This window comes from Leucoraja erinacea, chromosome 10 (assembly GCF_028641065.1).
Source record: "Leucoraja erinacea ecotype New England chromosome 10, Leri_hhj_1, whole genome shotgun sequence".
Classification (NCBI taxonomy): domain Eukaryota; kingdom Metazoa; phylum Chordata; class Chondrichthyes; order Rajiformes; family Rajidae; genus Leucoraja; species Leucoraja erinaceus.
This window is the reverse complement of record NC_073386.1, coordinates 55,263,503-55,397,790: the sequence shown is the minus strand read 5'-3', so window position 1 is coordinate 55,397,790 and position 134,288 is coordinate 55,263,503. Positions and strand designations below refer to the sequence as shown.

Here is a 134,288-nt window from a genome sequence, read left to right as displayed (position 1 = left end):
TTCGTCCTCTCTGTGCGGCCTACGAACGAACTGGAGCAGCGCTGGAGCGGCGTTTCCTGCGGGGACTGCAGCTTCGACGGCGGTTGTAGATGCTGGGACACCTACAAGGAGCGGGCGATGCCTTGCCGGGTCGCCTTGCGGTAATCTCCGGGGCACTGTGACCGTTGACGGCACCGCAGAGCCTGGGATCCGAGATCGCCAGAGTCGGGGGTTCGGCCGGCGCGGCCTGTGAACTTTGGTCGTTGCAGTCTTCGCGTCGGGAAGCGGCCGCTTCAGTCCAGGCCGCTGATGGATGTTCACCGACGCCGATGGTCCAGCTTCACGGCAAGAGGGCCTGAAAACACCGGGCTGGCTGAGGAGGCCAGATATAGGCCCCGACCTCGGGTGGACTATGAGGGGGAGAACTGGTTATTTTTGGTGCCTTCCCTCACAGTGAATTCTGCTGTGGGGGGACGTTTCATGTTGATTTCTATAGTGTACTGTTTCTGTGTCTTTTTTCTTATTCTCTTTTTTTCTCTTTTTTTGATTTGTATGAATTTATTGCATTGATCTGTTCAATTAATTTAATCATTCTTTGTAAAGCACTTTGGTTCAAATACTGGTTTTGTTGAAAAGTGCTATATAAATAAATATTATTATTATTATTATTATTATTATTATTATTATCTTGCAAGTGGGTTTTTCTGGAACGCGATCGACTGGAACGTTGCATTTGTGGTGAATTTGAACCCAATATCGGCAGGAAAAACACTGCCGGTTCGTATGGGGCCCAAATCACATTTTCGCATCGTAAAATTTGATTAAAGCTATCCCAAGAAACAAGATTACATGTAAAATATATGACTTGCATCTTGTTTTGTTCCATTCGTGCGATCCGTCACGTTGAGGGCGTTAGAAGTCGCTTGTAATTTTAATGTAATCATTAAATTGTCTCGCGATTTTAAAAAATGAATAAATAAATAAATAAAAATCGGGAACGGAAGTCGGATCGATTTTTCTTCAGCAGTTGGCAGCCCAAGGAAGTCCGCCTCCAATAAGCAATAGAAAACGGCATTTTAATCCCGCCACCCCCCGCCCTCAAAGGCACCAAATTTGCGCACACGGCCAGTGGCAAAACTGCAGCGCTGCTGAAGATAAGTTTTGTAACATCGCTAATTACTGTAATACGGCAAATGCACCATAATAAAAGACGGCTACTTTTGAATATTAAGTGTACAATTTCATTTAGATTGAATGGTAACATCAAATTTGCTTTGGAACAAAAATGAGCAGTCATTATTCGGTTAGATCAATTGATATGTAATTTGACTCCACATTTCTACTTCCAATTATTGATCTTTAATTTGCTATTCCTGTGGTCTTTTGGATTTCTGTATGTGAAAGTGAGAAGAAGAGGAATGCAGTGGGGAAAAAAGCATATTGGGCTGGATCACAGAATACAAAAAAATAGACATTTGAACAAAGCTGAAAACAGTGAGGCAAAAAACTCGGGATGTGCAAGAGGCCAAAAGAATGCAAAGTCCTGGGACGGATTGTACAATTGAAATACCTTAGAAGATGATGCGATTTGTGTGTGAGGGCGGATGTTATAAAATTAAAACATTGGGGGATATTTGCTGAATACAACTGTTAGACTTGAAACTAGAAGTGTAGTTTGGATGAACAGAAATTCACAAACCTGTTGGGTATTTGGAGGTGGGTGAAGAGGCAGGAAGTCATCTGGGAAATCACTGCAGTAAATGGGGCTGAAGTTGGCAAAATGAGTATAAGATGACTATAAGCAGGTAATGTAACAGTAGAGAAAGCTACTGCCTTTGTGCATGATAGAATACAAGATCAGAAGTTCAGCTTTGAATTGTACGTTCAGTTTTAGTTTATTTAGTCATGTGTACTGAGGTACAGTGAAAAACTGAACTTGTACAATTCCAAGCAAAACATATAAGGTGACAAGGTTGCTAACCATTTTCCTCAACATGAAATAAGGGTATGAGATTGGAGGCAATGGTATAATCTGTTACTTGGAAGAAAGAGAGCAAGGTGTAGTTTCTGTACAGAGTTTCAGCCAGAGTCTTGGACAAAAAGTGCCAGGGTATCTCAGCAGGTCAGGCGGCATCTCTGGAGAATATGGATAGGTGACGTTTCGGGTCGGGACCCATCTTCAGTCTCTGTATGGAACTTGGCCTGGAATCCAGGTGAGTTGACTGCCTGGGGCTTGTTAGCGGCCGGGGGAGAGGCGAAGATCAGTGAAGTCATTGGTCGTGGCCTGTGGGTGGCCGGAGTGCAGGTAAGAGTTGGTGGCAGTAGGATTTACCAGGGTGATGGTGGCGACAGTCGTGGCCTGGGGGAGCTGGGGGGCAGTATCAGCGGTGTTGCGACCAGCGGGACAGCTGCCATGCTGGTCGTAGCCATGGCGGCAAGACTGCCGGAGCTGCGAACAGCAGGAGAGGCAGTGCGACACCCGTTGCTGCCAAAGGCAGGCACTTAAACAGCAGGGGAAACACCGGCAGCCGCCGCTGCGAGCCGTCTTGTAGATTCATAAAGTCATACAGCGTGGAAACAGGCCCTTCGGCCCAACTTGCTTATACTGGCCAACATGTCCCAGCTACACTAGTCCCACCTGCCTACCTTTGGCCCATATCCCACCAAACCTGTCCTATCCATGTACCTGTCTAAATGTTTCCTAAACACTGCGATAGTCCCAGTCTCAACTACCTCCTCTGCCAGTTCGTTCCATACAGCCACCAGTCTTTGTGTGGAAAAAGGAACCGCTCGGGTTCCTATTAAATCTTCCCCCCCCTCCCCCCCCCACCCTCTCCTGAAACCTATGTCCTTGTCTGTCGACGGTGCAGTTGGGGGCAGCCGGCACAGAGTGTCCTGGGTGACAGGAGTAGCCGGCACTGCGAGTGGCAGTGCAGGCAGCCATTGGTAGGTCAGTGCAGTATAAATGGGAGAAATTGGGAGAAGTTTCGTAAGGCCTATACTGGACTCGCTGAATGTCCCTATCCAGCTATCTAGCAAGTTAAACAATTAATCCAATAAAGAACCGTAGACACGTGATGTCGTTGATTCTTTACTGTGTTCAACTGTGAAACTAACATACAAGCAGAAAAGGAAACAGCATATTTAGTTACGTTATACACTTGGTATAGGCACATAAACTATGATGCCACCACTAAATACAACGCTGTTATGTGAGAAACCAACCAGGGTACATGAAACATTCTTAACTGTTAATAATAGCAATCCTGCTCAATAATGTTTATAACATACAAAGATGCTGTTAACAAACATGATTACTCACAGACATTGCGTCTAACAAATTCGGTGGGGTAGGATGGCGATAGATTACACACTGGAATTACACTGTCTACACCATGCGGTACTCTCTCTGAGCTGGACCAAAGATCTTATAGCGGAGCAAGATAGGCTACTCCTGCTAAATGCAATGGGCTGACGTGCAGTACGCTATGGAGGGGATCCTGGGCATTTTCCCCCGCCCATTTTAGTAACCTGAGCCTACCCGACCCGACTCGCAGTGTAATCAATGTTGCGGGGCAACAGTTTGTGTGGGTTAGATTCATAAATCTGTCAGTTCATACTTCTTGTCAAGAATAAAATTTGACTGGTAATTGTCTTTTTTTAATGTTTTTTAAATCATTTCTTTTTAAATGGTTCACAAGCAGTGTTTGGGTTGATTTTGTAGTAACTGGAACCGACCCGACTCGCAGGGTATTGACATTGCGGGGGAACTTTTTGTGCGTGATATAGGGTTAGATTCATAATTCTGTTAGTTCATAATTCTGTTAATTCTTGTTAAAGAATAAAATGTTTATAAACACACATACATGAAAATTATATAAATGTATATAATCATATAACACACACAATTATATTTCTTCTGATCCAATAATGAACTTTATTTCAGACTAGTCAAGGGACATTAAATAAGAAACATTGTAAATAAGAAACATTGTAAACCTCCCCGCAACTTCACACACACTAGGCCTTATCTCTCCTCGCGGCATTCTCTCGCCTGCCCCCTCACTACAATGTCTTCCCCCCCCCCCCCCCCCATGCTCCTCTCCCCGCTGCCCCGCACTCCCTCTCCCGCTGCCCCAGGCCCACACTCCCTCTCCTGCTGCGGATCCAATCTTTGGCCGGAAGCAAGATGGTGGAACAAGATGGCAGAGGCTGGTTGCTAAAATGAGTCCTATAATCACCCATGAATCCGCCCATGAGCGTACTACACGTTTGCGTGAGAGTAACCCATCTTGCTTTGCTATAAGATCTTTGAGCTGGACTTCCTAGTTTATGATAACTTCCTGTATAACAGGGAAGGTAACTCAAAGCTGTAGGAACCGGAATATCCAGCAGGTGGCATTAATACATGTAAACAGAATGTGGTCCAGCACAAGGCCTTTCATAAGATTCCTTGAGGGTTAGATTGAAAGGAATCCAGGGAGAGCTGTGTGCCACTGCTGTCCCAGATTGCATCAGTGAGTGTGTGGTTCATCTTCGTGTTCCCCCAAATGCAACATCCACTCCCGTATTAAGTCAAAGTCTGCAGAGTTCTGGTCAAACTACAAGAAAACTATCTACAGCCTTTGTAGATCCAGTATGGATGCAAAAAGGAAATTCCAGACCAAGCTGGAGTCACGAGGCAATGGCACGGACATCTGTAGATTATGGCAAGCCTTGCATGCTATAATGGGTATTGGATGCCCGCTTTGAACAGAAGGCTGTGGAGCAATGTCACCTGCCCCACCAGTCTTGGGTGCGCCAACAACAATGATTAGTGTGACAGACATAAGATCAGCTTTTCTGAGAGTGAATCCTGGAAAATAACTGGCCCGGCTGGAAGCCCTTCAGCCAACCAAGTTCATGCAGTCCAGCGATTACCCCATACCCAATCCTACACACAAGAGACAATTTAGTCTTTACTGAAGCCAATTAACCTGCAAACCCGTACTTCTTTGGAATGTGGGAGGAAACCATTCGGCAAAAACCCACGCTTTCTTGAGGAGAATGTATAAACACTGGACAGACAGCACCTGTAGTCAGGTTTGAACACCAGGCTCTGGCATGATGTTTGTCTATCTCTTTGCTCAGTCTTGGATTTTTCACAGGCTCAGCCTTGTGCTCTACTTTATCAGGATTCCAGTAACTGCCTTTTTGAGCTTTAACTTTCTCCTGACACCTGTGTCTTCTCTGTGCTTAGGTCTACTCCTCGCTCAACATTGACTGAAGAAGGGTCTTGACCCAAAACGTCACCCATCCATTTTCTCCAGAGATGCTGCCTGACCCATTGAGTTACCAGCAATTTGTGTCTATCTTTAGCATTTTATAGCATTTGCTTTACAATGGTTACATGCAGATTAAATAATTTCACAACAATTCACTAATAACCCACTTTGTTACCTTTGGCAGCCTTCTCATTTGTCCGGTAGCTGAGATTTTTTCTTCGTTGAAAGCCTTTTCCTCATTTTCACTGTTAATGGGTGTCATAAAGTAACGTAAGATAAATGATGAACTTTATTGCACACAGCCTGGTGTTCCTCTGGCTATTTGGGCCATTTTTTTCCCCATCATTCTGTAAGGCTCTTGAGTAAAAAGCACAACAGCTGCGTTCGCTGGACTAGAGGGCGGTGGCTTCGACCACCCCGGGCCGCGGAGTTTGAACCGGCCCGTTCGCGGAGCACGGTTGAGCCGCAAGACTTACTTACCATCACCTGGTGGGGTCACAACATCGGAGGCCTAGATCGCCTCAGCGCAGAGGGAGAACAAGGAGGGAAGAGACAAGGACATTAAGACTATTGCCTTCCATCACAGTGAGGAGGTGCCTGGTGAACTCACTGTGGTGGATGTTAAATTTGTGTTTATTGTGTGTTTTTGTTATTTTTATTACATGTATGACTGCAAGGCAATGAAATTTCGTTCAGACCGAAAGGTCTGAATGACAATAAAGGATACTTTGACTTTGACTTTTTGATAATACAAACTCTCCCAATTTTCTTATAATTACCGGAAATTCTTACATGAATCTCCAACATTGTAAGTTTTTTTAAGGCAAATGCCAATAAACATAAAGACTGGTTTAGTAGATCTGATGCAAGCCTAAGCTCTTGAAATGGCAATGGAAAGCATACCTCATAATGCTATGAAATACATCTTACCGTATGTGCAATGAACCTGAATTATAGTTTATTCTACACCTACACTCACTTGGATCTGGCTAGGAAGACTATTATTTATAACAAAGTTCCCGGTCTTGGAGTGTGTTTGGAATTGCTACTAGCTTGAATAACACAAACACTAATTGTATTAGATTAAACACTGCAACGTCTCTACAGTTATAATTTGCACTATACCACAGTTGTTACAAAATACTGGTAATATTTTGATATTCCCCTAGGTTCATTGAAGCATCTTTTCAAGCATTACATTTGAACAACTTCATTAGTACTACATCATGGCCTGATTCGGCGACTTGAATGCCAAGGAGTAAAGAAGATTGCAAAAAGTGGTGAACGCTGCCCAGCCCATCACAGGTACTGACCTCCCCACCATTGTAGTGATGTATAGGAGTTGCTGTGCTCACAAAGGCAGCCAGCATCATCAGAGACCCTCACAACGATGGCCATGCTCTCATTTCACTCCTGCCATCGGGAAGAAGATATAGAAGCCTGAAAACTGTAACCTGCAGGTTCAGGAATAGCTACTTCCCCACAGTCATCAAGCTATGAAACACTACAACCTCCAAATAAACTCTGAACTACATTGAATTGGGGGCATTTGTTTTTACTTTTTTGCACTATTACTGTTTGTTTTTATGTATGTGTGTATGTATGCATATCTGATTGATTTAGAAAAAACGCTGCCACTTACGGCTGTGATTTTTGGCCATCTTACTCAGAGTCCCCCTCCACTGCGCAGGACAAGAGGAATTTTCACAAAGATGAAAAATAAGAGTTATTAGTGTTTAAAAAATGTTGAGATTCTCTCTCCTGAAGGCCACGCCCCTTCCGGAGGGACTATAAAACCCGGAAGTGTTGAGTACCTCAGTCAGTCTCTGCAAGATGGGGGAGCGAGAGGGTCATGTCTTTCAATCTGAGCTGTGAATAACATTGAACACTTGTCTACTAAACTGTGAGTGTAGTTTTACTGACCTTGAGTGCCCTTAATGTGGTTTGAAAATGAAAATGTAGTTGGTTTGAAAAAGCACAGCAAATGGTTGGTGGTGGTTGGTTGGAAATAAAGCACAGCAAATGGTAGTGGTGGTTGGTTTGAAATGGCAAATGATTAAAAGTCTAAATTTCACAACTTCCTGTTTGCACTGTATATTGATTTTAGATAAAGCGCTATCACTTACGGCCGTGATTTTTGGCCATCTTACTCACTCCCCCTCCGCTCATCAGGTGCAGAGGATTCTTCCCATCAATGAAGAATAAAAGTGTTATTAGGGTTTAAAAAATGTAGAGAATCGCTCTCCTGTCAATCACGCCAAGAAGGCCACACCCCTTCTGGTGGTAGGGGGAAGGATTATAAAACCCGGAAGTGTGGGTGTGGCTCAGTCTCAGCAAGATGGGGGAGGGAGAGGTCACGACTCTGTCTGAGCTGTGCATCAACTGAACACACTGAATGTCTACTGAACTGTGAGTGTGGTGTTTATGTGGTGTTTTGTGTGGTTTTATGGTGGTTTCACCCTGTTTGAAATTGTATGAAACTGCGTTTGAATAAGGTGGCCTTGCACCCTGCATTAAATGGTATGAAACTGCACTTTAATTTGTTGGCCTTGCACCCTGCATGAAATGGTATAAAACTGCATTTGAATTTGGTTGGCTTGCACCTTGCTTGTAGTGGTATGAAACTGCGCTTGAATTTGGTGGCCTTGTGCCCTGCTTGAGATGGCATGACACTGCACTTGAATTTGGTGGCCTTGCGCCCTGCTTGAAATGGCTGAAATTGAAATCGACGAACTACGGCTGCGGATCACCACACACAGACAGATCGCCGACTGCAATGCTATGGTCTTCACCAAAACATGGCTCAATGACAACATCCCGGACAACGCCATCGAGCTGGAGGGGCGCACTGTCTTCAGAGCCGACAGAACAGCGGAGGACTCCGGTAAGACCAAGGGCGGCGGACTGTGCATTTATGTGAACAACTCATGGTGTACGGACGTTGTTAGGACTGGTAGTCACTGCTCTGCTGACCTGGAATACCTGATAAAGTGCAGGCCCCTCTATCTGCCCAGGAAATATACATAGATAGTTATCACTGCAGTCTATGTACCCCCGGACGCTAATGCCAGGCTTGCAATGGAAGAGCTGCAAGCTGCTATCAGCAAACAACTAACTGCACACCCAGACGGGGCATTTATTGTTGCGGGTGATTTTAACCACTCCAACCTTAAAACTGTACTCCCCAGGTTCCATCAGCATGTCTCCTGCCCAACCAGAGGAAACAATATCCTGGACTTAGTATATATTAATATTACTGAAGCCTACAAAGCCCTCCCCCTCCCCCACCTTGGACAGTCTGACCACCTCTCTCTGTTCCTGCTCCCCAAATACACACCTCTGATCAGTGTAACCTACCGTGAGGACAGTGAAGGTTTGGCCTGAGGGGGCTGTCTCTGTTTTACAGGAACAGTTTCAGCAAACAGACTGGAGTCTGTTTGCCACCCAGGCCACCTTTAACTCACAAGTGGACATCAACTCATACACCTCAACCGTTCTGGACAATATAAAATTCTGCACTGACAACGTCACTACCCACAAAGAGATAAAGACCTCCCCTAACCAGAAGCCTTGGATGAGCAGGGAGGTCAGACTCCTGCTGAAGGCCCGCGATGCCGCTTTCAGATCTGGCAACGCTGAGGGATACAGCTCATCCAGGGCCAATCCAAAAAAGGGTATTAGGAATGCTAAACTCAATCACAAACGGCGGATCGAGGAGCATTTCCAAAACAACTCCGACCCCAGGCGCATGTGGCAAGGAATCAAATCCATTGCCGATTACCATAAAGTTGACAACGCCTCCCTTCCTGACGAGCTAAACCAGTTCTATGCTCGCTTTGACCGGGACAACAAAACTCCAGCCATCAAAGTTGCTCCACCCCCGATGAACAACCCCTCAGTCTCTCCACCTCTGCTGTACAAGATGCACTGAGCAAGGTGAATGAGCACAAACCTGCCGGCCCCGATGGCATCCCCGGGCAGGTGCTCAGGGCATGTGCTGGACAACTATCCCTGGTCTTCACTAACATTTTCAATCTGTCACTGGCCCAGGATGTCGTCCCCACTTGCCTCAAGACATCAACCATCGTGCCAGTGCCCAAACAATCAGCTACAGGGAGTCTCAACGACTTCCGCCCAGTGTCACTCACCCCTGTCATTGCAAAGTGCTTTGAGCGGCTGATCTTGTCTCACCTCAAAGCCTGCCTCCCTCCCACACTGGACCCCCATCAGTTTGCCTACCGGACCAACAGGTCTACAGAGGACGCCATATCGGCGGCCTTACACTCTGCCCTGACCCACCTGGACAGCATTAACACCTACATCAGGTTGCTGTTCATTGATTTCAGCTCTGCCTTTAACACTGTCATCCCTGCTAGCTTGATCACCAAACTCAGCGGACTTGGCATCTCCACCTCCCTCTGCAATTGGACACTGGATTTCCTCACCAACAGACCACAGTCTGTTAGGGTCAACAACCTCACCACCTCCACTATAACACTGAACACCGGCATGCCTCAGGGCTGTGTGCTCAGCACTCTCCTCTATTCCCTCTTCACCCATGACTGCATCCCTAAGAATGGCTCCAACGCCATCACTAAATTTGCCGACGACACCACAGTGGTAGGACTGATCAGTGACAACGATGAGTCAGCCTACAGGGAGGAGGTCCAGCACCTGGCAGCCTGGTGTGCCAACAATAACCTCGTCCTCAACTCCAAGAAGACGAAGGAAATTATTGTTGACTTCAGGAAGATCAGAGGGGGCAGACATACCCCCATCCATATAAACGGGACAGAGGTGGAGCGCGTCTCCAACTACAAATTCCTCGGGGTACACATCTCGAAGGATCTGTCCTGGTCCCTCAACACCTCCAAGCTGATCAAAAAGGCGCAGCAGCGCCTTTACTTCCTGAGGAGGCTCAAGAAAGCTCACCTGTCCCCCCAGAACCTGACCAACTTTTACCGCTGTACCATCAAAAGCATCCTGACCACCTGCTTCACGGTATGGTACAGCAGTTGCACCGTAGCGGACAGGAAGGCACTACAACGGGTGGTGAAAACCGCTCAGTACATCATCGGTGCACCGCTCCCTGCCATGGATGCCCTCCACTGAAAACGGTGTCTGAGACGGGCCGGGAAGATCATCAAAGACCCCTCCCACCCTAACCATGGACTGTTTGTCCTCCTCCCATCAGGGAGGCGGTACAGGAGCCTCAGGTCTCGTACTAGTAGGATGAGGAACAGCTTCTACAACAACACCATCACATTGCTGAACTCGGAGTCCCGCCGATAGATTTCTCCAGTCTCTCGGTCCACATTGTTTGCTTATTCTGTATTTTTTATTTCTACATTGCACTAGTACAACGGACTGACGCTAAACTGCATTTCGTTGTACCCATACTTGTATCTGGGCAATGACAATAAAGTTGAATTGAATTGAAATGGCATGAAACTGCACTTGAATTTGGTGGCCTTGCACCCTGCTTGAAGTGGCAGGAAACTGCACTTGAATTTGGTGGCTTTGCACCCTGCTTGAAGTGGTAAGAAACTGCATTTGAATTTGGTGGCCTTGCAGGCTTGAAATGGAATTTCAAGGAATAGCAGTGAGTCAACTGCCAGCCCACCAGCCGTGAGTGAGCTGCCAGCACATCAGGCTTGAATGTCCACACTAGCCCTCTGGAAACCAGTCCCTTCAGCCCACAACACACATACTAGCGCTCCAGAACTCCCCCCCCCCCCCCCCCCCCCCCCCCCCAGCCACCAATATTGTAATTGGTGGAGAAGTGGAATATGGCATTGGGGGACCAGCCCTCCCGTGTACACACACACACACACACACACACACACACACACACACACACACACACACACACACACACACACACACACACACACACACACACACTTAAGAGGCCTTTAGACAGGCACATGGATATGCAGGGAATGGAGGGATATGCTTCACCTGCAAGGCAGAGGAGATGAGTTGAACTTCACACACACACACACACACACACTCTGAACGTTTTTCTCATTTATTATGTTGTTTGCAGTGTACATCCACTGGGTGGCACCAGCAATGGCTGCCTTGCCAACAGTCTGTCTGTCCTTTCCATCTTTGTTCTTTAATTGTATGTGTTAAATGTGTGATTTTAATACGGGAACTCCAAGCCGGGGGAATTTAGTTCGCCCCGAAGGGGGAGTTTCGATCATCCCGATGCAGAAGTTTTGATCGCCCCGATGCCTGGGCTTTGACCGCCTGATGCGGAAGTTTCAATCGCCCCAACGGATGGTTGGACTGCCCCAACCGCGAGAGAATAAAGAGGAAGAAGTTTGGATTTTTGTGCCTTCCATCACCGTGAGGAATGTGGGGAATCCGCTGTGGTGGAAGTTTGTTAACTTTTATGTAGTTGTGTGTCTTGTTTTTTTTTGTGTATGGCTGTAATGGTAATTTGCATTGTGCTTTAATTGGTACATGTGACAATAAAAGACATTTGAAACCTTTGAAACTCTGTTTACATAATTGGTTGTGCTGCTGCAAATAAGAATTTCATTGTTCTCTCTGGGACATATGATAATTAAACACTCTTGACTCTTCACAACATTTTAACCTGTGGCGGCGTAGCCAACTTTGTACACATATACAAATTGTCTACGCTATTTTTGTATCTCTTGCATTTAGGCTGTGGGCCAAGGAGCTTTATTCCAATTTTTCGTGACCCAAGTCACAGAACTACATGAAAGTTTCACATATTGTGTAAAAATATTATATAAATCACCCCTGAAACTCGTCATGAACAAGACTTGCACATTTATATTAAATTAGAGAAAAACCGGAAAAATGTTGGCTACTTTTCGTCCAATCAAAGCACGTTTAACATTGAGTTGTATGCAAGTTGGCCAATCACGCGCTTTGTTTCAGACTAGCACACAACATGGCTGAGAAGACTTCACTGATGCCTGTTTTACTGGAGATTCCGATGAAGGTTCTTTCTAGTTCTGTGGAATACATGTCGTGGAAACTTGCAGCAGGGTAATTGAATTTAGTGAGAAAAGCATTAAGAAGTCTGAAGAATGTGCAGCTAAATGGATAGAAGTTGAAGAAAGTCTTGAAAGCAAAGTCCCTGCTGAGATGCTGCAACACAAAGTTGTGCAACCAGTGAAACTTTGTGAATCAACTCAAACTGAAAGGTAAGATCTAAAGTCTGAATTTATGAAAATTAATCTGTATGGACTTTAATTAATTTAATTGCACCCTTTTATAATGTGAAAAAATGAGATTTGGAGGCTGTACATTCACCCATTTATTCACTCACTCACTCACTCACTCACTCACTCACTCACTCACTCACTCACTCACTCACTCACTTCACTTCACTCATTCATTCATTCATTCATTCATTCGCTCACTCAAACATTCACTCATTCACTCACTCATTCATGAAGTTGAGGGCCTAAACTATGTGTATCCATAACACAAGGTAAATTAAACATTTTCACTAATGCCAGCTTGTTGTAGTCTAATGAGTCTTTAACATCTAATCTCGGAGCTGCCTGCAATAACTTACCGGCAAAAGTCCTCCGATCGCGGGGCCTATGTACTTAACATAATGAAGCCACGGTCTCAATTAAGAAGCGGCCGATTCGCGAACGCGGAGCCGTGGATCATCTCCGCGGGGGGGGGGGAGGCTGTACATAGTGCCGTCCGTAGCGGCCGTTTCCAGGCCCCGACCACGGGAGAAAAACGGAGGAATATTCATTGCACTTTATAGGCTGCCATTGGAGTGAGAAATGGTCAGAAATGGCTGATGTTTATGTAGAAATTAATTGGTGTATGTGAACTTGAACTTGAACTAATTTATCTATGGTGGTAACAGTGTTATTCTCATTAACATTAAGAAGAGGTTGAAATGTTATGAATTGAAGTCCATGCAGACTTAATAACTATGAGATGTTTGTTTTTGTAGCCACTGCCTGTCCCTCCACGTGAACTTGAACTAACTTATCAAAACTTATCAAAAGACTTGGAATCTGATGAAGAATATTCAGATGACAATCAGATGTAATGTAAACAAATAAATTGGGGAAATAAATGATTATATAAAGTTTTATTTTAGTGTCGATCGTTTCACTGTTTATTTGGTCAAATTATTTAAACAATGAGTGAATTACTTATGATAATGGCGTGCTGGTGAATGACAGTGCAACAGCCCACCCATCCACACATACATACACACATCCACACACCCATCCATCCGTACACACACTTCCATGCATGCACACACACACACACACACACATACATCTGCGCACACACACACACATCCATCTGCACGCAGACAAACATGTACACTTCCATGCACACACATACATCCACACACATATCCACACATACATTGACACATCCATCCATCCACACATACATACACACTTACATCCACAGATACACGTTTGACAGGTATACACAGACACACACACACAAACTACAGATACTCAAACAATACAACACTTTTAGGGTTACTTTAGGTTAAAGGTAATAGCCCTCATTTGCAAAGGCACCATCGGGGGGTCTCTATCATATATATAGGCTCATTGTAGCTTAAAATGAACACTCATCGAGTAAACATCAGTGCATTCGATTCTTGGTCAGGATGTGACATTTATATCAGAAATAAGACAGGTCTGCCACCCAGCCTGGCACTGCCCCAGTCCCACTCTCCCCACTATGGCAGTCAGTGGGGTTCAGTAAAAGGGGGAACCCAGAGGATCTGTCCTGACCCTTTAATTAGGCAGGTTCATGAGCCCTTAAAACCTGGGACCTCTGCTGCAGTCTCATTACATTTCCTATTAAAGCGACTGGAAGATGCCTTGCAGGACTGTCCCCCAGCCCGGAACTGCCCAGTCCCACTATGGCCGTGACCCCCACTCTGCACACTGGCAGTAAGTGGGGTTCAGTAAAGGGAGGAACCCACAAGAATGGCCCTCACCCATTAATTAGGCTGGTTCAGGAGCAGGACCTCTGCGACAGTGTCATTAAAAAGACACTCACAATTATATACATCATATTATTTTTATATAATATAATTATACTTAATTATATATGATTACAGTCATATTTACGTCATATATATATATATAGGTATAATAATATAGTTTAAATGGACTGCAACACGGAAATAGGCTGCCCATGGTGTAATACGGGCATTTGCCACTAGATGGCGCTTACTTTCCCGATTTCATTTTCTAATTAGTTTAATTAATTAATGTGCAACTTTTGGCAATGACGAGTTATCACATCCTTCTCAATTATATTTCATCTAAATCTGTGGAAATTTCATGTAGTTCGGTGACTTGGGTCACAAAACAATTTTGATGCTCGGCCCACAGCCTAATGAATGTAGGATAAATTATTGATGATATTAGTCTGTTTATAAACAAGGGGTCGGACTTTGCGCTATGGATCAGTTAGATGGAACACGAGATGAGGCTGATGTTCAAACATTTACAATTTGCAGTGACTTAGATCTCAGTGTATGTGTTCCTGCAGTTCCTTTTTATTAAAAAATGATAGACACAAAATGCTGGAATAACTCAGCCAGGCAGCATCGCTGGAACGAAGGAATGGTGGCGTTTGGTGTCGAGACCCTTCTTCAGACTGAGAGTCAGGGGAAAGGGAAACGAGAGGTATAGATGGTGATGCAGAGAGATATAGAACAAATGAATGAACCATATGCAAAAAAAGTAATGATAATAAAGGAGACATGCCATTGTTAGCTGTTTGAGCGAGAAACTGGTGCAACTTGGGTGGGGGAGGGATGGAGAGAGAAAGGGAATGCAGGGGTCACTTGAAGTTAGAGAACCCGTAGTTTTCATATGGGCTCTGTTTTTCTACCTGTCTCTTCTAATGGCTTTCTGTGCATTGATATAACTGGGCCGCACCGTCCGATTTAGGAACATGATTGGTGATCGATTAGCCACAGCAATGCTGTGGAATGCTGTGCTACGTGGAGGTCAGTGGCTCCGCTGTGCCAGATTCAGCAGTCCCCGGGTGCGGGGTCAGCGACTATTTATTTGTTAGTTTCAAGGTACGTGGTTATAGGCTAGAGGACGTCACAAAGCCTCAGCTGGTGCTGAAACTCATCCCTACTGCAAGCTGCCAGGAACCCAAACCTGTACCCTCACCTACCGAAATCCAATGCAGCATGTTCACTTGATTTCATCCATACCAAAGTCCTGAAGCCTGCGAAGGGATGTCAAACCCTTCTAATTGGAATCATCGTCCAGACATGTGGAGCCCCGAACATTGCATTCGATCCGCCACAGACCGTGTTTGGTTTGTTGATATTGGGGGTAGGTTATTTAGCTGAGTGCCGAACTGCCCGCGGATCAATAGTGAAATGTTGAAATACGTGTATTGCAGCCATGCACATACGTGCAAGCGATCTTTTATGGTCAGGATATGCTTACCGGCGGGTTGAGTTAAAATCAACGATGCCAATGCTTAGATTGTGAACTCAGACTATGCAATGAAGTGTTTAATAAATGTACAAATCCAAATGACGGATAGATAAAATATTACAGGAAAATTACAATAAACGAAGGTTGGTCGGTGGAAAGTTTGGAGTTGTCACAGCAGGCAACCAATATTTCTCCCTGTATCTAACACGTGTGACTGGTCCCGCGCAGTATCTCGATGTCAACACTCCTTGTAATGAAATGGGGTTTATTAACCTTTCTCTCCTTCGAAAAAAAAGATGAGTATGCTTTGGGAATTATGTGGAATGACTAACTGAAGGACTGAAGTCTGAAGAAGGGTCTCGACCTGAAACGTCGCCTATTCCTTCTCTCCGTAGACGCTGCCTCACCCGCTGAGTTTCTCCAGCAATTTTGTCTACCAACTGAAGGGCGTCGGTAACTTGCTGCTGAAGGCACTAATCCTGTTTCTATATTTGAACAATTGTCATAGCAGCTTACAGAGAAGTTTCCTGTGACAAGCTGTGGTCACTTTAGTTTGTGAATGAGGTCATTCAAATATTGGTGCTCCACTGTGCTGATAAGTTAACTCCAGGCTGGATCATATGTATACTGTTTCTTTTCAATTGTAATTATAATTTAGCGACCATTGTTAAAATCAACTGTTTCAAACAACCATGGGTATGTCATTAAATGGGCTTGAGGATGACAATGTTTTTTATAAGCAGGGTTGACACCTCCATCAAAATTGTAGTCACTTGTGTGAAAAGAGGAGAATGGGGTTAGGAGGGAGAGACAGATCAGCTATGATTGAATGGAGGAGTACACTTGATAGGCCGAATGGCCTGATTCTGCTCTTATCACTTGTGACCTAAAAGTAGCATGAGAAACGATTTCTCAAGCCAAATCTTCCTGTACTTTCAATTTGAACCAATCTGCCCTTAATGCAACATTTTTATTGTTGTGAAATGGGCCTTGAGATTTCACTAAAAATGTACCTTTTTCCTTTTAGTCAACAGTTTCACAATTGAGAAGTATGTCCATTGTTAATAACCAGGTATACTGTGGCTTAGTTGGTAGCATCCACAACTCTCGATTCTCAGAGACTGTGTCTTCAAATACCACTCCAGATTTGAACCCGAAGAGAGCTTATTTGAAATTCTAGTGTAGTGTACTACTGTTAGAAATTGTGCTTCAGATCCCAGACTCCCCTTTAACGCTGAAGTTGATGTAGAGGATCCAAGATACAATTTCAGGAATGTCCTGAGTGTACAATAACATCTCTTAGCTAACATCACTAAAATAGATTCTCTGGTCAAGAACACGTGTGGGAGATTGCGGTTGTATTTCCCATCTTGAAAAGAAAGTGCCTTGGAACATAATGAGGTTGTGTGCAAATGTAAATCCTTCTAACAGGAATAGAGACTCTGTGATTATATACATCTAGTAATGACATCCAAACAAATATGAATCAGATAACGGGCATCTGTTAGTGAACTCCATTATCAATACTTACCCAAACAAATACTGTATGATCACCATAATACAGGCAAGTGTGCAATATTGAAACACCATCTGATATTAATCTGCATTATGATTCATGAATGTTGGCCATCTATAAAATGTGAAACGTAGTCACTTCTGGTCAGTTTAAGTCACTGTTAAATCAGGTTTCTTTGATAGGATCAATATGACAGACAGAGTTTAGTTTAAAGACACAGCATGGAAGCAGGCGGCCCTTCGGCTCACCAGGCCCACACTGACCATTAATCTCCCGCTTATACCAGTTCTATTTAATCCCACTTTCTCAACCACTCCCTACACATTAGAGGCAATTTTCAGAGACCAATTAACCTACAAACACGCATGTTTTGGGATGTGGGAGGAAACCGGAGCACCCGAAGGGAACTAACGCGATCATAGAGAGAACGTGTAAACTCTATACAGACAGTGCCTAAGGTCAAGATCTAACCGGGGTCTCTGGCGCTCTGAGACAGCAACTCTATGAGCTGTAGCATCGTGCAATCCTTTCTAACTTTCTTAATGTATACTGTAACCTTTCAAAATAATATCGCTGCTGCATATATCTGCTAAATAGATGTTTTCTGGTTTTCTTTCTAATGAATTCTAGATTAAATCTGATGCGGGGGGGGGGGGGGGGGGGGGGGAGACTAGGTTGTGATTAGCATAGCTAAATCTAATGGGCAATCGTAAAATGGGAACCTCATTTTTACTCCAGCAATATTATTTTTATTAAAATCGATAGAAGTAATATTTTTTTATTTGATGTATTGCCAATCTGTTCAGAGTAATTTCTTATGGGAGGTATTCAATTTTTATTTTCCACTCCAACTATTTCTATTCATGTTCCAAATTTGCATTGACTGGTATAACAATTTTTGACAACTCCAAAGCTTTTGGTTGCATTTACCATCATAAATGGACGTGAATATGAATCTCCTTGCACTAATTTCACAATCCAATTGGAAGTGATATTCTGGACAATTTTCCTTTTCATGCCTTATTTCTATCTTTAGATCTCCACTCTTTCCTGATAACTTAGATCTCTTTTGCAAACAAGAGGAAAATGGCCCTTTGATGCATTGCTTTGAATGCCTTATATATTGGTCACTGGAAATAAACACAGCATTTAAGATGCTCATGATCAAGGGAAATAAATTTCAAAACATATCCTTGATCTCTATCCCATCCTGGAGAGAGAACTTACGTCCCAGTCATTAAACTTGTATCCGATAAAGTCAACTAATTTTACATTCAATCTTTTATTTTTCTTCCACTTCTCCCGACAGCTACATGCCTACAATTTATTTTCTGAGAAGTCTTTTTTGTATTCTGAGTAGGGCAATCTAATCTCACCCCTCTTTCTGGCTTCCTCTTTGATCTTTGCCATAGGTATGGTGAATTGCAGGTTTTATTATTTTATATGGTGTCACACATAGAATTGACTATTTGCTACCTCCTGCAAATATCAATGAAGTATTTTTAACCTCCGAGTCTTTTTTCATATTCATGGTGAATGACATTAATTTCAGTACATATTCCTTGAGGGTAGGATTTTCACAGTAAATGGTAAAGACCTCAGAAGTGTTGTAGATCAGAGGGATCTAGGAGTACATGTACACGGTTCGCTGTAAATGGCATCACAAGCAGTCAGGGAGGGTAAAGGCTTTTGGCAGATTGACCTTCATGTGTAAATGCATTGCATATCCAATAAAGTCAACTGATTTTACATGCTAGACTGGGATGCTATATTGCAGTTGTACAGACCTCAGTGAGTCTGCAATTGGAGTATTATGCTCAGTTTTAGTCACCCTCCTATAGAAAATATGTCATTAAGCTGGAAAGAGTTCAGAAAAGATTTACAAGGATGTTGCTCAGACTTGAGGGACTGAGTTATAGGGAGAAGTTGGGCAGGCAAGGACTATATTTCTTGCAACGTAGGAGACTAGCGGATGATCTTACAGTGGGGTATAAAATCACGAGGGGGGAATAGATAGGGTGAATGCACACTTATTCTCAGGAATGAGGAATCAAGAACGCAAAGATGAGGGAAGGATTTAACAGAAACCTGAGGGGAAAGGTTATCCACACAGAGGGTGCTATGGATATGGAACAAGCTGCCAGAGGAGGTTGCTTGAGGCAGATTCAACAACAACATTTCAAAATCCATTGGGACAGATACATGGATGGGACATATGTGGAGAAAGATGGGTAGACATTTGGATTGTAATCTCTGTTGTGGCAGAGGCTGAGGGGAGAGCTGAAATAATTTGACAAAAATGATGAGGCATAGGTAGAGAGTAGACAATCAGAATCTTTTTCCCTAAGGTGGAATTGTCAGATACTAGGTTTGAGTTGAGAGGGAGGAAGTTGAAAGGAGATGTGCATGGCAAGTTTTTATTCATCACAGAGTGATGGGTGAGAGCTTGTAACACGCTGTTTTGGGTGGTGGCATAAGCACATACAATAGTGGCATTTAAAATGCTTTTAGACAGGCACATGAAAGGAATGAGGGGATAGTTGGTACTAGGCAGAAAGAATCAGTTTAATTTGGAATTATAATGTTTGATACAGATATTGTGGGCCAAATTGCCTGCTCTAATGCAATATTGTTTTGTGTTCTTGTTTTACGTTCAAGTGGGATTAGTTTAGATGGGCATATTGTTCGGCAGAGATACGAGTTGGGCCAAAGCGACTGTTTCCATACTGTCCGACTGAATTAGGACATTTCTTCTCACTTTCTGCTAGTCAGTGAGATTGTCCCTAATTCCTATCCTTAGTCTTCCATCTCTCTTTTCTGTTGTCATCTATTCTTTAACTGGCCATGTACCCTTGGTATGCGCCTTTTATCTTTTATACCATATCCATTAACCGACCGTTGTCAGTTCTTTCACTTATTTATTGCAAGTATTTAACACAATTACTTAAAGGCAAATACAAAAGCACAACACGGCAAATGCTGGAAATTTGAAATAGAAAATGTTACATATACACAGAAGGTCAAGAATCATTTATGCAAAGAGAAAAAAAGAAAACACATATTGACTTTAATCTCAACTGAAATCCCGATATACAAAATGTAACCTGATTTATTTAAGAAAGGAGGGAAAAATCTAGGAAGTTACAGACTTGTTAGCCTTATAGAAAGGAAAATGCTTCAGGTTGATGGACGTGGACCTGGTAGATATAGATTTCAGCAAGGCATATTCAACATTGTAGGCTGGTCTGGAGAGATAGCTGATTGGAATGAAAACTGGCTTCATGGAAGGAAGCAGACAGGGCGCACGACATGATGAGACACCCAAATGTCGCCCCTGGATTTTGAACATTCCAAAATCCTGGGGCGACAGGGAGACACCTCGCGTCACCCGTGCGTCACGACCCAACCACGACGCGACAACCTCTTTTCAGGCTGTCGCCAAAAATGTCGCTCAAGTGAGATGCCCTTAAATCCCTCACCCCATGGGAGGGGGAGAGAAACTGCAAAGCCACCTGCCCGCATTTGGTCCACATCCCTCCAAACCCGTCCTATCCATGTACTGTCTCTGTCCCTGTCTTTCTATCTGTCTCTGTCTCTCTTCTTTCTATCTCTCTGTCTCTCGCTTACTAATCCTCATCAGTAGAGCCATCCCCATCATCAAGGACCCCTACCACCCATCACACCACATCTTCTCCATTCTGCCATCTGGGAAGTGGTACAGGAGCATCAGCTGCAAAACCAGCAGGATGCTCCACAGCTTCTTCCCACATGCAATAAGACTGATTAACGGACTGTGTCCCCGCCCCAAATATCGTTCACCAACACATTCAACCTCGTCCATACTTTGACAGTTAGGCACCTGTCAAAGTAAAGCCACTGTCGGTCAGAATGTCTGTTTGTATTCTATTGTAAATTTTAGGCCTACTTTCTGTTTTTAGACATGGTAATCTTAATTTGCTTTTAAAGCTCTATGTATTTATCCTTTTTTACTAACTACACTGAATGGAAACTGATCGAGCAACGTTTTTTCGTTTCCTCTTTGTATGCGAGTACTCAGTGAAAATGATATTAAAGAAATACTTTAGTATACTCCCCAAATTTGTCATCAGAGACTCACCCTGAAATTTGGGCATTGAAGCTCCCCCAATGCTCCAGTGTAGTGCCAAGTAACAGCCATGTTGCTGAAAGGGTTGTTGTGATACAGCATGGTGTTCCTGAAGTCTCACACCAGAAGAGCTACCCAACATCTGCACTCTCCTTGACCTCGTCCTTACCATACCGGCAAGTTCAGCTGAGGCTGAGCGAGGCTTCAGCCGGCTGAAGCCCACCGTCAGATGTTCCCTACAGGACGACCAGGTGACGGACCAGTTACTGATCGTACTGACCCAGCTGCAGCATCTGCCTCGGGACCTCACCCTGACAGTGGCAAGTCTGATGAGAAGGAGCGACTCAGATGACAATTACTTTTAGATGTATTTGAACAGCTCTGTCTTTACTTTGCTTTTCTGTAGTGTGCATGGTTAAGCATATATGTTACCATGGTCCAGGATTTATTGAAGCAGGTTGATCGTACACTGAATAATCCAACCACATTTTTGTTTGGAAGTGGGAAGAAATAATAGAATTGCATTAATTGCAACGTGAAAAAGATCCTCCCATCTCCACCCCTTTCTGCTTTCCACAGAGACCGTTCTCTCCGCAACTCCTTGGTTCACTCATCCCATCTCACGCAAACAACCCTCTCCCCAGAACTTTCCTCAGCAAACGCAAGAGATACAACACCTGTCCTTATACCTCCTCCCTCGACTCATAGAGTCATAGAGTGATACAGTGTGGAAACAGGACTTTCGACCCAACTCACCCACACCGGCCAACAAGTCCAACTCCGAGGGTCCTTTCAGGTTAGGCAGAGGTTTCCTGACTCTCACACCAGAAGAGCTACCAACATCTGCACTCTCCTTGACTCGTCCTTATACCGGCAAGTTGTGAGGCTGAGCGAGGCTTCAGCCGGCTGAAGCCCACCATCAATGTTCCCTACAGGACGACCAGGTGTGACGGACCAGTTACTGATCTCCCAGCTGCAATCTGCCTCGGGACCTCACATTCAAGTCTGATGAGGAGGATGCCTGCTGGCCTACGACTCAGATGACAATTACTTTTAGATGTATTTGAACAGCTCTGTCTTTACTTTGCTTTTCTGTTCCTCGGTGGGAAGAAATAAAGCTTTCCACAGAGACCGTTCTCTCCGCAACTCCTTGGTTCACTCATCCCATCTCACGCAAACAACCCTCTCCCCAGAACTTTCCTCAGCAAACGCAAGAGATACAACACCTGTCCTTATACCTCCTCCCTCGACTCATAGAGTCATAGAGTGATACAGTGTGGAAACAGGACTTTCGACCCAACTCACCCACACCGGCCAACAAGTCCAACTCCGAGGGTCCTTTCAGGTTAGGCAGAGGTTCACTTGCACCTCCTCCAACCTCATTCACTGTATCCGTTGTTCTCGGTGAGACAAAGGGCAGACTGACCCATCGTTCCACTGAACAATTACATTCAGTTCGCCTTGGCCTACACGATCTCCTGGTTGCCAAACATTTTAACTCCTCTTCCCATTCCCATACTAACCTTTCTGTCTTGGGCCTCCTCCACTGTCAGAGTGAAGTTACACGCAAATTGGAGGAACAGCACCTCATATTTCACTTAAGCAGCTTACGACCCAGTGGCATAAACATTGATTTATCCATTTTCAAGTAACCCTGCATTCCATTGTTCAACCCCTCCCCCCTCCCGCCCTTCCTTGATTTGCTACTTGATTTAAATTTGTTCCATCACTATTTTTTCCAGTTCTGTTGGAAGGTCAACTACTTAAAAGGCTAGCAATAAAAAAAGTGCTGGAGGAACTCAGCAGGTCAGACAGCATATGTCGAGGGAAATGGACAGGCATTTTGGGTCGGGACCTTTCTTCAGACTGAAGCAGTTTGTCTTTCGTCCAGCAGTTTGCCTTTTGCTTATGATTCCAGCGTCCGCAGTCTCTTGTGTACCTGAAACATTACCCTTGCTTTTGACTGCACTGCTGTTACCCAATTTGACTATTTCCTGTAATTTATTTTTATATAAAATAATTCTTAATTCCTTTGAAATTGTCCCTGACCTTTAATAATTGTCCCAATCATTAGATGTTTTACTTGTGTAATCTTTCGCTGACTGGTCCCAGATAGTCACTGACATTTGGAGGCACTATGTAAGTAATGAATGATTTAGAAGCTAGTTGAATCTGGGACATTATCCCTCTCGATCTTAGTCCCCGCAGCGGCTGGGCCACTTGGTTCCAGATAACCGAGCCAAGCCGAAATATGTAAGAAGGAACTGCAGACATTGGTTATACACCGAAGATAGACACAAAATGCTGGAGTAACTCAGCGGGATAGGCAGCATCTCTGGGGAGAAGGAATGGGTGACGTTTTGGGTCTAGACTCTTCTTCAAACTGAGTCAGGCAAGTTGGGAGTCCAGAGATATGGAAAGGCAAGCGGTGAAAACCACAGATAAAAGCAGACGTTGATCATCAGGGAAAATGGAGAATGGTACTATGATGGTTATGGGGAAGGTGACAACAGACATACAATCAGTACAATTAATCAGGAGGACAGTGAAACTAGTTGTGGAACGAGGCTGGGGAAGGGACGGAGAGAGAGGGAAAGCGAGAGTTACTTGAAGTTAGAGAAATCAATATTCTTACGGCTTGGTTGTAAGCTGTCCAAGCGAGATATGAGGTGCAGTTCCTCCAATTTGCATTGGGCCCAGGGCCGGATTTACGTATAGGCTTCATAGGCTTAAGCCTAGGGCCTCGAGATCTAGGGGGCCTCCGGCCAAGGCAGGACCTACAGCTGTTCAACTCTGAGCGGGATCCCCTCTCTCTCTCTCTCTCTTATTGTCACTCTCCACCTCCGCCCGCCATCCGTATCCGTATCCGGGCCGCAGGGCTCTGCACTCCGCCCGCTCCTCATCCGCCGGCACGGCAGCCCGCCTTGCACATGCGCACTGCTACGCCCAACACATTCTCCCCCTGTACATGCGCACAACCACGGCCAACTATGGTCTATGGTATATAAACACACTGAACTTTCATCTCCTGTTCTGTATTTTGTTTACATATTCTGTTGTGCTGCAGGAAGCAAGAATTTAATTGTCCTATCTGGAACACACGACAATAAAAATCTCTTGACTCTTGACTTGGACTTAAGCAAAAAAGGGTTCTTGGGGAAAAAAGAGCTACCTTAAATTTAGTTGCATCTGGTTGGGTAACTATGGTAGGGTGAAGACTATTCCATCCTTTAATTGTGCGGGGGAACTCCATGGAGCAGGCAGCATCTCTGGATAGAAGAAATTGGGTGACGTTTCGGGTAGAGACCCTTCTTTAGACTCCCTTTGGTTTTAGTGCTTTTAGTTTAATTTAAAGATACAGCGTGGAAACAGGCACTTCGGCCCACCGAGTTCACGCCGACCATCGATCACCCATACACTAGTTCTATCCCACGCATTAGAGGAGTTAGTCAAGAGTCAAGAGTGTTCTATTCTCTCACGTCCCAGTTAGAACAATGAAATCCTTACTTGCAGCAGCACAATAGAATATGTAAACATGGTACTCTGTAAACAATGTTATAAAGGAGAAAACAAAACGGTGTATATTTATATATGAATATATAACTATATATATATATATGTGTGTATGTGTGTGTATATAATATATATACCACACACACACACAAAAACAATTTCCCTCCTGGGATTAATAAAGTTCTATCGTATAGTATTGTGTGTGTAGGAAGGAACTGCAGATGTTGGTTTAAACTGAAGATAGACACAAAAAGCTGGAGTAACTCAACAAGTCAGACAGAATCTCTGATTTACAAAAGGAAAATATTACATTTTAGGTTGGGTCTGAAATGAACCTTTGGAATGTGGAAGGAATCAAGAGCACCCGGAGAAAACTCATGCGATCAAAGGGAAAAGGAGCAAACTCCATGCAGACAGCACCCATATTCAGGATCAATTCCGGGTCTCTGGCATTTTTGGGCAGCAACTTTATGGCCAATATACTGCCCCAAAGTCTTCAACTGAATTAATACATACAGTAGCTGTAAAGGGGGACATAGCGTCACTTGGAGATTTCAGAGTGAAAATGGATATTTTCTTTTTTTTAGTAACCAAAGTTATCAACGTATAATTTTTTGTGTGTTGGAAAACAAAATATAGTGGCACAGCTGGTAGACTTGCTGCCTCACACGCCAGACACCTGTGTTCGATCCTCGGGCACTGTCTGTGTTGAATTTGCACATTCTCCCTGCAAGCGCGTGGGTTTCCTCCCACATCCCAAAGATGCATTGGCTTTGTAGGTTAACTTGTCTGTAAAATTGCCCCTAATGTGTAGGGAGTGGGTGAGGAAAGTGGGATAACAGAACTTGTGTGAATGGGTAGACAAAAATGCTGGAGAAACTCAGCGGGTGAGGCAGCATCTATGAAACGAAGGAAATAGGCGACGTTTCGGGTCGAGACCCTTCTTCAAACTGGGGGGAACGGGATGAAGAAAGGAAGAGGCGGAGAAAGTGGGCTGCGGGAGAGCTGGGATGGGGAGGAGAAAGCAGGGACTACCTGAAATTGAAGAAGTCAATGTTCATACTGCTGGGGTGTAAACTGCCCAAGCGAAATATGAGGTGCTGCTCCTCCAATTTACGGTGGGCCTCACTCTGGCCATGGAAGAGGCCCAGGACAGAAAGGTCGGATTCGGAATGGGATGGGGAGTAGAAGTGCTGAGCCACCGGGAGATCAGGTTGGTTATTGCGAACCGAGTGGAGGTGTCGCCAAGCCTACGCTTGGTCTCAACAATGTAGAGCAGCTAACACCTAGAGCAGCGGATGCAATAGATGAGGTTGGAAGAGGTGCAGGTGAACCTCTGCCGCACCTGGAAAGGCTGCTTGGGTCCTTGAATGGAGTCAAGGGGGGAGGTAAAACGACAAGTGTAGCATTTCCTGTGGTTGCAAGGGAAAGTGCCAGGAGAGGGGGTGGTTTGGATGGGATGGGACAAATTGACCAGGGAGTTACGCAGGGAGCAGTCTCTGCGGAAAGCCAACAGGGGAGGAGATGGGAAGATGTGGCCAGTGGTGGGATCCCATTGGTAGACAAAAAAGCTGGGGAAAATCAGCGGGTGAGGCAGCATCTATGGAGCAAAGGAATAGGCGACGTTTCGGGTCGAGACCCTTCTTCAGATTGATGTCGGGGGGGGGGGGGGTGACAAACAAAAAAGAACGGAAGAGGCGGAAGACAGTAGGCTGTGGGAGAGCTGGGAATGGGAGGGGCAGGAGGGAGAAAGCAAGGACTACCTGAAATTAGAGAGGCCAATGTTCATACCGCTGGGGTGTAAACTGCCCAAGCGAAATATGAGGTGCTGCTCCTCCAATTTACGGTGGGCTTCACTCTGGCCATGGAGGAGGCCCAGGACAGAAAGGTCGGATTCGGAATGGGAGGGGGAGTTGAACTGCCGAGCCACCGGGAGATCAGGTTGGTTATTGGTAACCGAGCGGAGATGTTGGGCGAAGCGATCACCAAGCCTGCGCTTGTTCTCACCGAGGTTGATCATATGCTGAATAATCCAACCACATTTTTGTTTGGAAGTGGAAAGAAATAATAGAAATTGCATTCATTGCAACGTGTAAAAAGAGTTGAGATACTGTATTATAATTTTGCTGCATGTCATTGTTATATATCATGCCTTGATTGGTGAATATGTTTAGTTTGTGACTTTATTTGAAGCAGAAATAATATGCGAATACTTAATTGAGCATAATTCCGACTGGTAACTACGCACTTGGTCCGAGCACATTATCGCACTCGTCATGCAAGCCATCTTAAATGACCACCTAAACTGTCATTTGGCAACTTAAAAAGCTGCCTAGGTTGCCCGGCTGACAACAGAGAAAAAAAATTAAGTGAGAACCCTGTAAGGTGTATAATATTTTTGACATTGTCATAGGCCTTTCTTACATATCGTAGCAATGTTACAACATTTTGAGATTAAAAAAATCAAGTCTGCAATTTATCCCATCAGATTAAGCATAAAAATAAGTTAAATTTGACACCTAATTCACTTTCATATCTTCAGTATTAAAATATTTATGGTCATTTTCATACTTGGAAATTAGCATCTTGTTCCCTATTGCTTTTCCATTGACTTAACACAAAAGCTGTGATTGAGGACAGCCAAAAGCCCATAACTTTCCTAAAAATTAAGAGAACTGAAGAATTTTTCAGTCATTGTAGATTGAATAATTCTGAAACAAATATGAAACAATCTTACTTGGATGACCTGACAATTAAAGCATATAATTAGTTAGTTACCTAATTGTAGCTAATTACAAAATTCAATTACTAGATCTAAACATAGGTGCAGGGAGGTTCTACTGCTGTTGTACAGGGTATTGGTGAGACCACACCTGGAGTATTGTGTACAGTTTTGGTCTCCAAATCTGAGGGAAGACATTCTTGCCTTAAAGCGAGTACAGAGAAGGTTCACCAGATTCCTGGGATGTCAGAACTTTCATATGAAGAAAGACTGGATAGACTCAGCTTGTACTCGCTAGAATTTAGAAGATTGAGGGGGGATCTTATAGAAACTTACAAAATTCTTAGGGGGTTGGGCAGACTAGATGCAGGAAGATTGTTCCCTATGTTGGGGAAGTCCAGGACAAGGGGTCACAGTTTAAGGATAAAGGGGAAATCCTTTAGGACCCAGATGAGAAAAACATTTTTCACACAAAGTGGTTAGTCTCTGGAACTCTCTGCCACAGAAGGTAGTTGAGGCCAGTTCATTGGCTATATTTACGAGGGAGTAAGATGTGGCCCTTGTGGCTAAAGGGATCAGGGGTTATGGAGAGAAGGCTGGTACAGGATACTGAGTTGGATGATCAGCCATGATCATATTGAATGGCGGTGTAGGCTCGAAGGGCCGAATGGCCTACTCCTGCACCTATTTTCTATGTTTCTATTCATTTCTTAAGAAAAAGTTAACATTTTTAAATAGCCTAAGTGTCCAAATAACATTCACACAAACATTCACAAAAATATAACATGATTTTTAAATCTCATTGTCATGAATTTATAGGCCAAATGGAAGAAATTTAATGTTTAATTCCTGTAAATTAATGGCCATTTAAATCATCTTGCGAGTGGGTTTTTGTGGAATGCGATCGATTGGAACGTTGCGGTTGCAGTGAATTTAAACCCCATATCGGCAGGAAAAACATTGCCGGTTCGTATGGGGCCAAAATCACATTTTCGCCAAGGAAATGTTGATTAAAGTCATGCTAAGAAGCAAGTTTATATGTAAAATACACGACTTACATTATGTTTTGTCCCCTACGTGAGATCCGTTCCGTTGTTGGTGTTGACAGCGTTAGAAGTCGCATTTTTATTTTACACCAGCGATTAAATTGTCCAGCGATTTACTTCCGAGAACAAAAGTCGGAACGATTTTTCTGCAGCAGCTGGCAGGCCGAGAAAATATATCTCGGACAGGCAGGAGAAAACAGCATTTTAATCCCGCCCCCCCCCCCAAAGGCGCCAAAGTCGCGCACACGGCCAGTGGCAGAACTGCAACGCCGCTGAAGGTAAGTATTGTAACATACCTAATGTGACATATACTGTCACAAAGCACTGTAGTCTCTAAACAACCCTTCAGTAATTTTCCTAGCCCTCCATTTCAGAATAATAGTGTTTAAGCCGATAACTCGACACCAGCACTGGCAATAAATAAATAAGCGCAGATTTCTAGCTCCTTATCTCATTGGCCAAGCTCGACTGCAAATCGGTGTAAATCTGGTGGACCATCCTTCCTCTAGTCGTGGGGGTGGGGGATGGGGAGAGGCCTCACAAGTGGAACAACTAGGGCCTCTCTAAATCTGGCCCTGGTTGGGCCTCACTCTGACAGCGGGCCGAGCCGAGCCGAGCATAGCGAGCCGAGCATAGCGAGCCGAGCCGAGCCGAGCCGAGCCGAGCCCAGCCCAGCCCAGCCCAGCCCAGCCCAGCCCAGCCGAGCCCAGCCGAGCCCAGCCGAGCCCAGCCGAGCCCAGCCGAGCCCAGCCGAGCCCAGCCGAGCCCAGCCGAGCCCAGCCGAGCCGACGCCGCCTACAGGCGGACCAACTTCCCCGCTTCTGAGTTTTTGAACGTTCTCGGGCGGTTGATAGGCCAACGGTTGCTACGGCAACGATGGTTAGCGGACACGTGACCCGCTGTTGACTGTGGCCGGGCCGAGGCGGCGGCGGCGGGCGGGCAGGCGGAGCTGCTGGCCGGAGGGAGCGGAGACTACACCGACTACTCTCTTTAAGTTTGGAAGAAATGGCGGCTCCGTACCTTGAGTGCCGCTGTTTGTGGATCCTGCTGAATAACATGTGAAATTGGGACAGTCCCAGGCACACACTGGTCTCGTCCCGGGACGCGCACTTACTTTTCTAGTTGACCCCCCCCCCCCCCCCCGCCCCAGTTTACCGAGCTGTGATCTCTTTAAAATGGCCGAGGAACATGAGCTGATCAGCGCGTCCGAGTTCACCAAAGGTGAGATCGTAGGCTGGAGTAAATGTTGCGGGGCCGGCTACTAATTCCCCAGCGTCGCAGCGTTGGGTATAGTGGCGGGAGGTGGAGGGCGCGGGTGTATGTAATGTATGGATGGATGTGCGGAATGTGCTCACTGCTGATGCTCTCTCCCCACACCCCCAACCCTGTCTTTTTAAACGAATTTAGATCGTTTGTATTTTGCAACTCTGAGGAACAAGCCCAAAAGCACCGTCAATACTCATTACTTCTGCACGGACGAAGAACTCATTTATGAAAAGTAAGTCTGCCGACACGAACTTGAGTTCAGTTTTTAAAGTTTACAGGGTGAAGCCTTAATGGCTGAGTGACGCGATCTCGAGTGAAATCGGGGTCAGAGATTTTCATTATGCGTCTTTATTAACCTGATATGTTATATTTTAATTATTCAAGAACGGCTGTGTGCCTGTTTATTTATATCGCCGGAGAATTGTGGCAGATGGTAATCTTTTCCAATCGTAACACTTGTTTCTCGATAAATTGACTCTCTCCATCACGTACTCGCGTTAGTGAATTATCTTGTCAGTTTTTATGCAGATTTTGGACCACTCAACTTGGCCCAACTGTATCGATATTGCTGCAAGCTTAACAAGAAATTGAAAGTAAGTAATTATGATAAGTCAATAATTGTGTAGAGTTAACGTGAAATTCGTTTTAATATTTACACTCAAGGGAGTGAAATATGATTGAAATGTATTTCAAATTCTGCAGTGGTCAGAACTAACTGAATTTGAAGTGTCTGACTGAACTTCGGGTGGTGGTTAAAGAAAATTGTGAGTTAGTAGTATGTGAATTAGTGATTCTTTTTTTTGGAGGGGGATTGAGGGGCATAATAATATAGACCTTGTGAACTGGATTTGCATTACCTACAGTTATGTGAATAGTGTTGTGCCTGACTATAATCACTTTCAAAAGACTAGGCCAAGATGAGATTTTGACAATTAGGTAAATCTGACAGGATCCAGTAAGGATACAAAACGGAGTTTGGTTAGAGGATTGAAGCAATAGGTTCAAGAATAGCTTCTTCCCAGTGACCATTAGTCTCTTGAACACTCAACTATGGACTCTCTTTGATGGCACTCGGGACTTTTGGAGGGGGGTGGCGGGTTGAGCTAGTATTGTGTATTAATTTATTGATTTTTTGTTTTTATATATTATCTTTGTATTACGTTTACAGGCCTTGTTAAGCTGCTTGCAAGTAAGAATTTAATTGTTCTGTTGTCAGTACAAAAAAACTATTAAACACTTTTGACTTGTAATTAGCTGAATATTGTGGCAGTGGCAGTTATAGGTGCCAAGTGTGTAAAAGTACATTGGTTAAGTTAATGTACCCAGCCAGAGACGTGATTTGAAATTGCATTATCGAAGCTGGAGAATTTAAATCGCAATAATTAAAAAAAGCAATGTTGACTGTGAGAAACTGAACTGCTGTTTAGAAACCTACTGATGTGCTGTGGGGAAAGAAAACTGCCATCCTTGCCCAACCTGGTCAAGATGACCAACCCTAACCATAACAATATGGTAGACACAAAAAGCTGGAGTAACTCAGCAGGATTGGCAGCATCTCTGGAGGGAAGGAATGGGTGACGTTTCGGGTCGAGACTCCAGTCTGAAGATGGGTGTCGACCTGAAATGTCACCCATTCCTTCCCTTCAGAGATGCTGCCTGTCCCGCTGAGTTACTCCAGCTTTTTGCGTCGTATCTTTGGTTCTCTCTTGCTTCTGAAATAATGTCCCGTTTGGGGATAAATGAGCTTGGGCAGTAAATGCCAATGGCCAATATGTCCCATATCCACAATTCCTACATTTAACCTTACAAGAAGAAGTCCTAATTTCAGTAAGTGTATGTTATCAGTGTTCTATCTAGAGGATTGGCTGTCAGTGCATGAGGTGGTAGTTGCTGATCAACTGGCTTCCTAAACCAAGCAATTATCTTTTTTTTTTATCAGTTGCAATGCGAGGCAGATTTTTTTCCCCATAAAGAGTTTGTGACTTCACTTCTTAAAATGTTCCCAAGCCAACCTAATTCATCTGGCTAATAAGCCTGTCAGAAAATTTTGAATACCTTCCCTGCTGCAACAGGCTACTTTTTTATTTTATTTTTTAGAATTTTCCAATCTAACCCAAAGACCCCTGGGTTCCACATTGATGAAAAATACTGTTAGAGATCATGGAATTTCCAGGATTGTATTTCAAGTGCGTATTTTTCAATAATATTATGGACCCGAAATGTCAAAAGACACCACCCATGAAATTGAATTAATGGCTGATATAAGACACACTACTTTGTGTGCTATTCTTTAAATGAATACACGTGTTATCCTTTGTCTGACCCAGATCTGAATATTTGTTTACTACATATTTAATTATCTAGGTTACCCAATGAATTTGAACAATGCTGGCATAGAATTAGACTTGTAAGAGCACTGTATTTACAAATACTTTTAAATTTCCTTGAGCAAAGGCCAGTTCTATTAATCGCATCTTATAGCAGCAAATAGTCAGTAACTCATGTGAAAGCCTACAAAATAAAAATCAGTATTTGTTGGCTAATTTTACGTATGTAGTTTTGTTTGCTAGTTATTGCTATCTTGGTTTATCATGATTTGTCTTTTTAACATTAGTTGTGAAGTGCCAAGGCTCTTTTGATTTGATTGGATTATGAAATCTATTCGGCTGTTTGGACAAAGAATCAGAATTTGTTGTGTGTAGTGTAACGATATTCTGGTTGGTTCCGATTCTGTGCATGTACTGTTTTGGGCCAGGTATTGAATGCACAGTGTTAGGGTAAAGAGTAAACTGGATGCCAGTATTTAAACTGGAAAAATTGGAATTGCTTAAATCTAAAGAGTAGCTTTGATGCAAAAGAATGTTAATTGTTTTTTGAGTGAAGGTTTGGTGATTTATTCATAATGGAGTTAATGTTTAACCATTTCAAATAAAATGTTTTCCACTGCTCTTAAAATTTTGTTCCTGACAGAAGAGAAATATGATCTCGATGGGGGAAGGGGGTTGTCCTTGTCTTTTACTTGGATGTTTCTATGGTAGTGTGTCCATAGTAGAATTTTGTTTATCTTCCTTTGGTCAGCATGCCAAACTGTCAGAAGGTCTAGTTTAAATAAATGTTGTTCCCATGTATTTTGGCCATCCTTGCTAACAAAGTAGAGGTGAATGCTAAATCCTCCAAAAGAAGACATCAAGCATAGAGTTGATTTTCTTATGAGACGTGTTGCTTCACTTCAAACACTCCAGAGGCATTTTTAATTTGTTTTTGTTCCTGTGTTCTCTATGAGAACTGTGACATTTCAAGTAAATGAATAAAGGGAGATTAGTGTTAATCATTAAATAACTTGTGAATAATTGCCAAGATAAGCTGAATTACAATCTCTGTGTATGAATAATCACCTCTTAAACCAGTGCCCTCCATAATGTTTGGGACGAAGACCCGTCATTTATTGATTTGCCTCTGGTACTCCACAATTTGAGATTTGTAATAAAATCATGCGGTTAAAGTGCATATTGTCAGATTTTATTAAAGGATATTTTTATACATTTTGGTTTCACCATTTAGAAATAACACAGTTGTGTTTATATGTAGTCTGTTGTTCAAGAAGGAACTGCAGATGCAGTTCCTTTTGAAGAAGGATTTCGGCCCGAAACATCACCTATTTCCTTCGCTCCATAGATGCTGCTGCACCCGCTGAGTTTCTCCAGCAATTTTGTGTACCTTTGTGTTTATATGTAGTCTGTCCCCCCCCCCCCATACATTTCAGGGAACCAAAATGTTTGGGACACATGACTTTACAAGTGTTTGTAATTGCTCAGGTGTGAATAATTGCCTCCTTAATACAGTTATAAGAGACAGCGCCTAGTCTTTCCTCCAGTCTTTCCATCACCGTTGGAAACTTTTATTGCTGTTTATCAACATGAGGACCGACGTTTTGCCAATGAAAGTCAAAGACGCCATTATGAGAATGGGAAACAAGAATAAAACTTATAGAGCCAAACCTTAGGATTACCAAAATCAACTGTTTGGGACATAATTAAGAAGAAAGAGAGCACTGGTGAACTTACTAATTGCAAAGGGACTGGCAGGCCAAGGAGGACCTCCACAGCTGATGACAGAAGAATTCTCTCTATAATAAAGGAAAATCCCCAAACACCTGTCCGACAGATCAGAAACACTCTTCAGGAGTCAGGTGTCAATTTGTCAATGAGCACTGTCCGCAGAAGACTTCATGAACAGAAATACAGAGGCTACACTGCAAGATGCAAACCACTGGTTAGCCGCAAAAATGGATGGCCAGGTTACAGTTTGCCAAGAAGCAACCACAGTTTTGGAAAAAGGTCTTGTGGACAGATGAGACGAAGATTAACATATCAGAGTGATGGCAAGAGCAAAGTATGGAGGAGAGAAGGAACTGCCCAAGATCCAAAGCATACCACCTCATCTGTGAAATGGTGGTGGGGGTGTTATGGCCTGGGCATGTATGGCTGCTGAAGGTACTGGCTCACTTATCTTCATTGATGAAACAACTGCTGATGGTAGTAGCATTATGAATTCTGAAGACACATCCTATTTGCTCAAGTTCAAACAAATGTCTCAAAATTCTTGGACGGCGGTTCATTCTACAGCAAGACAATGAACCCAAACATACTGCTAAAGCAACAAACAGTTTTTCAAAGCTAAAAAAAAGGTCAATTCTTGGAGTGGCCAAGTTAATCACCCGATCTGAACCCAATTGAGCATGCCTGTTATATGCTGAAGAGAAAACTGAAGGGGACTAGCCCCCAAAACAAGCATAAGCTAAAGATGTCTGCAATACAGGCCTGGCAGAGCTTCACCAGAGAAGACACCCAGCAACTGGTGATGTCCATGAATTGCAGACTTCAAGCAGTCTTAACCCCCTTTCCATCAGGAAAGTGATTACCAAATTGGCTTCAATGATGTAAGTAGTTACAAAATTGTTTTCTCAAACTTGCATCATTGAAGCCAATTTGGTAATCACGTTAATGCTGAATAGCAGTTATTGCCATGAGGTCCTTAGCACAAATGAGAAACAAAGAAAGGAATCTTTTATTTGTTTTGTCAGTTTCATCAAATTTGTGGTATGTTGAAGTGTTCAGTTAAAGTGTCCTGAGGTAAGGTAATATATGAAGTGAAAATAAAATAACTTGTTCTGTATGGAACCTTTAAGAAGCTCAGTTGAACAGAAAGCAGGTTTTCTTTTGTACATAACCAAAGAAGCACATGCATTCTCTGCTGTAAAGTAGGAAATATATCCAACTTGAGAATGTAAGTTTGGCTTGTGGTATGTTTAATTTCAAACTCATTTCATTAATTCTTAAGAATCGTATCACAAACTGTACTCTTATCTGCTCCTAAATCCTTCTAAACTGTTTCTATACCCTGAATCAGAGGCTTCGCAGCCATGCATTGTGGTCACTAAAGGAATCCATTCTGAACATTAAGTCTTTGTACCTGGTTTACAATAAAACAATCCCACTCCTTTTCTCATAATCCTGTAATTTATTTTCTCTCGTGTGGTAATACAGTTTTTTTTAATTGATTAACTTTCCCACGCTTCCAGATCATAACCGTAACCACCACTCTACAACGGCCACTCTCACTGCCTTTTCAAATTTTTAAAAAACGTATTACTTGAAATCTGTGTAGCCTGGTCATTTTTATCATCTACTAATACGGAGTATTTTTCTCTATTAACCTCATGAAAGCCGTTCCAATCTTGTACATATCTATTGGTACTAATCTTGAGATTATTTCTAAAATGTGATAACCAGAATTCGATGCAAACTCAATTAAGTCTAACTATTGCTTTATAGAAGTTCAACCTAAAACATTGGTTAGGCTGCAGCCTACTTAATTTCAATGCCCAACCAACCCATAACCTTCTGGAGGCTCGCCTTCTATCCATGATTCTCCCTAAATTTCAGCTTGCCCTATTCTACATGCATGCACAAATCAACCGTTATTCCTCTCCTCACTTATTTGATGACCTTTGATCTAAAATATTATGTTTTTCACTTTCATATGTTTTGCCTGACCTCCAGAGTATTTGTACTATCTTCTGTTTTTTGTTTTTAGATTTTGAGCAACAGTAGTTTTATTTTCATTGTTGATTCCTGTCTTCCTGAACTTGCTTCTTTCCGTCTCTAGAATATGCACCAGCTTTACAATCGCAAGCTTTTTTGGCTGCAACCTCTTAAAATAGTGCAGTGTTGTGTCATAGCTGCATTTTGAATTATTTCCATTTAAACTGTTGTTACTCCCCATTTTACTTCTGTTTTTAAAACTCTGTGTAACCTACCTCCTAATTTTACTTCGGAGTCACGTGAGTGACTACGTGAAGAACCCACCCAGCGCGCAGGCGCGGCATTACGTCAGCAGTGCAACAGCGGCAGCAGCTGGAGCCAGGCTCTCTAGCTGCAGCATAAAGACAAGACCTCAGGTAAGTGCCTTTTTTGTGTTACAGAGTCGCTCAAGGGAGAATTATGGCCTCTCGAAAGCGACCAGCCAGAAGGACTGCCTGCCCAACTCCACCCGAGGAGGGGTCCATAGCTGGGCGGCAGCCACTCGTAGCGGAGGAGCCGTTCCAACGCTCCCGCTCACCCGACACCGAGCCGCCCCCTGTGCTGCAGATATCGACGCCCCGCACAGGGAGGAAGGCTACTCACAAAACCGACCAGCCGGTGTCCTCCGATTCGTCGGAGGAACGGGAACGCTCTCCACCACCGAAACGGGGAGACGCTCGCATCAGCTGCATGAGGCAGCTCCTATAGCAAATGATCGATGAGGAGATGCAGGCTAGGCATCTCCCAGGAGGACGGGCTTTGGCCTCCTCCTCACCACACCCTTCTGTACCCTCTATGTTCGAGGGCAGTAAGGGAGGCCAGGACTGGGCTGGCCTATCCCAAGGGCAGGCGGAGGATAACATCAGTATGCCGGGCGTGCTAGAAGAAGAGCTACTGGGTGTAGTGGGCCGGTACGCAGCGCCCCCAACGACTGGGATGGTATTACCACCCAGAATGGCGGCCAGCATTAACAGGCTGTCCAACAAGCCGCTGCAGGACAAGGTCGTCCAGCAGGCCCTTTATACGTACACAGCGCCAGAGAATTGCGAGGCACTGCGGGTCAAAACGGTCAACGGGCAGATATGGAACCAGCTGGGGCAGCAGATCAGGGCTCAGGAAGTCAAGATGCAGCGGGTCCTGAAACTCCACTCAGCAGCCATCACCGCCTTTGCTCGGTCCGTCGGGAACGAAGATCTAACCATACCCCAGCAGGATGCACTCGCATTGATGTGCAGCACCACTTATGAGCTCAATAGCCTACGGCGGGACAACATTAGGCCTGCCCTCAATCCGAAATATGCAGGCCTCTGCAAAGCTCCAGCGCCCGAACGAGAGGCGCTGCTATTTGGTGCAGATTTGGCCAAAAAACTGAAGGAGTTGGAAGAGGCGGCCAAACCAGTAGGCCTCATGAGGGCAGGGCTAGGACCGAGCAGGGTGAAGACACCCAGTTGGCAGCACGCCTCGGCATCCACCAGCAGGTACCGAGCTGGTGAAAGCCTGGTGACCGCCTCCCACTACCCCCAGAGCTCTTTTTTAGAGCGGGGCCCAGGGCGGAGCCGTGGGAAGATGCGCCGCCCCACCGCAGCACCAACACGGACAACCTTGGGCCAAACCTACCGAAAACGGCCCCACAAATAAACATGGAGGTAGGTGGGTCTGGTTCCTGCCAACATACACAGACAACGGGTGCTGTATTAACAGGAGGACGTTTGAGGTTCTTCAAGCATGTTTGGTGCTCCTTAACTAACAATAAGTTTATACTCAACAGTATCAGTGGATACAAAATTGAATTCAAACCAGGCTTAGAACCTCCAGTTCAGCACATGCCCCAAAGGGTATTCCTTCCCTCAGCATTTGAGAAGGTAGAAGGACAAGCTGAACTAGATAGGCTCGTGGCTAAAGGCATCATAGAAATGACCACACACGAGCCGCACGAATTTGTATCAAATATTTTTCTTAAATCCAAGAAAGATGGTGGGTGTCGCATTATTATTGATTTGACGTCACTTAATCAGTCTGTTGAGTATCAACATTTCAAAATGGAGACATTTGTCACTGCCAGACAACTGATCTCCAAGGGATACTACATGGCAAGCATAGATATCAAGGATGCTTACTATTTAGTACCCATTCATAAGGATTATTACAAATATCTGAAATTTATCTGGATGGGCCAGCTGTGGCAGTACAGAGCCTTGCCCAATGGTTTAACGACAGCTCCCAGATTATTTACAAAAATTCTCAAAGTGGCCATGAAAAAATTGAGAGAACAAAAACATTTAGTCGTGGCCTATCTGGATGATGTTCTCATATTAGGGAGAACAAGGGAACTAGCTGTCGCAGGAGTTTTAGCCACTAAACAACTCCTTGAAACTTTGGGATTCATCCTACACCCAGATAAATCAATATTGGAGCCTACTACTAACATGGATTACCTAGGCTTCACTATTGACACTATCCATATGACTGTCACTCTGCCCAGAGACAAAGTTTCACTCATCGAAGCTTGTAACAATTTAATTGCTACACCGCAACCAAGGATACGGCACGTAGCCAGAGTTATTGGCTCTATAGTAGCAGCATTCCCGGCTGCCCAACATGGGCCCTTGCATTATCAAAATTTGCAAAGGGCAAGGACTCATGCACTACGTCTTAATAGAGGGCATTATGACCGCAAAATGGAGTTACCCACTGAAGCCAAATCAGAACTTCAGTGGTGGGTCGAAAATATTTTGCACAGTCACAGTCCTATCGCCGTCACCAATCCTAACATAACCATTACAACGGATGCCAGTGCTTTAGGCTGGGGAGCTACTAACTCCATAGACAGCACAGGTGGCAGATGGACTAACTCAGAGGCATCGCTACTACAATCACTGGGCATTAACTTCTTGGAAATGCTCGCCGCCTTTTATGGGCTAAAAGCATATACATCTGATATGCGGCATGTGCATGTTAGGATTATGATTGACAACACTACGGCGGTATCTTATATCCAGCACATGGGTGGCATAAAATCAGTATCATGCGACAAATTAACTACTATAATCTGGCAATGGTGTGTCGAGAGACATATTTGGCTATCAGCTGCCTATTTACCAGGCAAGCTAAATTTAGTGGCGGACACCAGGTCACGAAAATTCAATGACAACATCGAATGGATGTTGGACCCAAAACTATTTGCTAGAATTGTCAAGCAATATGGTACGCCAGATATAGATTTGTTTGCGTCTAGACTAAATCACCAACTACCCATGTATGTGGCTTGGGAACCAGACCCAGAGGCAGCAGCGGTAGATGCCTTCACGCTGGATTGGGGAAATTTCTTTTTCTATGCTTTCCCTCCCTTCTGCCTCATCAGTCGGGTACTCCAGAAAATTCAGGCAGACTCAGCCTCCGGCATTCTGGTCGTGCCCGACTGGCCTACCCAACCATGGTTCCCAATGTTCCACGACATGGTGGTAGAGACACCTATGGTCCTTCATAACCACCCCCAATTATTGATTCACCCGGTAACTGGCATTAGTCATCCATGCCACCAAAAATTGAACCTCCTGGTTTCCAGATTCTGAACAGACCTTACCGGGGATTGGGGTTATCAGAGAGAACAATCACCACCATGTCGGCATCCCTGCGAGTTTCCACCAAAAAACAGTACCTGACCTACATCAGGAAATGGGAACAGTACTGTCTGGAAGCAGGGACATCCTACAAGACGGCTTCAATCTCGGATGTGCTGGAGTTCCTGGCCCACCTGCACCATGACCTACAGATGAGCTACAGTGCCATCAATACAGCTCGGAGCGCCCTGTCCGCATACCTTATGCCCATAGGACAGCATAGTGTGGGATCCCACCCTCTGGTTATCAAACTCCTTAAAGGGATCTTTAACACCAAACCCCCTACACCTAGATACACCCATATGTGGGATGTGAGTGTAGTATTGACACACCTTCGAGGTTGGCCTCCGGTGGGATCCCTGAGCCTGGAACAGTCCACTTATAAGACCCTCATGCTCATGGCGCTTGTCTCAGCTCAGAGGGTTCAGTCACTGCATCAGTTAAATCTGAACCACATGGTGACCACCCCAGATACCATTACTTTCACCATGCCGGGGTTGGTAAAGCAAAGCAGACCAGGTACATCCAACTCCCCGTTGATCTTCCGGGCATACCCTCCAGATCCTAGGCTGTGTGTGGTGACCCACCTTCATCATTATTTAGACACTACCCAAACTCTTAGAGGGAGAGAAAAAGCCTTATGGGTCAGCCATAAAAAGCCTTTTGGACGGGTTACCAGCCAGACGATATCCAGATGGCTGAAACGGGTCCTTAACATGGCAGGGATTAACACAGATGTTTTTAAATCCCATTCAACCAGGGCAGCGTCCACCTCAGCGGCGGATAGGATGCAGGTTCCCCTAGACCACATCCTCAGAGCAGCGGGATGGTCAAGGGAATCGACATTCCAAAAATTCTACAGGAAACCGCTGATGGAAAAGGACGTCTTTGCGGAAAGAATTTTAGAAACCGCAAATTTATAATTTAAAAGCCCAGGGGAGCTATTTTTTGTTGTAGTTAATAAACATTTGTTTTTTAAAACTAAACAAACTTGTTGGTCTTTAGATACCACTTCCTCCCTCGATGATCTTTCGGCAGTGAGTGATATAACTGTTACACGGTTTGAAATCACAGACCTTTGAAGTCTTCACGTAGTCACTCACGTGACTCCGAAGTAAAATAGTAAGATTAAACGAGTACTTACCAGTGCGAAGTTTGATCTGTATTTTATGAGGAGTTACGATGAGGGATTACGTGCCCTCCGCTCCCACCCTCATTGTATAGATCAAACTCGGACTGATGTCTCATTGGTCTTTACTATCTTTACTTCAATTTGTGTCTATCTGTGATTCCACACCGCTGCTTGGAAGTATGCCGCGCCTGCGCGCTGGGTGGGTTCTTCACGTAATCCCTCATCGTAACTCCTCATAAAATACAGATCAAACTTCGCACTGGTAAGTACTCGTTTAATCTTACTATTTTGTTATGTTTCTGTATCAATATTTTTGTATTAGAGGTGCTTGTAATTTATGTATGATACATTTATTGGCGACAATGTTAGAAAGTGTCATAGTATTACAAGTTGATTCGTGTAGAATAAAATGTGAATTTTTGATTTTTATCAGATCGTAAAAGAATCTCAAAACTATAATTATTCAAGAATAAATATTTTTGTGGTCATTTTGTTGTCTGATATGATGCAAGCTTTGTCAGGAAATGGAAGTTGTAAAATGGTTAGATGCAGATGTCTTCCTGCTTTTTTTCCGGACAAGAGTTGATATTGTTTAAAGAATGCATTTCATTCTTTGTTGCCATTTAAATCCCTGAATACGAGCGAGTATAATACCAAGTTTTAAACTATGAAGGCTAAATTTATACCATGGTGATTTGAATGTAGACATTGCTGCTAATTGATTCCATAACAATGAGAGGTCTCAAATTGTATTAGTGGAAGTTGTTTTCGTATGCATTTGTCAATAATATGGTAGTCTTGATTATTCAGGTCTGAATGAGAAAGTAATTTTATGTTGACGTCATGCATATTACCTAATAGCAGTCAAACCTTTGTATTGCATGTGTTCCAGTTTGAAGGAGTTGCTTAACTTTGTTTGGGTATTTAGTATAGTTTAAAACAATTATGTCCTACCCATAGCTTTTATTGCTGTTTCCATCAGGATAGTTTTTAGCTTGCTGTATGGATGGATTAAAATATCTGTAATCATCTTCTGAATTGAACGTTTTATTTTCTCTTTAGTCATTTACTTTGTCAAGAAAGAAGATTGTCCACTATACCAGCTTTGATCAACGAAAACGAGCTAATGCGGCATACCTAATTGGTGCTTATTCAGTGAGTACGATTTTTTTTTTTGTCATATTTTTAAATGGGTATCTTTCAACACAGGATTGATATCCTGTCTAAAAATATATCCAGAAGATATTCGAAGATCCTATAGTCTTACATGGTTTAGAAATAGCAGGTGCAGTATGGCATATATCCTCTCAAGCCTGACCTGTAATTAAATAAGATTGTGCCTGATCATTGTGATTTTTAATTTTCTTTCCAGTGTCAAAAATGTTCATCTTGGCTCCCAATTATTCTGTATTTGTAGTTCCTTTTGGGTAGCGAATTTCAAAAATATTAACACCTCCTGAGAAGAAATTCTTTCTCTTCTCAGATTTAAACACATATCCATTATCATGAGACAATGCCTCCACAAATTTGTCCCTTTTCAATCCCTTCGTCTTTTTTTTATTTTTCGAATTCTCCTAAACTACAGAGAGTATGAGTCCAGTCTATTTAGTCTTGATTAATAAAACAATCACTTTATTCCAGGAATTGATCTGTTGAACCATTTTCTGCATTTGGTCCAAAGCAAGTCTATCTTTCCTTATGGGACCAAAATACATGGACTTTATGTGAACAGATTTTAAGTCTTTCAGGTCTGGACTTAAAGTTGTATCATGTTTTCCCTATTTTGTTTTTGTACTCCATTCTTGTACCAACATTTCATTCCATTTGTCCCTTTTTCCTTAGCAACAATGCTAGGTCATTGATTTTTCCAAATGAGGCAACTACAATTCATTTGTCTCATACTATTTAAAAATAAATCTTTTTTTTTCTCTTTTCTTTTTTCCTAAGTGCATAATCTCGCATTTGCTCTCTGTATACTCTGACATCTTATTGTCAGTTCACTTAAAGTCCTCGCATTGGATAGAGTTGTCTCCTCTCAGCTTACTCGTATCTTTTTTGTATTATCGATAAACTGGGATTCAATATACTTATCCCATCATCTATTTCATTAATGCACATTGTAAATAGCATCTGGGCCCATTACTGACTCCTGTGACATCCCATGAGTTACAGGATGCTAACCTGAAAATTACACATTTTATCTCTATCTTGTTCCTTGTTAATGACCAATCCTCTGTACTGCCTAATGCATTATTCCAATGCCAAGAACTCTTGAGGTGTCCCCTTTTTATGTAGCACATTTGTGTTTTGTATTTCTTTTTGTTGGAAGTTCCAAAATTCACCTGGTTCCCCTTTATCTACCCTGCTAGTGTTATGCTTAAAAAAAACTCAACTTTGTGTCCATTCAACTGTGAGCCAAATAGCACTTGGCTGCAGTTTTTAGTTCTGGAAGGAGTTGATGACGGCCATCCATGCAATGTCTAGGAAGCCTCAGGCTTGTGGATGTCGCAACTTGGAAGTCCAAAATGTCTTGTAGGACAGAGTATGAAACATCTGATCTCCTGCTTCATCATCTGAACTTGTTATTGAATCCAACAACAGAGGGCTGGTTTGCTGAAGAGAAGATCAGATATACAGGCCTTCAAATGATGATTCCCTATTTAATATGTTAGTTGACTTTGCAGAGAAAGGTAATTGCTTGAGATATTTTAAGTTATTCATTTTGTTTTTTTGTTTGTAAATAGCTTTTTAAATGTCAAAGTGCCAGCTAATTGGGAAATATAGTCAGGGCTGAGCTTCTGCAGGGTGTTCTGCATAGGGATTGTTTGCCACTAGGGAGACCATTTTGTTTCTAAGGATGCCCCTTGGGAGTGGCAGGTCATCTGATGTAGCTCTCTGTTATCAGAAAATCACTGAATGACCAGCTACTTTCAGGACCAATCTTGCCCATAGTTCTTTCTGCTGAATTATATTATGATTTTCTAACTAGCCTATTACAGCTTTAATAATGGACCTCTGGCACTTCCCCAGCAGCAGATTTTGGCCGAACTGCCTACAGCGTCCATTTTTGTGTCTCTCCTGTTGTGGATAGCACAATTACACGCAGCTGTTCATACCACTGGGATTACTCTGGAATCTGGGGAATTTGGGAAGATAACAATGTATTTATTATCACTGCAGCCAGTTTTAGAACTCTCATGGTTGAAGGTCATCTGCTAACCTTTCTGTTGATCAAATTATCACTTTTTTCCCCCTCTGGTGATACATTAAGTTCCTCCTTCCCATCCCCCTCTTTTTTTTAAATAAAACTACTTTTGGTAGGCATTGTCACTTGTACTGTAAAGGCATGCTAAATGTTTGAAGTTTGTCTTTGTATATTTCTTTAATTTGAGTTTTATTTATATGTTTTTTTTTAAACCCCAACTATTAAAAGTAAATGTTCTTAATAAAATGTTAAATAAAGCCTTGCAGCTTGCACTGACTGGCAGACAAAGTTTGAATGTTCCACACCATAAGCCAGCATGGGCTACCACATAATAAAGATTAAAGAATTTCTATTTCCTGTTCTGGCACATAAATGCATTGTTTGAAGCTATATTCTGTTTAGACATCATTTTAGATATAATTTATTGCCACACAACCAGGGTCGGTGGAAATTTGGGTTGTCAGCAGCAGTACAATAATAAAGAACACATAACCACAATAAAACTGTAACACAAACATCCACCACAGCATTCATCACTGTGGTGGAAGGCACAAAATTTGGCCAGTCCTCCTCCATTTACCCCCCCCCCCCCCCCCCCCCCCCCCCCCCCCCGTGGACAGGACCAGAGTCAGTCCAGGATCGGCTCTTCCTCACCGGAGACCGCGCCTTTAAGATGGTGTAGGCCGCAGGCCGGCGGTTGAGATTTAAAGTCCCTGCCGCAGCCAGAAGCACCGTAGACCGCAGGGCAGGCGGTCGAAGCTCCCCTCCAGGGTTGTTGGTAAGTCCATGCCGGCCAACACCCCTGGCAGTGATGGCTTCTTCTTCCCCCGGGTCCCACACGAGGGATCCCGGGCTGTAGACGCTGCGCCAGCTGGAGCTCTGCAGACTGCGACTTCAGGCTGCCGGCAGCCCCGGGCCAGCGAAACGGAGCGCTCCCCTCCAGCAAGCCCCAGCGAGGGCTCACCCGCTCCACAACGAGAGTCCACGCTGCGCCCGCCGCTGAAGCCCCGGGCGTGTCTCCGGGAAAGGCCGTGCCGATCCTTGATGTTAGGCCACGGGGGAGGCGACCTGGAAAAACTCGCCTCTCCATGGAGGAGGCGACCAAAGTGGTTTCCCCCTTACCCCCCCACACCACCCCCCACACAAAACACACGAAGGAACATTAAATACATACTTTAAAACATACTAAAAAATAAAAAAAGTTGAAAAAACTGACGCGCTGCTGACATGGCTGCTGCCAGAGCAGCGCCCCCTACGTTATACGCAAATGCAGTTTGTTACTTTTAAACACTAGTTTCTTGTTATTTTGACTCTTATTCTGATTTTTCGTAAGCTTTGTTCTTGTAAATTGTAACTCCTTTTCAAGCCCTCTCCAATGGCAATTCATAGTCATCATACCCCCAAATCTTTTCTTTTGTTCTCGCCTTTGCACTTCCATCTACTGCCATATAGCGTTTATTTCCATATAGTTATATTCACATTCCCTAACTTCTGGTTAGGGAATCTGGTAATTCCCATCTGGTAATTTCTTGGGCTTAACTCCTTTTGGAAATGCATACTGTTTAAGGTTTGTTTGTTACTTTTTGAAAGGTGTGGGTCATTCTGACTGATAGCTCCAGGAATCATACTCCATCACAGAAAGTGAGACACAAGGAACAATAGATGCTGGTTTACAAAATAAACACACAACATGCTGGAGCAACTCAGTGAGTCAGGCAGCATCTCTGGGTAACATGGAAAGGCGACGTTTTCCGGTTGGGATCTTTTTTCAGATTGTAGTAATGGGACAGAAATAACTTGGTACATTTTGACAGAGGCATGCCAAGGCATCACGAACATGTCAAACAAAGTTTGCTACTGAGCCAAAGATTGTTTGAGCACTAGCTTGGTCAGAGGTATATTTTAATTTATGTATACCAAATAGGTTTGCAGACGGCATTTAGAAGTTCGAAGGCAAAACATTATTGGTGTCCTCCTGCATGTGGTGGCCTTTGAGTTAACCCATTTATTTCACTGTTATTTGTCCAAAACAAGATATCTGACTGTCTAAATGCAATCAGAGCCCTTATTCGTAGCACGGTTGATCTAAGTGCCTTGCACACAATGCTTCTTTCATTCGTTCCCTCTCTTTCTTACAGAAGTGCTATTCAGTATTGCACAGTGAGGCTTTAGTATTTTCTGGAATCATTTGAGATTATTAGTAGAATGAGCATTATTAGAACATTTTGAAGATGACATTGCATTAGACTTTAGTTACACTTTTTTCACTAGGTTACCTTTTTACAGTAGCTTTCATTTTAAATAGTTTTGCGACCAATAGTTTAGTCACAGTCATACAACATGGAAACGGGCCCTTTGGTCCAACACATCCATGCCAACCGAGATTGAAAGGCTAATGTCAATTTTTTGATGTTAATATGTGTTAGAATATTTACCTTTTAATTTCATGGTTTATTTGCTTTGTGCAATCAACTCTTATAAAATGTAGCAGGATCAAAACCTGTTGTGTTGACTTCCCATTCTTTCCACAATGCAATGCATACTTTGGCTTTTGTTAATAGTAAACATGTATTTTAACAAAAATGTTCAAATTCTTTGAGCAGTAACACATCTACTGAATTCATTTTTGCTCAATTCATCATTTTACAGAGGTGAAAGCTATTTTGAATTAAATTAAATTAAATTGTTCAGTTAAGAAAATTGAGTATAATGTTGCTATTGATCTATTGATTAGGTTGTAGTGTTTGGTTATAAAATAATTTGCCCTATATAATTTATATTGTGTAGCACTTAGTTTCAGCAGAAATATGGAGGAGTGTGATATGCCATACATCTCCTCCCCTCCCCCCGTTCCCTGTTCTCAAGTCTCCTGGCTACCTATTTATAGAAAACAAAACTAGGTTCTTCGTACCTGTTACTGATAGAAGCATAATCTAATTATCTCAATTGTAAATCTGATGCATGTGGTATCAAATCTAAGTGCGCATGTCTGTACTTGTGGTTTTTACTTGGTACCTGTCTGAGATTTTCTTGTATTTGAAATTGGAAATAACTGAGTAGTGCTTGGGTTGATTGCCAGAAATAGCAATAACCTGACCTTGTTGGGCACTTTGAATGTTTTGCTCTCCAATTCTACATAGTGTGGACAATTCTCTTGTTGCAGCTGTTTGGGTTATGGAAATTTGCACTTACACAATTCACAAGATTACTACCCAAAAGTTGAGCTACAGAATTTATGTGGGAGAGCAAAATAAGCACAAAACGCAGAAGAAATGGAAAACGTTAAATTTGTAATCCTTATCACTCAGAACTGTGGGCAATAGGGTGTGGATATAATGCCATTGCATCGATTGGGTTGGTAGTCACAGTTGAGTATCTCCGTTACTTTGGCCTCTCCTCTCAGGAGATGTGAGCATGTGTTGGAGTTCAACTCTGCCATTTTCTCTGCTATGTTGCATTTCAGTAACCTTGTCATCTGTTACACCAGCTCCTTAAAGTATTTGCTCAGTCTTCCATAAGTCACCACGCTTTAACCCACTACGCCCTCATCCCAGTTCCTTCTATTCCTTTCTCCCATGAATGCTGATCCCCAAATTTCATCCTTTTCCCCAATATTCCCTCCTTCCTTTAAACCTCGGCCTGTTCCACGCGTTTTACAAATTTGCCTTTTAACTGTCCCCACCTCCAAACCTTGCAAATGTTCATTTTTCCCAGTATCAACATAATCCCCCTCTCTTCACACTTTAGCATTAATGATTTGCTCAACGCCTCAATGGGTGGATGTGCTGATATTTTTAGTGAATGGTAACCATATTGCAAAAGGAGGGTACAATCAAGAATTACCAATAAATACCCATCTGCAGCATCTGAAACTACATTTGATAACTTGCCATGGGAAGATGCTCATGATGTGTAACCCAGCTTTGATGTGTAACCCGGTTACTGGTGAATAGTGAGCTCTACTGAGAAACTTTAAGATGCTTGTTACGAGAGAGTGCTGCATGACAAGACGTTTGCTGACTGGGTTCTGCAAACTAGTTAAGAGTTGATATCTTCTTTGATATCTAAGTATTGACAAACGGACATGTGCTATCTATGTGAAGTTTGCACATTCTTCCTGTGACCGTATGGATTTCTCCCCAAATTTGCAGGTTAATTAACCTCTGTAAATTGCTCCTAGTGTGTAAGGATACGAATGGGATTACATCTTGCGTATGCCGTGCACAGCCTAAAGTTGTAAGACAACTTGTCCTGTTTGATCTTCTGTTTGTGCACACCAGGTTGATTGCATTTGTTGTAACAGGGTGTACCACGTGAAGGTTGCAATCTCCCACCCCGAATGGGATTACAACTGGAACCGCGCACTTTTGACGCCGCGGCCGGGTCATATCTGGGCGTGCCCTATGACGCTGTGGGCGTGTCCTATGACACGGGGGGCGTGTCCTATCACACTGGGGGCGTGTCCTACTGCCTACTACTGCCTACCCAGTGTCCTACTACTCTTGGTGAGACCACACCTGGAGTATTGCGTACAGTTTTGGTCTCCAAATCTGAGGAAGGACATTATTGCCATAGAGGGAGTGCAGAGACGGTTCACCAGACTGATTCCTGGGATGTCAGGACTGTCTTATGAAGAAAGACTGGATAGACTTGGTTTATACTCTCTAGAATTTAGAAGATTGAGAGGGGATCTTATAGAAACTTACAAAATTCTTAAGGGGTTGGACAGGCTAGATGCAGGAAGATTGTTCCCGATGTTGGGGAAGTCCAGGACAAGGGGTCACAGCTTAAGGATAAGGGGGAAATCCTTTAAAACCGAGATGAGAAGAACTTTTTTCACACAGAGAGTGGTGAATCTCTGGAACTCTCTGCCACAGAGGGTAGTTGAGGCCAGTTCATTGGCTATATTTAAGAGGGAGCTAGATGTGCCCCTTGTGGCTAAGGGGATCAGGGGGTATGGAGAGAAGGCAGGTACGGGATACTGAGTTGGATGATCAGCCATGATCATATTGAATGGCGGTGCAGGCTCGAAGGGCCGAATGGCCTACTCCTGCACCTAATTTCTATGTTTCTATGTTTACATCGAATAAATCCAATAAATGAGCACAATTTGACTATAAACTGGGACTATGACAGAATTAAAAGACTGAGCCTGAAAATAACATTTTGTTTTCTATTAGCGTTGAATATATGCTGTAGAATAGTGAAGGTAATTTCCACTTGTTAAAATGGTCAAAAAAGACAGCGTTGGAGTTGATCAGTAGGTCAGACAGAATCCGGAAATGGCGGCGCTGCCTTGCAGCTACGGCTTGCCTGCAGTCCGTTTGTCTTTTCTGGTTTTTGTTTTTTTTTGTTCCGTTGTTGCAGTTTATATCGGTTTATTTAGTTGTGTATGTGTGGGGGGTGGGTGTGGTATGTTTTTTGAATCTTCCTTCGGGGGGGGGGAGCACCCTTTCCTGCCGTATCCCCACTCTCCGTGTCCATCTGCGCTATCGTGGAACTGGCGGCCTCCAACTGCGACCGACCTCGAGGCTGCGGAGGCAGAGCCAGGACTTACCAACGTGAGGCTGGCCGACTTCGGGGCTGTGGTTGCGGTGCGACCCAACTTCCAACCTGACTTTGGAGGCTCGGCCGCGGGCCAGTGGACGACATCATCGGGAGCTCGCAGGTCACAGGTGGTGACCTGTTTTTCCGGAGCTCCCGCAACTACAGCTGCGTCCGCTGGACTGGAGGGCGGCAGCTTCGACCGCCCCGGGCCGCGGTGTTTGAACCGGCCCGTTTGCGGAGCTCGGATTCAGCCGCGGGACTTACCATCACCCGGCGGGGTCACAACATCGGAGGCTTGGATTACCTCAGCGCAGAGAGAGCAAGGAGGGAAGAGGGGAATGACTTTGGGACTTTAAACTGTGTTGAGTTTTTGTTATTTATTCTATGTTATGACTGCAGGCTAAACCATTTTGTTGCACTGAAAAGTGCAATGACAATAAATTGAATCCGATCCAATCCAATCCAATCTCTGGGGAACATGAAAAGGCGATGTTTCAGATCACGACCCTTCTTCAGACTGATTGTAGTAGAGGGTAGAAAGTTAGAAGAGAGATGGAGGTGGGAGAAAGGCTGGCAAGTGATAGCTGATACTGGTGGTTCTCAATTGGTCAAAGGCTAGAGATGGAAAGAAGACAAAAGACTGTGAGATACGGAAAAAAGTGACGTGAATTATGAAGCCAGAGAAAGTGGATGGTGAAGATGAAAGGATTATTGTTAGTTACTTAAATTTGGAGAATTCAACGTTCATATCGTAGAATATGAGGTGCAATTCCTCCAGTTTGCATGTGGCCTCACTCTAGCAGTGGAGGAGGCCCAGGACAGAAAGGTCAGTATGGGAAGGGGAGTTAAAATGGTTAGCAAACAGGAGATCCAGAAGGCCTTGGCATACCGAGTGCAAGTGTCTGGCAAAGCAGTCATCTGGTCTATGCCTGGTCTCGCTGATGTAAAGGTGTCCACATCAGGAGCAATGATTTCTGCAGATGTGGTTAGAGGAAGTGCATTGAAGGAGTGCTGGGGATGGATGTGAGGGAGGCGTATAGGGACACGGGTTACATCTCCAGTGATTGCAGTGGAAACTACCTGGGGTATTTGAAATGGAAACTGGATTATTTGTGTCGCATCAACCTGTAGTTGAAAGCAGTATGGCCACTAAATGAGAATTAATTTGATCATATGCTTGACAGTAGAATTGCCATATACATAGCCTAAATCTGGCCATGAAAATGTACAACAGAAGCACATTGCTGAATGCCATTTATATTTCAAATCTGAAAAAGATATGGCATAGTAAAAAATATATATAAATTAAGAGGCTTTATAAATGCAGATGATGTCAGTGATTTTTAACATAATCTAGATGCACGCCTAAATTAGAGTGTTATGCTAATTGACTTCTAAACATAAAAAACAATCAGAAAAAATTGCTGAACACTGAACAGTTTACCTAAAAATCAAAGCTTAAATATCTTTGAACTGACCAATTTATCTAAGGGGAAAATGAGAACATTATACAAGGGGTCATGAACACAAATGTGAATTGCAATGTTGCTTTATAATTGTTTAATTTATAAAGCATTAAATATGCTAGTTAGATCAAAAAACATTTTACATATTGAATTGGCAGAAATAACGGGGCTGTAAAATGTTTCAAGCAAATTTGTGTTGTCAATGCAGAAACACCAATCATGATTACCTGAAATTTTAATCAGATGTTAATTCTGCTCCCTACTCAATGATTCCTACTGCTGTGTCTACCTATCACTTGCCAGCTCTTCCCTTTGCCTCTTTCCACCAACCATCATGTCCCAGCTACACTCGTCCCACCTGCCTGCGTTTGTTCCATATCCCTCCAAACCTGTCCTATCCATGTACCTGTCTAACTGTTTCTTAAATATTGGGATAGTCCCAGCCTCAACTTCTTCCTCTGGCAGCTTGTTGCATACACCCACCACCTTTTGTGTGAAAAAGGTACCCCTCAGGTTCCTATTAAATGTTTTCCCCTTCATTTTAAACCTATGTCCTCAGGTCCTCGATTCACCTACTCTGAGCAAGAGACTCTGCAGCTACCCGATCTATTCCTCTCATTTGTATACACTTTTAAGCTTTGCTGGTGATTTTGTGTTTGCATAGATGTCAAATTGAGATCTATTCCAGAGTACCATCTCCAATCTCCACATTCATGGTTTCACATGGAAATATAAAAGGATTTAAAAAGAAACGATTACTGACAAATTGAAAATCTTGTGTGCAAAATAATAAAATATGATAGATATTAGATGCTATTCATGTACAAAATAACGTCATTCATATGGTGGACTTGTGCTGCAGCCAGCATTAGCAACGGAATTATATGGCTTGGACTCCAGCTGTTTTACTTTGATATCCTACACCATTTTTATTTATTTAGTTCCTGACAAGGTCATACTAGCGAGAGATTTGAATTAATTATTTATGCTGTCAAATTTGTGCTGCAGATGGGAGTCCCAAGATCTCACCAGACTATCAAAGGGAGATTTTGTATGGATTAGATTGACATTTGGATATTTAAGAGATCAAGTGGTATGGAGAAAGGGCAGAACAATGGTATTGAGGTAGAAGAACCATGATCTTGATGAATAGCAGTGTAAGCATTCTTTTTAAAAGGAATGTTTTGTGAAATCATACAACCCCCCACCGCCCTCCCCCTATGAGATACCAAAGGACCATGTGGGCCCCTGTTACATCTTCGGTGTTCATGTATAAATCCAGGTTTATGTTCACTTTAGGCCTTCATGTACAAGTTTGTACCAACTGCAATTTTGAAGAGCTATTTTAAAGAGCTTGTAGTAGGCATGGTAGCATGTGGGATTTTATTTTTTTGAGTTTATTCATGTTGCAGCCTCAAAGTCCATTTAAATTGTGAATGAGCATTGAAACTTGCATAATAAAATGTGTTTGTAGCTTGAAGGTGATAGCCTTAATCTAAGCTTGATAGAATGTCAAAATTGGGTACCAGTCCACGGTCAGATACCAAGGGAAAGTTTTGCAGTATCCCCTCACCTCCTTCCCCCCCCCCCCCCCCCCCCCCCCCCCCCCAAAAAAAAATGTTGGTTTAAGAAATATAATAGTTGATCTGATTTAAAGAGCATGTAGTGTGTTTGTCTTAACAATACCTGCTTAAAAATAGTATATATTTCTACAAACAAAAATCGTAAAATGTCTGTCGTTTGACTTGTAAATGAACCGCTGCAGCAGATCTTGCTCTGAAGCAAACTTGTTTATTTAGTGACGTATTACTTTTGCTTTTACTGAATATCAAACAAATAATGCACGATTAAGGTAGAATATTCATTCCTTACCAAAATATGTTTTCATTCTGTTACAGAATTAACCGAATGAAAACATGTGCAAATTGTATTCCAAGCTTTCATCTAGTGGCCACTGTTGCCATAGATTCTTGGTTACTAGGGATTGGTAACTGAATGCTCCTGTTCCTTTGCCTTCTGTACATTCTCTTGGTATTGTGCTGTTTGTTTCTCACTTTAGTTGAGGACACTATTGTTTGAAACATAGTGATGTTGGGAGTGGCATAATTCCATACACCTGAACTTTCAACTAGTGCCTGGTAACCTGACATTGTTTTGTGACTTTGAATATATTCATGAATGCATAGTTCTGCCATTTCATTGGCATGGGGTATTATCCCCAGCTGAGAATTAACAAATTCCTTTTAAGAGTACTGGTCCTGAGTCATATTACACATAAGCATGATCCAATAGTCTCTTCAAATGTAGTATTACTTTGTTACATATACGGGTTCTCTGTGACAGATAACATTGTGCTCGTATTGGCAAACATCCATATACTTATTGTGTGCTGTTCGAACCTTCATACTATAGTAGTTTTGTTCTTGTGAAGAATATTTTTGTAATCCTTTGTATATCAATATATCTCTCCAAATAATGTATTTGTTTTATCAAGCCTATACAGGGTGATATGTTTTTGTGAACAGCCTGTAAACAATTTCACCCAAAATCATAATGTGAAAATGTTAGCCTCAACAACAAGAAATGGAGGAGGACGGCCAAAATTTTTTGTGCCTTCCACCACAGTGATGAATGCTGTGGTGGATGTTTATGTTACATGTTGTGTCCTGTTTATGCATTTTATTATTTTGTTAACCCATCTTTATGCTTTGTATGGAACTGATTTTTAAATTTTGTAAAGCACTTTGGGGTCAATGAAAATTGACTATAAATGTGCTATATAAATAAATTTATTATTATTATTATTATAACCCTTAGGACTGATTTGCAAAGAGTATACCAGGAAAGACCTGCATTGGTGGTAGGGATTGTTAACAACAAGTGAACAGTTATAAATCACTCTGGATGGGGTTATTGTCATAGGGGGGTTGCACATAAGGTAATCGGGTCAAAGGGCATGATGCACGGAGCAGCTCAATCCATGTGGAGTACATGGCAGCTTCTGGCATACACTGTTAATACACGAAATGCCTAAATGGTCATTGTGGAAATCAGGGTAAGCGTGAGAGACATTTATCCTACTTCAGGATTCCAAAAGTGAGGAGAAATTATGGCAGAGATAAACAACAGCTAAAGTGATTGGCGAACATTGGCCGTGCAGATATTAAGATTGAAAATATTGGCAATTATCGCATTTGCTCACTGCATTTCATCAACAATAAGGCATTTGTTTTTTCTTGATTCCTTTGGTATCTAAAAAGTTTCAGAAGTGATAAATCTGGTAAAATTTTAAAATCACCCAGGTTCTGAAGTGAAAAAGAAACCGCTTCTGAAGCTAAATCTATCATTAAAAAAATCTCCAGACTTACGAGTGGCGTGTGGAAAAGTACGTTTTCTATCATTATGCTATTGAGATGTATATTTTGGCAAATAATAAAATGTCCTGACAGCTTAAACACCCATTCCCTTTCAAAGATATTGTCAATTTGCTGAGGTTGATTATGTGCAATTAACGGCTAACAATTATGCCATTCCTTGGCTTACATCTGAGTGAAATGTAATTCAAAACCCACACATGGTTTGCGATTTATTTATTTATTTATTTTTTTATTTTTAAATGATAAATTTTGCTTCAGAACCGTTTTCTTTTTGCATGTAAAAACCCACTTGAGAACCATGGGTGTTTAAAAAAAAAAATTTAAGTCCAGATTTATCACTTCTGAAACTTTTTGGATACCAAAGGAATCAAGAAAAAACACAAATAATGCCTTACTGTTGATGAAATGCAGTGAGCAAACGCGATAATTCCCGTTATTTTCAATCTTGATATCTGCAATGTTCGCCAACCACTTTAGCTGTTGTTGTCCCTTCAGCTGCCACTTCTCTCTACCATAATTTCTCTTCATTTTTGGAATTGTGAAGTAGGATAAATGTCTCTCACGCTTACCCCGATTTCCATAATTATTTACAGCGCAAATATTTACCATTTCGACGGTTTTTAACAGGTCCGTGATGCTGGAAACAATGTTAAGTGCTTACCTGCAGTTCATCGCTTATACTCCAGTTGGCGAACACCAAAGATGGCAACAGTACCGGTCACGGGTCGTGACCTCGACTGCTGTGCAACCTCCCTATTGTCAGAGTGAGGCAACTTGGTAGAACAGCACCTCTTATTTTGCTTGGGCAGCTTACAACCCAGCAGCATGAACATTGTTTTCTCTAACATCGAGTAACCCTTGCATCCCTCTCTCCGTCCATCCTCCACCCTAGTTTCACCGTTGTCCTGATGAGTTTCATTTCTGTATAACTCAATAACTCCTAGCCTGCAGCCACCAATGGACTGTTTCCTTGATCATCATTTTTTGCATTTCTTTCATTTATTCTATATCCCTCTATATCAGTCTGACAAAGGGTCTCGACCCAAAATGTCACCTATTCCTTTTCTCCAGAGGTGCTGTCTGAGTACTGCATTACTTCCTGCACTGAGACCACTTGCATACATGTATGTATTTGCACTTATTAAACTAGTAGACTTTAAGCTTTATAGGCCAAGAGAGGAATGCAATTTTTGAATGTAGAATCTCATCATACCTCAAGGGAAAGCAAAATAGGGGGTAGTTTAAGTTGCAGATTCCCTGCAACCAATATATTGTATTTAAATGCAATTTTGTATGTGTGCTCTGGCGGCATATCTGTAAGATGAATATGGCTCTGTCTTGAAATTTTTGAAAATGCTTCTGAAGTGGCTTGAGTTTGTCATGCTGCCTGAACAGAGGAGTAAGGTTGCCAGATTTGTCCTGGACGCATGAAGAGGAAGAATCAAGTCCTATGACACTCTTCTTACTTGCTGCAGCTTTACAGGCACATTAAATGCAACAATACAATTTTAAAAAATGTATCAGCTATAAACCAGACATGGGGAGGTTTACCTTGAGCACTGATTATGGGGGCACATGCTCCAGTTTTTTTCACTACCTACTGTAATGCACTTCCTCTACTTCTGCAGCACATCTCCTTTCCCAATATTTTTCTACTCTTAGCTTACTGTGGTTTCAGCATTCAACCCCTTTCCAGAAATGGATTTTGAATGTATTTCTTTCCTATTAATTTACTTATCTTGGAACAAGTGTCCTCATAGGCAATGGCATTTACCAGATATTTGGTCTACCTTGTATCTTGTTGTACTTTACTTTTGATGTGTTTGCTGCCTAGGTAAGTTTTTTGAAAGAGTGCAAGAAACAAGAAAATATCTGTTGCTGTTGCATTGATCATGTAATAGAAATTCTGCAATAATTTCTATGAATCCCCAAACATTTGCCGTTTTTTGTTTCATTTAGACTCAACCATTTCAGATCAATTATGTTAGTTGCATTGATTAAATAGGTACGACATATTTATACTTCCTAAGGAGGAGTAAAATACTCACAAAACTCCATGAATGAAATAATGTTTTGGTAGCAACTTACACGTGTTGTGTCTCAAGGATATAATCTCAATGTTTTATTATCGTCATCAATTTCATTTCAAATGGATTAATATAAACATGAAACTATTGCAACAATTACAACTCCTAGTAAATACTTGTAAATTCTTGCTTTTCTTTGTCAAGGTCATTTTCCTTCAAAAAACACCAGAAGAGGCCTACAGATCTCTTGTAGCAGGAAAGAATCCTCCTTATGTGCCATTCAGGTATGGTTGCCACATTGTATAATATGTTTTGTTTTGTCTTTTATTTTTCTGATTACAGTTCTCAGATGTTTTTTCTTGTTTATTGCACTCCTTCAGAAAATTTATCTAAAATGGCTGAGATTAGGAATTGAAACAGTGAATCCTTTAGGAGTGTCACGGACTAATCTCTATCCTCTCATGCTCTGTCCTGTACTTTCTGATCATGGGATTTGTACTTCTGGGATTAGTTAATCATATTTATCCACATCACATGTTACTTTTTTCAGAAAACACCAATAGGATTTTAACAGAACTTGAAGGAAAAATGTTATTGTAAGTGGGCCCTTTTTCTGATAGGCAAGATGTAAAGAGCAGTGTGCCAGAGAAGTGTAATATTGTTGTCTCAACATCTTAGAATTTTCTTATGAGCTGATTTGGATGTACTGAAGGTATGGTTGCTAAATGTGCTTTTGGGCTTAACATTAGATAGCAAAATAAGTTGTGAAGAAGACGTGGACAATAAAGGGACACAGATGGTTTAATTGAGTGAAATTGATTTACATTTCCGAATTGTAAAGTTCTGAGATGCAGAAGGATTTGTATCCTACTGCATGATTTGTGAAAGACAAGAATGCAGCTTAGAGCCCCCGGCTTCCGACTCACAAGGTGCACCAGCGTATTCTCTTTCAACCACCACACGATTTGTTGTTGTGGCTTATGTTGTAGATCCTGGGGACAGTGGTTTCTTTGGGCCACGGACAGGATGAGCACAGTCATCGTGTGGCTCCCTCCCCTCCCACCAGCAGTTGCTTACTGTCGGCCATTGCTTTATCTGCTCCCTGCTCGACTGTCGCTGCCGCCTCCATCTCCCGTCGTTCTGTTCACTCTGCCTCTTCTTCCTCCACTGCCGCCGCCACCTCCCCCCCTGGAGTTGCCGGCATACTCCACCTTGGAAGCAGTAGCAGGTGAGTGAGAGGGGCGGGGGTGAGGGAAAGCCTCATGGTGACCATGTACGTTCAGTTGGTGGCATCAGCCTGAAGAGTGCACATGGCAATGTGGTTGCAAAAAAGATTAGCTGTAATCTTGAATAACAGCAGCCAAGGCTCGAGAGATGTGCTGTTTCTGAGCTGTAAGTGTATATAGGCATTAAATGAAATGACATTCATCCAAATGTTTAACTATTCATATTAATCTGGACAAAATTTAATACAATATTCATTTTAATCTGGACAAAATTTAATACAATGTAGGATTAAAAGCAAAAGCTGGTTGTCTGCATGATTGGTGTTCACTTTTTAGTTGGGTAAATGTTTTAATTTTATGGTTGGTCATAATGACTTTATTTTAATGCTCTCAGGTTTTTGTGAAAAACCAATATATTGTGAAAATGCTTACCATCTATTCAGTCAATTCAAACTAGGCAATGAAGACGCCTACATTGTGAAAAAAGGATGGAGGGACAGGATCAAGGGTTTGGTTTAGTCCAGGGGTCAGTAACATTGCCTGCATGCCCCGGGACTGGCTGTAGTTCCAGTTTGCCGGGAGGGAGGGAGAGAGAGTGAGAGCTCTGAAAGGAACTCTTCCAACAACACTTTCCCCTCCCCCCAGTGGCACTGTCCTTTTACAGCCGTTTCCCACTTTACAGCCACTTCCCATCAGCTGCCAGCAATAAGGGATAGACTTGGCTATCCCTCAGTACAGCAACATCGTTCTTGATGTTGCTGTACTGAGGGATAGTGAAGCCTATCTTTCTTGGCTAACAACCTAACCTTCGGCCTCCAAGACGCAGGTACATTTTTGTGCCTTATTTTTGGGTAAAAAATAGCATTTCATTGCTGGGAAATACAGTATATAGAACATTTCATGGACAAATTGCAAATGTGCATGTTGTAATGATGGGAATCTATATTGATTTATTTCAATGGATGGTTGCAATATTAATTGATGCATATGGTGATTTTGTTTCCTCTGTGCCTTAATTTCCATGTAAATGAATACTTGTCTGAAGTAGAAGCAAGCACTTTTTCATCATGTAGTTTAATGTAGAAATGAGGATGTTTCACTTGAAGATAGGCACAAAATGCTGGAGTAACTCACAGGCAGCATCTCTGGAGAGAAGGAATGGGTGATGTTTTGGGTCAAGACTTTTCTTCAGACAGTCAAGGGAGAGGGAAACAAGACATGGAAAGGTTTCAAAGTGAGAATGTAAGGTGTGAAAACGGCAGATCAAAGCAGACAATCAAGGTAATATAGATTAGTTCAAGGGTTTTGGCCCGAAACGTTGCCTATTTCCTTCGCTCCATAGATGCTGCTGCACCTGCTGAGTTTCTCCAGCTTTTTTGTGTAACCATAGATTAGTTCATTGTTGGCTGAGGGGAAGGTGACAATGAGGCATACAGTAAAATTAATCAGGAGGACAGTGAAACTAGTCAGAAAACTAGAGTAGGGGAGGGACAAAGAGAGGAAAAGCAAGGGCTACTTGAAGTTGGATATATCAATATTCATACTGCTGGGTTGTGAGCTACCGTGTATATACCGTTATATTCCGTTTATTTGCCACGCATATACCGTTCCTTCCTTTTCATGTTTCACTTGAATTCTTGTCTACAACTAAAGGTGTGTTTTTGGCTTTCTTTCTGCCCACACTGAGGGATGCCAAAGAGTGATTTTAAGTTAGTCATGATCTACTGATTGTGAATTTTTTTTTTTCAATTTAAGTTAACAAAGACACAAAATGCTGGAGTAACTTAGTGGGTCAGGCAGAACATGGATAGGTGATGTTTTGGGTTGAGACCCTTCTTCAGACTGATTGCATGGGGACAGGAAGGAATGCTGGAAGGGAGGAGGGGCAGGATGGAGCGTGGCCTGTAATAGGTGAACGGGGGGGGGGGGGGAAGGCAGATTATTGGACAAAGACCAAGGATGAAAAGATAGATGTAAGCCCAAAAATTATAAAGTTGCAAATTGTGAAAGACAGAAAGGGTAGAAAAGTTGTGAATTGTGTGACTAGTGGAAGGGATGCATGGGGAGTGAGGAAAAAGGAGAGGTGGAAGGGGGCTATTTGTGCATTAGTTACCTAAAATTGGAGAATTCAATATTAGCTACTAGCTACCTTAGCAGAATATGAGGTGCTGTTCCTCCAGTGTGCCAGTGGCCTCATTCTGGCAATGCCTCGTCCATTGTCTGAATGAGGCCACAGGCAAACTGGAAGAATAACAGCTCACGTTCTGCTTGGGCGGCTTGCAAGATTGATTAAAGATTAAATTCTCCATGTTTTTGTAACTAACCCACAAAAAGCCCCCTTCCCTTTCTCCCATCTCCCTTGAGACCCCCTTCACCCCCATTTCCTTCCACTGAACCCTGGCTGACCAGGCACTGGTTTCTCCACTCCCCTTCCACCGGTTACACAATTTGCAACTTTTCTACCCTTTCTGCCTTTCACAATTTGCAGCTGTTTATCCTTATTGAGCTCACACCTGTCTTCCTTTCCTTTGCCCAAAGATCTGCTTATCATCAACACCCTCACCTTTGTTCTATTACCAGCCATGCTCTGTTCTGCCCTTCCTCTCTTCCAGCTTTCTTTCCAGCCCTCCCACCCCCTCCCTTCAATCAGTCTGAAGATGGGTCCTGACCCAAAACATCACCTATCCATGTTCTCCAGAGATGCTGCCAGACCCATTGGGTTATTCCAGCATTTTGTCTTTTTTTGGTAATCTTTGCATCTGCAGTTCCGTGTTATTGTTAAAACTGTTTGTTGGTAAAGGGGAGGGAGTAGTGTGGTTGCTATATTTGAGGCTGTTCAGAGGAGTTACGGTGGAAATAAAGGCTTTGGCTTTTAAGAAGCCTTATTTCCACAGGAGGTAGGTGTGTCAGTGCTCACTAGTTGAAAGATTGAAGCATCACCTCAGGATACAGGGATCACCCTTCGGGGCAGAAATGAGGCAAATCGTTGGAGTTCAACACAGTGATCTGTGGAAGTTGAATCATTAATGTACTCAAGAGTGTACAGAAGCATCCAGCGTTTTGTTGATGGAGGCAGGTGGTGCTGACACCATGATCAGAGTTGCTGTAATATTGGAGGCTGGAATAGGTTCATTTTTTCTGATCACAATAGTGTGCGTGAATGGATGTCTACTCAGTCTGCATTAGCTCTGTGCAATCCAAAGTGTTTCACTCATGTACTCTCTACATGTAGCCCTGCAGATTTTTTCCTTTCAGGTACTATCCACTTGAAGATGTTCGTTAAGACCTGCGGGAGCTTCAGATTTGCCATTTTCATTCCTATTCCCATGCTGACCTCTCTGCCCTGAGCTGCCTCTATTGCCAGAGTGAGGCCACATGTAAGCTGCGAAGAACTGCGCCTCGCGTTCTTCTTGGGGAGACTAAATAGCTTTAACTAAATTTTAATTGAACCTGCTTCTTATTCTCTTCCACCCCTCCCCAATCCCCCAATGTGCAGACCTTTCTCCCACCACCCATTGTGACCTTTTTCAATAAATTTTTTGCTGGGCACTTGACCAGTGGTTACTTGGTAAATTGTTGATATACTTTTAAAATAATTTCATTCTGTTTTTTTGTTTTTGTTTTGTAGAGATGCTTCCTTTGGAAATTCCACCTACCATCTAACCATTCTAGATTGCTTACATGCAATCAATCAGGTAAGTGACCCATTTAAGGTACACAAAATTGCTGGAGAAACTCAGCGGGTGCAGCAGCATCTATGGAGCGAAGAAAATAGGCGACGTTTCGGGCCGAAACCCTTCTTCAGACAGTGACCCATTTACATTGATTTACATTTTTAATTTTAATTTTCTTGTGATATTTAAAGGAAAATATTTGCTCATATGTAACTTCAGAGATATACAGCATGGCAACAGGCCCTTCGGCTCACCGAGCTGCGCCGACTAGCGATTACCCCATACCCTAACACTATGAGTTCTTTCAGCACTTTGTGTTTTACTCAGGATTCTAGCATATGCAGTTTCTTGGGACTTCATTTTAATAATCAATGGGTTTGATAAAAACCAGTCTGAGTGAAAAATTGGTCTTGATAAAAGTTGAATGGTGGTTCCAATTAATTTATTTTTCCTTGCCACAATTGTGTGCCTCACCTACTACTGAGTTCCCATGGAAGTGAAGCTAATCTTCAGAATATGAAGCATATATATGACTATTGTCTATACTCCAGACCCAAAGTCATTCAAATCTCAGTGGTCAAATTGCAATGTGCAGACAATGCCTACTCTTGTCTCTTTTCAGAAGGGATTAAAATATTTCCAACTGATATTGTATTGTGGCTGGAAATACTTCTAAAGTCCAAGCACAAATAGCAATGAAATAAATTAAATGTTTTTTGAAAAGTATTGCATTGAAATGTCAATCTAAATTATAAACATTGGTCACAGATAGAATAAACAGTCCAATGCAAGAAACAAATAATCCACCTTTTGGTGAAATTTGCTTTTTAAAATAGTTATGGATAAAAACAGGGAGTTAATTTTGAATTGGGGCAATTTTGAGGTGGCGCAACGGTATAGTTGCTGCCTTACAGCGCTTGAAGCACCAGGGACACGGGTTCGATCCCGACTATGGGTACTATCTGTACGGCATTTGTACGTTCTCCCAGTGGCCGTGTGGGTTTTCTCCAAGATCTTTGGTTTCCTCCCACATTCCAAAGACATACAGGATTGTAGATTAATTGGCCTAGTATAAGTGTAAATTGTCCCTAGTGTGTGTAGGATAGTGTTAATGTGCGGGGATCGCTGGTCGGTGCGGACTTGGTGGGCCATAGGACCTGTTTCCACGCTGTATCTCTAAATTAAACTAAACTTTGATGGTGTTTGATAGGAATTTGCTAAAGTTGATTGGGAGTACGTTGTTTGTGGGCAAAGGAACATCCCGAAAGTGGAACAATTTTATAAGTATGATGGCAGGTGTTCCCTTTAGGCAAGGCAGGTGGGAGGGAATAAGGAAGCTTGGATGACGAGAAAAATTTAGGCTCTGGTCAGAAAAATGAGGGATAGGACACGTAGAGGCAGATTGGGATCAAGTGTATCCCTGGAGGAGATTCAGGGAAATGAGGGGCATGATTAACAAGGAAATCAGGAAGGCAAAAAGGGGGTAGATGATAGCTCTGGCATATAATATTGAGGAAAAACCTGAAGGGCAACTTTTTCCATACAGAGGGCAGTAGGTATATGGAACGAGTTGCCAGAGGAGTTTGCTGAGGCAAGTACTATAACAACACTTAAAAGATATTTGGGCAAGGACATGGATGGGAAAGGTTTAGAGGGGCACGGGCCAAACTCAGGCAGGTAGGTCTAGGGAAGATGGGACTTCTTGGTCAGCATGGGTAAGTTGAGTGGAAGGGCCTGTTTCCCTCTGTATGACTCTGACTATGTAATTGCTGCAAGGGAACAAATTCACAGCATGTTTAAAATTTCATGTTCAAAATTTTATGCTGCACTTGCATATTTTTTCTGGATGATGGATGCATATTAAAAGCTCAAATAATTGTCAGGCTGGTTATAATTCTTTCACACTTTGTGTCTGATTGAGAACTTTGCTTGTTACACTTTTAAATTGTGTGTTTATGTTAATTATTTTTGAACAAGTGCTCAGAATACGTTTGATTCCTGTTTTTTCAGGCCTTGCATCATGGCTTTCTTAATTTTGAAAAATTTGATGTGGATGAATATGAGCACTATGAGGTAAGTTGTGCCCCTTTCCTATTCTGTAGAACATTCATGTTATATGAGATTAATATGAAGTAAATTAGAGAATTAATCGTGGGTGTAATTTATGAAAGGATAAATTACTGCTGAGGTCTGGCAGTCTATTCTGATCCTACAGACAGATGAATTATTGGATAATAACCTGTTTTAATTTTGCTGTTACCCACTAAGTGTGCCTCTTCACTCATAAACATTGGAACATGGCTCTGAAATCTCAATTGCTTGCGTATCTCATCACACTGGCTGCAGAATAAATGGAAGCCAGTGATCATATAAAAAGGACATACAATTATAGATCTTTCACAACCCCATTATATCCAAATCATTTTGCAGCTAATTAATAAGTACATATGGAACGTGGCTTCTTATTATCATATAACCTATGTATATGACGGTCAATTTTTAAAATCTGTACATTCCTTCTACTGGTTATGTGGTTCTCGTATGACATTTGGAAAGATATTGCCTTAGTCTTGTTCTTGACGAGCATTTCTTCTCTGCAGCGTGTTGAAAACGGTGATATTAACTGGATTATCAGTGGCAAATTCTTGGCCTTCAGTGGACCGCATCCAAAAAGCAAAGTTGAAAATGGTGAGGCAAATAATTTAAAGGGGATTTTAAGATTTTATATTGATTTACTCAGGAATGCAGTATTCCAGGTTCAAATTGTAAATATTGTTTTGCAAATTACTGTATATTGCTCAAGCTGGACTTCATTTTTTTTATTGTTACAGTGCTCTATGGTTTTTTTAAAGGACTACTGTTTGCAGGTTGAGTATGTAATGAGGGGCTGGCTAGAATTAATGTTGATTACATAGAACAGTACAGCATGGGAGCAGGTATTCTCTCCATAATGTCTGTGTTGAAAATGATGCCAAGACAAATACTTAATTGCCTACACATAAACCACATTCCCCCATTCCCTGCCTATCCAAAGGTCTTGTAAATGCCACTAACGATTCTGCCTCCATGACCACCCCTAGTAGTGCAATCTAGGCACGCACTGCCCTCTGTGAAAAGTAAACATGCTCCGCACACATTTTGAACTTTGCCCCACTCGCGTTAAAGCAATGTCTTCTGGTATTTGATATTTCCATTCTGGGAAAAAGATTCTGACTACCCTATGTATGCCTCTTATAATTTTATCTTATCGGGTCTCCCTCAACTCCAGCGTTACAGAGAAAATAATCTACATCTGTCCAACCTCTCCCTGTATCTAATACCCCTAGTCCAGGCATCATTATGGTATGCCTTCTCTGCACCCTTTCCAAAGCATCCACATCCTTGCAATATAGATGCAACCGGAACTACACACAATACTTCAAAAATGGCCGACCCAAAGTCCTATAAATCTGCTTCCTGACTCTTGTATTCAATGTCCTGATCAATGGAGACAATCATACTAAATGCCATCTTTGTTGCCACTTTTGCTTCTTTGTTGCCACTTTTGAGGGAGTTGTGGACTTGAACCCCAAATTCCCTCGGACCAGTGGAGTTCTGCAGTGATCTGTGCTAGCAGCTCTGCTGTTTGTGATATATATAGATGACTTGGACGTAAACTTAGACATTTTGGTGTGAGTTTGCAAATGACACCAAAGTTGGCGGGGATGTGGATTGTGAGGGAGGTTGTCAATTTTCCTTGGTACATCAATGCTCTGAATTATCACGCTATTAATTGAACGTTTCCCCTTGCATATGACCTTCCAAAGTCCATCTGCCATTCTCTTCTCATATCTGTAGCTGATCTATGTCCGTCTGTAACTTTGATTTTAATTTTCTGGATCAGCCTACTATGGGAGACTTTCTCAAATACCTTACTAAAATCCACACAAACAACATCCACCATTCTACCCTTAATTGATTCTGATTTTTAATTCAAGCCGGATAAACTGATATCCCAAAGAGAGATGCAAAGAACAGCAGATGCCGCATTCCTGAGCAAAACACAGTGCTGCAGTAACTCAGCGATCAGGCAGCAGCAGTGGAGGGAATGGAGGAGTGATGTTTCGGGTGTGGACACTTCAATCTGAATTCGGTTTAATGTAAACTGAAGTTGGGCTGCGTTCACCCGCACTCTCAGAATCTGGGTGCTGCCCATGGCTTCTACAATGTTGAATTTATTTATCGGTTGCTACTCAAATTGGATATACATTTTAAATCAAGACTAGATAGTAGCTATAACTTGTAGTAAAAACAACTGCAAAATTCTTTCTCTTGTTATTTTGTCATATTGTTAATTAAACATTAATACACATGCAACTTCCAGTAAAATAATGTTTCATTTATGATTGACTTACGATTTAATTTTTGGGCAATAGGTGGCACTGCTGCATAAATAACTGTATTCATTATTACCAATGATGAGTTACTAATGTAGATAACCATTGTTATAAAGGACTATGATGGGAGGGTGGGGAATGGTGTCCTTTATTGGCAATTGTACTCTGTACCCGAGTAAGGTTACGCTGCAATCACTTAGCGGTGAAAAGTTGTTTTCAGATACAAAATGCTTTTTAACAACTAAAATTGGATTTTTGTCACTGCAAACTAACAATACCTTGCAGACACAACATGCTAAAGTAAGTCAGCAGGATAGGTAGCATCTCTGGAGAAAATTGATAGGTGACTTTTTGGGTTGGTAACCTGCTTCAGATTTTATTACAGTACAAAAGGCTCTTTGTTACATTGTTTAATAATCATTGCACAAGTGTTGGTTGAAGCAATTGCTTTGTCCATTTCAATGACCTTCTGCAGTGTAACTTGCAGCCTGTGTTCTTAAAGAGACAGTGGTGTGTGATTACTGTGGGACGCTCTGTCTCCTACCGAAATCCCTTAATAAAGAGGTCTGCAATAACGAGGGTAGACGGTAATATCTTGGTAAAAGTTCATTTTTGTTCCATTTGTCTTAAGAATCTGCATAATAGTAAAATGTGCACGGATAACTTCAAGGAAAATTGTACTCATGTTTTTGTATAATTGGTGCCAAGACCACAACTTTTAATTTGAAATTATTTAATTTTTGCTTCTGTGAAGTAAAATTGCATCAGAATATACTTGAGGGATTTTGGGTGAGATAAAAGCCATTCCAGGTCTATTTTCAATAGCTTCAATAGCATGAATGTTTTCAATAGCTTCAATAGTTGTTTCCCTTAAATACCATGATGGACAAAGTGGTTGGATATTTTGTGTTTGCTGTGAGTGGCTTGAGTGAAATGCACAGTATGACGTATCTTGTTGATCAGTTCAGTTGGACAATTCTTTTTCATGAATGGCATTTGGGAAAATTGATATTTTAAAAATATTTTCTAGTAAATTAGTGTTTAATCCAATCCACTATTTTGAAGAAGCCTTGATCTCTTAATATCAGATGCCTTTATAGGAAATTAGGGGGAAATGGTTTCAATCAAATTTTTAAATACTGTAAACCCTAGTTCATACAGACCTCTTTATAACAAATGTTGGTTATACAGGACTGGCCTTCACTGCCAGACCGGGTTACCAACGCCACCCAGGCCTGCGCCACCTCCCTGGGACCTTCCGCCACTGTCCTGGCTGCTCCTACCGCCAATCGCACCCAGGTTGCTCCAGACAGCATCCACCACCACCCTGGCCATTACAAGACCACTCTAGTCGCTGCCACAAAGCTCACTGCTCCCAGGCCGTCCCTACCACCATCATGATCCCAGCCACACCTGCCACCACCTCCCAACCCATGCCTATGGCTGCCAATGCTGCCTGGCCTGCTGTGTTACTCCAGTACTTTCTGCCCTTTTGTGTATTAACCAGCAACTGCAGTTGTTTTTTTTACTACTTATAACATGATAAACCCTTGGTACACAAAAAAGCTGGAGAAACTCAGCGGGTGCAGCAGCATCTATGGAGCAAAGGAAATAGGCAATGTTTCGGGACAAAAGCCTTCTTCAGACTGCTGTGAAATTGTCTCCGGAGGGAGGAGGAGAACTTCTTCAAAGTAGGCATACCTTGAGGAGATTTCGCAGTGGGGCAGTTCCTTCTTAAACACTTTGTCACAGTCTAAAGAAGGGTTTTGGCCCAAAACGTTGCCTATTTCCTTCTCTCCATAGATGCTGCTGCACCCGCTGAGTTTCTCCAGCTTTTTTGTGTACCTTCGATTTTCCAACATCTGCAGTTCCTTCTTAAACACAATGATAAACCCTTGATGAGATAAGCGAACAATCGACAATAACGGACATCAGTGCCCCCCATGGCCCGTTATACTGGGAGTTTACTGTATTAACAGAATTGTGGGGGTTGTGGATCGTGCTGGAATTTGTTGTCACGGTAAAGGATGAATCATTCATCTTCTTGAATGGCCGATCGGACTGAATGGCCTACTGCTTTGTTCCTTATGTTGTGTTCTTCATTAAAATTAACTTGTGTTTTTGTTAACAATTCGTAGGTTATCCTCTCCATGCACCAGAAGCATACTTTCCATACTTCAGGAAACATGGTGTTACCACAATCATAAGGCTTAACAAGAAAATCTATGACGCTAAACGCTTTACAGACGCTGGGTTTGAACACTATGACCTCTTCTTTGTCGATGGCAGTACACCAAGTGATTCCATTGTGAAAAGGTTTTTAACAATATGCGAGAATGAGGAAGGTGCTATTGCTGTACATTGCAAAGGTATAGACTATGAAGTGATAATTCCATTACGTTTGTAACAGCTATTATGATTATTTCCTCTATACTTGTCTTCATTTTTGAAAGCAGACTGGATCTGCGTTCTCCAAAATGTTTATGTTATTCTTCCAGTTAACCCTGTGTTCTATACTATGTGGAAAGCACTGAGCTGTGTGTATTAATTGTTGGTTACTCATTCACACCCTCAACTAGTAACCAGTGATTTGAGTTTGGTGTGTTCTTAGCATTTGTATGTTGACCATTTTATAACAGGTCAAACCTGACACCTGAAATATTGTGTGCAGTTGATCTGACATTCGACGTATTGAGTGCAGTTCTGATCACTACATTGCAGGAAGGATATGTTTGCCGTGGGTGATGATTCATCAGGATGTCGTCAAGACTAGAGTAGTTGTGGGCAAAAATCAGATAGGCTGGGTTTGATTTCTCTGGAGCGAAGGAGACTGAGGGCTGATCTGTTTATAGGTATATAACATTTATAAAAGTCATGCATAGGATAGATGATCAGAATCCTTTTCTCAGTAGGGATATCAAAAACAAGAGGGCATAGTTTAGTGAGAGGATCTCCCTCCATTTTAAAGGGGACTTGAAGGGAATTCTTTCAGAAATCGAGCGTAGTTGATATCTGGAACTTGTTGCCAGAGTAGGTGATGGAATAGGATACAATTACTATGACCAGGGCCTACAACATGAGCCATAACAACAGCCACTTGACATTTAGATGGGCATTTAAATAGGTAGTGCATGGAATGATATGGACCTAATGTGGGCAAATGGGATGAGTGTATTGGGCAAACGGTGACATGGACATGGTGGATCATGGGCCTGTTTCTGTGATTCTTTGCATTACGGACATGTCGTCACTCAATTTGGCCTTAAAAACCTTAGCAGAAGTATACATTGTTTTATGTCGGTGATTAAATTTGCCTTTTACTGGCTTGAAATGTATTGTACCTACTCAAATTAATCACATGTAAAATAAGAGAAAACGAGGTAGAATTACAAATGATCAGTTTAAAAGTTCTAGATTTCCTTTTTTTTTGTGATACTTTGATAACAAACTCTCATTGTTTGATAATAGAAATTTTTAAAAGAAACATTTGATGCTAATTTATCTGTATTTACTAGTCTCAACAAATTACAGAATTAGATAGGCATCTTAAGAATTCAAAACAAGCATGGGCTTACTTGAATTAGTTTGTTGCTCTCTCTCCCCCTCTACCCTGAATGTATCATATCGATTTGGGAATGGTTCAAGCACTAAAGAGGCACTGTCATAGTTGTTGATGTATTATGTGGCCATTTGTGTTAGTTCATAAGGTAAATATTCCACAGAAAGGCAAAAGTTAAATCATCAAATTTAACAAAAATTGATCAAAATTGAACATTAGTTTTTTTTAATTGATTTGTATGAAATGAAAAGCTGATGTAATTAAGTACACACATAACAAATGTTACTTTATTTCAGCTGGTTTAGGAAGAACAGGCACGTTAATAGCCTGTTACATAATGAAACACTACAGATTCACTGCAGCAGAAGCCATAGGATGGATCAGAATATGCCGACCAGGTTCCATAATTGGTCCACAGCAGCACTTCTTGGAGGAGTAAGTAACAAGTTTATCTTGTACTATAAAATATTTTACATAGCACAGGAGAAAGCATTGTTGTACATCATGAGAGAGCAAATAGTCTTGTACCCTGTGGAGCCAAAGAAAAGTGTTGAAATTTGCTATAAGTCTGCTAAGAATTTGATCTATTTTCAACAGTTGTTGCAATGTAAGACATAAATATAATTACTGCCTTCATGCTGAATCATTTAATGTTTTTTTTCTTAAATTCACTTGGTTTATTTGGAGTTTGATGTTTCATGCCATTCTTGTGCAGATAAGAACTAACTTTTAAAACCTGCTTTGTATGATATTGAAATTGGTGGTTTCAAAGCAGGAATGTTTTGATTCATCCTGTGCAATCATTACAGTAATTCAAGATTGCTAATCACCAGCTTCAGATTTTTTGATGCATCTGGCTGGAAATTTCCCTCTTTAAACGTTCAAGAATTAAAATTTGGTGCCACCCAAGTGCAAACAGATGAATGCATCAGATACATTTCATTGGCTATATTTCAGAGGGAGTTCATTGGCTATATTTAAGAGGGAGTTAGATGTGGCCCTTGTGGCTAAGGGGATCAGAGGGTATGGAGAGAAGGCAGGTACGGGATACTGAGTTGGATGATCAGCCATGATCATATTGAATGGCGGTGCAGGCTCGAAGGGCTGAATGGCTTACTCCTGCACCTAATTTCTATGTTTCTATGATACATTTTGAATTGGGGAAAGTGAATCCTAATTATTATGGACTAGCCTTGGATAGGTAGGAACTGATTTGGGTTACACAGAAAAGCTGGAGAAACTCAGCGGGTGCAGCAGCATCTATGGAGCGAAGGAAATAGGCAACGTTTCGGGCCGAAACCCTTCTTCAGGTTTGGGTTAGTCAGCATGGCTTTGTGCAAGGGAAACTCTGAAATCTCTGGGGTTTATGTTAAGAGGTTACCAAGAGGATTGAGGGCAGCACAGTAGACATTGCCTATATGGAGTTTGGCAAGGCCTTTGACACGTGGAGGGACAAACATCAGATGCTGGAATCTTGAGCAAAATACACAAAGTGTTGGAGGAACTCAGCAGGTCATGCAATATTTGTTGAAAGAGTGGGCAGGTGATGAAAGTTTATGGGGTTTGCTTGGCAGATCGGTGAAGTGAGTGACAAAGGTTAAAGGTGAAAAGGAGACAAAAGGATGTCATAAAGAGGACAGGAGGCACAGTGGTAGAGTTGCATTGGCAGACCCGTCCTCTGTAACCAATATCTGTTATGAAGGGGTCCGTTAAGACGAGGGTTTACTATACTTTGACCGCCTTTCTCAAAGTCTGAGATCCCAGCAAGCTTGGTAATGGGAAAGTGAAAGCGGCCTGTCAGTTGAGAAATTGTTGTAATCATTATTTTATGCAATGGCTAGAATTGATCATTATTTGCATATATTTCTTTGGTTGAGATAATGGAGCTTTAAATATTTATATACTTTCATACAATCAATATTCTTTTAGCTTAAAAATACTTTAAAGCACTTTCTGGTTTACGAGTGTCAGTGCTAGATCAAGCAAGGGAATTAAGTTTTTTTTTGATAGCTGAAAATCTACTCCTTACCTTTTCCTCGTTTCTTCTGCCTGTCATCCTTTATCTAAAAAAATGTATGGATGTTCAGATCAATAAAAGAAGCGCGGATGGGGGAAAGAAGTAGCAACTAGAGGACAAGGTGATATCGAAGTCTTCTTATCGAGTCCACATCACAAGATTAAATATTGTTCAGCCAGAGCTGAACATACTTCTCGGCATCTTCATTGCAGGCAGTGAGATCGGCAGCTGTGCATCGGTTTTCCGGTTGAGGGCAATTCAGCAGGTGTTCCATTGTTTGTGGTTCAATACCACATTTGCAGGTGACATTGTTGGAGTTATATACCCACTTATGATATCAAAGTGAACTGCAAAGTTGTACAGGGTCTTGGTGAGACCACACCTGGAGTATTGCGTACAGTTTTGGTCTCCAACTCTGAGGAAGGACATTATTGCCATAGAGGGAGTGCAGAGATGGTTCACCAGACTGATTCCTGGGATGTCGGGACTGTCTTATGAAGAAAGACTGGATAGACTTGGTTTATACTCTCTAGAATTTAGGAAATTGAGAGGGGATCTTATAGAAACTTACAAAATTCTTAAGGGGTTGGACAGGCTAGATGCAGGAAGATTGTTCCCGATGTTAGGGAAGTCCAGGACAAGGGGTCACAGCTTAAGGATAAGGGGGAAATCCTTTAAAACCGAGATGAGAAGAACTTTTCTCACACAGAGAGTGGTGAATCTCTGGAACTCTCTGCCACAGAGGGTAGTTGAGGCCAGTTCATTGGCTATATTTAAGAGGGAGTTAGATGTGGCCCTTGTGGCTAAGGGGATCAGAGGGTATGGATAGAAGGCAGGTACGGGATACTGAGTTGGATGATCAGCCATGATCATATTGAATGGCGGTGCAGGCTCGAAGGGCCGAATGGCCTACTCCTGCACCTAATTTCTATGTTTCTATGCACATTTGTAAGGTTTGTGAAGTAGTGAAAGAATGGGCTGTTCAGTGAAGACCATAATGTTTGGGTCAAAGATCCATCATTTCTTTATTTGCCTTTGCACTCCTTAATTTGAGATTTGTAATAGAAAAAAAATCACATGTGGTTAAAATGCACATTGTCAGATTTTAATAAAGGACATTTTTATACATTTTGGTTGCACCATGTAGAAATTACAGCAGTGTTTGGGACTTAGCAATGTTGTGTAAATTGGTAAATTTTAAACTCTTAAAATTTTACCAACCACAGAAGTTAGATTAACTGGCTTATAATTTTCTTTCTTTTTGCCCAAATCCCTCTTAACAGTTGAGTCACATTTGTAATTTCCACTCCTTTGAAACTGTTCCTGACTGGTGATTCATGATAGATCACTGCTAATGGCTCCACAATATCAACAGCTACCTCTTTCAGACCCCTGGGGTGCAGTCCAGATGGTCCAGGTGACATCCACTTTCAAACCTTTCAGTTTCGTAAGCATCGTCTCAGTAATAGCCACAATTAACTCACTTCTTCCCCCTGACTCTCTTGAATTTCTGGCACATTGCTGATGTCTTCCACCGTGCAGACTGATAAAAAAAATCTTGTTCAGTTTCCATCATTTTCCAGCGGTTCGCTGTCCACTTGCCTCTTTTACTCTTTATATAGCTGAAAAAAAAATGTTTGATATCCTCCTTTTATATTATTGGCTAGCTTATCTTCTTATTTCCTCTTTTTCTCCACATTGCTTTTTTAATTGCCTTCTATCAGTTTTTTAAAACTTTCCAATTCTTTACCTTTCCATTAATCCTTGCTATGTTATGCCTTCTATTTTCCTTTGACGCTATATTTGACTTCCTTGTCAGCCATGGTGGTCTCAGTCTCCCCCTAGTTTGTTCTAATTTGGGATGATAACAACCTGCATCTTCCAAATTGTTCCTGGAAACTCCTGCCTTTACTGCTCCACCATCATTCCTGCTAGGGTTCCCTTCCAATCTTCTTTAGCAAGTTACTCCCTCATGCTTCTATACTTATCTTTACTCAATATTAGTAACAGCTAACAATGGCCTGGTTCTTTATCATCGTTACTTTTTTGCATATCTTTCATTTGTTCAAAATCCCTCTACATCAGCGTCTACAATTGAAAAAAGTGCACTCCAGAATTTTACCAATCCATGGTATTTCACTCCCAAACGGCTAGATTCTACTTTTTAAGACCAGTCCTCAATTATCCAGCTAATAAAAAATAATGTTTCATTTCATCATCTATACCACCAGATTAGTTTGGAGATACAGCGTGGAAACAGGCCCTTCGGCCCACTGAGACCACATTGTCCATGAGTTCTATGTTAGAACACTTTCTCATCCACTCCTTACATATTAGGGGGAAATTTTACAGAGGCCAATTAACCTGCACACCTGCATGACTTCGGGATGTGGGAGGAAACCTGAGCACCCAAAGGGTTCTCATGCTGTTTCAGGGTGAACGTGCAAACTCTGCACAGACAGCACCCAGGGTCAGTATCAAACCCATTTTTTGTCAGGTACCTTGGATTCAGTAATTATTTGTCTGGTACCTTGGATTCAGCAATTTACCCAAACTGAAGACATATATATTGCCAAACTCAAGGTTACTGTATCAAAATTTCAATAAAATATTCTCTTCGACATTGTAATATCCGGTGATTGCAACCCTATCTTTTTGCCATCGCTCCTAGTTATTTAACTCTTGAAGTACAGGTATTATTCTGTTAAATCAGTTCTGATTTTCACATAGTATCCAGAATAACATACGGTTGTCTCAAATGTGGTCTTAACTAGAGTTTTGTGTAAGATTGATGTAACATCTATCTGCTCTTACTCCAGTTCTATGAAGGTGCTGTTCCGTTGGTCTCTGATTATTTTCTGTATTTATTCATGACATGTCACCATCTTTATATTTTCAACCAAATCCAAGAGATTGAGTCTCCATTGCTGGTAGCTTTCATAATTCGTGTCAAAGATTTTTTTTTTTAAAAAGCACCATGGCAATATCAATAGGCAATTAATACATGCCAATCTTTCCAAATTAGCAGAACATTGCAGGATCATCTTATTAGAAAGATCATCGATTGCTTACAAGCTCTGAAGATTAGATATTCCTGACGTAAGATTCCGAGAATACCAAGTTCAAGTTCGTTACATTTATTACCACCAATTTTGGTACAATGAGATATAAGTCACCATAGAGCCATACAAATAAAAGAGCACAATACACAATAGGATTTAACATAAACATCCCCCACAGTGGAATCAACGTTTCCCACTGTGAGGGAAGGCAATAAAGTTCAATCATCTTCTTTGTTCACCCGTGGTCGGGGCCTTTGAGTCCTCCGCAGTCACCACTACGGGTGACCCGATGTTTCAGGCCCTCTCGCCGGGATGATGAAACTCCGACATCGGAACGGAAGACCACTCAGCGGCTTGGAGTTTCCGAATCGGCCACTTCTTGCCAGAGACCCCGGCTCCCAAAATCCACAGGCCGAGCTGGACGGAGCTTGAACACTGGCGACCCTCAGCAAAGGATCCCAGGACTCCGCGATGTTAAAGTCAGTGCCGCCCGTGGCTAGAAGCTCCGCAAACTACAGCTCCACGATGTTAAAGCAGCTGGCCCAACACTCCGGAGCTCCATACTGCGATCCCTGGTAAGGCATCGCCCACTCCGCGATGGAATTCAGTGCTGCGCTGCTGTGAAGCTCTGGTCGGTCTCCGGTAGGAAAGACCAATTCAGATTGGGGGGGGGGCGCGAAGATGCGACTCGGAGAAAAGACACATCTCCGACAAGGAAGCGACTGAGAAAACTGTTTCTCCTCTTCTCCCCCCCACCATCCCCCACATAGAAAAGACTAAGAAACCTTATAAAACATAGTTTTAACACACTAAAAAATAACAAAAGGGTTAAATGACGGACAGACTGCTGGTGAGGCTGCTGCGTGATGACGTAAAGGCATCATGTAAAATGAAACGAGAAAATGTTGTAAATGCTCAGCATAATCAGGCTGCGCACATAGGGACAGAAACTGAGTTAACGTTTCAGATTAAAGGCCATTTGTCAAAACACCAATGAAGGGCCTTCGACGAAATATTAACTCTGCTTCTCTTCCCAGACTCGACCCGAGTCTGCAGAACAGCTCTGATCCAAAATATCATCTGACCATTACCTCCACAGAGCGCTGCCTGACTCGGTTATTCCAGTACTTTTTTTTTTTTGCTTCTTTCCTGCATTTCCTGTATTTAGGTTAGATTTCCAGCATGTGCAGGTTTTTTTTTTGATTTTCACAAAGATACTATCTATTTGCATAGTAGTTTGGTTTTAGTTTAATTTACAGATGCAGTGCGGAAACAGGTATTTTGGCCTACAGAGTCTGGGCCGACCAGCGATCGCCGCATACAAACAATATCCTTCAAAACACGAGAAACATTTTACATTTTACATTTTACATTTATACCAAGCCAATTAGCCTACAAACCTGTATGCCTTTGGAGCGTGGGAGGAAACCTGAGCTTCCTGGAGAAGGTCACGGGGAGAATGTACAGACAGCACCCCCTAGTTAGCAATGAACCCGGGTCTCTTACGCTGTAAGGCAGCGACTCTACTGCTGCGCCTCCATGCCATCGACAGTAGTAATTATATTGCCGCCCATAGTCATTATATTTCTCATATGATATACGCTATTGTTATATGGTACTCCTTGGACTGAAAATGTATCTATTGGTGAGGAAACTGAATTGTTTCCAGAAAAAAAGGTAATTGATCCTCCTAACCTTACGGAAGTCATGGTGGTAGAATGGAAATAAAATAGCCATGTAAAACCTCTTTTTGTCCTTTTAGTCTTTGACAAGGAATTCAGAAAATTCTAGATAGTGTAACTAAATGGTTTAAAGAGTTAACTTACCACCATGCCGTGAGTTACCAGAAGCCATTTTGCATATAAAACATCGTGACTGATTATAAAATGTTCTATGCGGATGCAATAAAAGAGTAAGATTGAAACAATGTTATCCTGTCTATAAAGACTACCTAATTCACCATCTTTTGGGATGCTGAATTGCACAAAATTTGAAGTTAAATGCAAAATCAACATCCTATGAGCTAGTAGACAAAAAATGCTGGAGAAACTCAGCGGGTGAGGCAGCATCTGAGGAGAAAAGGAGTAGGCGACGTTTCGGCTTGAGACCCTTCTTCAGACTGATGTCGGGGGGAGCTGCTAAAAAGAAAGAAAGAGGTGGAGACTGTAGGCTATGTGGGAAGGGGGAGGAAAGGAGGGAGAAATCAAGGACTACCTGAAAAGTCGATGTTCACACCGCTGGGGTGTAAACTATACAAGTGAAATATGAGGTGTTGTTCCTCCATTTTACTCTGGGCCTCACTCTGGCCATGGAGGAGGCTCGGGGCAGAAAGGTCTGATTCAGAATGGGAGGGGGAGTTGAAGTGCTGGGCAACCGGGAGATCAGGTTGGTTAGTATAGACTGCGTGGATGTGTTCGCTTGGTCTCGCCGATGTAGAGAAGGTGACACGTACGACAGCGGATGCAGTAGATGAGGTCCTATGAGCCAACTATTTTCTCCTAATTAAAGCAGGAATTAGAGGCAAAAAAAAGTATATTCGTACAGATAAAAATTATCCATTGAAGTCAGACGTTAGAGCAGAGAATTAAACAGAAAAAGCCTCAAAGTATTCACCTAGACCATTTAAAAAGAGCAATATTACAAAGGTTATCCGTTCAACACATATAAAAGGTCCAAGGGTAACTTATTTCCAAGTTCTCTTCCAACAGACTCTACCAGTTTGGCAAATTATCACCATTATGGAAGAATGTTCCAGGGATCTGAGAAATGGCAGTTCCAGCTTATGAAGAGCACAGCTTTATGAAGTTTGAGGCTTGCTGCGAGCCTGCTGACTGCAGTTTCAACGGGCAAATGATGTAATAATCCAAGTTACCTAAATTCTGCAAAGAATTTAATGAAAGCATTAAAAATAAAGATTGCATAGTAAATCAAGTTTAAAATTGTAATTGTGCTGTAAGACTGTGGATGTCCTGAATTCATATCTGTCTGTGCTAAAATGGCATATGAAGGTCCATTTCATATTTTATGTGTTAGTTGGTATTTCACATGATTTACAAAAGATGATGGTAGAAGGGTGCCAGACTGCATTCACATTGCACGTTTCAGTTAGCAGAGTCTGTTCTATCCAGCTTCTCTGGCATAAACATATGGAATGTGGGTATTCCTTCTTATATTTCCGTGTTAATCGTTATTATTTTGACTTGACTAATCCGAGCATAAAAGAAGTTGAAAGCTGTGGAAACGAACATGATGTTGCATGCAGCTACATTAATTGTATTTCGATCTTCAATTTCTTATTCCAGCAAAATATGGTTGAACCTCCAATGTCGTCTTGGGCAATGTTATTCACGTTACTGATGTGTTGCAACATTTAATTCCTAACTCTCAAGCATTATTAGTCATTACAGCACAGGAGTATTTACAAGCCATATGCCCATGCCCGTTCCAAGTATTTCAACCTTTTTTTTGTAGCCTTGCACATTAACATTCGTTAATAATCAATGTGTCACAACATAAACTATTCACCATAATAAATAATTTGATTGCAGGCTATGTATGGTTTTTAAGGATTGCATTTGAAAGAAAATTATTTGTGAAAAGGTTGGTATTCAGTGTGAAGCTTGATAACTACACTGTTTAAAGTAATGTTTGGCTTATCATGTACTCTCTTCCCAAGGGAGCTAAAGAAGAGTTTACTTTTTCATGAACTTGTGATGCCGGTTCCATGTACTTCACAGTCCCTATCCATTGCATGAAAATTGATTCCTGGGATGTCAGGACTGTCTTATGAAGAAAGACTGGATAGACTTGGTTTATACTCTCTAGAATTTAGGAGATTGAGAGGGGATCTTATAGAAACTTACAAAATTCTTAAGAGGTTGGACAGGCTAGATGCAGGAAGATTGTTCCCGATGTTAGGGAAGTCCAGGACAAGGGGTCACAGCTTAAGGATAAGGGGGAAATCCTTTAAAACCGAGATGAGAAGAACTTTTTTCACACAGAGAGTGGTGAATCTCTGGAACTCTCTGCCACAGAGGGTAGTTGAGGCCAATTCATTGGCTATATTTAAGAGGGAGTTAGATGTGGCCCTTGTGGCTAAGGGGATCAGGGGGTATGGAGAGAAGGCGGGTACGGGATACTGAGTTGGATGATCAGCCATGATCATATTGAATGGCGGTGCAGGCTCGAAGGGCCGAATGGCCTACTCCTGCACCTAATTTCTATGTTTCTATTATTAATTGTGCATTCAGAAATTAATCACAGTCTAAATCTGGTTTAGGAGCTTATCACATAATGTTTTGTGAAATGTTTTTTAAGCAGGAAAGTATCTGAGAGATTTTAGTGAACACTATAATTATGTCATTATATTTGAGTGAAGAATGAGGATAGTTTGTGGCAATGGTAAATTTTTACTGTTCGGCCTTTTGCTAATTCAAAATAAGTATAAATTTTCTGGAGTGTTGTCGATGGTCATTTTTAATTTCCAGAATGCTGATTATGTTCCTGCTTGTCATACTAAAGCTGGTGGCATGAAGTATATAGAAACCATATTGAACAAGTAGGATTTTTGGACAATATGGCTGCACTTATACTGAAACTTTGAACTACTAATTATCACCGTTCCACAATGCATGCATATACCTCTCCTATGTTTTCTCCCATGTTCCATCATGAAAACTATAATTTCAAAATTATTTGGAGCATTTATTTAGGAAATAATGATTAATCCTTGTTTGAATTCCACCCCAATTCTTCTGATCAATGAACAAGCAAGTTGTAGAAAGCTGGAAAAGTTACCTTTGGGAATGCCTAATTTTACTGGGAATTACCGTTAACACAAAGCACCAAACTGTAGACCATTGAATGGCATTGGCATTGAAGCACTATTTCTTAAAGGCTGACTACTGATCCATTGAAAGGAACTAAATGAAAACGCTTCAGGATATATCCAATTGTTCAAATATACTAAACTTAGAGCTGAGTTCTTTTAGCTCAAACTCTTAATTTTAATATTAATTTTGCTGTCAGCTACTGATACTCCCTAGTGATACGTTCACAAATTTCTACCAATTTTTTAATTTTTTTTTTTTATAGTCTTAATTTTCATTTATCTCATTGCCTTTGTTTTATTTTTATATTTCTGAACCTATTTGACTTGTGAATGGAGGCCACAATGTAGTTGAACCAGGTTGCCATTTTAACTTCCAGCAACAGTTAATACCTTTATCTTTGGGCATAGATTCATAAGATGCAGGTTATTAGCAACGTGCATGTGATTCAGGTAGCTACAACATTTTAGTCAAGTTTATTCAAAAGTCTTCTAACATCTATTCTGCTTGCACAAAAAGGAAGGTACATTTCAAAAATATTATACTTTTTGGAAGGTGAATTTAAAAAATATTGTAGGGAAACATTTTAAATATATTAGAAATAATGTGAAGGTCAGGAGAAAATAAAACAAGGTAAAATTCCTATCAATGGTGGGTATGTATCTCGTAAGTACTAAGCTTGTTAGCTTCTCATCTGCTGAATGACAAAATCCACAGGGAAACATTTAAAGATTGTGAGAACTGGTTTGTGCCCATTTCAGTTCAACCACCAACTTTGATTCTGCAACAGTTGAATTGTATCATGACGTTTTCCTTCCTGTTTATTTGGGTGTAATGGTTTGAAAAGCATTGAGAAACTATTTAGACCTCTATGATTTGTCTGCAGGAAACAAGGTCACATGTGGCTTGAAGGTGATATTTACAGGTCTCTGAAAAAACGACGTTCTATGGATAGAGAATGCACTGGGTTAACACGGATCATATCTGGCATTGATGGTCTCACTGTTGGTGGAAATATGAAGGTGCATTCCGTAGACAAGGCTGTCGAGGTAAGGATGTTCAGATTATAATCACAGCCGTGATAATTTCTACAGTCTGCATTTTCATCAGCATGTAGATGGGTACCCTTTGGCTTGGAATGCTCCTTAAAAATAAAGATCTATCATTCTTGTGTAAACAGGGTGCAAATCAAACACAACATCCCATTTTGATTCTGTTAGATGTGATAATATCCATCCTATTGATAGCTGGTGACTCTGATAATGGTCATCGGTTACATTGTAGTAACAATTTAAAAAAAAAAAATAATAATAACTGTTTGTACAAATGTTTTCAAGTTATAATTGTTGTTAGTGTTCACTGTAATTCAGATGGTAGCACTCTCATGTCTGAGTTTCATTCTTAAAGCCCACTTCAATAAATTTGTAAAAATAAAACATCACATGTGGTTAAAATGCACATTATCAGATTTTAATAAAGGCCATTTTTATACATTTTGGTTTCATCATGCAGAAATTACAGCTGTGTTTATACATAGTCCTCCCATTTCAGGGCACCATAATGTTTGGGACACAGCAATGTCATATAAATGAAAGTATTCATGTTGCATTTCCTTTGCATGCAATGACTGTTTGAAGTCTGCGATTCATGGACATCACCAGTTGCTGTTTGTCTTCTCTGGTGATGCTCTGCCAGACCTGTATTGCAGCCATCTTTAGCGTATGCTTGTTTTGAGGGCTAGTCCCCTTCCGTTTTCCCTTCAGCATGTAAAAGGCATGCTCAATGGGGTCAGATCGGGTGATTGACTTGGCCACACAAGAATTTACTATTTTTTAGCTTTGAAAAACTTATTTGGTGCTTTAGCAGCATGTTTGGGATCATTGTCTTGCTGTAGATTTAACCGCCGGCCAATGAGTTTTGAGGCATTTGTTTCAACTTGAGCAGATAGGATGTGTCTATACACTTAAGAATTCATTATGCTACTACCATCAGCAGTTGTATCATCAATGAAGATAAGTGAGCCAGTACCTTCAGCAGCCATACATGCCCAGGCCATAACACCCCCACCACCGCGTTTCATAGATGAGGTGGTATGCATTGGATCTTGGGCAGTTCCTTCTCTCCTCCATACTTTGCTCTTGCCATCACTCTGATATGTTAGTCGTCTCATCTGTCCACAAGATCTTTTTTCCAGAACTGTGGTTGCTCTTTTAAGTATTTCTTGGCAAACTGTACCCTGGCCATCCTATTTTTGCAACTAACCAGTGGTTTTCATTTTGCAGTGTAGCCTCTGTATTTCTGTTCATGATCTTCTGTGGACAGTGGTCATTGACAAATCCATTCCTGACTCCTGAAGAGTGTTTCTGATCTGTCGGACAGGTGTTTGGGGGTTTTTCGTTATAATAGAGAGAATTCTTCGGTCATCAGCTGTGGAGGTCTTCCTTGGTCTGCCAGTCCCTTTGCGATTAGTAAACTCCCCAGTGCTCTCTTTCTTCTTAATGATGTTCCAAACAATTAATTTTGGTAAGCCTAATGTATGGCTGATGTCTCTAGCAGTTTTATTCTTGTTTCTCAGTCTCATAATGGCTTCTTTGACTTCCATTTGCATAACTTTGGTCCTCATGTTGATAAACAGCAATAAAAGTTTCCAAAGGTGATGGAAAGACTGGAGGAAAGTTTAGGTGCTGAGAGTGCTCTTATACCTGCATTATGGAGGCAATTAAACACACCTGAGCAATTACAAACGCCTGTGAAGCCATGTTTCCCAAACATGGTGCCCTGAAATAGGGGACATGTGTTTAAACACAGCTGTAATTTCTACATGGTGAAACCAAAATGTTTAAAACTCCTCCAGGGATATTCTTGATTCCAACTACCCATAACTGCCCATGCTCCTTATTCTTGACCAGGGCCTAAATTTCCCTCGTTATCTAAGCTTCCTTACATTTGCCTGTCTTGCTCTTCACTTTAACAAAGACGTGCATGTCCTGACCTCTTGTCAGCACACCTTTAAAAACATTCAATTTTCCTGACATTCTTATGCCTTCAAACAACCTACTCCAATCAACTTGAGCGAGTTCCCATCTAATACCTTTAAAGTTGGCCTTGCAGCAAATTAGAATTTTATCTGAAGATAGACACAATGGCTCAGCGGGACAGGCAGCATCTGTGGAGAGAAGGAATGGGTGGTGTTTTCGGGTCAAGACCTTTCTTCAGACTAATTTGAACTTGTGAGCCTGCCCTGTCTCTATCCATAACTATCTTAAACCTAATAAAACTGGTCGCTGGTCCCAGGAGTCTTATCCAGACACACTTTATCCACATGCCCCTCCCAATTTCCTAAGACTAGATCAAGTGTTGCCCCCTCCTGTGTGGGGCCCCTCTACATATTGCCTGAGGAAACATCCCTGAACACATTTCACAAATTCGCCCCCATATAAACCTTTTGCACTCTGACATTCCCAGTCAATATTGGGAAAGTTTAAATCTCCAACGACAACAAGCTTATTTGTCCTGCAGCTGCCTGCAATTTCCTGGCATATTTGCTCTTTTAATTCCTGTTGACTATTGTGGCCATGTAGTACACTCCTGGCAAGGCGATCATCCTTTTCTTACTTCTCAGCTCCACCTATATCACCTCTAGATGAACCATCAGTACTGTCATCTTTGAACACTGCTGTGACATTTTCCTTAATTAATAAAGTAACACACCTCCTCTTTTAATTTGGGGTATTTGCATGCTATTCAGTCAAAGAAAATATTAGACATGATTACAATGAAGTGTAAGGTGAAGTCCAATTATAGATAGTTATGAATAATAGCTAAATGGCAGTTTAAATTTAAAGAATAGAAAAAACAAGTTCCTTCATCCTTAACGCCAACACCTCCGCTTGGTTCGCAATGACCAACCTGATCTCCTGGTGGCTCAGCACTTCAACTCCCCCTCCCATTCCGAATCTGACCTTTCTGTCCCGGGCCTCATCCATGACCAGAGTGAGGACCACCGTAAATTGTAGGAGTAGCACCTCATATTTTGCTTGGGCAGTTTGCAACCCAGCGGTATGAACATCGACTTCTCTAATTTCAGGTAGTCCTTACTTTTCTCCCCCCCCCCCCCCCCCCCCCCCCCCCCCCCCCCCCCCCCCCCCTCTCAGCTCTCCCTCAGCCCACTGTCTCCGCCTCTCCCTTTCTTCTCCCCCCTCCCCCTCTCTCTCCCCCCCCCCCTCACATCAGTCTGAAGAAGGGTCTCGACCCAAAATGTTGCCTATTTCCTTTGCTCCATAGATGCTGCCTCACCCGCTGAGTTTCTCCAGCATTTTTGTCTATCATCCTTAATGCAATGTTTTGAGGTTAGACAGAGAAGCAGTTTTGTATGATCTGGGCAAGTTGAGCTACATAAGGAATACAATTGAGTGAATATGCAAATACACTTAGTTATATAATATGGTATCTAAATTTTGACGGCCAATTGTAAAAACTGATTTTTTTTTTTTAAAGTGCACGTGGATATAGAAGGATATGGATCACATATGAGCTGAGAAGATTAATTTAACTTGACATGCTGTTCCTCAGCTGTACTGTTCTATATTCTATGTTAAAAGTAATTGAAAGCTTTCTGTAATCCTACACTCACTTGGGACGATTTTACAACTTACCGAAACCACATAACGTACAAACCTGTATGCCTTTCAAGTGTGAGAGGAAACCGGAGCACCCGGAGAAAGCCCACGCAGTCTCAAAGAGCACCGGTTCCATATGGTAAATGAAAATGTTGATACAAAAGACTCATGATCTGACTGACAAAAGAGGCTCTGAATGGGATATCGGTCTCCTGCCATCTAACTAGTCTTTGTACTCCACAGTTCATCCTTTGTATAACTGAAGCAAAACCTCATCCCTGAATCCTGACTATTTCTGGGCAACATTGCAAGGGATCTGCAATTGCTATTTATTGCCACTTTCATTTCACTGCACATCTCGTATGTGTGTGTGACAAATAAACTTGACTTGACTTGACTAATAGCACTGTTGAAAGAGTTGGTCCAGTGTGCATTTTACTCCCCCTCCTGGCCATCATTATTACCAAAGTCTCAAAAACACAGCTGCAGTTGAAAATATTGTTTTTAAATTTGCTCGTACGAACTTAAAGCAACATCTAATTCTATTTTTTTAAAGAACAATTATGCTGAAAATGGAAGCTCACCAACAGCAAATTATATGACTCAGGGAGATAAACTTCGTGCCTTAAAAAGTAGGAGACAACCACGATCAGCAACAACTGGAACATTAAGGTAAATGCAATGTGGGTGATGCAGCAAGAACCAATAAAATTCTTAACTGGAAGTAAATGTTATGGAAATTTTAGACATGAGTGTTGAATTTATTTAATCCATATCTCGAGTTGACAGTTGAAATTGCTACTTCATCTACATCTTCATGCATGTGAAAGTTTTTCCAGAGTTATCAAACAGTAAGTTTTGGTGCTTAAATTTAAAGTGATCTTTTTTTTCCCATACAAAATACGCTAATAAAATATAAAGCAGTTTCTCTAATAAAGTCAATATGATATACCAGTTCAAATAACTGAATTTATCTGTGACAATATCAATATTGCATTCAGTGTACCGCACCAAAACAGGCCATTAGCCAGACTAGTCTAACTAATATAACCGTATAGTTTTTGTCTTATTTAATTTTACCCTATCAGCTTATCCTTCTATTCCTTTGTTCCTCCTTCTCATATAGAACATGGAACAGTACGGCAAAGAGCAAGCCCCTTGGCCCACAATGTCTGTGCTGAACATGATGCTAAGGCCATCACATCAACTTGCACATAACCCATTTTGTTCCATTCCCTGCATATCCATATGTCTGTCCAACAGTCTCTTAAATGCCACTAACGTATCTACTTCAACCACCTACCCTGGCAGTATATTCCCGGCACTCAACACCCACAGTGTGGTTATAAAAAAAACCTGCCCTGTACATCTCCTTTAAACTTTGCCCCTCGCAGCATAAAGCTATGCCTTGTAGTATATGATTTTTTTTTTCCATCCTGGGGAAACAGTTCTGACTATCTATATAATTCTATATACTGCTATCAGGTCTCCCGCAATCTCCGATAGTCCAGAAAAAGCAATCCAAGTCTGTTCAACCTCGCACCGTAGATAATACCACCAATCTAGGCATCTTTCTGATAACCCCACTCTGCACCTTTTCCAAAGGCACCACATAATGTTGAAATCTGCCGACCAAACCTGCACACAATACTCAAATGCAGCCTAACCAAAACCTATCATGGCTCTTATTCTCAATGCCCCGACCTATGAAGGCAAATATATCATATGAAGAAGGGTCTCGACCCAAAAAGTCACCCATTCCTTCTCTCCAGAGATGCTGCCTGTCCCACTGAGATACTCCAGCTTTTTGTGTCTATCTTCGGTTTAAACCAGCATCTGCAGTTCCTTCGTGCACAAGTATACTATATGCTTTCTTCATCAATCTATATGCATTGTTATCTTCAGGGTATTTTGGACATGGACCCCAAGATTTCTCTGTACATCAATGATGTTAAGCGTCATGCAATCAATTGTATATTTTGGCCTTACATTTCACCTCCCAAAGTGCAACACCTCATACTTGCTTGGATTAAACTCCATCTGCCATTTCTTTGCCCATTTTTGTAGCTGATGAATATCCTGACGAAAACTTTGACAGCCTCTCTCACAGTCTGCGACCCCAGCAATCTTGGTGTTATCTGCAAACTTATTAAACAACCAGTTCTGAATCCATACGACCAAGTCACTACTTATCACATGCATCTTAATTTTCTGTATCGGCCTACCATGAGGGACTTTATCAAATGTCTTGCTAATTTGTTCTAATAATGTATAGACCTCAGTATATCTGCTGTTTGTAATTTTCTATCGTATCCAATAGCTTAATTTTAACAATAAACCCTAGCATTTTTTTCAAGGATAAATAGACCCGGGCCGATTAAAACTTTACAGTTCTGCTATCAACTAGTATTTTTTTTGAACTTTCAATTTCTCTATCATTTTGATGTTATGTTGATTGGAATGTGGAGCTGAGGTTATAATCCTATCAGTCATGCTTATTAAATGGCAGAGGAGCTGTCGTACTATTTTATATACTGATATTAGTTTGATATCTGCAGTAAACAAATACACAGAAATACAGTGCCCTCCATAATGTTTGGGACAAAGACCCATCATTTATTTGTTTGCCTCTGTACTCTACAATTTGAGATTTGTAATAGAAAAAATCACATGTGGTTAAAGTGTACATTTAAAAAAAAAATTAAAGAAAAAAAGAAAAAAAAGCCACTTTTATACATTTTGATTTCACCATGTAGCTTTATTTACACACCATTACAGCTGTTTATACATAGTACCCCCCATTTCAGGGCACCATAATGTTTGGAACACAGCAACGTCATGTAAATGAAAGTAGTCATGTTTAGTATTTTGCTGCATATCCTTTGCATACAATGACTGCTTGTACTTTGCGATTCATGGACATCACCAGTTGCTGGGTGTCCTCTTTGGTGATGCTCTGCCTGGCCATCTTTAGCTTATGCTTGTTTTGGAGGCTAGTACCCTTCAGTTTTCACTTCAGCATATAAAAGGCATGCGCAGTTGGGTTCAGATCATTGACTTGGCCATTCAAGAACTGACCATTTTTTTAGCTTTGAAAAACTCCTTTGTTGCTTTAGCAGTATGTTTGGGATCATTGTCTTGCTGTAGAATGAACCGCCGGCCAATGCGTTTTGAGGTATTTGTTTGAACTTGAGCAGATAGGATGTGTCTATACACTTCAGAATTCATTATGCTACTACCATCAGTAGTTATATCATCAATGAAGATAAGTGAGCCAGTACCTTCAACAGCCATACATGCCCAGGCCATAACACCCCCACCACCGTGTTTCACAGATGAGGCGGTATGCTTTGGATCTTAGGCAGTTCCTTCTCTCCTCCATAAGTTGCTCTTGCCATCACTCTGATATGTTAATCTTCGTCTCATCTGCCCACAATAACTTTTTCCAGAACTGTGGTTGCTCTTTTAAGTACTTCTTGGCTAACTGTAACCTGGCCATCCTTATTTTTGCGGCTAACCAGTGGTTTGCATCTTGTAATACAGGCTCTGTATTTCTCGTCATGAAATCTTCTGCAGACAGTGCTCATTGACAAATCCAGACCTGACTCCTGAAGAGTATTTCTGATCTGTGGGATAGGTGTTTGGGGATTTTTCTTTATTATAGAGAGAATTCTTCTGTCATCAGCTGTGGAGGTCTTCCTTGGCCTGCTGGTCCCTTTGTGGTTAGTAAGCTCACCAGTGCTCCCTTTCTTCTTAATAATGTTGATTTTGGTAAGTCTAAGGCTTGGTCTCTAACCATTTTATTCTTGTTTCTCAGTCTCATAATGGCTTCTTTGACTTTCATTGGCAGAACTTTTGTCCTCGCGTTGATAAACAGCAATAAAAGTTTCCAAAGGTGATGGAAAGTCTAGGCGCTAAGAGCTCTCTTATACCTGCATTAAGGAGGCAATTAAACACATCTAAGCAATTACAAACACAAATGAAGCCATGTGTCCCAAACATTATGGTGCCCTGAAATGGGGGGGGACTATGTATAAACACAGCTGTAATTTCTACATGGTGAAACCAAAATGTATAAAAATGGCCTTTATTAAAATCTGACAATGTGCACTTTAACCGCAACTGATTTTTTTTCTATTACATATCTCAAATTGTGGAGTACAGAGGCAAATAAATAAACGATGGATCTTTGCCCCAAACATTATGGAGGGCACTGTGTATATTTTGTCCCATTCCAATTATAATGGTGCTGTTGTAGTAGCAATGTTACAAAATTTTGAGATTTAAAAAATCAAGTCTGCAATTTATCCCATCAGATAAAGCATAACAATAAGTTTAATTTGACACCTAATTCACTTTCATATCTCAAGTAATAAAACAGTTATGGCCATTTTCATACCCGGAAATTAGCATCTTGTTCCCTATTGATTTTCTATGGACATAACAAAAAAGCTGTGATCGAGGACAGTCAAAAGCCCATAACCTTCTTAAAAATTAAGAGAACTGAATGAAATTTTCAGTTATCGTAGATTGAACCATTCTGAAACAAATATAAAATAACCTTACTTGGAGGACCTGAAATTAAAGCATATAATTAGTTAGTTACCCAATTGTAGCTAATTTCAAACTTCAATTACTAGATCTAAACATCTATCCATTTCTTAATAAATGATTAACATTTTTAAATAGCCTAAGTGTCCAAATAATATTCACAAATAATTCACAATAAAACATGATTTTTAAATCTCATTTACATCAATTTATAGGCCAAATGGAAGGAATTTAGTGTTCAATTGCTGTAAATTAAAGTCAATTTAAATCGGCTTTCTAGTGGGATCCTGTGAACGCGCTGGTTTAGAACGTTCACATTGCGCTGGATTTGTGCCCTCAAATGCCCAGAAAAATACTGCGGGATATAAAGAGCCCAAAATGAACTATTCACTATAGAAAACTTTATATACAGGGTTCTTAGGAAGCCCCTTTTAATGTAAAAATAAGGTACATACCTTTAATTGTTTGCTTTATAAAACCCTGGGGCTGCGAGAGGTCGCGGGGTTGAGAGAGTGGTTTTTAAACTACTATAACTATTATACAAGGCCATAAAAACTAATAATACCTTTTGCGACGGGGTCTTTCAGCGATTTTCCGTTAATGATTTACTAGGCTGAACATTTTCGATTGCAACAGCCTAGTAAAAATCGCGTTTTAAACCCGCCCTCTCTAAACAGCGCCAAAATCACACACACGGCCTGGGGGCAGATTCTCATGGACGATTCGGGTAGGTTTTGTAACATACCTAGTTGTAGTCCTTTCCTCAAATTTGTACATTAGTTTTGAGCATCTTTTGAGCAACTAATTAAGATACTATTTCTTTTACTATCCATCTAAGTATCTCGCCAAATTTCTGAGCAATTTTCCCCCAGCATTTGATATTGTTCCCTGCCTTTTAACTGAACCTCTGTGCTGAGCAACTTATCTTTAGTTATTCTTTTTTTTTAATCTACCTCCTACCTAATGTCTACATCTTCTCTACATCGGCGAGTCCAAGCGGAGGCTTGGCGATCACTTCGCCCAACACCTCCGCTCACTTCGCAATAACCAACCTGATCTCCTGGTGGCTCAGCACTTCAACACCCCCCTCCCATTCTGAATCCGACCTTCCTGTCCTGGGCCTCCTCCATGGCCAGAGTGAGGCCCAGCGCTAATTGGAGGAACAGCACCTCATATTTTGCTTGGGTAGTTTACACCCCAACAGTTTGAACATTGACTTCTCCAATTTCAGGTAGTCCTTGCTTTCTCCCTCCTTCCCCTCCCCTTCCCCGCTCCCTCCCAAGCCTACATCTCTGCCTCTTCCTTTCTTTTTTCCGCCCTCCCCCCCCCCCCCCCCCCCCCAACATCAGTCTGAAGAAGGGTCTCGACCCAAAACGTCGCATATTCCTTCTCTCCATAGATGCTGCCTCACCGCTGAGTTCCACCAGCATTTTTGTCTACCTTTCTAGTGTACATTCACTGCTCTTCTTTCTGCCTTAAAGTTGACAGCTCAATTCTCCAATGTTGTAGGAACTAGGTTGAACTGTTCTTGCTTACTTCCATGGTTTAATTATTAAAATGTAACTTATCTTCCCAATTAGCTTATCTTCCCAATTTTCCTTCCCTACCTGCCCTTGCCCTCCCTGCCTACTCTCACTGCCCCCCAAAAAATATCTCAGGAAATGGTCTGAAGCTGAGTAAGATTGTTTTCACCCTTGGTGATGACATAACAGTTTGTGATCATGTGCTTCTTCATGCAGAAACAAAGAACTGCAGATGCTGGTTAATACACAAAAGGACACAAAGTAGTGGAGTAACTCAACAGGCCAGGCAGCATCTCTGGAGAAAATGCATCGGTGATGTTTCAGGTCAAGATCCTTTTGACTCGGATGCTGCCTGACTTGCTGAGTTACACCAGCACTTTGTGTCCTTTTTGTATATTAACCAACATCTGCAGTTCTTTGTTTCAATTACTTGCAATGAAAGTACGTATTGAATCATAGGAAGGACCGGAAACATCACCTATCCATGATCTCCAGAAATGCTGCTTGACCTACTGAGTTTCATCGGTTAGATCATACATTTTCAATTCCATAAAATCATCCAGGTTCACATGTGCTTTGAACTTTTTAACTTTACAGTTTCTTCACTCGCCCCCTTTATCTTCTAGGTCTGTGCTCCAATTCTGGCTTCAAAATCTCAACTTAATTGCAATGTTGCCACTTACCTTCACCCAAAGCTTAAATTCTCTCCCTAATACTCTCTGCCTTTCAACCTTTCTTTTTTTTAAATGCTCCTTCAAATTCCAAACCTTTGGTCATTTATTCTTGTCTCTGTATTTTGTTGTCGGTTTTCTCACTACCTCATTTATTAAATGTCTTGTGTCATTTAATTATATTTAAAGATACCGTACAAATGTTGTTATGGTAGTATCAGAGAAGAAATTGTGCTGTAATGTTGTATCATTTCCACTGGTCTCATGTAGTTCACGGGTCTGATTTGTCTTTGGCTTTATTTTTCTTCACTGTTCATTCCCCCTGATTTTAATTACTTGTATAACACCGGCATATAATTTATGATCAAGGATAAATCACTGCCCATAGAGATTTAATGATTTCCTGGACACACCGACCTGCAAGAATTTTTCAACTTTGGTAGTTGTCTCACTGCAATTTAAGGTAATGCTCAGCATCGAGTATTGTCTACCCCTCTGTTATAGCAGATAGGGTGACAGAAATTCACCATGATGGAATTTACAAATCTCTACCAAACAAATTGTGATGCAAATAAATAAACACCATGTATACAAACAATTGAGCTAGTTTACCAAACTGACTGAGCAGCCGTACACAATGAAGAATGTTGCTGGAGGGTCAACCAGGAAATAATGACAAATATTTATCATTCATTATAGAAAAAAATATTAGATATTGCAATAGAAACGGAAATCAAATGCTTTCCTTTTTTAAATAATGTTCAGCACATACAAATTTTGAATTAGTATGTCATTGAAATAATTGTAAAAACTGGCAGTACAGGGTAAAAGGGTATATGTACCAGTAGATTCTTATGCTTATTCTATAATACACTTATTGTACAGGACCTAACATACTAACTCATATTTCCTTGCCCAAGATTGTTTAGTCTGAGAATCAACACATTTGGCTAATTTTAGTGTTTGATGTATATAGTCATAAAAGTGAATAATACTACTTAATTAATTATCCTTTGCAAGAGAATGAACTTATTTACTTTACTGAAATCATGTCCTCAAATTATTATAGTTTTGTACGGCTGCAATAAGATTTCATGACGTTTGTACTCGGTGCTTAGACTGATGAAGGCAAACCTCCTTTGCACCTATGTACTTGTGTTGCCACTTTCTAGGAGCTATGGACTTGTACTGCAAGATCCATCTCTACATCAATGCTCCTGAGGTCCCTGCCATTAATTGTATACTTTCCTCATGTATTTGACCTTCCAAAGTGCTCACAGTTGACTGGATAAAACTCCATCTGCCATTTCTCTGCCCATTTTTCTCTCTGATCTACACCCTGCTGAATCCTTTGACAGCCTTCCTCACAATCTGCATCTCTGCCAATGTTTGCATCATCTGCAAATCAGCCCACCTATGTTTTCATCCACAAACAGGTCGGAGCACTGATCTCTGCAGAACATTAGTTACTAACCTCCAGTCAGAATAACATCTCCCCACTACGACACTCTGTCTTATATGTCCAAGCCTATTTTGAATCCAATCCACCAAGTCTTTGGTCATTGTTTTTTTTTTTTTAATTAAAAAAATGCAGCTACTGCACAAAAATAAACTGTTAGTTTATTTTTAAAAAAAAGGCAAACATTAGTTCACCAATGTCTGGTCTTTCATCTTCCTCATGTAGGGTCGCACTTTAGTTTTAGAAATAATCAAGTTGCAATTTGCATAATGCAGTTCAATTAAATGGAAAGAATGATGTCATTCTTTATCATTATCCTATTTGTTAATGTTTCTTCAAAGGTGAATGCAGTACGAATTACAGGGATCAAAGAAGTCTTTCAGTATATTTTGAAAGATGATTACACTAATGTAGTTAAGGATTTTGAAGAGACAAATGATCTGCTGTTTTCATTTCCTGCCTGCAAAAAATAAAAGTGGAACAAAGCAATGTCATCTTTACATGGATGAGGCTTTATGCATGTTCAGTATTCCAAACATGGATTAAAATATAAATGAACGATGGCTATTTATAAGAATTAATTATAGTATGGTTTGTTATTTTAAAGGTTAGAAGATATGAAAATTCATTCAAGATCGCCATCGCAACCCTTCAGGTAACTGTATTTATTGTATTTCAGGCTTAAGTACATTATTAAATAATTACTGAACAGGTAAAGATGAAATTGAGCTAGTTTTGAACAAAACTGCACATTTCAAATCCCCTTAAAAATGGATTGTAGTGATTATACTATTTATAGAAGTATACCTTTTTTACTTTTTTGCAATATTTGCAAGTTACATTTTAGGGAAAGTAAACACCTGTTTCAAGTCTGCCAACCAAACCTTGATGCAGTTTCCATATGGTATGGTATCAGATCTTAATTTAGAGGTAATTTCAATCCTTTCTGCTGTAAATAACACAAGGATGAAAATCTAATCCTGACTGAGTCACTGCATGTTGGGTTTTTAAAAAGGGGTTACAAGAATATTGAGTTAAAGGAATGATGCTTGGTTGAAGATACAGCTTTATGGGGAAGGGCCTTCAGTTATTCAAGGCCTAAACACTGCAATTTCCAGCCTAAATATCTCAAATAGGCACAAAATACTGGAGTAGCTCCGCTTTTTGAGAAACAAGGTATCTCCGTTTTTCTTTGTGGAGGTATGGCTGCCAATGGAGAAGCACAAAGAAAGAAGCCTAAAATGCTCGACTTAGAATTTATTTCAAAGAAAGTTAGAGGAAAGTCAAAACGTAATGAGATCAAGGTGTTGGTGAGCTGGGAGTCACTATAGATGAAAAACATATGCAAGTGCAAGATCAGGGCATAGATTAGGCTCATAGAGAGTGGGAGTTAGACCAATTAAGGCAAATTAAGGGGATACCAAAAGAATGGATATGAGCTCTCATTTTGACTTGATCACAGCCTCGCTTAACATGTCAAAGAATCTGGCTAAATTTTTAACTAGAGTTCACTATGAAAAGTGTTGTTTAATTGGAAATTACTACTTGATTCTGCAGGTTATCGGTTTCTTGATTCTGCAGATTATTATTGTTCACCTATAATTGTCACTACTTGACTTTCTTGCTGGTAATAAAGTATGTGGTTCAATCATCCTATGTAGATTTTGATATGATTTATTTAATATAACCTCTACATTTTAAAAATATCAAACTATTTTGATTTGTCAAAAGCCTTGATTTTACATAATTGTACCTAGGTAGTTAGGAAAACCTGCCCACGAAAAGATTCTGTATATGGTGACAGCAACGGGTGGCCTTACAAAACCTGAAATGGTTAGTTTTCCAAAAGAAGTCCACGTGACGCTAGTCTTACTGTAAAAATACATGATGCTCAGAAACGTGTGTTTCTTTCACCTGTTTGTTGGAATCTGTTATTGATTGCACTGCCCTTCATCCTTCTCAGCAGATTTGTACTGGTTTGATTCTATTTTGATCTGGATATCCTCAATAATAACTTCTGTTTCTTGGCCTGACACTTATGAACTCTCACAGACCTATCATTCTCTCCATTTCTGGTTGATATTGACAAGCTAGAGCATACAGATTTGTCACCATCATGCAAAAAAAAGTCTTAGATTGCCGCCCAAGGAAATGTTGCAGAGTGGGATATCAACATCAGAATACAAGTTCACATTTCCTTCTATTGATTTCCCCTTGCAGAATCTTCCTCCTTACCAGTGATTCCATCTTTCTCTGGTCATCGTGGCCCAAACCATGTTATCTCGATATAATCTTGAACAGAGCCTAGGCATTGTTGATTTGTAGCTCCTTTACCACTGAAATCCTTGTATGTAATCTTTAGACTCAACTATTCTAATAGCTGCCTTGATTTCTATTCAATGCCAATTCTCCCTTTTTATTCTTCAACCAAAAACCATATCCTTTCCTATCCTTCACATGCTTTCAGTTTCCTGCCATTTTAATTCCACAGTTCTCATTTTAAACGTTAAGCCCTCCTGAGACCTATTCTCACCATAGTTGTACTGAACCTAGCCAGCTCAGTGACTGTTTGATTGTGGGTTTTCTCATCTTACTTGCCCAATTGGAGTATGCCCATCTTTTTTTTTTTTGGTTATGCTATTGTGAATGTTTTGCTGTATCTCTCGAACATCTCACCATGTCAAAATCTTATGTGCCAATATCTTGAGCATATGTTCTGAAAATCAGATTTTTTTTCCCCCATGTCTAGCAAGCAGTATTTTTTGATTTTATGTGATAATTCAAAACAAAATGTGTCTGCATGTTTTTCATTTGTAACAAGACTCGAGTGCTGGAATTTTCAAATTTGTTTTGCTTTTAACTAGGGACTGTGTAGGTAAATCCAAAACAGTTTGTTTTCTCTTCCTCCTTATCTTCATCCCTATAGTGGTAGGGATGTAAACTAGTGTATGGGTGATCATTGCTCGGCGCGGACTTGGTAGGCCAAAAGGGCCAGTTTCCACGCTGTATCTTTAAACTAAACTAAACTTGGAATAATTAATTTCCTGCACTCCATGTTGTTCTTTTATACCATGATTCAATGAGGATTTGCTACTTGTCTGCTTTTATTTTCTGTTAAATCAGAATATCTAGGACACTGGCAGGCCTCCTGAGAATGTGATAATTTCTTACCCTCATCTGTTGTTCAGGAAATTGTATGACATGAGAAGAAATCCACCATAATGTTTATTGCAGACTGCTTTGACCAGTTCAGTTATGTCATTCGAAAGAGGAAAACTTCCCGAGTCTCATACAATGCTTTTCATGACTTAAAGAATGCCTCAAAATGTTTCATAGGCAATGTAAATTTCAGAAGTGTGGTCATCGTTGTAATACTGGAAACGTGACAACCAGACGATACAAAAGCCAAAAGCATGTATCATCAGATTCAAAAACAACTTCCCTACTGTTATTGTTTAAGAAGAAACTGCAGATGCTGAAAAAAATCGAAGGTAGATAAAAATGCTGGAGAAACTCAGCGGATGAGGCAGCATCTATGGAACAAAGGAAAAGGTGATGTTTTGGGTCGTGACCCTTCTTCAGATTGATGTGGGGATCGGAAGAAGAAAGGAAGATGCGGAGACAGTGGGCTGTGGGAGAGTTGGGAGGGTGCGACAGAGGTTCACCTGCACCTCCTCCAACCTCATCTATTGCATCCACTGCTCTAGGTGTCAGCTGCTCTACATCGGTTCGCCCAATTCCTTCACTCAGTTCGCAATAACCAACCTGATCTCTTGGTGGCTCAGCACTTCAACTCCCCCCATTCCGAATCCGACCTTTCTGTCCTGGGCCTCAATGGCCAGAGTGAGTCTCACCGCAAATTGGAGGAGCAGCACCTCATATTTTGCTTGGGTAGTTTACACCCCAGCGGTATGAACATTGACGTCCAATTTCAGGTAGTCCTTGCTTTTCTCCCTCTTTCCCCTCCCCTTCCTAGCTCTCCCACAGTCCACTGTCCCCGCCTCTTCCTTTCTTCTTCCCACCCTCACCCACCCCCACATCAGTCTGAAGAAGGGTCTCGACCGGAAACGTCACCTTTTCCTTCGCTCCATAGATGCTGCCTCACCCGCTGAGTTTCTCCAGAATTTTTATCTACCTTCCCTACTGTTATCAGACTCTTGGATGGACCTCTCATAAACTAAGAATGCATTCGCAATCTTCCGATCTACCTTGTTGCGGCCCTTGAATTTTTTGTTTATCTGCAATTTCTCTGCAGCTGTACTGCACTCAGTTTTCTTCCTTTTTTTGCACTGCCTGTTACTCTCATGTAGGGTTTTATTGTACGGAATGATTTGCCTGGACACCACTCAAAACAAAGTTCTCACTGTATCTCACGGTACTCATGACAATAGTAAACCAATATCAGATTAAGCTCCACAAACAACTGTGGGATAATTGGTCTTATTATTTAAGTTTATTTCTAAACATGCAAATTATTGGCTCACCGTAATCTAAAAATCCTATTGACTCTCAAGGTGAAATTACTTTAGAGAATTCTAATTCATTACAATTAATTGATTTACATATTGCACATTAATTACCACAATTAATAAAAAAACCTTTATTGTGTTTTCTTGTTGTGGCTCCTTGACTTCAATAATTGTGAACGGAGGTCAGATTTAGAAAACAAATGCAATGATTCACATGGAAAATATTTTTGTTTATGATCTATTATTGTAATTTAAGCAAGTTTAATTGTGCGGCACTATTTTAACAGGATCAATTATTTAAGTGCTGGGCAAGGATCAATGTCACCTCTGAAATCATCAAAGATCTCAATTGCTTCTGCAAGTCCGAGGAGAATTAACAGAAGCCCTTCGCCCTTAAACAGTAATAACAAAAGGTGAAGCACTTTTATTTTTAATAAGATAATGTCTGAAAAATCTTAATTTAAATGACATAAGCACACAAACTAAAGACATTATTGTTGTTCCCTCATCAAAACATGGGTAAATTTACTTGGCATATAATTTGACTTTTAAAAAATTTACCTGCTTTTTATTAACATGGAATACAGTATACCATTCAATTATTCAAACGACAAAGAGTAGACTAAATTGCAGAAGAAGTTCTTATTAAATTGCTGTTTTATTTTATATAACCGACTCGGTTGTTATAACGATGGATGTTGTTTATTGCCCGAGTTTCTCAGACCTGAAAGGGTAGTGAAGTAAAGATTTGGGAAGCCAGAAAATCTTGCTTTGTTTCTATCAAATGTCTCAAATGATACCGGATCAGTTGCGCTACAAGGGACCAAATGGCATATTGATGACCCTTATCAAGGCTCACATTGAGTTTGGCTACATTGGCTGAACTACCAAGAGTAGTTGGATTTATTTTTAAGTAAGTGAAGTATGATACATGTATTTGTATTAAGAATTGTTAGAGGGTATTGTGGCAAATTTACCCATTCAAAAGAACATAGTGGCTTTTTTTAGTGACTGAAACACTGCTTTCTCAAGGTTAGTTTATTGTCACATGTACCAATTAAGGTACAGTGAAATTCAAATTACCATACAGCCAAACTAAAAAAAAAACCCCAACCAGACACACAACTACATCAAAGTTGACATAAACATCCACCACAGCGGATTCCCCATGTTCCACACTATGATGGGAGGCAATAAAGTCCAATCTTTTTCCTCTTATATTCTCCCATTGTTGGGGCAGTCGAACCATCTACAATCTGGACGATCGATGGTCCCGCAACCAGAGGTTGAAGCCTCCGCGTCGGGGCAATCGAAGTTCCTGCGTCGTGGCGGTCGAAACTCCTGCAGCTTGGAGTTCACAAAGTCTGTTTCCGACCAGAATCCGCGAGCTCCATGAAGTTAAAGTCCCGCAGACTCCCGTGGTGGAGCTCAGAGGTCGATCCTTAGCAAACGGATTGCGGGCTCCATGATGTTAAAGTCCACAGGCACCCGCGGTGGAGCTCTCGAAATCGGTCCCCAGCAAAGGCCGGCAACTCCTCTATGTTAAGCCGCAGTGCGGACGGAGTTACGATACGGAAAAAAATCGCATCTCCGTCGAAGTATGAGATTAGAAAGTTTCCCCCCAACTCCCCCCTCTCTCTCCCCCCCCCCCCCCCCCCCCCCCCCCCCCACACACACACAGATTGTTGGCGAGGCAGCCGCTGCTGGCGGCACCCGGTGGTGACTGTTCTTATCCAAGGACAAAGGAATTGTCTAAATGAATTAAAAAGATTAATCGATGGCCCCTGTCTCTACCAAGACCTTCAGTGGCCTGATTTTTATTTACAGTCTCTCTTTTGACTGCATAAATATGTTTATTGAAAATGTATGTAAACGCTCAGAATTAATATACAAAACTTTGGAAGTGGTTCAGTTTTTCCTTCATAATGAAACTGCTTCTGAAAATTCTTCATGAATCATGTTTATTGAATCTATCATGGATAACGTTCTGTATTTTAATCTATTGCAAGGCTTATTTTTGGAAGGCTTAGATGTTTAACTTAATCGTTTTTAGAAAGTGCTGATAAATACCAAGCAATTAATGTAACCTAACAGGCCCTCGAAGATCTCAATTTATTTCCTTCTGTTTGTTATTAAGTTTATTAACATTTCTATTAGTAGTGCCATGTTCTAGTTAACCTGATTTTGGTGTTCTTGAATAGTCGAGAATTGAGTAGTCAATAGAATTTGAACAACATATTATAGCCTTGGTTTTCCAGTGTGGTGCACTGAGGTGGCGCAGTGGTGAAGTTGCTGCCTTGTGCTAGAGACCCAGGTTCGATCCTGACTAGGTGCTGTCTGTATAGACTTCATTCTCTCTGTGGCCGTGTGGGATTTTTCTGGGTGCTCCATTGGGGGGGGTTCCGCCCGCGGCAAGAGCCAGACAAACGGGCTGTTCGGGTGTGGCTCCCAAAACAATCTTAGCCAAAATAGCATCGTTTTTTCTCTCTCTCATCACAACTTTCTTGTAAGTAATGCTTTGTTTGTCTCCCTATAGGAGAAGGTACCACCCTCTGGGCAGTCAGCTATGGCCAATGAGGGAGGGGGTGGGCGCTGAGTGGAGTTAGGCTGCGCAGTGCGGAGCGGCTGGGTGCTGGGTTCGAACGCTATGAGGAAACAAAAACAACATTGTAGCGATGCGGGCTTGCGTGATGGATACTTTTCTCTTTACACCGTGTGGAGCAGCATGGCAGGGGAGAGCTCAGCCGACCGCAAAGCATTTCTCTTCTAGGCCTTTCCCTGTATCCCGATCGTCCCAGAAACCCGCACTGACTGGGTGAGGCCACAACCCGGAGTCTCTCTTGGATGCCAGCGCTAACAATTTGTTTCGTTAGGTTGACACTTGTGTGCTAATGTTCGATTTCAAATGGTTTATTAATGGAAAGGGTGTGGCTCCCAAAACAATCTTAGCCAAAATAGCATCGCTTTTTCTCTCTCTCATCACAACTTTCTTGTAAGTAATGTTTGCTAGGCAATCTTCTTTATAAGAACTCGTAAAAGTGAAACACTTTGTAGTTATGGCACATGAGAGAAGGTTGAAAAAACGAAGGCAACGAAAGCTGAGGGAGCGTGAGTTCGCGCGTGCACAACTGATCCAGCCCGCATGAAGTTGCATTTTGCCTAATCCGTCCCGTGACCTAAAATGAGTTTGACACCCCTGAACTAGATCAAGTGTGGACCCGTTGGGTCCCCCTCCCAACGCAATATTCCCACTCACCTATATGCAATATTCACCCTCACCTATACACAATGCTGGATGTTGATATGGCGATCCCGGCCCCGCAATCCTCCCCCAACTGCGCAGGCACGGCTGATGGGTCTCTGTTGTGACGCCAGAGATTGCCGTTGTGAAGCGAGTCAAAATGGCGGCAGGCCCGTCAACCCCAAACTCAGGGGCTCCATGAGACATGAAAATTATTTCAAGGGTTCCGCAAGGGTAAAAGGGTTGAGAAACATTGGTGTAGGGGATCGTTGGTTGGGGTGGACTAGGTGGGCTGAAGGGCCTGTTTCCACGCTGTATCTCTAAACAAAAATGCAGAATTTGAAGTGTTCATTACCTCATAATTTGTTGTTCTACTAAATAGGCGAATTATTCTTTTTGGTAAGCATTAAGCAAAAATTCCAAAAAATAATCATCTTTAGCGCATGGTATTTTAAATTTCTAAACATTTATTTTTCTCTTGTGTTGCAATGCAAGTTGCACCATTTCTTGCTGGGAGATGGATCTTTGTTAATACGTGAATGGCTGTCATTGTCTTCCTTCTAGAACATCTAGTATGTTTGTCATAATGTGACATTTGAAATGGTAAGATTTAACAGCTAAAAATGTTTGTCACAAAGTTATTGAATTTGATTACAGCTGTGAGTTTAAAATGTTGAATAATTTTACACCATGTTTTAGCATTTGAAGTATATTTTTGATAAATTTTTCATGTGAATGCTTTTTTTTGTTTCATCTTAATTGTTTTCCATGTGCATTATGTCCTGTTTCCCCATTGTCTGTTTCCCATTTAGCTTCTCCATAAACTCCAGGCTAGGCAGTTCACTAGGGAATCTGTATGCTGCCCCTGATGAACCTGACAACTTCATGACATCAACTCCTAGGCAAAGTTTTGCAGCTGGTTATTCCACCAACCAGCCGTATAACAACTCGCAGATTCCTGCGAGATTGTACCAAGAACTGAATAACAACAACTACTGCAGCAAATCCTACAGTGGTACTTCCTGCATTGTCCCCATCAATCCTTGTTCCCGTCCGAAGGATGATTACATCTGTAGAACCACCTACGGTGGCCTCAGTCCTGGCACCATGCGATACCTAAGTCGCTCGCATCCCGTAAGTTTACATGCATTTGTGCTTTACAAGCTGTCATAAAAGGTTTTTATTGTTTTACCATTTATTGAGGTAAAATGGCATCTTGTATGTGCAGTAGCTAAAATAGTGCTCTTCGCTTTGAATTTTAATTTACATAAAATTTGCTAATTTATCAGAATTTTAATTTTTTTAAATCATAATTGCCGTGTGACTACAGCAGAATTGTGCTCTGCTGAGATGCCATTGAAGTAAATTACTTGATTAAAACTTTATGTCAAGCCACCTTGCACGTGGGTGTGAAGCAGTCTCCTGAAATCCATTCAAATCTGTGTCAGTAAAGGACTGATGCTCCACAGATGATATGACTCAAGATTTAGGGTGGTTTGAATTAAGAATTAATCTTCTGACCTCCCAGACTTTATATTCTGCTCTGCTTATGGCATTTGACTTTTTCGTGGATTTTTTTCAGATCTAGGCTTTAACAAAATAGAATAATTTTAAGATACATTAAATTATATTTACCCCCTTAAATAAAGTACCAGCAGACAGTGTAGATATAAGAAACTGCAGGTGTTGGTTTGCCAATACCGGCACAAAGTACTGAAGTAACAGGTGGCATCTCTGGAGAACATTGATAGGCAACGTTTCTGACCTGATGGATTTCAACTCAACCTCTCCTATCTATGTTCTCTAGAAGCACTGCCTAGTCCGCTGAATTACTCTAGTAATTGTGTCTTTTTTTACAGTAGGTAATGTGAGCCCTCCTCTTAGTTCTACTTAAATAACTTTGTGTGATGTTTGTGTGTATGTCCTGCCCCAAAACCTGCATTACATAATTTACTTTACGGACTGATGATCTAGCATGACAGTGTAACTGTGCTAACCATATGCAAATAGCATTACGGAGACCCACATTAGGAGGGGGGGGGGTGGGATTTCTCTTCCATTAAATTGTCAATTCACCATGTTTAGCTGTCACCGGCAGATGAATTTCCAATCAAAAACAATGCGACATGCAGTCCAGAAAACTGGCTCACTGTCACTTGTATAATAGTACTCAAATCTTGGTTTAACTCCTTCAGTCTGCTGGAATGCTTTGATATGCCAATTACTTTCCACACTGCCTTCCATGTTATTATCCTGTAACATAGAAGGTTGGGTGGTCAGTTTATCAATTCATGTTTGTAGTGGGGGGGGAATGAAAGGTGGAAGAGACCAGACAAGGTCTGGCAAGTAATAGGTGGATAGACATGAGGTGTCTGATCATTCATTATCTTGAAACCTAGAAGGTAGGGTGGCCAGTTTATCAATTATTGATACTGTCCATCTGTGGAAAACTGTTCCCAAGGTTAATACATTACTCCAGATCAAACTATAAACAGTAGTTAACTGTGGGAAAGTCTTGTAGATGTTATTTGTTCTTGTTTGCATTATGTTTTTTACATCCTCATTAATTTTTAATCCTGAAAAAAGAAATGCATTTTGTAAATGTACTGAAGTCTTCATGAGTGCAATGATCTCCTTAAGGTATAAAACCAATTGCTTGGTAATTCGTTTTATCATTTTGAGCAGTAGATGTTTTTCACTGAAACAAAATTCTACTTGCTAATATGGCGTTGAATAACATTTTAAAGTGCTATTTATAAAGCACTTTGCTATGTATTCATCGTGACCTAGAGTTGAAATGTGTATACTTCCAGTCAATCATTTCTAATTACCAAGATCCTGATCACTCTTTTGCCCTAAAGTTCTTTGTGCGATTTAAATATGCACTACAATATATAGAAATGTAAATGTGTCATGTATTATTACCACTTAATTCACATGCTTTTTTTTATGTTGGTTCAAAGCAACTCAGACACTTGCTAAAGAAATCTATATCTTTCAGTCCTTGCATTGTTCCCCTTCCCCTCTCCGTTCATACCACCCCCTGCTAGATCTGCTGCAATTAGCAAGGATTCACCAGCTTATCTCGCACTAGTCCACAATTTCTATCAGTTGATATCTCTTTTGTCTCCAACCCATCTCAGATATTCCTTCTCTCTTCTAAAACGGCATTGACCTGAAACATTAGCAGTTTCTTTCTCTACCAGTGCTGCCAGGCTTGCTGAATATTTCTGTATTTTCCATTTTGATTTCATTTTTCCAACATTTGCAGTATTTTGCTTTCTAGTTTTGCACCTTTTTGGGTCTAGAACTGTAACCATTTAACGTATGTGTGCTGTCACTTGCAAGAAAGAAATAAGCCAGAGTAGACAAGTTAAATGGATTCTTTTTTGATCGATGTTATAACTTTTTTGTTTATATTTGGAGAATGTATGAAATGAGGAAGACCAGACAAATCTATTCTAATTTAAGAAATTACCTTTGATCACTGGCAAGCAAAATATTATGAGTTTGGCTGCTCAGTGAGCAGTAGTGAAAAGTCCCTACATTCTGAAGGTTGATCTGTGAAGTTAATATTTTTGTGTGATGTTTCATTTTTTGTGGACAGTTCAGAAAACAAGTGATTTTTCACTAATTTGAATTAATTATTAACACTTTAATGATTTGTGATGCAGAAGAAGGCCTTTCGGCCCATGTCAGACAAAAACTATATTCGACCTAATGTTTTCTTTTCGCACTTGAGCTGGAGCTCGCAGGTCCATGACTCTTCAAATACACTCTGAAAGTAATGAGTGACAGCATTTTCTTCCTCTCCCCTCTTAGCTTTTACCAAGTACTTAAAAACAAAACCTAAGAGGCCTAGATTTGAACTCTGCTACTAAGAAATGTAGATCCTTCCTATTCATGGTAATCAAATACGATGTATGTCTCCTTTTTCCTGGTCAGAGCTTCAACATCTCTTTTGAGGGTTCCTTAAACTTGCCTGCCTTTCACTTCACCCTGACAGGAACATGCTGCCCCGATACAAGAATTGGTCCTAATGCAAAAAAAATGGACTAACCCAGTGTGCCAGCTTGATTGTCACGGGCAAGGTGGGCCAAAGGGCCTGTTTCCGTGCTGTTTAACTACGGCACTACATTTTCTGGGCACTTTGCAACTTTTTATACCCAAATTGTGTATTTCTTAAGCTTTATCTTTCAACGAACGCAACCCTAACCTCTGAAATCGTTCCTCATAGCTACAATTTTTCAATACTTGCAACGTCCTCTTAAATTTTCTTTGATCTCTCTTGAAAACAATTGCATCTTATCCGTAATACAACCAGCGCCACTGCACTTAATCTCTTGTCTCAGTAAAGTCACATATAATTCCAGAGTAGCATCCCTACTCGTATAATCTCTAGCTCAGCGAACAAAGAAAAGGTTTCACTTTTATGACTAAGCTGCTACTGGAATCTAATCAAAATCTTTGCTAAAATCTATGTGGAACACATCAAACCCTTCTTGTTAACTCGTTGAAAAATTCAATTAAGTTAGTCAACATGAGACTTCTGTTAAATGCATGATTAATTCGTCTCTTTCTAAATGAAAGCACATTATTTTTCCTTGAATAGATTTTAATGATTAATCTATTTCTAAATGAAAGCACATTATTCTCCTTTTAGAATAGATGTTAATAGTTTCCTAACTGCCAAACATAAGATAGCCATCTTAAAATTACTTAATTATTACCCTCCTGTCTTAAATAACATATGCAGCTAAATTAAATGGTGTCCCTTGAATAATAGACCCTTAATTAACTTTTCTTAATTCTTAGTTTGATTTCCTTTTTCTACTAAAGGTATGAATTCGTTTCTACAACATGATTAAATAATTGACAAGTTAGCCTCCCATTCCTTTTCTAGCACCAAATATCCAACCAGCAACAGTGAGGCTGGATGTTGAGTTTGGATGTATTTAATGGCGATATCCATAATCTCACTGTTTTCTAAACTTAAGCCAACATCTGTTGTGGATCTCCAGAAGAGAATGCTAAGAGTCTGGACCAGGAACTCTTCCCAAGTCTTTCCCCTACTTTTCATCCCAGTATTTCTATTTTGAGCTCTGCTGGTTTGCCTCTCCCTTACAATTCAACCTGGCTAAGTGTTAAAAACTCGACGGTTCAACCTGGCTGAGTGTTAACAACCCTTGAGTCAATCCTTTGAGCATGTACAGTGCATTGATTTTGTTGACGTACTATTGAACACTTTCAAATGTTCCTGTAACATTCAAAAAATATATAAATGTTCTTAGCTGAAGTTTTTTTCTTTTGCAGTCACTTCAGTCTGAATATGTTCAGTACTAAAGCATCACTACGCTGAAAATGGAAAATATTGTGGCTGAAAAGCAAGGAAACTGAACTGAAGACTAACCTTCTTGGGCTAGAAACTAGGGAACCTTTATTTTAAGAATTTGTAAAGGGTCAGAAATTGCTGCATTGCACCAGCAATACTTTGGAAATGACTTTTCATGACTGCATCAAGTATTGGGAGCTGATAAATCAGTATTGCTGAACTATAAGATTCCAGTCAATGATCAATTCTCCTTTTAGCTGCACTGTTATAAACAGTAATTTAACTAACATGAGCTGACGAGTGAAGCTTGACAGCTGAATGGCTGCAAATAAGACTAGACTTTGGGTTCTTGAAAGCATCCTGCAAGATCCTAAATACAAATAAAACCTAGGAATATAATAAACCTCCAAAGCTTATGTAACACCGAATGAACCATAACAAGGTGCATTATAGCAATGAGAATGTAGAAGATGATCCTGTACTTCTTCCATAGCCTTAAACAACAACCCAGTTGCAGTAGTGGTGGATGCAGTCTTAAGACATAAGGTTTTACAGTCTTAAGACATAACAATCTTTGCTTTCCAGTGTTTGCTGCCACTTGCACTTTGCGGCACTCACGTTGCACAATATAGCTATTTGTAGCCATGCTGCGTAAGGGAGCATTTTACGTCATATGGTGCTCTGTAGCAGCAGAAGAACAGAGATCAATTTAATGTCGTTTTAAGTGTGCACACGTCTATTGTCCAGTCAGCTACAATATCAGTGAGTCACAATGATCAGAGGCATTATGGAAGAAAGGATAAAGTGTAGAAGTGAAAATTAAATCTGAACATAAACCATGCTCCCAAATTAGATGGACAGAAATTATATTGAAAGTTTAATCTTCAATTAGAATAAAACACAACTTACAACAATAAACAGATTTCTGATATTAGATTTTATTTACAGAAATTATTTTTTTTAAAGAAGCTGATTATACAATTCAGTCCTATTTTGAATTGTGCACTTAAAATTCACTTAAGATGTGTGTAAATGTACAGTTACAAACTTTTAATGTAAGGTGTAAAATATGACACCTGCATGGAAAGTGAAATTAGATTTATTTTTTGGTTCAAAGGTCTGTTTTATAAAATTCTTACCTTTTTTTCCCACTTTGATAGTTTATGTATATTATATATGTGGTATTTTAAATAAAAAATATTGGACTTGGTCTGTTCTTTCCAGATGATCTATTGTATTGTCATTGTTTAAGTAAACATTACATTTAGCTAACAACAAAGTAAATCAAAAGTAATTTCTTTATTTCTCCCTTTCTGATCCGTATAGTTCAAAATATGAAATATTTTGGACAGGTTATGTCCATATTTGGGAAAATATTTTTAGCTTGTACAAATGACTAATTGATAAAGTGGTGAGGCAACTTGGAAAGATACCTAAAAAAAACTTTTGTTTAAACAACATGGTTGAGAGATGTATTGTGGATGCGAGCAGCTAGGTATTCAAAGTAAAGCCTTTGATTTTTAAATATGTGTTTTAAAGAAAATTTTAAATCAACTTAAGCAAAACCTTGTTTGTGGTGTTGTATAAAAAAACTATTTTAATATGGCTGTAAAATCATTGTGAAATGTTTGTTTGTGATATACTTTCTCATTGTAATCTGGAATTTCTGTTTGAAATAATGGTTGTATATTTTAACAATATGTAGGCAGCGGAAATGTATTGTCAAGATTCTACCTCTTGAAAAGATATTTGATAGAGAGCTTGAAGCTCTTGTGTTTTCCATGTTCGGCATGAGGTTTTAAATTTTTTATGCTAATTTTCTTAACCATAGGCCAGTATTTTTTTAAAGTACCCAATTAAAGTTGCAATTTAAATAAGTAATTGTGTCTGTGTTTGCTTTTACTGCTTCAATAGCACTATTTTGGCAACTAAGGTCTTTCATTGTGTTGCTGAGCTGTTTGAGATCAGTTGCAGTATTAATGTATAATAAAGTGTTTTTTACCAAATCCCTATTTAATTATTTGTCTAATAACCAGAGTAAACCTGTATCTTTGGTTCAATTTTCAAAGACTTAACAAAGGGGGTCAATAAGGGTAATGTGGTTAGGTAGTCTAGATGAATTACAGTAAAGGTTTTGATAAGGTCCCATATCCAGGGCAATTTTGTAAAATGCTTTTTACTCCAGAACCAACATTTTCCCAACCTCTGTTCAAGCTGTGGTTGCAGGTGATGCATGTAAATATGTATTTGGAATAATTCAAAATCCGTATCATACAGCAAGGAAACAACTCATCCACGCTGACCAATGCAATCAAAGCTAGTTCAGTTTGCCCATGTTTGACCCATATCCCTCTAAACCATGTGCCTGTCCAAATGCATTTTTATTGTCCCTGCCTCGTTCCTCTGGCAGTAATACCATACACCCACCATCCTCTGTGGAATAGTTGCCCCTCATGTTCCTATTAAATGTTTCCCCTGTCACCTTAATGAAGGATAAAGGGATGGATCTTTTACTTGATATCAGCAGACAAAGGTGCTTTACTAATCTGCCACCTGTGCTACCTGAGGCCAAAGGTCCACAATGATTCACAGTCGTAAAGCACTGAAATGGCCTCTTCACCCCAACTTCGTGCCAAACAAGATGTTTCATCTACACTAATTCCACCTGCCCACATTTGGCACACATTCCTCTAAACCATTCCCCTCCATGCACCTGTCCAAATGTTTTTGAAATTTTGTTCTAGTACCTGCCTCAACTATCTCCTGCAACTCGGTCCATAAACCCACTACCCTCTGTGTGAAATGTTGTCCTCAGGTTCCTGTTAAATCTTTTCCTACTCAACTTAAGCCTATGTCCTCTAGTTCTTTGTTCCCAAACCCTGGGTAAACTGAGCAGAGGTGTTCAGTACTCATCTACCTCATCTACTGTATCCGTTGTTCCAGCTGACAACTTCTGTACATCGGCGAGACCAAGCTCAGGCTTGGCGATCGTTTCGCTGAACACCTACGCTCAGTCCGTCTTAACCTACCTGATCTCCCAGTTATTCAGCACTTTAACTCCCCCTCCCATTCCCAATCTGACCTTTCCGTCCTGGGCCTCCTCCATTGTCAGAGTGAAGCCCAGCGCAAATTGGAGGAGCAGCACTTCATATTTTGCTCAAATGCCTTGCGGAAGTCTATGTAGACAACATCTATGGCTTTGCCCTCATCTGAAGAAGGGGTCACGACCTGAAACTTCACCTAAGCATGTCCTCCAGAGATGCTGCCTGACCTGCTTAGTTACTCCAGCCTGTTCTAACCTTTTTGGCTTCTTCAAAAAATTTGATCAGACACAAATCAGTTTCGTAAGAGATGATTCCCTGGAAAACAGTAATTCCTTCCCATTACTTTGGGTTCACTTAACTCATTATGGACAGAGGGCAGGCATCAATGTTCTAATTCACCTACCTTTCAGTGTTCCAGAGCAGTCTTTGAACATCATATGGCAAGAGTATTTGAAGATCAAATGAGAAAAAGCTCCTGTTTTATCAGGTAGCAGTCATACGCACCGTGTGTATAATTCTGAGACTTAAAATTACTTATAGCAGGGACCTTAATGCACAAGAGAGAAAACTAATGCTGCCTCTGTAAAATCTGGCAAATTATCCGATGAACAGAGGAAAACCTTCAAGGATGTACTAAAAGCCTCCTTACAAAAGTAAATGCCCCCCCTTGATTCTTTGGAATCACTGGTTGGTTGGAACTCAAAATGTAAAATGAGCATGCTACTGGGAAGGTAGATAAAAATGCTGGAGAAACTCAGATGGGGAGGCAGCATCTATGGAGTGAAGGAATAGATGACGTTTCAGGTCGAAACCTCAGGTTTGTATATCAGGTGTGAATGAGGCAAGAAGTCACCACCCCACAAACTATCGGTCTACCTACTTCATGTTTCAGTTATGGTGGATCCTGTGGATCCCACTTTGACTTCGCCAGTCATTTCAGAACCCACTACCAGATGAGACAAATACCCCACTAATCATGTTTTATAAATCCAGTGCCTGCTTCCTTCAAATCTGATAGTAGAATCTGCAAAGGATTCTTGTCTCAATAAGCTATTATCAAATGTTCCTCAATTTCTCTTTTGTCACCTAACATAATATTGGATTCTACACATGCTTGACCCACTTTGCTCCCAATGGATTTTCTTGAGAGGAGACAGCTTGTTCTGGCTACCTCTATCATCCTATCTCTCAAATCTACTTCCTTATGGTAAAGGAGGCCCATCTCACCAGTCAAGACTTCCTGGAGCAGAGGAGCAAGGCCTTGAGCCTTGTATGATGGCGTGACATGGGTGCGCTAGGAAAGCCTCACCTGCAATGGTTCAGTGGAAATACTTTAATAGAAAGCAAAGTTTTCAACGTTTTTTTCAAGAACACTGAAAGGCTCTAACATACAGAAACATAAAAATAATAAAAAATTATAAAGTTTTAAAATATAATCAATCTCAATGCAACTTAAAAAAACAAAGCCCCTAAATAACGCAGAAATAGCTTTTTTTTATAACATGTAACTTAACTATGTTACAGTTAAGCTACAGTTAGCTTGTAAGATTATGGTTAGCAAATCGGTTCCACATCTGTAGAGTGAGCATCCGCTAATGTTTAGACCAATGCCCTTCCATCAGATTTTATTTCAGGATTTCCAGAATCTTAAGCATCAGAATTTTCATCTTTCCCAGCACATGGTTAGTTACCAGTGAGTTGATCATAACTTTTCTATAACTTGAAATATGTTTTATTTTACTTCAAACTCGTTTCTTCATTTATTTTGTATCTAAGGGAGGAAAAAAAGAGTAATAGGTGAAATATGGAAGCGATTTCTCAAAACGTGATATGCAGAATGATTGAAATCCCATGTTTCTGTGGGTTAATATTTAATGTAAAGGTGTTATACGGTTTCCTTATCCGTGTATGACTCCAATGGTCTTAATGTTGGGTTATGCTGTCATAGTTTAAGCCGTCTCTGTTGTATATGTTCATCTTTCAATTGCAGAACAGCAGCCGATGGTGACACTTTAATTTTCTGAACTTTTCAATAATTTGAAAATTATATATGGTGTGAAACAAGCTTGAGCCCCCACTTCTCAATGAGCCTTTCCACATCTCGTTCGACGGGTCGTGTAGATCCATGTAGTAGAGATGCCCACCATCTGTCTGATCTCTATTGTTTTGCTTGTTGTGATTTGATTGCTTCTCTTTCAGGTGTGAACCCTGACCCACTCTATGGAGGATGGTATGATCAACAAAGAGAAACTCACCTTTAATGACACCCACCAAGTATTTGACGAAATGAGACATGGAATAAGGCTAATCGCACGTTCAGGGGAACCCCTCACTACTATCACGAGCTGAGGAGAAGGTCACATGTGGTGACACCGAGGTTTGCATCTTCTGCAGGAAGCACATGTCACAGCATCTTACCAATCATGTCACAAGAAGCATCTTCATTGTCGGAGACCCCTATCGAATTCTGCACAAATATTAAAGGCTTCAGTTCTAAGAACACGTTCAATATCGCAGGAAGCACAACTCTCCAGAACACTGTGATAACTCATTGTAGCTGCAGCTTTTTTTTTCAGGAAAAGTTCAACTGCTCCAATAAAAACCTAATGTCGCATTCAAAAGCTTGGGAGGGCTCTTGATCCCAAACTTCTGCTTTGAGCACTCAAAGCCCAAACTAACGGACTACAATGCAGATCTTATGGTGGGTGATGTCTTCATGAATCCAATACCAACATGTCACGTTTTTGCTGGTCAGCTGCAATCTTTGCCAGTTACTTATCAAAACCATTGAACTAAAACTAATTTTTCGAAAGTTAACTAGAACTCCAGGTGTCTGGACAACTGTTAACTTCTGTAAACAAATAGATGCAATTTATAAGAAAAGGATCGCTCTCCTATCAAAAATAATAGAAGATTATTTTTGATAGATTGCAAGATTGATAAATGTTGATTTTACATAAAATGTTTAGTGATGGTAGATTCTCTGCTTTGTTTGAAAGTGATGAATTTAAGGTCACTCTCATCATTTGAGCATATAAATTAAGCTACCATGTTATTGCAGTGGTGAGAGAATTCAGTCACACACAGGGTACCAATCTAAGTAACTTCGACATGTCACAATAATTCCTAGCAAATTCTAGAGATGCACTAGAGAGAGCGTCCTTGGATGCAACACAACTTGGGTTGGCAACTGATCTGCCCAAGACTACACAAAATTTGCAGAGGATTGTGGACATGTGTCCATCCCCTTTCCCTCCCATCCCCTCCCCCAATCAACTCCGTCTACACTTCAAGCTGCCTTGGCAAACCCGCCCATTAAATCAAGGGCCAGTCACTCCCCTCTTTATTATATTGGGCAGAAGTTACAAAAGATAACCAGCTTGTGCCATCAGGTTCAGGAACAGCTTTTCCCCTGTCGTTTCCAGATTCCCGAACAGACATCGCATCATATAATGATGTAATCCCAACTTTTTTTCTCTTGTGCACATTGATTTACCAGGACTCGTTGATGCTACACTCAGTTAAATGCAATGATTTTTGGCAAGGAAGCCATTCTCACCTAAGCTCTGAATTGAGCTAGGGTGGTACAATTTGGAACAATGGTGTGATGAGTTCTGGAGCAGGGTGGTCCTGGTCAACACATGCTGGACTGTAATGAGCAGGTTGTTGGCGAGTTCGCCTGTGGTAGTATTCTCTCTGACACCCTTCCTTGCTTTGTTGATAACTGAGAGCAAACCAATTACTGGGAAATGGCTGGAATAGATATGTCCTGTTTTTCACCGACAGGGTACAACTGATGACGAGGTTGGGACACGTAATGACAAGGCATTGGGAATATTTGCGAGCGAGCATGTTGGTGATAGGTGCAATCGAGCGTAGTGATGGAGCACTGGGAAGTTTAGTGAATGGGATAATGGGACTGTCAGTGTCAGGGGGGCTGGGTTTTCGAGTGAAATGGCCCTGGGACTGAGTGAGAGGGGCATTGGGACCGTGAGTAACAGAGCACTGGGACTATTAGTGACGGGGGCATTGGGAGTGTGAGAGGCATTGGGACAGTGAGAGGGACAGTGGATCTTTGAGTGAGAGGGGCACTGTGGAGTGTTAAGGCACTGGACTATCAGTGATGGGGACACTGGAACAGCCAGTGTCAGAGGCACTGGAACAGGGCGACAGGAACATTGGGACTTTCAATATCATGGGCATTGGGACTGTGAGTGACGGTAGCTTTGGCACTAGTGATAGGGCGGGGGCTGTTGCTGCCGCAGACGATGCGAAGTGTGTGTGTGTGTGTTTGCAACCTGAGCGCCCCTGGGGTGGAGTGGAGGGCGAGTGCGCACACACGCCTGGCTGGCACCCTGTCCACCTGGTCTGCAAGGCGGAGAGTGGCGGCCGGTGCACCGCGACCTCCAGTGTCCAGACACCGGGACCTCCAGTGTCCAGTCACCGCGACCTCCAGTACCCAGACACCGGGACCTCCAGTGCCCAGACACCGGGACCTCCAGTGTCCAGATACCGGGACCTCCAGTCCCCAGACACCGGGACCTCCAGTCCCCAGACACCGGGACCGCCAGTCCAGTCCAGTACCCAGACACCGGGACCTCCAGTCCCCAGACACCGGGACCTCCAGTGCCCAGACACCGGGACCTCCAGCCCCCAGACACCGCGACCTCCAGTCCCCAGACACCGCGACCTCCAGTCCCCAGACACCGCGACCTCCAGTCCCCAGACACCGCGACCTCCAGTGCCCAGACACCGGGACCTCCAGTGCCCAGACACCGGGACCTCCAGTGCCCAGACACCGCGACCTCCAGTCCCCAGACACCGGGACCTCCAGTGCCCAGACACCGGGACCTCCAGTGCCCAGACACCGCTACCTCCAGTGCCCAGACACCGGGACCTCCAGTGCCCAGACACCGTGACCTCCAGTGCCCAGACACCGCGACCTCCAGTGCCCAGACACCGGGACCTCCAGTCCCCAGACACCGGGACCTCCAGTCCCCAGACACCGGGACCTCCAGTGCCCAGACACCGGGACCTCCAGTGCCCAGACACCGGGACCTCCAGTGCCCAGACACCGGGACCTCCAGTGCTCCAGACACCGGGACCTCCAGTGCCCAGACACCGGGACCTCCAGTGCCCAGACACCGCGACCTCCAGTGCCCAGACACCGCGACCTCCAGTGCCCAGACACCGGGACACCGGGACCTCCAGTGCCCAGACACCGCGACCTCCAGTCCCCAGACACCGCGACCTCCAGTGCCCAGACACCGGGACCTCCCGTGCCCAGACACCGCCACCTCCAGTGCCCAGACACCGGGACCTCCCGTGCCCAGACACCGCCACCTCCAGTGCCCAGACACCGGGACCTCCAGTGCCCAGACACCGCGACCTCCAGTCCCCAGACACCGGGACCTCCAGTCCCCAGACACCGGGACCTCCAGTCCCCAGACACCGCGACCTCCAGTCCCCAGATACCGGGACCCCCAGTGCCCAGACACCGGGACCTGTACTCCAGTGCCCAGACACCGCGACCTCCATCGTCCCCAGACACCGCGACCTCCAGTGCCCAGACACCGCGACCTCCAGTCCCCAGACACCGCGACCTCCAGTGCCCAGACACCGCCACCTCCAGTGTCCAGACACCGGGACCTCCAGTGCCCAGACACCGCGACCTCCAGTCCCCAGACACCGCGACCTCCAGTGCCCAGACACCGGGACCTCCCGTGCCCAGACACCGCCACCTCCAGTGCCCAGACACCGGGACCTCCAGTGCCCAGACACCGCCACCTCCAGTGCCCAGACACCGCCACCTCCAGTGCCCAGACACCGGGACCTCCAGTGCCCAGACACCGGGACCTCCAGTCCCCAGACACCGGGACCTCCAGTCCCCAGACACCGGGACCTCCAGTCCCCAGATACCGGGACCTCCAGTGTCCAGACACCGGGACCTCCAGTCCCCAGATACCGGGACACGGGGTCTGCAGAATGGGCAACTCTTCCAACTCTTCCACCTGTTGCGACGGAGCGCTGGGCGAGAACATCTCCTGGGCTGTCACCTACGCCTTGCTGGCGGTGGCCGGGAGCTCGGGGAACCTCCTGGTCATCTACCTGGTGTACTCGGTCCGCAAACTCCGCAGCGCCAGCAACGCCTTCATCGTCAACGTGTGCGCCGCCGACCTGCTGGTGTGCGGCCTGTGGATGCCCCAGGAGGCGGTGGCATTGGCGTTGTCTCGGCCGCCTCGGGCAGCTGCTGGCCCGGCCTCTTGGCGCTCGCTGGCCGCCGCGCTGCTGCTCCTTGCCTTGCTCGCCTCTCTCTTCTCGCACTCGCTCATCGCCCTGAACCGCTACGCGTTGATCACCAAGGCTCCGGCCGCCTACCGGGACCTGTACCGCAGAAGGAACGCGGCTGCAATGATCGCCAGCTCCTGGCTAGCGGCTGCCGTGCTGCTGCTGCTGCCCTGGCTGATGGCAGCGGCTCTGGGGCGTCCCCGACCCGGCGCTTGCCTGCTCTACCCGGGCCTCGCCGCCGCCTCCTCCCGTGGTGGATGCTCCTGCTCCCTGACACTGTGCCCCTACGCTGCGGCAGTCACTGCCGCCTCCATCCTCGCCCACACCGCCGTCCTGCTGTACGCCTACTACAAAATACTGCGCCGGGTGCAGGTCAGCGTCAACAGGGTCAGCGTGCTCAACTTCCACGGCAACAACCTGTCCTACCCGTGCGCCAGGAAGGACAAGAAACTGCGCCTGTACGTCTCCTTCGTGCTGAGCGCCTTCTTGCTGAGCACCGAGCCCTTGGTGTGGGTGTTGCTCTGCGGGCTGGTTGAGCCGGTGCCCGCTCTGCTCTGCAACCTCGCCTGGCTGCCCTTCGCGCTGCTCTTCGTCCTCAGTCCCTACGTGTACACCTGCAAGAACCAGGAGTTCAGGAAGTCCCTGCGGACCGTTCTCGGCATCGACCTGTCCAGGGCGGAGGTCGAGGCTGAGCCGGCGATACACGCAGTGTCCCGGTGACCACAAGGAACCAAACGTAACTACAACTACACATGCTGATTTACCGGCGATATGTGTGTCTGTGTGTGTGTCTGTGTAAGTGTGTATATGTGTGTGTCTACATGTGTCTGTATGTGTGCATGTGTAAGTGTGTGTGTGCCTACGTGTGTCTGTATGTGTGCATGTGTAAGTGTGTGCGTGCCTACGTGTGTCTGTATGTGTGTCGGTGTGTGTGTATGCCTACGTGTGTCTGTATGTGTGTCTGTGTAAGTGTGTGTGTGCCTACGTGTGTCTGTATGTGTGTCTGTGTAAGTGTGTGTATGAGTGTGTGCATACGTGTGTCTGTATGTGTGTCGGTGTAAGTTTGCGTGTGTGTGTGTGTCTGTATGTGTGTCTGTGTGTTTCAGTTGAGTTTATTGTCACGTGTACCGAGGTACAGTCAAAAGCTTTTGTTGTGTGCTAACCGGTGTCAGCGGAAAGACAATACATGATTACAATCGAGCCATTTACAGTGTGTAGATATATGATATCCCGATGTTGGGGAAGTCCAGAACAAGGGATCCCAGTTTAAGGATAAGGGGGAAATCTTTTAGGACCGATATGAGGAAAACATTTTTCACACAGAGAGTGGTGAATCTGTGGAATTCTCTGCCACAGAAGGTAGTTGAGGTCAGTTCATTGGCTATATTTAAGAGGGAGTTAGATGTGGCCCTTGTATCTAAAGGGATCAGGGGGTATGGAGAGAAGGCAGGTACAGGATACTGAGTTGGATGATCAGCCACATCATATTGAATGGCGGTGCAGGCTCGAAGGGCCGAAAGGCCTACTCCTGCACCTAATTTGTATGTTTCTATATGGGAATAATGTTTAGTGCAAGGTAAAGTCAGCAAAGGCCAATCAAGGATTGTGGCCGCGTGTGTTTGCGAATGTGTGACTGTGTGTGTGTGTGTGTGTGTGTGTGTGTGTGTGTGTGTGTGTGTGTGTGTGTGTGTGTGTGTGTGTGTGTGTGTGTGTGTGTGTGTGTGTGTGTGTGTGTGTGTGTGAGTGTGTGTGTGTGTGTGTGTGTGTGTGTGTGTGTGTGTGTGTGTGTGTGTGTGTGTGTGTGTGTGTGTGTGTGTGTGTGTGTGTGTGTGTGTGTGTGTGTGTGTGTGTGTGTGTGTGTGTGTGTGTGTGTGTGTGTGTGCACTGCATATTTGTGTGTAGGTGTGTGTTTGGGCTTCTTGTTGGGAAGCACTTGACTTTTAAAGTCTCACTGGGCGTTTAGTTCCGGAGGGGAACGCGCGGTGAGGCAGTAATAAAGCAAATGTTATTTTTTCTAACTCGAGTTCGGTAGTTCCATGAACATCCTCCCATTTAATTCGACATTTATTTATTTAATTAATGTATTTCAACCCTCATCTGTCTTGGTGGTTTTAAATTCTTACCAACAGATCAATAATCGGGGTTCTGGGCACTTTTTAAACTAATCTAATCGCTGTGCAGTCCCTACTATTTTATTGTCAATCTTTCACGGATTGGATCCAGACAAGAACCAACATTTCAGTGTACCGAGGTACAATGAAATACTTTTATTTGAGTGCTATTCGGTCAAAGACTATACATGAATACATCAAGCTGGTGACATTGTACGTATTAAGGATGGAGGGAACAACATTTAGTGCAAAGATATCACGGTGAAGTGTGGGAGGAAGAACATAACACCGCTCCTGGATAATGTCAGCCCTTCCCACGCACGAATTCGGGTACATTCGTTTCTTGCTAATTTTGGAATACATTTCAAAGTTAAACTTTGTATTTGAAACCTTTCATTAGATTAGATTAGATTAGATAGGTTAGATTCAACTTTATTGTCATTGCACATAGTACAACTGAAACGTTACATTTGTTTCTCTTTCCACAGATGCTGCCTGATCTGCAAAGTGCTTCCATCATTTCAAGGGTTATTACTCTTAACAAGAAATTCACGCATCTAGGCGAACGAAAAGCAAGAAAGGATATTGTTTCTCCTCTGGAGCTGCATAATTCTGGACTAACTGGTCTTGAGAAGCAATTCTCAAATGTATTTGCTGGAGTTATGTCGGGAAATTAGGTTTGATCTGTCAAAAGGAGACGACAATTCCGTCTGAAAGTTCACCTTTTTGCACAACATTTAAACATTTCAGGGACTCGGCAGCGGACCTGAACGAATACGCCACAGTCGTTACAGACTTTATAAAGATGTGTGGAGGACTGGCCTCAATAAAAACCTTCCGATTGTTTTACCAAGAGTCGGTATGTCAAGGAGGACTCTCTCAAACTTCTACAGGTGCACAGTGGAGAGCATGCTGACCGGTTGCATCGTGGCCTGGTTCAGCAACTTGAGCGTCCAGGAGCGGAAAAGACTGCAAAAAGTTGCAGCCACTGCCCAGTCCATCATCGGTTCTGACCTCCCTACCATCGAAGGGATATATCGCAGTCGCTGTCTCAAAAAGGCTGTCAGCATCATCAAGGACCCACACCATCCTGGCCACTCACTCATCTCCCCGCTGCCTTCAGGTAGAAGGTACAGGAGCCTGAAATCTGCAGCATCCAGGTTCAGGAATAGCTGCTTTCCCACAGCCATCAGCCTATTAAACTCAACTCAAACAAAATTCTGATCATTAATAGCCCATTGCACTTTATCTGTTTATTTATGTCAGTGTGTATATATATATATATATATATATATATATACATACAGCACAATTGTATATACTCTATATATAATTACAATTGTATACAATTGTATATACACAATATATATATACTCTGTTCTGTATTTATTTATGCCTATTATATTCTGTTGTGCTGAAGCAAAGCAATAATTTCATTGTCCTATCTGGGACACATTACAATAAACTCTCTTGAATCTTGAATCTTGAAAATCTTCACGCATATACAAAGGAAGGAGGCGAGGCACATCCCACCTTTTTATTTATTATGCCAGAATGTGTTCAAAATGTGTATAAGTTCCCCTGCGAGACTAAAACCAAAAATGCATTTCTTTGAACATTTAGTTACAGGTCGAACGTTGAATTTCCAGCATCCTTAATTCCAGAGACTTCCTGTATTATTGGTTTTCCCGAATCAACGGAGATCGTAATAATGGTACAACGATACGCCTCTGACCGACTTAATATACCCCTCCCACCCCTCAGAAGCGCATGGACTGCTAGAAAATTAAATAAAATGAATATATTAAATGAAAATTAATTGTCCAGCAAAAACGTGCATTTCTTGGACGCCAGTTAACGAGATGCCCGCGGATATCCCGACTGCCTCACCCCGGCCCAGGCGACACAAACTCGGGGGCACATCCGAGGGTATTCCAAGTGCGCTCTCATGATCTTGGCCGGATTAGAGGAGGGGGCGGACAACCAATTGCCAGAAATTCGGTGTTCGACCTGGAGTTTCTTCTTACTGTCACTTTTCACTTTTATAGAAGGTTTATTTTCGGAAGCTTTTGCTTGGATTTGCAGCTCCCTCAAGCCACGCTTTGAAATTGGAGCAAGATTTTTTACTGTGTAAGAGATATATATTTTCTGGATTAAGTGATGAAGAAGATGCTTTCATCCAGAACCACGAGCACCTTTCTGAAGGCTCACCCAAGATGCGCAGTCCTGGGGGCGGCGATCCGGGAATTAGGGAAAGGCGTCGCGTCGGGCGCATACACACACTCCAAGATCTGCCGCTTACAGCCACAATGTTCAAAACTGATTCCTGTATATAAATTGCGCCAACATTTCGGATGCAAACTGTCGCGTTGTTGGCACGGAGCTGACCAAAGATCTTAGAGCAGATCTAAGATCTTTGGAGCTGACCGCTGCCAAGTGTGAATTTGAGGCAGGGGTCTTACCTTTAGCATGTTGCTTCTGTTGCAATTGGAGTTCGGTTACTTTTAAATGGTTCATAGTTCACGGGCATTTACATAGCTGTCCAGGATACCATCTGACAGACAGGCAACACCGTTAAAAACTCATCTCACGAGAAATGTGAAAAGATCTCTCTCCTCACTCCAGCACCATTCCATGTTAGAATGAGCTGTCGGGTGCAGGAGATGTGGGTGAATGCATATCGAAACTAGGTCGGCAGAAGTAGAGTTGCTGCCAGAGTGCCGGGTTCGATTCTGACCACGGGTGTTGTCTGTACGCAGTTTATACATTCTCACCGTGACCTGCGTGGGTTTTCTCCGGGAGCACCGGTTACCCCCCACACTCCAAAGACGTACAGGTTTGTAGGTTAATTGGCTTGGAATGATTTTAAATTACCCCTAGTGTGTTTTGGATAGATTTAATGTGCGGGGAATCATTGGTCGGCGTGGACCGAAGGTATATAAGTATAGTATAGTTGTATAGACTATAAAAAAGTATATAGGATTGTGAGGCGGCGGGGAAGCCGGGAATGGTAAATGGGCAGATGGGCAGATTTCACTATGTAGTCTAGATTCAGGAGCCTTCGGAGATACCTGGGATTCGGGAACACGAGAGATGGTGATTTCTCACGTTATCCCGAACCAATCTGTGTATGTAAGTACTCAGTTAAAATGACATTAAAGTAAATACTGATATTGAATACTGACAAACATTTAATTGTTTTATTTTCTAAGTATTGAGGCACTCGTGTAATCTGCGAGAGGAAACCGTGGCACTTGGAAGAAATCAAGAAGGCCACAGATTGACCGAGCTGAACACACACACACACACACACACACACACACAGTGGTGTAGTCTAGTTTTATGTAGTGGGTATACTGTGATGATTCCCTCCTAGCCTCTTCCACACCCATCCTATAAACACCGCCACACTCACTGTCGCATACAGTAGCCTACAACCACCATAAGTAATTGAGATAATTCAACACTCGATATTGCCATCAGTTTCTAGGACAATAAACAGTCATATTAAAATCACCATTAGGCACTAGCATCAAATAAACTATAAAGCATCAATAAATAAATAACTGTTGGCTATATAAACACTGTACTACTGTATATGTAACCGGCCTGGCCTCAGTACTAATGTGCTAAGGAGACGACGGGATACTTGAGTCTTTTGCACAGGACATTTATTGCTGCTGCTGCTGCATGCTCTGTTTAGAGTTTTGAGACAAGAAAAAACAGAGTTAGTCATTTGTCAGAAACAATTACAACTCAATAAAATAAAATACCCTATATAAGAAACAATAAATGCAAAAATACAAAATAAAAACATGTTCTTTAGAATTATGTTTCCCATACAAAAATACTTAAATAATAAATTAAAATAAATAAAACATATCAGCAACTGTTCTAAGACGTCTCACACTCATATTTAATACAGCAATCACACAGCATCACAAAATACACGTTTTTAATCACAGTAAGTCCTATGCAAATAACATCTGTTCAGTGTTTAACAGAGAAGAAAAACAGTACATCCGCAAAAACGACCAGCGGAGGGCGCATGACCCATGCAAAATAAAACAAACACCACAATCCCTTCATTGTAAAAAAGTCACAAACAAAGGTGAATACACAGTTACATGAGGGATATTTAGTGGAATACAAACACTTTTCCATACTTGCTACTGCAGCAGGTATGGAAAAGTGTTTGTACTCCACTAAAAGGGATTTTGTCAACAATTGTTTTTCACTTTAAATGTAGTAGCCTGCTAGTTTACAAAACTTTCCAAATTTGCTTGTACTCGGGCATCTGAGGTGTGCTCTGCCTTCTTGCTTGCGTCGCAGAGCGATGGCTTCCTAACCATGTTGATACATATTTGCTTGGCTCAAAAAGGCTTACAAGGGGGCCCATTGATGCTGATCATCATCAAATTGCTGACACTAGACAACAACATTCTAGATCTTTGGTCTGTGTACACAATATTCATCAGACTGAAGCCCCTTTCACACTCTGCAGCAAAGATTATAGAGGAGCAAGATAGACCTCGAAAAACGCGTAGTATGACGTGTGTGATCGTCGACGCCATTTTTCGAGGCATTTATTGGGCTTCCCCCACACTGTCATGGGGTCCTTATCTAAATTTCATCTCACTGCTCTGCTATCAATTATTCTAATCATAAATCTAAACGACCCGACCTGCCATTCTTTAGGTTCCCCAATAAAAAAGAAAGGTGAGAAAATATTTTTATTATTTTCAGTCGCTATTCTGTCATGAAAATGATATTTTCTGTTCTCCCATCAACGGGCCATTGGGAAACTGGGTTTGACGGTACATTAGAAAGTTATTAGACTTATTTTTAATAGATCTTTACTTACCATAATAATAAAGACAATTTTAACACTTCTGTACGTTTTTGGTTTTGTTCTTGTAAGGGATTAGTCTCCACAATATGGCCCGCGGGACACATCAGGTCCAGTGACCAGGAGATTTTTCGAGCTCAGATTCAAGTCCGAGAATGGGCGGCTGTTACCCGTTATATCCCTCGAATTGTCAAGACATCACAAGCAAAGATCACAAGCCCGCCGTGAAGAAGGGTGCAATCAAATATTATACAACTCTGCTCTATCATCTTTGGGTGCAATGGTGGGCCGGGGGGTTTGGTGGCGGCGGCAGCAATCAAAGATACTAGTGGAGCTCTGCTCTATAATCTTTGGTCGGAATGGGACGGCTGCGCGTTATAATGTGCTATCGTTCCACTCTCCCTGTCCCCCTTCACCCTGTCCCCCCTTTTCCCCTTCTCCCCCTTCTCCCTCTCCCCCTTCTCCCTGTCCCCTTCTCCCTCCCCCCCTTCTGATCCCCCACACCCCTTCTCTCCCTCTCCCACCCTTTCCCCTTCTCCCTCCCCCAGTTCTCCCTCTCCCCTTCTCCCTCTAATTCTCGTGATCTCCCTCTCTTCCTCTCCATCTCTCGCTCCCCTATCTTCTCTCGATCTCTCTCTCTCTCTCTCTCCCCCCTCTCTTCTCTCGATCTCCCTCCCTTCCCTCTCTCCCTCCCTTCCATCTCTCCCTCCCTTACCTCTTCGTGAGAGTTGGCAGCTCTGCTATGCCTTGGGTCCAAAAGAGGATAGAAAGAAAATACTTAATGGTCTTTGTAAGAAGATTTTAATAAGCTCTTCTACATTTAAGGTAAATTGACATATTAGAGGCAAAAAGCATCTTCAATATACAGGTCTCTCCACACAACTGAAAACAATTGCATTTAAGTGATATATCATCCATTGTTCAGGCATGTAGCACTAGGTTACAATAAACTTCCTACATATTCCAGGAATGCATCTCATAAAAATGGGAGAGGCTTAAATGCATTGTAAAATCATAAATCCATGTTGACTTGGACTAATCCTTTTACTGCTATCCAAATGCCCCATTATTACATCTTTAATAATTGACTCCAGCATCTTTCACACCACCAAAGTCAGGCTAACTGGTCTGTAATTCCCCGTTTTCTCTCTCGCTCCTTTCTTGAAAAGTGGGATAGCATTAGCTATCCTCCAATCCACAGGAACTGATCGTAAATCTATTGATCGTTGGAAAATGATCATATGTATAAATATATATGTATGTGTATATATGCATGTATGTGTATATATGCATGTATATGTATATGTGTGTATATATATGTATGTATATATATGTTTATATGTGTGTTTGTATGCATATAAATGTATCCATATGTATGTGTGTATTTGTATGTGTGCATATGTATGTGTATACGTATGTATGTATGTGTATATATGTATGTGTGTATATATGTATGTGCATATATATGTGTGTATAAATATATATATATATGCATATATATATTATTACTATATAATTATATATATAATTGCCTTTATGGTTTATGTATATCATCTTACAAGACAAATAAATTAATAGTGATTATTTAAATCAACGTTGCTTCTGATCCATGAGAATAAACTTAATTATCTCTCACTTGCCTCTCACACACAGACACACATTCATATAAATATATAAAATATGTATACATTAAATTTAATTTTGTGCAGTGTGTGTTAAAGCAATACAAGGGAAACTGCACAATACAATGCAAGGGAAACTACGCAAAGGAGGGGGCTGTTCCCGCTACAAGATACTCGAGGATCTTTGCTTTGGATCAAAGATTATAGCGGAGTTCTATAATCTTTGCTTTGGATCACAGCGGGTGGCATACCGGAAGTCGCGTATCGCATTAAAAAATGGCGGCCGCGACGTTCCGTCACGTACTACACGTCAGTCCATTGGATTTCGGAGGAGTGGTCTATCTTGCTCCTCTAGGATCTTTGCTCTGCAGTGCTGCAAGGGATGGTCTGCATGCAGTGGATGAGTGGTTTGAGGCATTCAGGTTCACTCTCTGGGTGCTCGATGAAATCTCTCATTCCATTGGCAGCTTGTTCTTGACAAAGATTGAATCGCCTGCACAGTCGTTTTACCTGTGACTCACCGTGCCGTATGCCAGGTATTGATGGCCAGGTGCTTGAATCTAGAATGCTGAGATCATGAAGAATTTCATCCTTAAATGAGAGCCGCTTCTCCATGTTGTTGATCAGACTTTGTAGGAACTGCTTTGTATTGATCAGCATGAGCTTAGCATTTGACTCCAGGGACACTGATCCAAACTGTCCCAAAGCCTGTGCTTTCAATGCTTCCTCCAATTTCTCTCCTGGAGAATCTTTAAATGATGCCAGCACTCGGATGGTGCGCTTCAGCAGCAGTACTGCTCTTAAAAGTGTGATTGAATGGGCCTGTAATTGCTGGGACAGGTTTGAAAGTTCAGATAGTGCATCATACATGTCCAAGGTCACAAAGAAATTCCTTGCTTTGCATACGACGTGCCAGGCCTCTGTAGGTTTGCCTCTCTTTGCCGTTTCTTGTTTAGTCTCCTGCAGCATTCTCAAAGTGTCTGTTAAGTGCTTCGTATGACCTCCACACAACCTTTACAGAACGGAAACTGCTGGCAAGCCATCGGGTGTTTAAAACTCTGCCAATCTTCAGGACTTGTGAGCCCATTTCTTGTGCTGCTTCCATAAGTTCCCGTGAATTTTTATTGGACTGACTGTAGAGATTGTGGAGTTTGTCCATGAAAACTTTGAAGTGGTTGACTGCCTGAACCTCATCCACAGCATCATTTACAGCCAGTTCTAGACGGTGGTTCATACAGTGCCATGTGAAGAGGTTAGGGTACCTTGCAGTCAGCCTGGTTGCCACACCAGAGTTTTTGCCTAACATAACACTGGCTCCATCAGAAACAAATGAGATCCAGTTGTTTTGAAGCCACTCTTCACTAAAGCCTGCAGTGTCCAAACAGTTTAATAGAGCTTCCTCTATAGACTCTGCCCTCTGGCTTTCCGGCTCCACCAGGTCCAAAAAAACAAATTCAGGAGTAGCTCCATCTAAAGAGGCCTTCACATTGACAATCGTGGCTGATTTATGGCTGAGAGAAGTTGCCTCATCAATGAGAACAGACAGCTTGCTTGAAGATGACACAATGCTGTCAACTATTTTTGTCTGCATCTTTTTTGCTATGTGTTCCACAATTGTTGTTGAACTGAACCTTGAGTGCAGACTTGTGCCCATGGTGACACCATTTTTTTCCTGAAGCTCAATGAGATCGTCATGGTCAGAGAAAGGTCGGTTCATCTTTGCAAGATAATATGCTGTTCTGAATACAGCATTTGTCTCAGCTAACACAGTGTGTGACACAGCTCTCACAAGATTCCCAAGTAAATCCTGTCCACCCTTTTCAGTGAGCTCCTGAGCTATTTCGTGTGCCCTGGACATCTCATGCCGTCTGATCTTGTTTCTCAAGGAGGCCAGTGCTGTTGGTCTGCTTGAGCCTGATGACTGGATCTTAAACATCGCCCACTCCTCAGATATGGAAATTCTTTTCTCTGTTAAGACGCCAGTAGATTTTGTTGAGCTGCAAATAGCACAACCTGGAAGTAAACAAAGACATGACTAATTAACATCATACAAGTAGTCTTTTTTGAATCTATATTAGCAATTACACCTTCTGAACTGGATAAGAATCTATTCAAAATAATTGAATGAACTGTAAATAAGCTTCACTGTGACAATATCATTATAATTTAATTGTATAAAAGTGAAATTAATGTATCTTTAAGATGAAAATAAACCAGCTATACTCTCATTTGCATAAAGTTGACCATGTGTTTATATCAGCTTTACAAGTTGACTGATATTTACCTAACTTTCTGTCCTGCCATTCTAACCAAGAATGCCTGCTTTTAAACTCCCTAGCCTGACTCTCAGTCCATAGGGCTGGCCAGGAGTTATCATCTAGAAGGAACAAGGAGATATTCAGCACACACACACTCACAGTAAAATGTGTAATAACTACGTTATTTACTACTACAACAAGATTGAGCTAGCAAGGCCGTTTAGTGAATATATGTGTGGTATTCATTCAGTTTGGGAAATCTCTTATAAGCTAGTAGCTAGTAGTCTAATATCTGCTAAAGTTCACTTGTATACGACTTTCACTTACCCGATACACTGCTGGCATCAGGCTCCGCTGTAGTTCCCTCTTCTTCATCTAACGTCCTAGTGACTGCTGGAGTGTCGTCCGAGGCAGCAGCAGGCTTGTTTTGCTTTTTTTTTTAAATGGCTAAGGGTAGTTTGTTGCTTCCGCTTCATATTTACTGTTGAGCCGCTGGACATCACCTCGGTGCCGACTGAGTTGATATCGCTGTCGTCTAGGTGACGTGACGTCAGGTCTAGGTCACGGGCGGTCACCACGGTCACGGGCACGGGCCATGGACGGAAGCCTCTGTATGGCTATTATAATGCTGCGTTCCATTGTACTCGGAACTCGGGACTTTCCGACTTCCGACAAGGAAAAGTGCGACTCTGACAGAGACACAGTGCACAGGTTGAATTTATGAATGAAAGTATGATGGTTTCTGTGACAGAACTGTCATTCTTTCATTCATAAAATAAACAGAACTTCTGTCACTATCGAAGTTGATACGTGTCATTGCGCATTTCTAAGTGGGCATACGGAAATGCTGGAGCTTTCTTAGTGCGTATACGGCGTATACCTGTGTATCACGTAGACTACACCTCTGCACACACACACACACACACACACAGCAGCCGAGGCCGGGGGTTTGGATGCGGGAGGTTGGGAACTGGAGCCGTGGCACCTCTGGGCCACTTTGCCTTCCTCTGCTCCAGTTGTGCTTGGCGCCTTCCCAAGATGCTGCCTCTTCTCACGACCAGTTCCATCAGGCTCAGAACTCAATATCAGTGCACTTTTGGAGTGGCGGGGTGCTATTTTAGGATTAGTGGTGAGTGGATAAGTACGTGGCAATGAGTTGGCAGTAAACAGCAGGTTTTGATTGAAGGATGACAGTTTAACACACATTTTTTCCAGGTATTGCAGGCAACAGCGCTGTCATTTGAATATTGTTAGAATCCAATAATAGTGTAAACCAACAATTATCTGATGAATATATTGGTTGTTAAAATTAAATTTTGAATTTTAAGTTGTCCCTTATTGCCCTTGGTAACACTCCCACAATCATGCTTCCATTGGTAAATAGAGTAATCGCAAACGAAACACAATTCAGTGCAGCACTGTAGATAAACCCTGTCTGTGCCAGACATGAGTTAATCCTCTCCCCCAGTAGTGCTGTAGGGATGGTGACAGATTTCTTTGGTACCCCATTATATTTCAAAGGCAATTCTTACAAGGAAACAAGGTGGCTGGAGATATAAATAGTATATATTTGAATAATAGTCAGAGGCAGTTAGTTCCATGTAGGTTCGATTGCACCAGGCAGCCAGTGAAGTACTCTTGAAGTGCAGTCTGAAGAAGGGTTTCGGCCCGAAACGTTGCCTATTTCCTTCGCTCCATAGATGCTGCTGCACCCGCTGAGTTTCTCCAGCTTTTTTGTGTAACCTACTCTTGAAGTGCAGTTTAGTTGATCCGTGCTGCCTGCACATGATCTATATTCCTCCATTCCTTGCATATCATTGTGTCTATCATAAAACCTTCTAACTACCACAATCGTATCTGCCCCCCCCCCTCCTGCAAGCTCGTTCCAGATACATACGACCCCCTCTAGCCTTTGACATTTCCACCCCGGGAGAAAGGTTCTCAACATTATATATTACCCTGTCAAGTCTCCCCTCAGCCCCCGTGCTCCAGAAAAAAACAGGCCCTTCAAACCATCAGACATCAATTTATACCAATCTTATGTTTTTTCACCCGCTCCTCATTCCACCAACCGTTTTTCGATTGGCAGCAGAGTAGTTTTATTTTATACCCCTACATCTCACTGGCCTTGAAAATGGACAGGGCATCTACCTCTAGATCACGGGGGGAAATATCGAGAACATATCGGCACGGTGGCGCGCTGGTAGAGTTGCTGCCTTGATCCTGTCAACGGGTACTGTATTGGGTTTGTTAATTCTCCCCGTGACCGCGTGGTTTTCCTCCCACCTTCCAAAGGCCTACAGGTTTGTAGGTTAATTGGCTTCTGTCAATTGTGTAGGTGCTGGTGTTCGGGGGTGATCGCTGGTGGGACTCGGCTGGTGGGACTCGGTGCCTTGAGATGCCTTGAGATTTTACAAGATTATGGCATGTGGTAAACAAACTGCAAATACTCTTGTAGTTTAGTTTAGAGATAGTTCGCGCCGACCAGACTCGGGACAATTTACACTCATACCAAGTCAATTCATCTACAAATCTGCACGTCTTTGAAGTGTGGGAGGACACAAAAGATCTCGGCAAAAACCCAAGCGGTCACAGGGAGATCATACAAACTCAGTACAGTCAGCACCCGTAGTCGGCATCGAAAGTGCTGTAAGGTAACTCTACCGCTGCACCACAGTGGCGCTCCTGTTCACCTCGAGTCCCTGAAAGTGGTCTATGTTGACTGAAGCTCATATTTGGAAATCCAAATAGTTGGTGACATTGATTTGAATATTTGGTTTTAAATGAGCTGTACATATTCTAAGCTGAACGTAATAATGATTTAAGACTGATTTGAATCACTAGCTCAAGCTGACATATCATTATCATATCGCCATTCTGGGAACTTGCATGTAAACTGCATGTGCTGTTTTCTATATGGGAACAGTGTGTTCACTGCAGAAATCTTTAATTAGCTGGAAAGCTCTCGGGGATATCCTGAGGTCAGGAACAGAGGTTTCAGTCCACCCATGTTCTTCCTACTGAGGGAAGTGGTCTTGCAGCGAGATCAATGTGTTCATTGTTGTCCAGTGATCCCTCTGCAGATGTATTTGTGGGGATATCAGGCATAGGTTCAAATGTGACTGGTTTGAAATGCAAGTGAGCCAAGGTAGGGGACTACGTTAAAATACACCTCCATAGGGCAGGAGTAGATTATGATCAAACACTGCCTCAAAACAGTGCAGGAAGGAACTGCAGATTTGGACAGACATTTTGGGTCGGGACCTTTCTTCAGACTGAAGCAGTTTGTGTTTCCTCCAGCAGTTTGCCTTTTGCTTACGATTCCAGCGTCCGCAGTCTCTTGTGTACCTGAAACATTACGTTTGACTGCACTGCTGTTACCCAATTTGACTGCATGTCACCTGTAATTTACTTTTATATAAAATAATTCTTAATTCCTTTTGAAATCGACCCTGACCTTTAATAATTATCCCAATCACTAGATGTTTTACTTGTGTAATATTTCACTGACTGGTCCCAGATAGTCACAGACATTTGGAGGCACTATGTAAGTAATGAATGATTTAGAAGCTAGTTGAATCTGGGTCATCATCCCTCTCAATCTTAGTCCCCGCAGCGGCTGGGCCGCTTGTTCCAGATAACCGAGCCAAGCCGAAATATGTAAGAAGGAACTGCACACATTGGTTATACACCGAAGATAGACACTAAATGCTGGAGTAACTCAGCGGGACAGGCAGCATCTCTGGGGACTGTGAGTCATATCAATGGAGATGGGAGTCTAGAAATATGGAAGGGTAAGGTGTGAAAACCACAGATCAAAGCAGGCGTTGATCAAGGAAATGGTTCATGGTTGGCTGACGGGAAGGTGACAATCAGTGAAATGAATGAGGAGGACAGTGAAACTAGTTGGAGAACGGCCTCAAAACGTCCAGGTTGCAAACATCATGTTTCAGCAACTACAGCGGGTCAATTGATCCATTGGCAAAACAAATGGCAAGTTCTTGGACAGAAGTGTGAAGGGAGGAGACAAGTTGGGGGGTCCACATCGGCAGCCCCCTCGGCTGCTTCCCTGGCGCTGCTGAGAACTCTTGGCGTTTGTTAGTCCCGCTTCAGTCTTATTCGGGGAACAACACGCCCATCTGTCACAAAATGACAGGACATATCTCCCACGGGAGATTGATTATACTACGCATGTTTGAAATCCATGTTTACTGCTGTAAACTGCTAGCCTTGTTCAAACGGGGGTCACGGGGTACTTCTGACAAGGAAACACGCGAGTGCATTAGTGCACATTGCTCGGAAAAGCACAATTGGAAGTTGAAGAGTCGGCGCGTCTAATCCCCGAAACACCCTGACTCGTGGAGATTGCAGCAGTTCAGTACATTGTGTCGTTATCACCTTCTCAAAACAATGACTTTGGAAGCCAGCAAACACTGTATGTAACAAAAAAAGTGGATAAGCAGAAGGGAGAATTAAAACGAGGGGTCATAGCCTCAGAATTAAAGGCCTTTCCTTTAAGGAGATGAGGAGGAATTTATTTAGTCAGAGGGTGGTGAATCTGTGTAATTCTTTGCCACTGAAGGCTGTGGAGGCCAAGTCAATGGGTACCCTCCCACCCCTGGCGACATCCTGGTAAATCTTCTCTGTAAATTTTGCTTCAGTGGCGTTTTATTTTTGTATGTAAAACCCCACTTGATAACCATGGGCCATTTTAAAATTTTACAGCCAGATTTATCACTTCTGAAACTTTTTAGATGCCAAAGGAATCAAGAAAAAACACAATTAATGCCTTACTTTTGATGAAATGCAGTGAGCAAACGGCCAATGTTCGCCAAGCACTTCAGCTGTTGTTGTCCCTTCCGCTCTCGCTTCTATCTACCATAATTTCTCCTCATTTTGGAATTCTGAAGTAGGATAAATGTCTTTCATGCTTATCCCGATTTCCATAATTATTTACAGCACAAAAATTGACAATTTCAGCGGGTTTTAACGGGCCCGCTACGCTGGAAACAATGGTCACTGCCTACCTGCAGTTCATCGCGTGTACTCCAGTTGGCGCAGCGTGGAAACAGTATGGGTCATGGGTTGTGACCCGACTGCCGTGAAACCTCCCTATAGTGAAACCCACGCACCTTGAACGTGGAATTCCACCTCCTTGGTGATTGTCCCCAGTTTATTGCCGGCTTCACAGCGGTACATTCCCGTGTCCCCGAACAGGGCCGGTGACAGGTGCAGAATCGCTCGGTCCTCGGCCACGACTGACCAGTTGCCGGCGGATAACTTGCTCCACACTATCGTGGCAGCGGGGCTGCTGTCTGCAGCACAGGTTAGCCGAACATCCTGACCCTCTCTCACTGTGGCAGAGGGCTCTGCAGTAATGTCAATCCCCGTGGGAGCATCTGTAGAAGGAGATGGGATAATTCACTACATTAAAGGCGGGCGACTTAAACCATTGTCCAGACTGCGTCTATGACTGTGATTCCGTTCTCAATGTTATATCTCTGTCTCCATACTTACAGTGAACCTGTAACGTTAGCGACCCCTCGGCCTTGCGTGGTTGGTTCTCCGTGAGTAATTGCACTCGGCATGTCAGCTCTTGTCCCGAGTCTCGCAATTCAGCCGTCAGTTCGTAGGTGAAGTTCATCGCCGTTTCTTCCTCTGTGTAGTCACGGAAGCTGTCGGTCTTCAGCAATGTTGTTCCTTTCAGCCACTCCACCTCCACTTGAGCGGGGTAGACTTTGGGGACCGTACATCTCACGGAGCCCCTCTGGCCAACTTCCAGGCTGCCCACAGTCTCCACGATGAGTGTGTCGGACAGAGCTGCAACGACACGTGGATTCAGGAATCAAACAGGGATTCAGGGTGGAATGTACAGCACCCAAGTTGCCCATCGATTTAGTCAGAGGGTGGTGAATCTGCGGAATTCATTGCCACAGAAGGCTGTGGAGGCCAAGGCAATGGATATATTTAAGGCAGAGATAGGCAGATTCTTGATTAGTACGGGTGTCAGAGGTTATGGGAGAAGGCAGGAGAATGGGGTTAAGAGGGAGAGATGGATCAGCCATGATTGAATGGCGCAGTAGACTCGATGGGCCGAATGGGCGAATTCTGCTCCTATAACCTATGGCCTTATTTCGCACCGTTCAGTAAATAACCCGGGCGGAATCAAGAGCAGAGACCGGTGTAGTTTGCTGACTTGTCACTGATAGAGATAAGATACAGCTGGTGAGTTGACCCAATCTGCATCCAGCGGTCAGGGCCAGCCTTCGATCCCATTCTTCCACTGATTGAGTCGGGTTGCTTGCGTAAATGTGCCAGCCTTGACCATTACCCTAACATGAACATGTTCCCCTGTGCTCTTGCTAACTCACTTTTGAAAGCCTCCACTTGCCAGGTGTCTGCCAGATGACCTGCAAAGAGTTCGACCTCATCGACCGCTGCAAATTTACCTCCAAAATAGGCCTCTACTGCTCGCTGAGAGAGGGTTTGCAAGGTGTGTGGGTTGGCAGTATATTCATTCAAACTCGTCAACCCGCCGAGAAGCCAGGTGTCCAACGCAAAATATTAAGCTTGCTTCAAAGTGATGAGGACATGTTTGCAACAAATCTAGATTTTTTTCACAACAAATAGAACTAAGCTGCTTGCTGTTCGTATTTAAATTTCTTTTGGTTTGGTTCTAACGTGCAAAACGAAGCGGAAAAAATCTCCGCCACTAAGACTAGTTTGCAAAGTAGGATTCCCCCCCCCCCCCCCGCCCTTCCCTCTGGGTCAAGCAACCATTCAACTTCCTTTTGGACAGATTTTGATCTTCGGATTGTACAAAATTCCAGCGGTCCTGTGGGAATGGTCCATTTTCCATCGCCGAGACAAACAAAAGCGCCGCCGAAATCCCCCAAACTGGATCGTCACGTTACAGGCACGTTATAGATAGCCAGGTACTTTCACACTGTCTGGAAGTGCCGGAGAATGAAACGTCCCGGGGATTATGAAAGAAATCAGATAACTCATGACAAAAGTGTTGAAAGGGGATATGAAAACGAAAGTATTGTATGTATAGGGAATGTTCTTGAAACGTCCCCTATCCATGTTCTCCAGAGATGCTGCCCGACCCGCTGAGTTACTCCAGCATTTTAGTCTTCCTGCCAAACTGAAAACGCTTTCTGAAGAAGGGTTTCGGCCCGAAACGCTGCCTATCTCCTTCGCTCCATAGATGCTGCTGCACCCGCTGAGTTTCTCCAGCATTTTTGTCTACCTTCGATTTTCCAACATCTGCAGTTCCTTCTTAAACACTTCCAATCTCACGCAATAGGTCGCTCCTGCTTCCCTTCAGCCCGTCATAGAAGATAGCCCTTTTCGTCAATATGTAGGAAGGAACGGTAGACGCTGGTTTACACGGAAGATAGACACAAAATGCTGGAGTAACTCAGCGAGCCTTATTTTGGAGCATTTTTGCACCAAATATATGACCAATATTTCAGAAATTAACAGGAACCTGAGAGGCAGCTTTTTCACACAAAGGGTGCTGGGTGTATGTAACGAGCTGCCAGAGGAGGTAGTTAAGGCTGGGACTATCCTGTTGTTTAAGAGACATTTGGACACGAACATGCATAGGACAGATTTAGATCGATATGGGCCAAACGCGTGTGTGGGACTAGTTTAGATGGGACGGCGTGGGCAAGTTGGGCTGAAGGGCCTGTTTCCATACTGCATTATTCTATGACTAAAAAGTGAAGAAGAAAAATGCATGTAGATAAGTAGAGCAGATTTGAAAGAGGAGTGAAATGTAAAGGCAGAGAGAGGTTTATGGGTGGAAAGGAACATAGGAAAGGAGGAGGGGAGTGGGCTTGGGCAGATGGGTGAAGGGAAAATAGTCACAAAGTGCTGGAGTAACTCAGTGGGTCAGGCAGCATCTGCGGAGAATATGAATAGGCGACGTTTCACAGAGTGCTGGAGTAACTCAGCGAGTCAGGCAGCATCTGCAGAGAATATGAATAGGTGACATGTCACAGAGTGCTGGAGTAACTCAGTGAGTCAGGCAGCATCTCTGGAGAAAAGGTATAGATTATATTTCGGGTCAAGACCGTTCTTCAGTAATATTCATGATGTGACATGCATAGACATTCCTGAATGTTACCCAAACCATCGTGAGCTACTTTGTTACGGTGCTTGCCCTCTCCTATAACATATCTGCTGCCTTGGGTGATGCAGGACCAGACACAAGCTTTGGGACACAGTGTGAAGCTGTTGCCGTCTGTCCCAGCCTGGTAAAAACCTGGATGGAGTGGATTTGGAGAGGATGTTTCCACTAGTGGGAGAGTCTAGGACCAGTGGCCACAGCCTCAGAATTAAAAGACATTCCTTTAGGAAGGAGATGAGCAGGAATTTCTTAAGTCAGAGGGTGGTGAACTGTGGAATTCATTGCTACAGACAGCTGTGGAGGTCAAGTCAATGGACATTTTTCAGGAGGAGATTGATAGATTCTTGATTGATACGGGTGTCAGAGGTAATGGGGAGAAGGCAGGAGAATGGGTTTCAGAGGGAAAGATAGAGTCATAGGGTGATACAGTGTGGAAACAGGCCCTTTGGCCCAGCATGTCCCATCTGCACTAGTCCCACCTGCCCACGTTTGATCCATATCCCTCCGAACCTGTCCTATCCATGTACCTGTCTAACTGTTTCTTAAATGTTGTGATAGTCCCTGCCTCAACTACCTCCTCTGGCAGCTTGTTCCATACACCTACCACCCTTTGTGTGAAAAACATACCCCACAGCTTCCTATCTTTTGCCCTTCACCTTAAACTTATGTCCTCTGCTCCTCGATCCACTTACTCTGGGCAAAAGACTCAACCATATCTATTCAAATCATGATTTTATACACCTCTATTAGATCATCCCTCATCCTCCTATGCTCCATGAAATAGTCCCAGCCTACTCAACCTCTCCCTATAGCTCTGGCTCTCTAGTCCTGGCAACATCCTCATAAATCTTCACTGTACCCTTTCCAGTTTGATGACATATTTCCTATAACATGGTGCCCAGAACTGAACACAATACTCTGAATGCGGCCTCACCAACTTCTTATGCAACCGCAACATGACCTCCCAACTTCTATACTTAGCCTGGCCAACTGAGTTACTCCAGCACTCTGTGAAACGTCACAGAACAGGGCAAGATTAACCAGTTTGC

At 42.2% G+C, this 134,288-nt stretch overlaps 4 protein-coding genes across 9 annotated transcripts; 2 read left to right on the top strand and 2 right to left on the bottom strand.

The window, feature by feature from the left end:
* The first annotated feature begins 15,402 nt into the window (after positions 1-15,402).
* Positions 15,403-110,856, top strand: cdc14ab (cell division cycle 14Ab). Of its 5 annotated transcripts, none has more exons than XM_055642363.1 (16): positions 15,404-15,589; positions 30,007-30,097; positions 30,383-30,458; positions 41,763-41,855; positions 56,527-56,606; positions 61,177-61,243; positions 63,233-63,295; positions 63,823-63,910; positions 67,737-67,967; positions 69,454-69,592; positions 79,952-80,114; positions 84,241-84,356; positions 92,496-92,543; positions 96,645-96,770; positions 100,411-100,732; positions 104,912-106,811. In XM_055642363.1, the coding sequence occupies exons 1-16, from the start codon at positions 15,490-15,492 to the stop codon at positions 104,939-104,941; spliced, it is 1,833 nt and encodes a 610-aa protein (XP_055498338.1). In that variant the 5' UTR covers positions 15,404-15,489; the 3' UTR covers positions 104,942-106,811. The 5 variants fall into 5 exon arrangements, with proteins under 5 accessions (XP_055498342.1, XP_055498340.1, XP_055498341.1 ...); XM_055642364.1 differs by lacking the exon at positions 15,404-15,589 and adding an exon at positions 29,512-29,820; XM_055642367.1 differs by lacking the exons at positions 100,411-100,732; positions 104,912-106,811 and adding an exon at positions 110,174-110,856 and having other exon boundaries at positions 15,403-15,589.
* Positions 110,857-113,676: 2,820 nt separating this feature from the next.
* Positions 113,677-116,997, top strand: gpr88 (G protein-coupled receptor 88). Of its 2 annotated transcripts, XM_055641261.1 has the most exons (2): positions 113,883-114,998; positions 116,862-116,997. In XM_055641261.1, the coding sequence occupies exon 1, from the start codon at positions 113,960-113,962 to the stop codon at positions 114,980-114,982; it is 1,023 nt and encodes a 340-aa protein (XP_055497236.1). In that variant the 5' UTR covers positions 113,883-113,959; the 3' UTR covers positions 114,983-114,998; positions 116,862-116,997. The 2 variants fall into 2 exon arrangements, with proteins under 2 accessions (XP_055497237.1, XP_055497236.1); XM_055641262.1 differs by lacking the exon at positions 116,862-116,997 and having other exon boundaries at positions 113,677-115,023.
* A 5,831-nt stretch (positions 116,998-122,828) lies between these two features.
* Positions 122,829-125,525, bottom strand: LOC129700679 (E3 SUMO-protein ligase KIAA1586-like). Its single transcript, XM_055641259.1, has 2 exons — positions 125,430-125,525; positions 122,829-124,857 (listed from the first exon to the last, which is right to left on the bottom strand). The coding sequence occupies exon 2, from the start codon at positions 124,778-124,780 to the stop codon at positions 123,797-123,799; it is 984 nt and encodes a 327-aa protein (XP_055497234.1). The 5' UTR covers positions 124,781-124,857; positions 125,430-125,525; the 3' UTR covers positions 122,829-123,796.
* A 4,674-nt stretch (positions 125,526-130,199) lies between these two features.
* Positions 130,200-130,967, bottom strand: LOC129700678 (vascular cell adhesion protein 1-like). The gene is made up of 2 exons (XM_055641258.1): positions 130,620-130,967; positions 130,200-130,501 (listed from the first exon to the last, which is right to left on the bottom strand). The coding sequence occupies exons 1-2, from the start codon at positions 130,744-130,746 to the stop codon at positions 130,215-130,217; spliced, it is 414 nt and encodes a 137-aa protein (XP_055497233.1). The 5' UTR covers positions 130,747-130,967; the 3' UTR covers positions 130,200-130,214.
* Between the last annotated feature and the right edge of the window lie 3,321 nt (positions 130,968-134,288).

Excerpts from the sequence above, each read along its gene's own strand:
- cdc14ab (XM_055642363.1), top strand. The coding sequence starts at position 15,490 with ATGTCAAACCCTTCTAATTGGAATCATCGTCCAGACATGTGGAGCCCC. Across the intron at positions 63,296-63,822 it reads ATGAATATGAGCACTATGAG|CGTGTTGAAAACGGTGATAT; the intron begins GTAAGTTGTGCC and ends TCTTCTCTGCAG. Across the intron at positions 92,544-96,644 it reads TCGCCATCGCAACCCTTCAG|GATCAATTATTTAAGTGCTG; the intron begins GTAACTGTATTT and ends CTATTTTAACAG.
- gpr88 (XM_055641261.1), top strand. The coding sequence starts at position 113,960 with ATGGGCAACTCTTCCAACTCTTCCACCTGTTGCGACGGAGCGCTGGGC.
- LOC129700679 (XM_055641259.1), bottom strand. The coding sequence starts at position 124,780 with ATGTTTAAGATCCAGTCATCAGGCTCAAGCAGACCAACAGCACTGGCC.
- LOC129700678 (XM_055641258.1), bottom strand. The coding sequence starts at position 130,746 with ATGAACTTCACCTACGAACTGACGGCTGAATTGCGAGACTCGGGACAA. Across the intron at positions 130,502-130,619 it reads GCTAACGTTACAGGTTCACT|ATGCTCCCACGGGGATTGAC; the intron begins GTAAGTATGGAG and ends CTCCTTCTACAG.